The following is a 107030-nucleotide window of genomic DNA, read 5'->3' as shown; positions in this document are numbered from 1 at the left end:
TTAGATGAGGTGGCTTGATTGTGTGGGGTTTGGGCTTTGAAGAGGAAATGGGGGTGTTGGGTGTTGGGAGGTTGGCAGGTGCAGTTTGTGGGTGGCGTTCTCAAGGACAGATGCAATAAGCTCAGGTTAGCAGACCCTGCACTGCATCGAGCTCGATGACAGTCAGGGTTCCTTTTACCGTGGGAGAAGGGCCTTGCCACTGACTTCCTGCATTCCTGCAGCCCGCAGGGTGCTGCCCTGTCCCTGTTGCTGCGCGCGCAGCGGCCCCGCCCCCTCCCTCCCCTCAGCAGCATGCGGTGGGCATAGGCCTGGGCATGGCTTGCTTGCAGCTGTTTGCAAGTTCCTGCTCCTTGTCAGCGAGACTGCAGCTGTCACAGGTCCTCAAATGTCAAGTCCTAGGGGTGCAGCTGCTCGGCTCCCCTGGCTCATGCTCTGCAGGCTGACAGCATCAAGTGCACACCAGGTTGCCACTGTCACGTTCATGGTCAGGGTGGTGTCTGCACAGGTCTCCAGGGGCTGTGGAGTTAAGGCAAAGGCAGGATGTGGATCAGGTGGGGACTGTGGGCTGGCATGCCCAGTTCAAGCCGGCCACAGCCACCTGCCACAAGCCTCCTGCAGTGTGGGCGAGGATTCCTTTCTCCCTTTAGTTTTTTTTCCTTACAATTTTGTTCAGGCCAAGTTTGGACCGTGATCCTCCTACATACACTCCTAAGGGCTAAGACTATAGGCATGTATCACAAAAGCCAGTTACTTTGTGTGTGTGTGTGTGTGTGTGTGTGTGTGTATGTGTGCCAGCTTAGAAATGCTGTAGCTCTCTAGAAATGAGGGCATTTAAGCTCAGAGTAAAAGCACACTCAGGGTAAAATGCCCACCTAAGAAAATGCTTTAATAGCTAGACATTGTTCCTGGAATTAGATGAGGCCCCCTAATGATGCTGCAGATAGCATTTCATTCTGAATTCTTCCCATGTATGTTGCTCAGACCACTTCCAGCCAGTGCCTGCCGACAGGGCTGCCTTCGACCCCAATCCAGAGAAAATCAGGTGGGATCTTGAATACTCTGCTCCACATCTCCATTTGTGCCATGATATGCTCTCCAAATGCATTTTACCAAGAAAAATACTGGATTCTGGGCCAGTGTTTGTCAATTTTGGTTTGGAGCACAATGAAATTACAATCTGGCTAAGTGGTTAAGCAAAGTTCCAAGTTGATGAATGCAGCTGTGAGGAGGGCCATTCTAACACATTGTTAGAATGCCTTAGTATTTCTTTGCTTCTAACACATTTCCTTTGTGCTGTGCTAGAGATTGGACCCAGGGTCTTGAGTGTGAGGAAAGCTTTCTACCACTGACAGAACTACATTTCCTGCCCAAGTACATTAATTTCACTCAGGCACCTTCTGGCTTCTTGTTGCTTTCCTGTGATGCTTGGAAATGGTGCAAACGGATAGCTAAAGCTTTGTTGCACTGTTTTCTCTCCCTTAAAATACATTTTTATTAGGCAGCAAACCAATTCACTGGTAGCCTCTCAAGCTTAGATAAAGCAGGAGATAAGGCTAGCATAACTGCTGTCACCTAGCAGAACACTGGCGAATCTAGTGGACCCTTGTGGGCATAAATACAGCCCTCTGGTCTTCCTTGTGTATTGTTGATGTGAATTCTACCTGGTCTGCTCCGAGTAGGTGGATGAATTAGTTGCTGGACTTCTCTCAAGTTTGTGACTTTAGGATGTGTGTTCTGAGGTTTTCTGTATATAATGTTTTTCAGTAGGATTCTACTATGGAGTCTTTACCTTTTATCTGCAATTAGACAAACTATCTAATCTCAAAGTCCTCTTATCAGCTCTCCTCATTCTATTTAGAATTAATTCAGGCAATCTGGAAAATTGAAGGGAATAGGAATTCATTCAACAAATAGCCTCAACAAAAGCAAACACTGTATTAGGAGCTGGAAATCTTATTAAAACGTAAATAAACCAAATAATGCCATTATAGTTTGATATAGTTTCTTTATTAACTTATTAATATGGACAGTCTATTATGCAACATTACAGATGTCTTTCAATACCTAACAAAATAGAGTCCACTATCCAGCCCAGGAGAAAGACAATAAACAAGATCATTCTTACAGTACGTGTAGCATCAACACTTGCAACAGTCCCTTATTTTCAAGTTTTTTTTTTTTTTACTTCATTAGGGTTTTGACTTTCTGAACTGTAGCTGTCACAGAGTCATAGTCCCATTTAGATCACCCCTGCCCCCCTAAAAAGACATGTGGTACCTCCTCCCACTGGGGAGAAGCGAGCTGCATCACCTCCTTGGCAGCCCTTTCTACTGTCATAAAGTCCTTCTGCAATGGAGCCCACATTCCCTCGTGGGCTGCTAGTAGTCAGCTGTGGCTATGGGAGAAAGCAGGTGGGTCATAGGGGTATTCTGATTAGCTTACAGAGACTGTGTATCAAAGCTCTAAAAACCCATTGGTGGTGGAAGTGGCAGTGAAGAGCACACTGTATCTTGCCAAGGGAGCTCTTCTCCGTGTCTCGGCTTCCCGACAGCCTGAGGTTACTGCAGTCCTCAGGGGGAAAGTGGAAACACTAACAGTGATCGGTATGAGGCTATCTGCAGGATGGACTGGACTGGCTACTATGGCTTTTATAACCTGCCTTCCTTTCTTTAGTCCAGACAAGCATATTTCTTTATCTTTCCTCCTGTGTCCTGTTAGTATCAGCACAAGATTTACAACAACCAAAGATGAGACTCCTTGTTTCTGAATGATGAAAAATTAAAAAAAAAAAATCACCCCATAGTCCATTCTCCAATGAGCTATGCTCAGATAGATATTCTCAGTTGAAAACAAATGCCAGATGACTTTTAAAGACAGTATTGGACAATGTTGATTTAACGGATGGAAGAAGTTGTGAGGTGAAACAACATAGATCAGAATCTAAAAACCCGAGATGGTACAAAGCAAGAGGGATTGTTTAATCCCTCAGTACTACTCACACTGAAAACCACGTAAGTTTTCAACATCAGGCTACTGATGACTGTCAAATATGGAGCCAGAAACTTTAAGAAATCGAAGTCCAAGTCGGGAGTAGTTTCAGTTGTCTATGACACTTAGGAAAAAGGGGAAAACATAGGGTAGAAAGTGAGAGCACTGGGAATTATTTTACTCTAGGTACCATTTGCTAGACATCAGTAGGTATGACTAATGAGTGAGCAGTCATACAGGTTTTTTTTGGTCACTGGTGCTTTCCAAGCACCAAAATATGGAGCTATGTGTACTATTCAATTTCATCTTAAAGAGGCTAGACAGATCCTGGTGCATTCTCTGTTCCTAGTTTACCAGTACATTATTATGTAGGTTACCGCATGTGAGGAGCAAGTCATTATGTAGTACCAAGTTTACATCATCATAGGACTACAACATGCACATTCTACTTAATGTAGCTTCAAGCAACAGGAGTACAAGAGAACAGTTATGGGTGGAGACTTTGTTTTGACAGTCATGTTCACGCTAACTATGGGTTTAGAAATCTTATTAGGCAGGTACCTACTGCAGTTCTTCAATTGGTATTGGAACATTACACGCATGCACAGGTGGTGTGGTAGAGAATGAAGTGGAGGAGGCAGCTGGATGGAGGACAAAGGGGAAATCAGAGATGGGATGGTGCCTGCTGACGAGGAACTGTCCTCAACTCTCCACAGTAAGTCTCTGCTCTGTAAGAGAGGCCTGTTGGGCCACACTCTTGTTCTCATGGCTGCGAAGTTTGGATACCACATCTAGAAAGGCCAAATCCTGGACTTCCTTATGTAGAGGTTCTAGAAGACAAAAACCAGGTGAAAGATATGTTTCTGTTAGGTTGTCCCAATCTTATGACATCATCTCCCCAAACAGACTACCATGTTTATTTTGATGAGGTAGAGCTATAAAATTAGTATCAATTCTGGGGGAAAAAAATACAATCAGTAGCTTAGTAATGTCTTTAGAAATGCACTGTAATAAGTAATAACAACTGTATTTGCCACATTTTTGAGTTCTGTGTCCTAAGACTGATTAATGATGAACAGAACACACTATCTGATCTAAAGGTTCAGTTATGGACAACATTAATCCTATTATCATTTCAAACATGAAGCCAAGTTTCCTAAAATTCCTTAGAACCTGCTAAATTAGTTTTGCAACAAGTTTATACTTCATATTCCTTGACAATGATCTGTAACACTGGGTACCTGGTTCAGATTTTGTACCCTTCTTTCTCTCCATCCATTTAACCTTTATTATTGGAAAGTACAGAGAATTTACTATTAGGAAGAGTAAGGTGCAGTAAGTTTACAATAATCAGCACTTCTCATACTGATGTGTTTATTTTGATATAATCAACAATTTATCTCTGAACAAGCTTTTAGTAGACATAGAAAAATTCATCTTAAAACTCACATGGAATCTCAAAGGACCCAGATCTACAAAATAATTTTGAAAAGAACAAAACTGGACGTCTCACACTTCCTGATTTCAAAACTTACTATAAAAACCTACATAATCAACCAGCGTGGTACTGGTATAAAGACAGACATATGGATCAGTAGAAGAAAATAAGGAACCCAGAAGTAAAACTTGGCACATGGTCAAATAATTGTTACAAAAGTGCCAAGACAATGGAGGAAAGGACAGTCTTTTCCACAAATGTCATTGAGGAACGGAATAGCTACAGGAAAAAGAAGGAAGTTCAATTCAGGCCACAGTATACTATACACAAAAATAAACTTAAAACCAAACCTTCCATCCATGGAGTCAAAACATCATGACACTAGATTAAGCAAGGTTTCTTGGGCATGATGCCAAAAAAGTGGAGACAGCAAAAGGAAAATTGGACAAATTGGATTTCATTTTGTGTATCAAAGGATATCAACAGGCAAGCCATTGAATGAGAAAAAAAATCTGTTATAAGATTAATACCCAAAATATATGAAGAACTTTCACAATTTACCACAAAAAGCCAAACAAGTTGCTTTAAAAAAAAATTGTAGAAAAGACCTGAATAGACATTTTCCCGAAGACCAAAAGCACACGAGAAAGTTCCTATCATCAATAATTAGGAAGATGCCAATCAAACTTACAGTAAGATACTACCTCACAACCATTAAAATGGCCTTTCTCAGCAAAAGAGAAATGTTGTATGACAGTTCCTTAAACTAAGACTCACCAGATGATCCAGCAGTTCTGCTATGTGTATACCCTAAAAGCAGGGACTTGAAGAGACATTTTCACATGTATTTACAGTGATGTTATTCACTTAGTGAAAACACAGAAACAACCCAAATGTCCAGCAATGGAAGAATAGATAAGGTGTGCTATATACATATAATGGAATATTATTCAGTCTTAAAAAGTAATGAATTCTCACATATTGTAACAGTGATGAGCTTTAACAATATATGCTAAGTGAAATAAGCCAGACACAGAAAGACTGAAGTAATCAAGGGTCTAGAAGATAGAAAAATCAGAAGCAAATAAAAATTTCAGAACTCCATGAGTTTAGACTCAAATAAAACTCAAAAACTAGAGTCAACATTGGAATGGAAGAGAAGAGGAAATAGTGAATTTTAAGAGTAATATACTCAGTGAATTTTAAGAACAATATAAATGACTCAATCTGAACAACAGAAAAAAAAAAACTGGGAAAAGAATACCAAGGCCTCAGAGCCCTGTAGAGCTACAACTGAAGATTTCAAGATCTGGGATAGGAAGAAAACAGAGAGTTAAAGACTCTTCATAGTTAGTAAAAGACACAAACTTATAGATTAGGAATCTGAGAAAACTTCTAACAGAATAAACTTAATTCCATGCTTTAAGGCATACTATGGTCAAAGAAAAAAATCTTAAGAGACTGAAATAACATCTTACTTGTAAGAGGAAAAATAACAAACAAAACAGAGTAGGTTTCTCACCAGAAACCATGGATGCCAGAAAGGTGGAGGGAAGCAGTACAATATTCTTCACGTACAGAAAAATGTATGAACCCAGAATCCTCTATCCAAAGAAAATACAATTTTCAAATGAGGAGAAACTAAAAGAATCTGTTGCTAGCAGGCCTAACCTAAAAGAATGACTGAAAGAGTTGCTTAATCATAAAGGAAATGAAGTCTGGTTTTTTTGTCAGTTGTGGGGCTCTTCAGCTCAAGGTTAGCACTCTACCACTTGAGCTATAGTGCTTTGTGGCTTTTTCTGTGTATGTGGTACTGAGGAATTGAACCCAGGGCTTCATACATGCTAGACAAGTACTCTGCCATTAGGTCACTTTTTTTTTTTTTTTTTTTTTTAAATAAAGGCAATTAAAAAATGGTGGGTAAAACCAGAAAACTGGAAGTGGCGCTGTGGCTCAAGTGGTAGAGTATTGGCCTTGAGCTGGAGAGATCAGGATCGGTGCCCGGGCCCAGATGTTCAAGCCCCACAACTGAAAAAAAAAGTGGGTAAATACTGCATACATTTCTTCTTTTTGAAGAGCTCTCTGAATTATATCAGTGTAGTTTTAAATATACAGAGAAAAATATTTAAGACAATTACGTTCTAAATAAGGGAGAATAAAGGAATTAAAAGCTATTCAATACAGAGAAAGATAAAGAAAAGAGAAACAAAAAGCAGAAAACAAAATGTGAGACTGCAGACTTAAGACCTATACAGCAATCATCATAATAAATGTAAATGGTCTAAATTAAAAGGCAAATTTGTTTTTTTTTTTTTTTTGGTTGGTCGTGGGGCTTGAACTCTAGGCTGGGGCGCTGTCCCTAAGCTCTTCAGCTCAAGGAGAGCGCTCTACCACTTGAGCCACAGCACCACTTCCGGTTCTTTAGTGGTTTATTGGAGATAAGAGTCTCACGGATTTTCCTGCCTGGGCTGGCTTTGAACCGCAATTTTCAGATCTCAGCCTCCTGAGTAGCTAGGATTACAGGTGTGAGCCACCAGCGCCAGGCATTTGTTTGGCTTTTTGTGGTAAATTGTGTAAGTTCTTCATATATTTGGGGTATTAATCTTTTAACAGATTTTTTTTTTCTCATTCGATGGGTTGCCTCTTGGCAATCTGGGCATGGAGGTAGTGCCTATAATTTTTCCATACCCTCAGGAGGCAAACAAGAGGACTGCAAGTCCAGACAAAGTTAATGAATCCCCATCTCAAAAAGAAAACATAAACAAAAGGGCTGAGGGCATGGCTGAAGATGTCGAATGCCTGCATACAACTTAAAAAGAAAAAAAGCCCTGACAGAATGGATTATAAAACACGACAACTAAATATTGTCTACAAAGACACTCACTTCCTATAACCACACAGAAGACTAATACTAAGAGTAGAAAAAGATATGAGAATGTTATTTAAAAGAAAGCAGGAGTAGCTAATGTTACTATCAGATAAAGTAAATTTCAGAGCAAGGAAAATTGGCACAGCTGGGGTCTGAGGGGAAATAACCTGAGAGAAGGGTCAGTCCAAAAGACACAGCAATTCTAAAGTTATATTAAGTTATATTAGCAAACAACAGTGTTAGAAAATATGCTAATAAGAAACTGGTGAGGAGGAGAAATAGGCAAATCTACAATTATAGCTGAAGCCTTCAAAACACCCCTCTCTCAGCAAGTGGCAGAACAGTTGGCCAGAAAACCAGCAAGAGCACAGGCATCTCAATGTTACCAGCAACCACCAGGGTCTAATTTGCATTTGTAGAGGGCTCTGACTCAATAACACTACTTACTTCAGTCCAAGTGACTAAGCAACACAGACCAGTGGATCCCAGTGGTTTCTTGAACAAAGTCCTTAGCTAGTATTATAGCTTATAAAAATAAGAACTTGTCCTTTTATATAAAAATAACATTTTAAAGCCAGATACTGGTAGCTCATACTTGTAATCCTAGCTACTCAGGAAGCTGAGATCTAAGGACCACAGTTCAAAGCCAGCCCTGTCAGGAAGTCCCTTATCTCCAATAAACTACTCAGAAAAAGCCAGAAGTAGTGCTGTGGCTCAAAGGGTAGAGAGCTAGCCTTGAGTACAAAGAGGCTCTCAAGGACAGTGCCCAGGCCCTGAGTTCAAGCTTCAGAACAGGAAAAAAAAAATTTAACATTTTAGGCTTACTGAAAAATGATTTAATTTGATTTTTGCCTATTTTTGCTATAAGATACTTCTATTATAGTAAGAATTTCTTGAGAATATTGTCAGTGTAAAAATGATGTCCCCACAAATTCATTTCTACTGCTTTTTAAAGTCACCATTTATTATTACTCTATGACTAATATTTGATGCAGACCACATGTTGACAGCCATCAAATGATAGAAGAAATACAAACCAGATCCCATGAGCGCACAGGTCAGGACCATAGAGTTGTATTTGATCTCAGGAGCACTCTTCTCATCTGTTAGCAGCCTGTGTAGAATCTGTACCAGCTTGGCACTTTCTAGATCTTTTTCTGCAGTGCCTAAAATATAAAACAAAGCGTAAGTTATAACCTCAGGCTAACCACTACTTCCTCTTCCTAGAAACTAAGCATGTGAACACTTTCAAAAGACAAGATAGACAAGATTCAGTTAAACTGTGAGAAGCATAGACAGAATTAGAGCTCAGTAGACATTTCAGGACTTGAGCTTAACATTCAACACCAAACGTTCCTTTTAGTATGAAACAATTAAAATCATCTGTATTGTGGAAAATCTCAAACAAATACAAGAGCAAAAAAGATGGCATACTCATCCATACTGTCATCATCTTTAAGAGCTATCATCCATCCTATTTCATCAATCCCAAATAATTTTGGAACAAATCTTGTAAGTCATATCTATTTCCTCTGTAGATATTTGTGTATATATCTTTAACATTAATAGGCTCAGAATAAATTGCCTTCAAAATCCCGGCAAGATTTTCTATCGAAAACAGACAAACTTTCACAGGAAATTTTGTGGAAAACCACAGCTTCCCATCATAGCTAAAAGAACCTTGATAAAAAACAGTGGGAAAAATTCTCTGACTTGATATACTATGACTTACTATGAAGCTACCAGAATCAAAATACTGTAGAATTACTGGTAGATATAGACAGATACATAAATCAAAGAAACTGAATAAAGGACTAGAAATAAACCAATGCATATATGCTCAACTGAGTTTTGACAATGGTACAAAATCTATTCAATGAAGGAAGGACTTTTTCCACAAATGGTCAAAAGCAATTAGACATCATGGCGGTGGGAGGAGTGTGTGTGTGGGAAGCCTGACCTAAGCCTCAGATTTATATAAATATTAACTCGAAACAGAGTAGAGGATTACATGCAAAATGCAGAACTGTAAACCTTTGAGAACAAAGAATTCCTAGAACTCAGAAGTTCAGAGAGAGACAGAGACAGAGAGAGAAATGGTAGAGTGGAGGTATGGTTCTGTGGTAGAGTGCCAGCTGCGAATAAGAGAAAATGGGCATCAGATGTAAATAATGATTTCACTAAAGAATATATATATATGTTATAATATAGGTTATATATTATATATATATATAATGGACAGCAAATAAACACAAGAGAAGACATTCAGGGTCAGTAGCAATTAAGGAAAGGTCATTAAACCCACAAAGAAGCCAAACAATGAAGCTATCAGAATAACTACAAGAAGAAATAGTTACAAAACCAGTAAACACTGGTGAAGATGCAGGGTAAACCAGGCTACTCAGACAGTCCATGCTAGTGAGAGTATAGAATAGTACAGCCACTCCAAAAAAGGTTTGGCAGTTATTCTGCAAACTAAGCATGCAGTTATTAGATGACCTAGCAACTGAACTCACAGGCAGAAAAGTGAAAATGTATGGACACACAAAGATCTGTACACAAACACTCAGGGAGCTTTATCCTTTTTAATCCCCCAAATAGAATCAGCCTACATGCCTTCAACAGGTGACTGGTCAAAGTATGTACCACAGAATTCTATCTGGCATAACACAAATTAGATAAATGCTGAGGAAAAAAACAAGCAAACAACAAAGGCAATTAATTGCCTCCCAAAGTCACAGATTTTATGATTTAATTATATACAATTGTGAAGGGGAAATTATTTATTTATTTGTTTATTTATTTATTGCTATGTAAGGGCGATGCATAGAGGAGTTACAGAGTTACAGTTGTGTCAGATAAAGAATACATTCCTCTTTGAACAGTGTCATCCCTTCCCTCGCTCTCTCCCAGGTTTTCCCTCCCATCCCCACCCACAAGTTGTATAGCTCATTTCAACATAGTGTCTCATGAGGACCACTAGATAGTTAAGGGAAAATTTTAGTAGTGAAAGGCAAATTAATGAGTTCTAGGGGTCAGGGTAGGGTGGAAGATATTGGAAGTGGGAAGCAATTATGATTATAAGTGATCTGTGTTATTTCTTACAACTGCCTATGAATCTAAAATTATCCTCAAGAAAGGGACAGAAATTTTTAAAATGCCAGTCTGATATTATTATATAAACATTTTAGGTGATTATGATAATTCCTTTTCAAAGTGTGTTGTGAATCAAAAAGGTACAATGAGCTTATTTCTATCTTGGGCTCAAGAAATTTAAGGGACCATTTGGAAACAATAAGACCATGAGGATGTGTTGTAGTTCTATTATGAAGTTAAATGGACTTCAGCAAATGCTCAGCTATCAGAAGGTGATGACAGTGTTACAGCTTGTCTGGTTATTAGGGGCAAAAATCAGAATCACCTCAGGCTTGGAAGGTTAAGGATTTCCTGGAATTTTTCCATTACTCTGAGCCTTTTTTATTTTATTTTATTTTTTCCGGCCGGCCATGGGGCTTGTACTCAGGACCTGGGCACTGTCGCTGAACTCTTTGATTTTAAGGCTAGTGTTCTATCACTTTGAGCCACAGCTCTCTACTTCCAGTTCTGAGTGGCTAATTGGAGATAAGAGTCTCACAGGGACTTTTCCGCCCAGGCTGGCTTTGAACCAGCAAGCTTCAGAACTCAGACTTCTGAGTAGCAAGGATTATATGTGTGAGCCACTGGTGTCTGGCTACTCTGAGACACCTTAAACCAGGTAGTGAACTTGGTTTGTAATCACAAGTCTCCTTCCCTGTTTCAAAACCTCCCAATGAAAGGTTTGTAGACTTCTATATGACTCAAATTCTATGTCCAAACTGCTTGGATCTCTAAACATCCTTCTTACAGAGTAGTCACTGAGAATAAGCATAAGTATTTCTTCTTTTTAGTGCTGGTTTGAGGCTTGAACTCAGGGCTTAGTGCTCTACCAATAACTCCAATCCAGCATAAATCACTTAAGATGACAAAAATTCAAAGCTTTTATCCTTAAAATCTAAATGAATGTTGACACTACAGCAAGAATACCATGTTTATCGATGTTTCGTTTTCTTCTCCCTGGGCTGGTAAGTTGGCAAGTTGCTTGCCTCAATGTGAGAATTATAGATATAAAACCATCAGCAGGATTCATATATAATCAGTTTGCAGCATTTACATATATGGCTTTGAGATGGACAGGATCCACCCCTTAACTCCCCAGTTATTATATAAAATAGCCTTGGGTCTTCAGCCAGAGGCTTTGTGTCTCTGAAATACTTACTGTCCTTGGCTGGCTTTATATTAGAGCTTGGTTCTTGAGCCAAAGATTGCTCGTCACATACTAGATGTGTATGAGCTGACTTCCTGTGGAGAATTCTGCCCAGAGGGATGCTACTTGCTAGACAGATACTAACAGAACCATTTAGACTCTGCTTTTGGGAACTTGAACACAAAAAAAACCCCAGAAAAGTGACACTGAAGATGAGAATTTAAGAGCAAGGGGAATGCAACAAAGCAAAAGCAGCCACGGAGATGGGGAAGATCTGCAGGAGAGGATCAGTAGTGGAATCAGCAGGGAAGGAAGGGAAAGCCCAGGTCACGGGGAGAATGGCAGCCTCTACTTGCTATGTTATTGTAAGAATTGTATCATTTCCCTGTAAAGCCTGCAGGAAAGGTCTTTTTATATTCTCTAAGTGGCCATCACCGGAGATATTACTTAAAAGTTATACTTAAAGCACTACCCTAAAAATGTTACTAAAAAGTACAGCCAAAGGAAGCAGTTGTGACAACAACCTATACAATATCATTTTCTGTATATCCAGATAAAAAGTAAATACCATATTGGCAAAACTCATCCAGCTAAGGTTCCATCTGACTTTAATTCCACTCCTGTACTTCCTTCCATCCAAGATAAAAATAGGAGAAAATAAGTTTGTCACTGAGGTACTTACCCAACTCTAAAGCTGCTATTAGTGCCAAAGCAACAAGAGCTTCATTCTGCATTATTACATGTTCACTAGTTGCCATGGTAACTAGATGCTTGATGCCCCCACTCTGTACAATGGTTTTAATTACATCCTACAATAAATAAATATCACAGAATTACAAACTTTAATTCCAAATATTAAAAAAACCCTCCATTACCATCAGTTGATGTATTGGTAACTCGAGAGGTCTTTTAACTGTCCTGTGTGAATCATTAGATTTTACCTATCTTTTTTTTTTTTCTCACAGAAGAAAAGGAAAAAGCTTTTAGCTTCAAAGAAATTCATCCAACGATGACAACTTAAATTGCCTAAGTGAAAAAAGACCACTGCATGTCTTGTCAAGGGGGAGAGAGGCCGAGAAGCCACCAGAAGAAATAAATGTGCAGACCTACTTCAGGATCCATGACAGGAAAATAAAGCTTGAATTTAAGGTGTTCTTAAATTTTATTTTTTATGATGGTGCCAGATAATTGTTTTCCAGGTGCTTTAGGTAATGGCTTTTATAAAATATATAATACACATATTATACATTAAGAAAATTGTTTTAGATCACTCTTGATCTAAGCCATACATAATAAATCTGTTAATAAAGGGAGCCGACTACTGGCTGTTTATGTATTTGTGCCTTCACTTGTTAATTCTTTCAAAGAAACATAATATTTATGACATCTGTACTTTACAAGCATCTACATATTTACTGTTAAACTAAACAAACATGCCCTAGAGAGCAGCTATGCTGGGAGAGGGTATCCAAGGTGATCCCTTTGCCTTTCATGGATGATGCTGTCTTATCAACATACTCCCTGGTGCTGCCATAGTTGCCAATGAAAATGTATACGTTTTTAAGCTGGTCTGGGTAAGACAGGTAATGGGAAGGGCTAGTTAACATCCATTTTTCCCCAGGGAAAGAGTTCAAGATGTACCATCCAGTAGGGAACACACCTGAGTTGAACCACTGGGGACAGCTGTGGTAGAAAAGCCTGCTATTTACATGAAGAGATTTACGCAACTGAAGACATATCTTTATTTCTTTTTCCTTGTCACCTTCTTGTGCAGATAAACAAAATGAAAATAGTGGCAAATTTGAATTCCAAATTGACTTTCCATACACAATCACGACTGCAGTTGTAAAATAAATGAATTGTTTAAAAGGTTTACCTTAGAAAAGAGTGTTTAAAAAAAAAAGAAGCAGGACTGGGAGAGAGTGAGGAAAGGGAAGACACTGTACGAAAGGAAACATACTCATGACCTGACGCATGTAATTGTAATACCTCTGTCCATCACCTTTATAATAACAATAAAGCCAATAATAATAAAAGATAAAATAAAAGGCAAAGATACCGAAGGTATTAAATCAGTTTCTGATCCACTTAACTAGCTTCCTACCATTGTGATCTTTTCCTTTCTTCTGCTTATTTATTCACTACCCACCATGTGCCAGTAACTATTAGATTGGATAATGCCGTGAAAATGGATTGGGCATCATATACCACCTGGGTATCATTTAATTTCTAAGTAACAGCAGCGAGATCAGCATATTTAAAAAAATAGCAATAGGAGGAGCAAGAGCACCCTTCAATGAGTGCTTCTCATGTCCCAGGCAGCACTTGGGTATGTGGGTATATATGATTTCACTGAATCCTCACAGCCCCCTTTTTTTGGGGGGGTGGGGTGTCCAGTCGTGGGGCCTGAACTCGGCCTGGGCACTGTCCCTCAGCTCTTCACCTCAAGGCTGAGGAACCGAACCAGGGCCTCATGCATGCAAGGCAAGCGCTCTACCACTGAGTCACCTTCCCAGCCCTCATAGCCCTTTCTATAGTAAGAAACCTAGACATGAAGAGACTTGGCCATTTAAAGATAAAAGACTTTAAAGACTTGACCATTTAGAGATATAATTCAAGCTCATCTCTCTGATTCCGAAGCTGTACTACAATAGAATACAACTTAAAAAAAATTAAAGTTCAATCTTCATTTTCTCCTAGAATAATCATTGATTACTTTATTTATAGAAGATAAGCTTTTGATCTGGGGTCTAATGATGAGTTTCCAAAAAGGTCACATTAATGTTTAGTAACTTATTTATTTATTTATTTTTGCCAATCCTGGTTGAACTCAGGGCCTGGGCACTGTCCCTGAGCTTCTTTTGCTCAAGGCTAGTACTCTACCACTTGAGCCATAGTGCCACTTCCAGCTTTTTCCGTTTATGTGGTACTGAGGAATTGAACCCAGGGCTTCATGCATGTAAGGCAAGCAGTCTACCACTAAGCCACATTCCCAGCCCAGTAGCTTACTTTTGATTTGCTGTGTCGTATGAGGGCTGAGAGGAGTCTGTTGGACTCGCCCATCACACCGGCATGGTCTTTGGCTTCACACCATTCCACCAGACGTTCTACTAATTTAACATTCTTTCCCAGTTGTTCAGCAGCTTCTGCTATAGAAAAGAAGGCAAACCAAAAAATAACAACCACTGATAGGCAATCAACTGAAACCATTGTTAAAGATGTCACACTGTACAGGGAAAACTACATGTCTAAAAAAAAATAAGCATGACAATTTTACAAAAGCAAACATTGTAAATACTCTTTGTTGATGACGGGCTATTAGGTATTTTCTTATGAACTTCTAGACTTCCACACAAAATGTAAAAATAAATGACTTCACACTCTCTTGGAAAAGTTTAGTAGCCTGACTGTACTTTGATAGATTGAAACAAAGGAGTTTTAATAACAACTCTAAGCAATCAATACAGAGAAAAGGCAAGACCTGAGAAATAAGTAAATACATTGTTTGTTTCTAGGTCTGTTTCTTCAAATGGGTAAGTGTTCTCTGTTTGAAAACAGAATTTGAAAAATTCTGTGCCACTGTCTGGAAACATGATTCTGAAGATCAGGTAAAAATGCTATGGAATGTAAAAACACAAAAATCCTCAGAAACTGATCATAAGCCAACATAAAATCAGATTGAATATACTAGTAGACATATAATATAAGTTCCATTTTAAAGATCAGCTATAAGTCACTGGTGGCTCACACCTAAAGTCTTAGCTACTCAGGAAGCTGAGATCTGAGGATTGTGGTTCAAAGCCAATCTGGGCAAGAAAGTCCGTGAGACTCTTATCCCCAATTAACCACCAGAAAACCGGAAGTAGCGCTGTGGCTCAAAGTAGTAGAGTGCTAGACTTGAGCAAAAGAGCTCTGGGACAGTGCCCAGGCCCTGAGTTCAAGCCTCATGACCAATAAAAAATATAAACAAACAAGCAAACAAATTCAGTTATAGCAAGCAGGAGAACTGAACAAATAAGCTTGTCTTTTAAACATTTATTTGACATTTACTTTTATATAATTCTGAATGTTTAAAGTGCTTTTGTGTGTGTGTTTGTGTGGCTTTTTTGTTAGTTCTTTTTAAAGTAGGGGTACATGAAGAACACCATAGCCAAAGTGCAACTTTGAAAGCATTTCTTTTACCTTGTGCGTCTATCAACATTCTTAAAGTCCCCAAAAGTTTGAACTGAACTGGAGGCATTTCAGATTTAAGAAATTTCAAAACTGCACCTGTGACCCCAGCTGATAACATTTTTGCTTTATTAACAACTAGAAAAAAAGAAAAATGGTGTTAGCATTCTTGATAAACACTCAATATATATTATTGCGTTAAGGCCCTATGATACATTTATTAGAATATTTTACTTAGAATATTATTTTAAGAATGAGATTTTTGTATGTGTGTGTATGTATAACCATAGGTACATGACATTTACTTATGTAATTTATAAAGGAAAAATCTGAAAATGTTTACATCTTATTTACAAAAAGCAGAACTCTGAAACTTTAATGTTTCTCTTATCACCTCCTTAACTTGTTAAATGTTACAGACATTCATAAACAGTAAGTTATACAAAACAAATGAAATGTATATAACCTGGACCTTTATTACGACAGTATTTCACTTTATCAGAAATGTAGTTTCAAAAAGAAAGAATAGTTTTAACCATCATTAGTATCACTTACTGGAATAATATGATCTCAAGGCTCAAATCCTTTAATATAAAGACACATTAATACTATTAAAAATGGTATGTCTGCTTATAGGAGAAAAAAGCAAACAAACAGAAAAACTCATTAGATCACCATTTTTAAAGGGAGATTTTATTAATTGATGTCATTTCTTATTTCACCTGAAGAGGCTTAAAAAAGCTTAAAAAGAGTTCACAAAAGGTAATAGAATATTGGTCTTAAAACTAAAGATTACTGGAAGTGGCGCTGTGGCTCAAGTGGTAAAGCGCTAGCCTTGAGCTGAAGAGCTGAGAGACAGCGCCCAGGCCCAGAGTTCAAGCTCCAAGACCACCCCCCCACACACACACACAAAGTAAAGATTACTTTTATATTGTCTCAGAAAACTTACTTAACATATTAGTAAGAAAATGTGCCAGGCGCCGGTGGCTCACGCCTATGATCCTAGCCACTCAGGAGGCTGAGATCTGAGGATTGCGGTTCAAAGCCAGCCTGGGCAGGAAAGTCCGTGATACTCTTATCGCCAATAAACTACTAGAAAACGGGAAGTGGCGCTGTGGCTCAAGCGGTAGAGCGCTCACCTTGAGCTGAAGAGCACAGGGATAGCACCCAGGCCCAGAGTTCAAGCCCCACGACCGAAAGAAAATGTGAATGATTATTTTTTCTTTTCATTGTCAGAGGAGGTCCACAAGTCCCACACAGTAAGTGCCTTCCCATATGATGTGTTTTATTTTCTGCATTATTGCCTCAACTCTTTCCCTTACCTGGGATGGCCAGGTTTCTCAGGGCACTAAGAGCTGCATGCTGTACAGTTACATTTCCATTTTCTACATGTCTGTCCAGTAAATCCATAAGTCTTTCTACAATTCCATTTTCTACCATGTGAATACAATTTCCATCTGGAAAAAAAAGCAATTTTCTTCCTCTATTAAATTGTCTATGAATTGATGTCTACCCATTTACATTAGGGAAAACAAATATTCCAAATAAAATGAATCCAAACTCTTTATTTCACCAGAGTTAGACATCTCTGTTTCCTGAGTGAGAAGTCTGATTATAAACATTCTGGAAATAGATTAAAAAAAAATTAAAGAGTCTTGATTACATATATAAAAAAAGCAAGTAGAAACTCTATTTTCAAAATGTTTACCAGCAAGTTTTACTTCTAGTGAAGGATGTTTAAGTTATGCTGATACTATAACTGAAGTCAAGTCATATTTTACAGAGCAAGTCAACATTTACAGAGCAGAAAGATTATATGAACTACTATTTATTCCACATTTATCTTCAATAATTATCTGAGTAGCCTAAATCCAAAAAAATCAAAAATATAAAATGCTCCAAAATCCAAAAGTTTTAGATACTGACAAGATGCTGTGAGTATATGATCGACCATGTTCAAAATGCAGGTTCATTTGGTATACAAAATTACTGTCAGTCTATGTGAATAAGGTATAAAGAAAATAACAAATTTCATGTTTAGACTTGGGTCCTGTCACTAACACATCTAATTACGTACACAGAAGTATTTCCAAATCTGAAAGGAAGCCAAAATATGAAATACTTCTGGTCCCAAGCATTTTAAGATAGGGGTATTTAATCTGTACTATGGAGTAAAATCAATAACCTGTATTGAAAGAAGACAATCTGTATTTTCTTAGACTCAGTAAGAGATTTCTGGAGTGGATAGCCAGATTTTATAAACAGAGGATGGGAGCTTCTAAAATATGATTAAGCTAAGTAAAATATTCTACATTAAACTAGAGGATCATTCTACGTAAGTTTTATTGGGTATAAGAGTATAAATTAGTGGCCACCAGTGCAGGAATGCTAAGGCCAAGCTTATTAGGAAAAAACCTTTTATCGCGTGTCCCCGTATGAGACGGGTATTGGAATGGCTGTGGCTGTTCTAATATAAAGCTCTAAGTAGAGAGCCTGCAAAGCAAATTAAATGCCAAGTAAAGATGCATACTTAGAATGGATCCAAGTTTACTAATCTCTGAAAAGCCAGGTGTTCAAGAGAAGCTCTTCATGATCATTACTCATGATTTTTAAACTATCAGTATTTAGTTGAACTATATAAAATATGAAGTTTGATAACAAAGTCCTAAGCATTTGAGATTTCTGGAAAACTAAGAACACAGCACAGAAACATTTCTAAAAATTCTAAAAATGTAGAACATTGATTTTAAAATGTGGAATTAATACATTTACCATTTCTGGCAAAATTTGCAATTGCCAATGCTCCAGCAAGCTGTAACTGGTGGTTATTTGATGGAATCCAAGAAAGCACTCTTTGGAATACATTGCCTTTTCCCCCTTCAAACAGTTTCTGCATGGATTCATCTGGAAGTAAATCAGACAGAGAGCTAAACAAGATAAATAAAATTAGGAGGAACAAATCCATGATTCTAAGTGAATAACCCACTGGGAAACTATACACCTCACAAACTACTACATTCATCATGAGAAAAGTAATGATTCTCTTGTACTAAGCCTTTAGTGGTAATTAGATGGCAGAGTTTAGAAAACTTGTTTAGAAAACTTAGTACAAGCTTCCAAGTAGCCATCTAGCTTTTACATATTTGGTGGCATATCTTTTCTGTTTTTTGTTGTTGTTTTTTTGGTTGGTCGTGGGGCTTGAACTCTGGGCTTGGGTGCTATCCCTCAGCTCTTCAGCTCAAGGCAAGCGCTCTACCGCTTGAGCCACTGCACCACTTCCGGTTTCCTAGTGGTTTATTGGAGATAAGAGTCTCACGGACTTTCCTTGCCTGGGCTGGCTTTGAACCGTGATCCTCAGATCTCAGCCTCCTGAGTAGCTAGGAGTACAGGCGTGAGCCACCAGTGCCTGGCTTTGGTGGCATATCTTTATGACAGCACTTGCAAATACTGGAGGATAGTAAAAACTTCTCTTTTTAAAATTCATCATCTGTAATTCCTTTCATGATATATTTATGATTTCATGATATATGTATGATTTCAAAATCATCACATCAACAGCTAGTAAGAAAATGATGAAATGCCTAGTATGGTATCTACAGAAAACACAATACACATAAAACATCTGACTCACCTCCAAGCAGTAATAAAACCATTAGATCTGAAGCTGTTTTAAGCTCAGCAATGTCATCTTCTTTGTCACTATCCACCTTCTGTTGAACGATCTCTAGCAGGCATTCTACTAGCCCTGCTTCTACCAGCTGAAGTTTAATAGCATCTGAAAAATAATGTGAACAAAATCACTAAAATCCTAGGTAAAACAGGAGCTCTGTAAGTGATCATTACAAAGAATTTTAAGAAATCAGGAAGATGTGATTCAAATCAAACACCTTCAAATATTTGAGTCTTCCAATGTGGCCACTGCAGTTAAAAAGACACAAAAACTAATTGCATTTTTTTTTCCATTTGGAATTATCCCTTTGAAAATGTCTCTGAGCATGTAAAGACTGCGAATATCATTCTTACTCTAGATATGATTACTTTTAAAAGTTGCACAATGCTACATATATATGCTTACAACATACATACATTATAAAGTTAAAATTCCTTCACTAGGGGTCTTGAATACAAAGCACTGGGGCTGGGAGGGTGGCTCAGTGGTAGAGCGCTTGCCTTGCATGCCTGAGGCCCTGGGTTTGAGTCCTCAGCACCACATAGGCAAAAAAGAAAAAAGCTGGAAGTGGTGCTGTGGCTCAAGTGGTAGAGCCTTGAGCTGAAGAGCTGAGGGACAGCGCCCAGGCCCAGAGTTCAGGCCTCACAACCGGACCCCCCCCACCCCCACAAAAAAAAAAAACCAACAAAGCAACTGAAAAGTAAAGAGCTATTAATAAACACTAATCTGTACCATAAGAATATTGAGATTTTATATTTGTACAGATATCTATTCTCCAGTGAAATTTACATAACTTCAAAAGTTATATAATTTAAAAGATCTCAAGTTTCCAGTAATTGATAGCCATCTCGAGTGTAGGTACAAGCTGGCTCACAGGCTATGATTTTCTTTAATATGTTTTTTTTTTTTTTTTGTCTTTTCTTTTTTGGTACTGGGGATCGAACCCAGGACGTTGCACTTGCTAGGCAAGCGCTTTGCCACTGAGCTACATCCCAGCCCTCTTTAATATGTTTTAAAATGTTTATCATAAAAGTTGTAAGGAAAAAACTTTAAAGCTAATGATTAACCAACAAAATATTTAAAAATTTACATCCTAATTACATTTAAAAAAAGTAATTTTGGGCTGGGAAGGTGGCTCAGTGGTAGAGCGCTTGCCTTGCATGCTCGAGGCCCTGGGTTCGATTCCTCAGCACCACATAAGCAAAAAGAAAAAAGCCGGAAGTGGCACTGTGGCTCATAGTGGTAGAGCGCTAGCCTTGAGCTGAAGAGCTGAGGGACAGCGCCCAGGCCCAGAGTTCAGGCCCCACGACCGGACCCAAAAAAAAAAAAATTAAAAAAGTAATTTTTATAGTAAACTTCATTCCACATCAAATGCCTTGAGCAGAGATACACCTTTAACCTTTATGTTTTAACCTAAACTGGCCTATCTAAATAACTTAGATATACTTGATATTCTGTAAGGTAAATACCAATCAACTGACCTTGAAATATATTTGCTGAAAATAAATTTTTAAATCTAATTTTTTAGTCTGATTTTATTTTAGTTGTTGTTTTCCTTAATGCTGTGTATATAACTCATATACAACAATTTGGGAGAAATTAGAAGAATAAAAAAATTTTTGACAGGGAGAAAACCTTTAAAATACCTATACTGATGACTTTCTCTTTTAATCATCATGTGTGTGTGTGTGTGTGTGTGTGTGTTTGCGCGCGCGCGCATGTGCATGTGTGTGCACGTGCTGGTCCTTGTACTTGAACTTAGAGCCTTGGTGCTACCTTTTTTTATTGTGAAAATACCGTATAGAGGGGTTACAATTACATGGGCAAGATAATGAGTACATTCTTTTAATCCTTTGTTTCTCCTTCCCATCATCCCCCACCCCCCACCAAAGTTGTAAAGTTAGTTTTTCAACATAACGACTTGTACATCTCATTGTTGCAATGGGTCCACCTGTATCCCTATTTAAACAATTTGTTTTTGCCCTTCCCCTCCACAAATTATACCAACCTCAAATACAGTGAAAACAGGGGTTATACCATGGAGGAGGGACATACAAAGCAACAAAGAAATCATCTTATAAATGTGTTAGAAACAATCACACGAAAGGAAAAACATTTGAATACTTATCTTGGGTTCATTTCACCTAACATCAACTTATCTGATCTTTTCTGCTTATCTCAGACATGTACTAGTTATTGCAAATAAGGGAAACCATGGGGCCTATGTTTCTTTGGGCCTGGCTTACTTCACTTAATAGAATTTTTCCTAAGTCTTTCCATTTCCTAACAAATGGGGCAATGCCATTCTTTCTGATGGAGGCACAGAATTCCACTGTGTATATATACCACATTTTCTTGATCCATTCATTTACTGTACTTGAACTCAGAGCCTTGGTGCTATCTTCCCTCCCCCGCCCCCCCCTCAGGGCTAGCACTCTACTATTGAGCCACAGCTCCACTTCTGGCTCTTTTGGTGGTTAATCAGAGATAAGCATCTCATAGACTTTCCTGTCCAGGCTGGCTTTGAATATTGACCCTCACATTTCAGCCTCCTGAATAGCTTGGACTAAAGGCACTAGCCCTGGCACCCAGCATCTTTTAAACATTTTTAAAGTGTAAAAGTTTAGCTAGCACCAAGACCATTATTTTGCTTTAAATAACACCTTAAAACACACAGAATGCTCTACCTGGAATACTTTAACAAAGGCACACTCATACTGGGCCATGCTTAAAGTAGGGCGTCTCCTTGGTTACAGAATGCCAGGGATAGCAATGTGCAGGAACCAGACTTGAAAACCACGATTTTAAAAAAGCCTTCGAAATGCAAAAATCCTTCAACTATACACATCCTAGCATATGTTAAAATACTATTCATATATAAAAAAAACCCACCCACAAATGATATGCAAAAAAAATAATCCGGGGACAAGTTTTCATAATTATCATTGCATCCACTGCACAATTAAGGGTGGACAAAATAAATAAAAAATAAAAACTGTTCTTATTCTGAAGTAGTGTTAGGAAAGTTCCAGGTAATTCTCTGGCATAAAAACTGGCTGAAGATCATGACCACATTTTTATTTTTGCAGAACCACCAAATGAGATTTAAAAAAGAGCAAAAACCACAAATTTCTCCCTGAAGAATAAGATGGAAGGCATGCAGACAACGAAATGTGTCAAGATACAGAGCTCTCTGATTACAGGTTGACTATAATCACAAATAAACTTAGGAAGCTGGGACTGTCTTAATTAGGATCAGCAGAGTCTTCCAGAAAAAGTCAGGCACCTTTATCCATATTATTCTGTCCAACGACTTTCTCTCTCTCTCTTGCCAGTCTTGGAGCTTGAACTCTGGGCCTGAGCACTGTCCCTGAGCTTCTTTTGCTCAAGATGAGCACTCTACCATTTGATCCACAGCACCACTTCCAGTTTGTTTGAGTAGTTTACTGGAGATAAGAGTCTCCTGGACTTTCCTGCCTGGGCTGGCTTTGAACCGTGATCCTCAGATCTCAGCCTCCTGAGTAGCTAGGATTTACAGGCATGAGCCACCAGCATCCATCCAGTATCTTTATCACTACTGTGTTCATATATACGTGTGTGTGTGTGTGTGTGTGTGTGTGTGTACAAATTTGTATGTATATTAGATATGTATATTAAACATACTGGGGCTATGGATCAAGTAATAGAGCATCTTTCTGGTTAAGTTTGAGGCCCTGAGTTCAAAGCATTTGTAAATGCTGTCCTCAACAATAAAAATTCACTGCCAACAATCCATGATTCCCCTTCCCCAACTTGTGTCTTTCTCATCATAACTCCCTTTATTTTTCTAATCACTACCTCCTACTTTGGTTCGTACCGTGATCACTTCTATAATTGCTACTCTACCAAATAATCATTCCTTGTAGAAAACAAGTTCCCTAACTCTGCTCTGAGGCCATAATGATACATACTTTTATATTTTCAGACAAGCTTTCATATTTAGGTCAACAACTTATCTGGAATTAATGTTTTTTGAATACAGTATGAAGACTGCATGAGTAATGCTCCTGACAGTATTTTTTCCATATTCCCAACAATGTGTAAAGATAGAAATAATTTTGATTTTTACTGTGATTCTCCTTTGACCTCTGAGGCATTAGAAATGTGTTTCTTTATATGAATGCATATTTCTTATTTTTAATTTGGCAGTACCGGGGTTTGAACTCAGGCAAGTGCTCTATCACTAGTGGGACACACCCCCAATTATTTCTGCTTAATTTTTTAAACAAGGTCTCATGTTTACGCCCAGTCAGGCCTAGAGCATAATCCTTCTATTTTTGCTTCCCACATAGTTGGGGTGATGGGGTGAACCATGCCCAGCTTTTTAATTGGCTGAGCTTGGATCTAGCTAAACTTTTGTCTGGTATGGGCATGAGCCACAATCCCACCTCTTGATTTCTGCCCATAAATAGCTAAAAAGAGGCACAAGCCACCATGCCTAGCCTATGTTAATTTTTCTCCCTTCCTTCCTTCCTTCCTTCCTTCCTTCCTTCCTTCCTTCCTTTCCTTCCTTCCTTCCTTCCTTCCTTCCTTCCTTCCTTTCTTCCTTCCTTCCTTCCTTCCTTCCTTCTCTTTCTTTCTTTCTTTCTTTCTTTTTCTTTCTTTCTTTTTCTTCCTTTCTCTCTTATCTCTCTCTCTCTCTTTCTCCCTTCCTTCCTTTCCTTCTTTAATTCTTTTTTTTTTTTTTGAGATTTAAGTCTTGAAACATAGTATAGGCTTGCCTTGGGAGTCTCTATCTCTATCTTCCTCATTCTCCTAGGTGTTGGAATTACAGTTATGTGTGACCATGCTCAGCCGGTCCTGGGACTTGAACTCAGGGAGTGCCTGCTGTCCTTTAGCTTTTTTGTTCAAGGCCAGAACTCTATTTGAGCCACAGCTCCACTTTTGACTTTTTGGTGGCTAACTGGAGATAAGAGTCCCACAGATTTTTCCTATCTGGGCTGGCTTTGAATGGAAATCCTCAAGATCTAAGCCTCCTGAGTAGCTTGGACTATAGGCATGCGTCACCTGTGGCTGGCTTGGCTCTCCCCCTCCCCCCCCCATCCTTTCATTCTTAATCCGTTAGTTTTCCTTATACTTACAACACGTTTCTTCTTCTCAGGGCTTCAGGCTTGCCAAGCAGGCATTCTACCATTTGAGCCATGCTTCCTGTCTCTTGTTGGTTATTTTTGAGGTAGCATTTCGCTCTAGGCTTGGACCTACGTGGACTGTGATCCTATTTCCTCATGTCACTGGGAACTGAGTGTGAGATTCTGCACTGTCACTTTAGCCACTGCACTTCTTTCTGCTCCCTCCTCCCTTTCCTTCTTTTCGTGGTACTGGGGTTTAAACCCATAGCTTTGTACTTCCTAGCAAAGTGCTGTACCACTTAAGCCAAGCTTCCGGCTCGATTTACTTTTTAAAAGGAGTCTCACGTTTAGCCCAGGCCAGCCTGTCCTGCAATCCTCCTGGTCATGTTTCCTGTGTAGCTGGGTATCAGGTGTGTACTACAACGTCCAGCATTTTATTGACTGAGGTGAGGTCTCGTGAACTTTTTGGCCAAGTTGGTCTCAAAGTGAGACATTCCAATCTCAGCCTCTCAAATACCTACATTTATGATGTATGGCTACTATACCGCTTCTTCTATGTAAATTAGCCACTGGCTTGTTCTTTGACTTGGTGGTACTGGAGGTTTGTGCTCAGAGCCACGTGCTGTATCTGTACTGGAACGCACTTATGTTAGGCTTCCTACTGTAGCTAGGATAACAGGTGCATACCACCATGCCCAGCTACTTCCACTGAGATGGAGTCTTAAAGGCTTTTCTGCCTGGGCTGTTGGTAAACTACGATCCTCCCATCTCAGCCTCTCAAGTAACTAGGATTACAGACATGAACCACCGGAACACAACTTTTTATTTGGATGTACCAATTACACAAGCAAATTGTTGGTAGGGTCTCTTATTCTTTGTATTTCATGTTGGATTTCTTTCCAATCTATCTTTTAGTAGTTTACTAGATCTCTAATTGAACTATACCTAATCCATGAAACCCTTCATTAAGTCCTTAATTTTGGCTGAATGTTTTGATTCAGTAATTTTCATTTCTTCTTGAAAATAATCTTGTATCATATTTTTATAGTTCCTAGTTTCCTTCTAATTTTTTTTGGAGGGGAGGGGGGTCAGTCATGGGTCTTGAACTCTGGGTCTGGGCACTGTCCCTGTGCTCTTCGATCAAGGCTAGCACTCTACCACTTGAGCCACAGCGCCACTTCTGGTTTTCTGGTGGTTAATTGGAGATCAGAGTCTCATGGACTTTCCTCCCCAGGCTGGCTTTGAAACACAATCCTCAGATCTCAGCCTCCTGAGTAGCTAGGCACCCGGCTTCCTTCTAAAATTTTTAAGCTTATATTTTTAACCCTTTGAATAGATTAAACAAAGTTTTAAGCCAATGTCTGATAATTCTAATAGCTGGAGATGGTTGCTATTTCTGTTCTCTGTGCTGATTCTTGTGTATAGTGTCACATCTCCTCATGTGTTCCACCCTCTCTGTTTTGAGTATGTGCAAGAAATTGGTTCCTTGATTCATTCACCTCCTAGGGTACATCCCTTAAGATGTTTTTGGCCAAAGAAGGGTGTGATTTACCAGTATCTTTACGGCTGGCAGGCCGAGGATTCCAACTTTTATCCCTTTTGCCTTACAAGGGTACAGAAGTAGAGTTCAGCATGTCAGCTGTTTTTTGTTTTTTTTTTTTTTCATATTGGAACAAGACTATGTTAGCTACAAAAGCATGTCTGCTAAGATTTTAAAATCAAAAGACCTAGAAAAAGCAGCTTTGGCAAAGAAAATACAGGTATGGAGTTGAAGTTAGAGATAACAAAATAAAACAACACATCATTCATAACAGAAAGAAGGTTTTTAAGCTAAAGAACTGGTAGTTTAATGTTAGAAAACAAACTGAGAAGGTCAACATGACAATGAATCAAAAGGTAGATTTCTTTTCTCACCATTTTCTGCAAGTGGAGCAAGAACTTCAAAAATCATTTCTCTCTTATCATGTTCTATTTGTTTCTTGAAGAGTTTTACCAGCTCTTCAGCAATGTTTGTACTGGCAAACTGTTCTTTACTTGACTCTGAAAAACAAACAAGAAAAAAAAACCTAGAACAAGCAAACCAATTAAAACCAGACATTTGTTTTCTAGTATTTTCTAGTATTTGATCATTTTGGTCCATTATAAAACAAAGATATTCTTCAAATACAGAATAAAACTGATTTTTCAATACACCCCCCCAAAAAAGAAAAATATCTAAGGATTTAGAGAAAAATCTTCCAACCCAATAATACTTGAGGCTATAAAAAATGTTCCGTAGCATAACATATAGACAGGTAACCATAGCAACAATGCAATTTTTAAGCTACAAATGCATAATTTCAAGGCTGTTAGTCAAAGAAAAATTATTCATAGCAGATGGAATTTAACATGGATGAATAAAAATAACACCATGTTAGTATTATTCAAATGTTGGTTTTGAGTAGTATTTTTTTTTACTACTATTTTTTTTTTGTTTATTTTTGTAGTGCCAGGGATTGAACCCAGGGCCAAGTACTCTATTACTCAGCTACATCTGCAAACCCAGGGCTGCCCTATAAAAGCCAATTCTTTTAAATAATAGCTGCCTCATTCTCTCCTATGTCTTCCAGATGTCCAACCTTTCTCTTTTACTCTCTACAGATGGGGCACACCTGATCTGTGGACTCTATAAAGCCTTGCCAAGGCAACCACAAGTAGGACTCGAAATTAATAAATCTAGGGGCTGGGAAGATAGCTCAATGGTAGAGTACTTGCCTTGCATGCATGAGGCCCTGGGCTCGATTCCTCAGCACCACATAAGCAAAAAGAAAAAAGCCAGAAGTGGTGCTGTGGCTCAAGTGGTAGAGTGCTAGCCTTGAGCTGAAGAGCTGAGGGACAGCGCCCAGGCCCAGAGTTCAGGCCCCACAACCGGACCCCGCCCCCCCCCAAAAAGAAATTAATAAATCTAGGGAGTTAATTCATAGCAACATAACCATCAATAGCCGCTAACATAACATGCCAGTGGTCCTTGCAGAAAAAGATTCTTTACCTGGAGAACTAGCCACTAACAATCAAAATTTAAACATGCTAGTTTCTTTCATGAAAAATATTTACCCTCAACCTTACCATGTTTTTCAATTACAATTCAAGCTCACCCACTTTTAGAACCAAATTTCTTGCTAGCAACGTTTACATATATTACCTCTACTTTCTCCATTCACATACACTTCTAAACACTTATTTTTCAAAGGAAAAAAAATAAAATGTTAAAAACAAAAATGTGTATGGTTTTGCTTGCTACAAACACATAACTTAAAAATGAATTAGGACACAATTTAACATGTGCAGTCTGTTCCAGAATTTCAGGAAGGAAAAGAAAAAAATATATATATGCTTAATTAAGTTCCATGTATTTGTGGCACTGTTTCCAGGCACAGTGGTGCATACCTATACTTCAAGCATTTAGGAGGTGGAGTCTGAAAGACAGAGAGGATGATGCCAACCTGGGCTGCATAGCAAGAAAAATAGTTTCCTTTCAGAGGACTATGAAGAGAAAAGAACAGGGGACTTGGGGAGAGGGGGAGGGAAGGGATGGTAGGGGAAAAACAAAGGAGGGGTAACAATGCTCGATAGGAAACGTATTCATTACCTTACTCATGTAACTGTAACTCCTCTGTGCAGTATCTTTACAATAAAAAATATATTTTAAGAAAGAGAGAAAAGAATCAATACAGAGTGTTGTTGGATGTTGTGGATAAATAACAATGTCTTTGACAGGAGAACTAAGAGGGTAAAAAAACGAAGCGTCAAGGACCAAGGAACAAGAATTTATAGAGGTCTGGTAGAAAAACAGGAACAAAGATAGGGCACCATAGATTGGGAAGATGAGCCCACACCAGTTTACATGGATCAAAGTATATATTCCAGTATGTCGGTATTCAAAAAGCAGTGCTAAATGGACATGAGCCCTAGATAGCTATGGAGCCAATATTTATTTTTATTTTCGAATTTGGCTGGCAAACATCTTGTTGTTTTTGTTTCTAAAGAATAAGGTGATTGGATTTAACAAAATACTATTTTTTGAAGCAATTTCTGAAATCCATAGGGTTGGTTTAGTGAAAATGTGGCTGAGAAAATAGAGCCTGGTGTGGTGTACATTATGGAAACATTAAACCATCAATTTATAACTATGCTTAAACTTTCTCAACAAACATTTTATAAATACCAGCAAAATAAACATCATCACTGAGAATTTTTGGCATATGGGGTAATTATTAAAAAACATAATTACTTTATGTCTGAATAAACCAAATGTTTTATTAAAATCCACAAAAGATAAGCTACATATCACACGCATAATGAATACAGGTGTCAAAATGAGAAATATTATTTAAATTTTTCCTGACAATAAATTCTTTGAGAATTTAACTTTGCTTTTAGGAAGATTATATAACAAGAATTTTCTGGTAACTCCTCTATGAAAACTGCTTCTCAAATGATTTCACGTAACAAAGATCATATATGGCTGTATTTTTCAAATGTCAGTGATTCACTAGTAACATATGATATCAATTTAGTGTTCTACTAAAAATACAGCATTAACTATCAGTGTACTGTACAGAGTAGAGTACAATTTAGCTTCATGTATGTTTATATAACAATTGGTGATACAGAGATGGGATATAGGATTTTGTTTTTTGAGACAGGGTCTTACTGGGTCACTCGGGCTGGCCTCGATCTTGTGAAACTCCTGCCTCAGTTTATAATGTTCTGGAATTATATCTAGGTGCCATTATGCCTAACTAAGATGCATTTCTAATAGTAGGCCATAACTCAAAACCTTGAAAAATAATTGCCCGAAGATGCACAAATTTACAATGTGACACACCTTTGAAGAAATGTTAATATTTTGTATTCCTAAGGGGCTTGTACCTGGCAAGAGCGATCTCAGTATTTTGTACATTGAACTACTTAAACGTGTGTGTCTATATAATTAAGTTAAATGCCTGCACTGTCCTTCATAACTTTCCCTCCCAGAAGGAAGCATGTATTCATACTAATAAGACTAGTAATTTCTATTAATTTACATGAGGTGAATTTTAAGGAGTAGGACCCATTTACTTCACAGGGCCTCTGTACAGGTGAGTGAGGTTCAATAAGGATCTAGGATTTTCTAATTCACTGAAGAAATGGATGAAAATAGTTTACTGGAGTATAGGTAATCAACAATTTAATGATTAGCTCCCTTCTCATGAAATTAAGCAGGAGTTCTGCATAGTTGCTGAAGTGGAAACACTTAGACACCCCACCATAAAAGGCATGAAATTGGTCCTTTGCAAGCAATTGCAGTTACATAAGCTCTTATACAGCACAGCCTATCCAAAGACAGTATATCATCATTTCCTTATTTGGTACCAACTGTTTCTTAAGGTTAGGTAAGATAAAACTCATTGGCCATGGTTTTCTATGTGCTCTCCTAAAACTCCAGAAGGGGATGGGACGTCACAGGGTTATGTTTGATTTAGTGATAGAGTCTATTTTCCAGAGCTAACAATGCCTAACAGAAATAGGCAAAACTGCTGGGCACCCAGTGGCTCACGCCTATAATCCTGGATACTCAGGAGGCTCAGCTATGAGGATCAAGGTTCAAAGCCAGCCTGGACACACAAAATATCTTTAATGTTTAAAAAATAAGCAAATATAATTTAGGCAGATCATAGGTTCTTAAAAATTGGTTTCTAAGTACATTAATGTGTTTCTAAGTACATTAATAAGTTGATGGCATTTGTAGTTCATGAGGAAGACTTACCAAGTTCTGCTAAATTTCCAAATGCAACAAGACACATTTCTGTAAGAGCTGCATTGTGGCAGTGGATGCCCAGTAATTTGACTAAGGTAGGAATAACACCCATATTGATAAGCTGTGCTTGAAGAGAATCTGTAAAAAAAAAAAAAAAAAAAAAAGACAAGGGAAGAAAATCCAATCAAATCACAAATCAATTGAACATTAGTAAGAAGAAAAGACCTGCTATTCTCTGTAGTGTAAACTCAATTCTCCTTGAATTAAAGGGAAGGAAAGTAACCCCTCAGTCCAGTATCTTGACCATAAAATTAAAAAAATAAAGTGAAGGAAGATGAGGTCCATTCATATGTCTGAATGAACATTTTAAACACATTATTTCAGAGAGTTGACTTCAGAATCTTTGCAACGACCAACCGAAATTTAGATATGAAAATAATTTAAACAGTATTTCAAATCTTGAGTTGTTCTGTTTTAAAATAAGGTCTTATGGCTTTAATAAGTAGGCTTTTAAAATATATAAATAAATATTACCATTGTTTTCTAAATGGAAAGGTTAACGAAACATTTGCATTAAGAAAAATAACAATATACAAAAAGCTTCAGAAAATAGGAAAGGAGGCAAAAATCCTAGGACCCTCTATATACATTTGCTTCATAATAGGGAAGTAAATAATCGCCAAAATGATTAGTTCTGAGCATTTGCATGTAGAGTGTTCTTTGATGACTGCTAAAAAAGAATGTGGTTTTAACAAAGAAAAAATTCAGTTACCTAAAAAATATTTTTTTTCTTTTCAAGAGTTTATTTAATTACAGAGACAGATCATCTCAATAAGAGATGGCTTTGAGAGGTGCAGAGAATGAGGTCAAATGACCTTATTCTTCTTTGCCTTCATTTTATAAGCAACTAATTTCTTTTAAGGTACTCAACATGCCTTGGATTTCCACAATGGTTCTTCTTGGTCAGTGATGATAGAATACCTGAAGTAAGGTTGAAGGTAAATTAGCCAAAATGAAAACCAAAAGCTAAAAAAGAAAGACACTTACACTTATTTATATAAAACATTATTGCTGCCAATAACTGGCTCATCCAAAGATGTAGGAATCCTCTTTCAAAGGTTATCTTTTTAGAATTATATACCATATGCAAACTAGTAATTTTCTACAATTTTTTTAAGTTATCTATTTGGTATAAAGATGAAACTTTTTCACAAGACACATGTTCCTTAGAAGCCAAGTCTTTCTTACTCCTTAACCAAGTTTTTCTTACTTAAAGTTCTTAACCAGTCAATAAGGCGGTGAGTGGGTGATTATCAAGAGAACACTAAGACAGGGTTGAGCTTTGAGTTATCTCAGATATCCTGTATTATTTGCCTGGAGGTCTTTGCTGTTAATTCTGCCTGGAGGTTAGAGCAGGGTGTGAAGTTAAGATTCAATGGTAGCTTATTGCCCCTGAAAAGTGGTGAGTGTTTAATTAGGAAAATATCTAGAGTAGTTGTGGTACATCAATATGGCAAAGGGGCCTATTACCAGAACAAGAATAGAAGATAAACCTGAGAAAAAAGGGAAAAGTTACATTTAGAGTTCAAATAACTACACAAAATATTTTACATTTTGCAATGGAATTTCATCAAATTTATCCTAAATGGAGATTAAAAAATATATTCAGCTAAACAATTTGGGGCTTTTTGAAGTATTTTTTTTGTCTGAGTATACAATGCAGCAATCATTGAATGATTCACAATACATAGCAAAAATACTTGTAAGATACAGTGTTATGTACCATATGGACAGAATGCTTGCATTCTGATCACAGGATTTATTATCGTCATGCACCAAGGAACTTTCTAAGTTAGAAATGATTTTAGTTACTTACCAATCGAGTTCTTTCTAGTGAATCACCTCTGTATCTCCTTGTTCTTTATCAGTATTGCTATTTATTTATTCATTTTTGACTAGCTCATCAAATACTGCAGAGCTACTGAATCATTAAATTTTAGGTATATAAGCGTGAGCACTAGCGCATGCATTGAGTGTGAGTCAAACTGCTCTATGTCTGCATATATGTAAGCATCACACACCCCCTCAGTACTGTTGGTACAAATTATAAAGTCCCACAGTCCAGGGACATCAGCGGAAGAACACATTTCTTTTTTTTTTTTTTTTTTTTTGTCGGTCATGGGGCCTGAACTGTGGGTCTAGGAGCTGTCCCTCAGCTCTTCAGCTCAAGGCTAGCGCTCTACCACTTGAGCCACAGCACCACTTCTAGCCTTTTCTGTTTATGTGGTACTTAGGAATCGAACCCAGGGCCTCATGCATGCAAGGCAAGCACTCTACCACTGAGCCACCTTCCCAGCCCAAGGAAGAACACATGAAGAAGATAACTCAAAGAGGGAGAATGCCACTTAGAAGATGATTTGCTCTTTACATTCTCCTAACTTGGCATCTCTATCACTTTCTTGGACTGCTTTTAAAATGCTATAAATTTTGGTTCCAAGGAAAAGAGGGGCAAAAAAATTAAGAAATGTGGAGAGCTTAACAAAGTCAGTCAAATTTGCACCAGTAAAATTTGCAATTGTAGTAGATCAAAAGGAAAAAGTAGCACAGAGCATATGGCAACTAGTGTGAATCATACTTCGTGAAAATCATTTTACTTCAAGAAAATGTTTTAAAACTACTCAGGAACCAATTAATTGTATACTCACATACAACACACATAATACACACAAGAGAAAAAAATAGATAGTCATCCAACTGGACAGACTCATGTGGACCAATTGGTTGCTTTCTTTTCTATTTCTGTGATGCTAACTAAAACAATAATCATACTCAAGGTAACTCTAAAATTTGTTCACACTGCATGTAAGAACTCTGCTTGGATAATTAAAGCTCAGAGTAGAGAGAGAAAAAAATTTTAAAAAGCCCTTCAGCATGTTGAGAGAAATTTTATAGATGCACAGACATCCTGGAATACAGTTTTCCAAGTGAGATTCCTAAAACCCTTTTAGAAGATCACAAAGTCAAAATCCTGTTGCTGGGCACTGGTCGCTCATGCTTGTAATCCTATCTACTCAGGAAGCTGAGATCTGAGGATCATGGTTCAAAAGCAGCCCAGGCAGGAAAGTCAATGAAATGCCTGTCTCTAATTATTCACCAAAAAGTCGAAAGTGGAGCTGGGGTGGTTGAGCACTAACCTTGAGCAGAAAAGCTCAGCAATGGTGCCCACGCCCGATTCAAACCCCAGGGCTGAGATCAAAATAGAAACAGAAAATAAAAATATTAAGATTGTATTTATTTTTTAAATTACTTATATATTTGTGTGCTGATAGCACAAAAAGTATGCTGGTAAAAATGGTGCCATGTTAGCCCGGCCCAGGCAGAGACTCCACAAATTGTGTTAGTAGCTGTTATAGTTATTGCCTCAACATACAGCAATAAGGCTTTTTTTTTTCCCTCAGCAATGTTGTTTTTGAAAATATTTTTCATAAACATTACTTACAAGACAGATAGGCTTATTATTTCAAAATGAAATATTGAAGACTTTCAAATAACTCATATACATAAATGAAAGTTCTTTGAGATCTTCTGTACTTTTTAAATGTCTAAAAGGGTCCAGAGAAATAAGTTTAAAAACCACTGTTAAAGAATTAACTAATTTTTAGGGAATTAGAATAGGGAAAAAAATATGGAAAAAAAACCTTCTGAATTCAAAGATATGCCTGGAAGACATAATAACAGGGAGAGAAAAGGAAAAATTAAAAAATTAAAAGTATTCTATGTAATTACAGATTTGGTGCTCAGATATTTTGAGAGGAATTATCTTAATGAAGCATGTGAGGCTCTCATCCTATTTATTTGTTAAGCTGGGAGTACTACAGATTTAGTTTGCCTATCTATTTCATTTTCAACTTTGTTTCCATTAAGTAGGTTTAAAAAGAATTAAGTAGAGGTCCTGTTTATGCAATTAAGTCTGTATTAATTCTTATCAATGGAAGCAACTGACTATTTGGGAAATTTAAACACAGGGTCTTGAGCTTGGTAGGCAGGGGTACTACTTCTTAAGCTATCTGATTATTATTTTTTAATTGTTCAAAGAAAGCTTGTGAATGTTCACATGACATAACAGCAATCAGGAGTATGACTCTTAAATGAAAAATTAACAGGAAGACATTCTTAGGAACAATGTACATTCTCTAGACACATTGGAAACAGTATGAAACAACTGCAGGACTGAAGACTTTAACAAATCCCTTAACAAATACCAGCAATTCTAGGAGAATGTTTATCAGAGCTCAACACACACAGCATTTCACAACAATGCAACCCAGGCCCATACGTAGCAAATACTTATGTGTGAAAGACAATCTTTAGACAACACAATGTCATAAACATCTTCAGGTTTTGGTTTTTTATTTTAATTTTTAAAAATAAACTATTCCTGACACACATCACAGACAAATATACTGACCAAAATACAGATTTACAAAAATACAGACTATCAACATGACACAGGCCCTACATGATCTATGGGGAGGAAGAGGAAGAAAGCCACTGAGGGGGTGCAATACAGATGCATATACAAAGAGATATAGGCAATCAACGCATGCGCTGGTGTGAACACTTACCTACCTACATTTGAATTTCAATGGTTCCAAGTTCTTCAGGTCACACTCATGGCAACTCCAAAGAATGGAGATCTGGAGAGAAGATCTCAAGTTGAGGAACCTTTTTCCCCCTGATTTTTAAGTTTCATGTTTAAAACACTGGTATAGACTAGATTATAGGTCCCGAAAAGTATGCTGAAAATTTCAGTTAACTAAGTTATGTTGATCAGTAACTAAAAAATAGGTCTTTTAAAAAAGATTATAACAGGTGTATCTTATTCTTAAAGTGAATGTTATGAGATTACTAGCATGACTGCTGGAAAGGACTTAAGGATGAATCTGTGTCAAAATAAAACACACTTCAAAATAGTTGCACGTTAGTGTTTATCCATGTTACTTATGGCATAATATATATTGCCTACAGGCTTACATTATAAACTCCAATGATAGTTACATGAGTTGTACTCAGTTGATAGAGAAAACAATAATGGAACATCTGTATTTCTAAAAGCAGGGTATAAAATAAAAATTAGAAGTGATTTCTCTGTGAAAGGGCACTCCAGAATATAAGCAGGTTTTAGCCGTGTAACAGTGAAAAGGAAAGTGATATATATATAGGGCTAGTTGGAGGGTGACTAGGACCAACTACATACAGGCACAAGTGCAGGCCTGACTTTCTTTCTGACTCTTATCCAGTATCTTTTTGTTGACCAATCAGGAGAGTGGACACCTAACTGTTGGTGATAATCAAACACACTTATATGTGTATAAAATCAACTTTAAATCCATTATTTTAAAAGCCTTTATTACCTAAATCATAGATCTATTGTGTTTTGCACCAAGAGTACTGCTTCCATCCCCAGGTTACAAATTTCAATGACATAAAACAATATCAAAAGAAAAGGAAAGAAACGATAATCAAAATGTTGAGAATGCTGGAGGTTCAAAACAATACATTTACATTAAAATTTGAAGAACTGAAAGAATTCAAAAGTTCTTTCTGATTTTTGAAAATAGTCTTTTACATGGCCAAATTTCCCCTTTAAAAAGGTTTTAAAGATAAATAACAAAATTACATGCATGAGTAATACAGGACAGTAGCAACAACAACAACCAAAAAACTGCAAAGCAAAAATCACAAGAAAATTAGGAAAAAAGGCTTAATCATCTGTGAGAGGCCCAACACATGTAGTATCCTCAATCCAGTCACAGCTAATTTTAATCTAACAGATAATTTTTTTTCCTTCTATCACTCCAGGTTAAATTATTTACTGCATATCTACTCTGGCTATACTGAATACTGCCACAAATAAAATTTATAGAAATGTCTATCTCATTAAAAAACGATACTTCCAGCTGAGTGCTGCTGGTGAATACCTATGATCCTAGCTACTCAGAAGGCTGAGATCTCAAGATTGCTCTTTGAAGCCAGCCCAGGCAAGAAAGCCACTTAAACTCTTAATTTCAACCAACCAACATAAAAGCCAGAAGCAGAGTTATGTCTCAAGTGGCAGACCACCAGTAAGCAGGCCCTGAATTCAAGCCCTAGTACGGGCACAAAAAACAAAACAAAAAGAAAACTATGCTTCCATCTCAGAAAAAAAAAGTCTCAAAGGTTAAAAGTATTTTTAAGAGGAACATGGGTAGCTGTAGTTTAAACCCAATTCAATCTCTGCTTTTATATGGTGGCACTGCTGAAATAAAGGCCACATCTATATAGTTTAAGTTATAGGCCTGAATTTTTGTATAACAAACTAAGCTAAATGCCAGATTCATTTATATTCCAACATGCAGACCTTATAGACTAAGTTTAATAATGCAAATAGTTCTTATTTCACAAAATGATATTCTGGCCTTTAAAAAATAGCTTTATTATTTAATTTTTACAACTTAAAAATCACACAATGTTACAGTGTTATTTAAAACATACAAATTATAATAATAAATTATCCACATCTCCACATTTAAAATTTCTAGCCTATAACCATTTTGAAAACTATATAGATAATACCATGTTAGACTGCTATTTTTTCTAGAAGTTAATTTACATGAAGTGGTTTGCAATTTCTCTCTGAATGGACTTTACCAAGTGGCCTAAATCTGAGATACATTAATTTAATAAACAAAAATCTATTATTCACTTCTAGCTGTAATATCAGACACTGGAAGGTCAGGCAGCTCAATGTTTACTTACTGCCTTTCCTAGAACTAAAAATTTACATGTGTGCAATATCATGTGCTTGCTACAATCACATCTCAACTTAGTGTAGCAGCACCAGTAACAAAGGAGAGACCCAGTCTTTCTGATTTAGTGTGACTTTCTTGGCACTCTTTTTCAAAAGAAGGAATATGTTGAAAATCTATAAGTTAACTGAGATGCAAAACAGCAGCAATTCATGATGGCAAAAATTATACAAACTTGAATAACGGAGAACACAGATATATTCTCTTGAGAAACTTACAACATTAAACAAAGTGTAAAGAACTGTTTTAACTACTTAATTTCATTAAAGCAGTGAGTCTTGGAATAAAAAATCCAACTTGGAAACTCTTTTAAAAGCTTGTAAATTTGAGATAAAAAAATCATTTCCCCCGCCTCAAATTTTCAGAAAATTTTCTTCAAATTTTCAAATTTGAAGAAAAATCTCAAAAATAATATTCAGTCAGAGTATGATTAATCAGAAAAGGAATTCATGAAAATCCTTTGTGGAAAATGAAATAATGTCAGAGAAAATCAACTTCAGACACAGATTTTGCTTTGCACTGCCCCCAGTTACTGGTAGACATCTAGGCAGTACTATAGGTACCATGGTATATGCTAGCATCAATGCAGAACCCTTTGAAAGCTGGGAAGGCCAAGACAATAGTGCTAAGCTTTAAATATAGGCTACTGAAATCATAGACAGTACAACCACAAAAACCATTTCATTTTTTTGAGATGAAAACTTCAGATTTCTGCATTCAGAAGTTCATTCTACAAGGGCTGGAGAGCTGCAAATTAATACCAGTATGTGTAGTTGATGCATCTCTAATAAAACAGTTAGCAGGAGTCTATGAAGGAGCAGCATTATTACAGTAACAATTTAGGATTATGACGATAGGCTAACTGAGCCTTACTGGTTAAACTGAATAGGCAGAATTAGCAAACGGCACCAGAATAATTGGTCTTATATGGAATTTTTTTTTTTCAAATGACGTTTGTAGTAGGACTTCATGAATACAACCTGTTTCAGGAAAGTGATTAGAAAACTCTTTGTGAAGGACTTAAAAGTTCAGATATTTTGTAAACAAAGAAAATAGCAGTTAAAGAATACAAGAATAAGAGTAAGTAATAAAATAGCCTACCGACTTCTCAGCTACACAATAAAAACTTCAACATACTTAATTTCATTTAACACACTAGAGAATTTTAATTTGACAAATTGGGCTTCAAAAGACCTGAACTTAAACACACACCATTTTTCTAAAATCTAATGTCTAGGAAATAATCCTTATGTCCCATAATAAAGTAGTACCAAAATGTAGGAATAAAGAATAAACACATAGCTCAGACTAAAGTGCTGTTCAGGTTGTGTTTTTTAAATTAATATCGTTCCCAGTTAATATCTTATTATTTCAAATATGAAGAAAAATAAAACAAATTATTGGGTAGGACTCACCAGGAATAATGGACAGCATGATTAGAAATATGAAATTATTGATAGAAAAAAATGGGCACAAATCAATTACCTTTAAACTAGATCCTTAAATTAGAAAAGACTTCTGAGATCTGTTTTTAAACAAATTTAAGTACTACTCTTAATACTTAAATTCAGTTATTATCTTCAATAGCATAACCTATGAATTATATTTCTTAACTAAGATAATTTCTTAACTAATTAATTATCTTAGTTAAGAAATGGCCTCAAAAGAGGCCATGTATTTATTATCTTATGCCATCAGTCCATGCAGCAAGTAAGAGAATTATTATAAAGATGTTAGAAAATTTTCAGGAATCACGCAAAAGAAAAAATTAGTCTTTCAAAACTAGGGTGTTACACTAAGATATAAGAAAAATATTGGTGTCATTTACAGAAATCACTTACAGAAACATATAGCTATTATATATAGTCAGATAAAGAAGCCATAAACTGCATATTATGTTAATAATTTTAGAAGAAACGAGTTTTTCCTAGTGGCACATTTATAGCTTCTTGTCATTTAAAACATTTTGGGGGGAGTTAGAACAGTTTATTCCTTCCCTGTTAACTATATTAAGATAAAAATTAAAATGTGACAGGTTTCCACTAGGTATTATTTGTTGACAAATCATGGATATTTGTAATAATAATTACCATGAATAAATTCCTTAAAAAGGTCTTATTCTGGTCTCTAAGGGCTTCGCTTTAGATTATGAGTTTGCTTCTATTCCATCAACAGTCAATTTCCAAGTGTACACAGGCAGACTTACTAAGCTTGTGGAAAACTTTGAACTATACTCCTGGTACTTATTTCTTTTTTCTAGTACTCTTTTCTACTAATGCCATGTACCTGGATAAAGAATAATAACTAAGTTGCTAGGCCTGCCTAGCAAGCCTAAGGCCCTAGCTAGGTTCAAACCTCCATACTGATGAAAATAAAAGCGAACAATTTAAAAACATGAAACTTTTCAAAGCATAAACAGAAGTCTCTGAATCAAGGTACGTTTAAACTTCAGTATGGTGCTAATATGCTTTAGGACAAATAAAAAAACATGAAAAATTTTCTTCAGAGGAACTAAATTGGTCAATTTCAGTACTGTTTTATCTGCATATTAAAAATAATTGTTTATGCAGCTAAAAGTTCCCTATCTTTTGTTTATGCAGCTAAAAGTTCCCTATCAGTTTTGTTTTCTGATGAAACAGAAAGGAGGATACTTAATCATTCATATATTCTATTCCCAAATTAACAGAGGCTGTGTATTGACATTTGGTAAATTCATATATAAAAAAAAACTTCATATGTCAGTTCTAATAGAAAGTGCCTCCCAGGTTTCAAAAATTATCTATTATCTTTTTTTTAAAATCTTAGCAATTCATCTGGTGAACAGGCTCAATAAAATGATCTGAAGTTAGTAAAGATAACCTAATGGTTAAGTCTTTAACACAAACTTTAAAGAGTAAGCACTGAACACAAAAATAAAGATGCAGATTCAGGAAGACCTAAGTGAAATATTAAAAAGAAAAATAACTACTTCACAAAGGTACTCATGACAGAGAAAAAGGAACAGAGGAAGAAGACAACAGTTCACTGTTGGGCATTTGTTTCTTAATTCTAAAAATAACTTAGTTCTTCTATTTTTTTCTTTTCTTTTTTTTTGAGGCATATATTACTAAGTTGTCTAGCCTAGCCTTAAACTCTCTGTGTAGCCCAGGCTCACCCTGTGTAGTACACATCTCTCTTCAGCACTCCAGTTACTGGGATTATATCGACTAAGTTTCAAAAGGTACGTTCAAACTACAGCTTTGGGAATAATAAAACAAAATCACCATTGTTACTCTCATAATACTCTGAGAAAAGTTAATACAGATTTCCACAGTATAGACGTTTTTTCTTATTTGTTTTTCATTGTGTATTATATATTCAGATGGTGAACTCTGCATACTATAAATCATTACTCTCAAATTATATATCTCCACACTCTGTGAAATTCTGCTGCAGAAACTCAGTCTCTATTTGCTTTGGATGAGAGTTCATGGTTCTTTTAAGCATTATTTGATCATTTCCCAACCTTTTACACAGATTTTTTTTTAAAACAGCTTTATCAAAGGACTAACAAGTAGTTTAGATATAAGACTAATTCTGCTATTAACGGCTTCATGATTAGTTCCCTTCATAAACCTTTTTACAACAATCTCCCACTGAATACTTGGCATGGAATGAAGTTAGAGATAAGAAGGAACATGAACAACTGTCTGATGATTTCTTAAAGAAATTCAGATGCCTTTGCATTATAGTTAAGTTTCAATTGCTTAGGAAATAGCCCCTCATTTTAGATTTGCCCAGATTTGGCCTTTCTAATTTATCTTTTAGCATTTACGTTATTCCCTCTTCCAAAAGGATTCACTGAAAAAATAAGTAATTGACCAGACTGACTAGCTAATGTTTTTAGCTCAAGTTTCATAGGGTAGAGAAATATCAATAAGAACTCTTTTATATTAAGAGCAATTTAAAATTTAGGTTTAAAATTGGTATCCCTTGCATTGGATAAGTCTTGAAGATACTTTCTATTTAGCTTGTACAGTGTTAAAAAAGAAAATGGGATACAACACTGAAAAAAAAATCAGCTGGGTGCCGATGACTCACACCTGTAATTCTGGCTACTCAGGAAGCTGAGTTCTGAGGACAGAGGTTCAAAGCCAGCTCAGGCAGGAAAAGTCCAGCAGACTCTTATCTTCAACTAATCATGAAAAAGCCAGAAGAGGAGCTATGGCTCAAGTGGTAGAGTGCTGGTCTTGAACAAAAAGACTCAAGGACAGTGCCCAGGCCCTGAGTTCAAGTCCCAGAACCAGTACAAAAATGGAAATCAGATGTCATCTGAAAAGCTAGATTTTTCAGCTTCCTTTCCCCATCTTCTCTTCAAAACATCCACGAGTATTTGGCCAAGTTGCCTCACGGACACAGCTAGTGAGAGAGTAGAATAGTACTCTCAACCTTAGTTCTTAAATTGCAACAGCCCCTCCTGCTTACTGTCACGGAGTATCATGGGCCAATCATAAATGGTCACTTTTTAAGGTTCACTTGTTACTTTTAACTTGAGACTATTTCTTAGGACTCATGAATGCAACAAGAGAAAAAAAATACTCAAGAAAGGTCATATGTCTGTAGAATACATGAAAGTAAGGAACAATATTACACATTCATTATGTAAATATATGGAGAAAGACTAAAAATTAAAATGTCACAATGGAAAGAACAATGACACCTGTTGAAATTGTTTTAGGAAGGAAGGATGATAGAGGGGAGTAGACTGATTGGAATACTCTGTAAATATGAGCCCACCCCTAAACTAATGTATGCTAATTAAAAATAATGCCACTTGAAACAAATCACAGAAAAGTCTTATTTGTGTTATATATGCAGAACATTTGAAATTTAAGTGTTTTTACGTAAGATGACAAAGATCAGAATCTTGTCACATAAATGTTAATATGAAATCTTAACATTTTTTCTTCCCATTAAACTTATTATATAGGGCATCTGAAGATTGTTATCTGTAGTCAGGTTCTAAAATGTTTTCAGTTTCTAAAATAAAACTATTTAAAAGACTTTACCACCCATTTCTAAAATGAACTCCCTTCAATTATTCTGAACTTTATTTTCTCAGTAAAGCCAGATTTTGTTAGAGGTATTTAAATCTTTTTCCAAGTAAATATAATTAAGTAATTTTCTTCTAAAACAATGTGTAAGACTACTTCTGGCATTTATTAATAATAAGTAATAAACATGAGGTCACTTTGGTGTTATTTATTTCTAAAATGTTTATAGGAAGAAAACTTAAGCCACACCACATGGTTTCGATTTGGGGCTGGTACCAATTGATATGGGTGACCCTCCAAAACCTCATCCTTTTCAGTAAAGTAGACCATTGTGTAACTGTAAAACAATGTAACATAAGTTAACTATTGATTTTATATTAATAATATAAATCACTGCTCATCATTTTTTCCAAGTATTGGTTGTATACTATAGGAAAGATTATTTTAAGGTTTTCCCCCAGAGATAAAGCAAGGTTTCAGGTTTGTTTACCATTCTCATTGCTATAGTTCATCAGCATGCCACAAAAGACAGTCAAGAGCTTCTCATTGGCGGGGTCTGTTATACTGCACAGTGACCTTAAATGGTCAACTACAACCTGTGCACCACCTGCTTGGCCAACTGCACTCCTGCCCTCATCTGTAAAACAAAGAGTTAAATTAAAAATAAAACAAAAAAAAAGAAATGTACCTTACAACTTTAAATACAAAACATAACAGTGTTCGTTATTCATTACTTAGTAAGTAGAAAATAACCCTAAGACGGGTGCTAAGAATGTCTATCTGAAAAACAACAACAACAAACAAACATGGAAATGGGGGTGGGATGGGGGGAAAGAGACAATTACGTTTTAAGAGGGGGGAAAAATTATTCTCGCCTGTATCACATCAGAGTTGAAAGAACTTCTCTGAGTCCTTGTTTATGATGTGGAAGTTCCAACCTCTCTCCTTTAACAAATGACAGTTTAGTGTAAGAAAGAAAGTGGAACTAAATATTCCTCACCTTGGAAACTACTAAGGATACTTTATTAGAGCATATTTCAAAGTTAGCTATTATCCAAGAAAACTGTACATGACTAAAATTCAGTTCTAAGTCACAATATGTAATGCCTAAATATTAGTAGTGTAGTCTATGTAATTATGTTTTCTATTAGCCAGAGCACATTCCTTCTTTTTTTCTTTCATTCTTGACTTGTGTTTTATTATTTTTTTTATTACCTCTATTCTACCTTATCAATGTCTTTCAAATTACAATCACTGGTCAAATGATGGTCCATATACTATTATGTACCATACACATAATAAGTGTTATTTTACTACTGGAACATATGAAATACTTTTTGTTCTTTGAATATAGAAATGGGAAGAAACAACGGTAATAATATATGTCTTTCTAAATCTGAACTCCTTATATTAAAATATGATAGTCTACTGAATTGTGCTATCCAACAGACATATGACAGCTGCAATGTAAACCATGTGTGTAATTTAATTTCATTAGTAGCCTCATTAAAAAGTAAAAAACACATTAAAAATTAAGTTTAGTAATATTCTATTTTTTTCAATCCAATATGTCCAAAATATCATAATAACACAATCATTATATAAATTATTAGGGAAATATTTACATTCCCCATAATAAAACTTTAAAAACCCAAGTGTATTTTAACATTTAAGTCAGCTACATTTCAATTGCTGACTGGTTGCCCTAGTGGCCAGTTCAGCAATATAACGAGCATAAGAAACAGCACACAAAGGAATTAAGTTGTGAAGGTAGCAAAATTAAAAAAAAAAAAAAGTTTTTCTAAAGTCATTTCTTTGCAAGTGAGGCTGAATCATATTATAGACAATGGAAGTTTGCTACATATCATTTCTTATGGTACACACAGACAAATATCCATATGTGACTTATCATACTTTTGAAAAACTTGAGGAACTCACACTAAAATTAAGAGTCCTGTCCACTTAGTTTTATGCCATGCTCATTTAGTTGTATTATACTGTTACATATACAAACAATAGTACCTTATGTTATTCAGCTAATAGGGTCATAGAAAACTATATTGTCCTATTATACATCAGCCAAGAATGGTGTTCAAATTTCACTTAAATTTCAGCCGTGCATCCTGACTCACATATGTAATTCTAGCACACTGGTTGAGGCAGGATGGGTGAGTTTCTTGCAACAATGTTGCAAAAAACGCAAAACTTAACAAACAAAACCCTAGAAATTCAATTTCTCAAGCTTTAGTTCCAATAACAAATGTAAATTATCTAGATTATTGGGCACTTTGTGTGTGGACAATGTCAGAAAAATGGACTACCAAATTAGGATTACCAACCCAAGATTCAAGCACTCAGTAATATGAACGTATAATTTATCTCAACCTGAAATTTGCAAAACTTAAATGGTATTTCATTCTAATTGTTGAGGAAACCAGGGCTATTATATCAATAAAAATATATAAACTGCATGCTTTAGATTTAGTAAAAATCTTACAGAATAGCTAAACTATACCAAGCCTATCTGCAGTGAATGTTAAAGGTTTTGTTGCTTCTGATCACTAAATTAGTGTCCAAAAAAATCAATAATAAAGCCAATTAAAAATTTATTCAATGATTTTATAATGAAATAAAATTGAGCCTAACTATAACGAGGCCAATTCATTACATGTTTTAGAGCCACAATGCCTCCCTTCCTTTCTTTCCCTCTTTCCTTCCCGTTTTGAATTGTCTCTAATACAGCATTTTACTCATGACAGTTATTGAGAGTTGGTGAGAATAGAAATTTAATCTCCATATTAGAAATGATCAAATCTGAGAAAAAAATGTTAATCATAGTTACTTGAGAAAAAAATACTAACAACTGAATATAGTAATATTTAGTTTCTTAGTTTCCTTCTTGATTTTTAAACAGAATAGCTAAGGAAATAAGGTAAAAGAGGATTTTATTAAAAGTTTTCATACAAATTAGTGATTCTAAGGAATGATTGTTCCTTACCAAAACAAGTGATACAATTTTAAATATACACCAGAACAGTTATCATTGTACAAGCCTTTGTATCTTTTTTAATAGAGTAGGTAGATCTACAATTTTGTTATATTATTTAAATAAATATTATTGGTCATTCAAAAACAATTTCAATAAAGTTCATCTCAAACTCATATATACACAGAAATTCACTTTTAGCCATTTTCCTAATAAGTAACATTGAATTTGTAAGACATCCTGAGCTATCATCTATGGAAATGGAATTTACATCTTAACTTCCCATAATTACAAGCATCCGGCCACTGGAAAAAGTACAACCACCAACTCTACAGTCTTCAATGATGAACTCTGTCACAAAAGTAGCTCCCAGAACAAGTTTGATCATTCTTCACACTACATCAGAGTTGGACTTTACATTTAAATACATATTATAGTTCCAATAGTCCATCTCAAAAAAGTAATTAGCCTATCAAAATTCATGGTAAGTCATAGAGCCATTCAATGAGATCCATTCTGAGAACAAGAAGTCTCCAAACTCCTAGAGAATGAGCTTTAATAAAAAACATTTAGAGGCAAAACCAAGAATGAAGCAATTATGTGATATGAACTGTAAAATCACAGACCTAAAAGCATGAACAAACCCTTCGCTGCACTGTGTAATCTTTCACACACAACTTTGTCTCATCATCATGATGAACTGTCCAAGCTCTCTTCCCCTTCCCAACCTCTGCACAGAAGTATACTCCCCACTCACATTCACAGAGAAAAAGAGAAGACACCAAAAACAACCTTCCTTGCATTTTTAACACCTCAGTTTACTTCATGTAATCCTCCTCCTACTCCCTTTTTTCCCTTTAAAAACTCAGTTCTTACCTTTGATGGAACACTTACTTGGTTTCTATATGAACCTGTATCTTCTGTTCATTGTAGTCTGTCCTTGTTTCTATTTGTGTGTTTGTGTGTGCACATGTGTCGCAAGTTCTTGGACTTGAGCTTAGGGTTTGGAGCTGTCCCTGAACTTTTTTGCTCAAGATTGGCACTCTGCCACTTAAGCCACAGCTTCACTTCCAGCTTTTTGGTGGTTAATTAGAGATAAGAGTCTCATGGATTTTCCTGTCTGGGCTGGCTTCGAACTGAGATTCTAAGGTCTCAGTCTCCTGAGTAGCTTGGATTATAGGCATGAACCACTGGCATCCTGCTGTCCTTGCTTCTATTTTATGGTTCACTTGTGCTTTGATTTACATATTCATGGTGGCAGTTATTGGCAGTCTATCACTAGGAGAGGAACAAGAGCATGGAGAAAATGTCCTGTGATACAGGCACACATGGATGGCCAAGACACAAAGAAAACACCTCCCGTTTGCCCATTATCACGGGGGTCGGGGGGGTCAGGGGGGACAGTCTACTGCTAAAGGAATCGAGATGTCAACAGGCTAAACAGATTCTCCTCTCTGCTTATACATCCACAAGCAATATTCTTCCCTTTCTCTCTATAAATATCTAGCTCATTCTTTCTCAATCATCAGTTCAAATAACATCCTCAGAGATAGCTCTGATATTCTCCATTATATCACTGTATTAATTCCCTTGACACTAATGATCATAATCTGCAAATATCTTTGTAATATTTACTTGTTTATTATCTATTATCTCCCATGCGAGCTCCACAAAAATAGAGACTTCTTGCTTTTTATTTACTTCCATGTTTCTTATTATCTGGCAGAGTACCCTGAACACAGTGGGTTCAATCAATATTTGTGGATTTAATGATTTGATCTATACACACAAAGGCACACAGGCACACATAAAGCCAAAAAAGTGATGATTTTCTGGTGTTTATTCATCACCACTACTGAATAAAACTCTCAAGTTACATGATCTATGGTATGGGTACCAAGAAAAATATTATGAGTAGTATCAATTTTGTAGATTATAGCTATTATGCAATTTTTCTATCTATGCCTAAAATATGCTATTTACTTTTGTCAAATACAAAATAAATTATTTTCCTGGAGCAGGGTAATGATAAATAGACATACATATCTATACTATTTGAAAAGATAACATCAAAAGGTGTTTATGAATTCTATTAGGAAAGAAAATAAACTCTAATGCTTACATTTCTTCCATCTTTTGGCCTAAGTAGTGAATTTTTATGCACCTAAAGACATACTCAAACATGTATTAAGCTTTCAAATGGAAAAAACAAAGAACCTATCAACATCTTTTATGAGATGATTCAAAAGCAATGTTTTTTCTTGTTCCAGGTACAGGCAAAATATCCCTCAAACTGGATATAAAAGAGAAAGCTATAAATATTACATCAATGAAGTAAAAAAAAAATGAGTCATAAGGAAAAGTCACGATGATCATTAAATAGTCATACATCAAAAAGGAAGCATAAAACTTGTAATTTTGTGACATGATATTATACTAAGGTTTAAATGCTGCTTTTATGCAAGAAAATTTCCAAGTGTTGGTATATTTACAGGTGGATACTAGATCAGGAGAAGAAGAAAATAATAAAGTCTTTTCATTTCCCAACGAAGTACTAGTAACCACACATACAAATTCAAATGGGGTCATGGCACAGCATTTGATGGACACATCAAAGCTGCCTGTTGAAATTAGTGTTAATTTTTCTACAGCAGTGGATTTCATTGGTTCAAACTGTTTGATAATTCTCCTTAAAAAAAAAAAAAAAAACAACCAAAAAACAATCCTTTTATGAGCCAGCTCACGTCTGTAATCCTAGGTACTCAGGAGTCTGAGATCTGAGGATCATAGCTAAAAGCCAGCCTGGGCAGAAAAAGTTTGTGAGATTCTTATCTCCAATAAACTCAGAAAAGGCTAGAAGTGGCACTGTGGCTCAAGTAGTAGAGTTCTATCCTTGAGCAACAAGAGGCTCAGGGACAGGGCTCAGACCCAGAGTTCAAGCCCCAGGGCAAAACAAAACAAAACAAACATTTTCTATTATATTATAGAAGATGCATAAATGGCAATATATTTACTAGAGAAATGCTTTATTTCTATACTACCTATACTTTGATTTGTCTATATATTTATTAACAAGACTATGAATATTTATCAAACTAAATTATTTCCATACAATTACCCCAAATTACTTTTAAATAGCATTAAACTAACAATGTAAATTATTTATTGCTCCAACTTGTTGACAAAATTATTCAAGATCAAAATCATTCTGTCAGGCTGGGGATGTGGTTCAATGGTAGAGCATTCCCAACACTGGGAGGAGAGTGGCTATATTGTCAGACACTAATTAAATTAAATTCTATTCCAAGTATTTTAAATAGATGTCTTTGTAACAAACTACACTTAAAAGAAACTATGCTAGACTATATGTGAAAACATGTATACACAGTTATGACTTAGAATCTAGCCAGAACTAAATTTCAAACACTGTCCCCTCTACATTGAGGAAAATATGAATTATTCACCTTGCAGTATTATTTATTTTTCATCTGCCCTCTGAGCCAGGTGAAATGCTCCCAACTTATAAAAGGGACAACTCTAATTATGAGAGGATAATGTTCTCAGTACTTCAAGTGGATTACAAAGACAAAAATTAGGAAAATTAAAATATTTAACAGAACAGAGGATAATACATGATAAGAGCTTCAATAAGCAGACTAGAAATTACATTTCCTAAGTGAGAACTCTGATTTCATCTTTAACAGGTGGATGAAATGAAGGCATTAAGGGGACAAAAGCACATGCAATTAATACATGTGAATGCAATTAAAATCTTTTTCTTCTGAAGTATTACAATTGGACTTTCCTTCACCTATCTAGAACTTTTCAATCAGGAAAGGAAAATTCCAATGGCCAATTAGGCTTTTGACTCAGAAACAAATTAGGAGGTAACTTGGTATCCAGGAGAGAAAAATAACTATTGTGGTGAACATGCATGACTTCTTCAACTGGAAAAAAAAAACCTTTTGCCATATGCTGTCTCCACGTTCCCATGTATAAAACTAGTAAAAATTACTAAAAATTCTACTCTATGTCTTTATAAAGTATTGTCTTTTTATATCTTAGTACTACTTGAGGAATGATCAAGCAGTGGCAAAAAAAGAGCTAATTTATAGAATCCAATGTTTCTTAAAATCAATTTAATAAATGAGAGATTTCATCTTGATGTCAAGTAACAAATAAAAGAAATATCCTATTTCCACTAAGTGTGAAGAATCAGAGGGACAAGACTGCAGAACTATTATCAAAGACTCCATACCAGTCGCTAACCTTTAAATATATTTTAACTACAGATGTACCCAGAATCATTAGGGAACTAAGGATATCCTAATGATAATTCCCTCCTAGCATTTTTTCTGAAGGTTTTTTTTTTTTTTAAGAACTGAAATCTTTCTTTTAGCAAAAGATTAAAAAAAAATTACATAGGATGCCAATTTCTTTTTCACATTAGCTGCCAAGAAGCTTAGATTCAATGAATGCTTATATATAGTTAAATATGGTACCCCTGATTCTTAAAAGATTCATTTCTGCCTTCCTTTATAAGGTTTCCCATTCCTACACTCTCACTGTAAACATCTTGGGGACATTAATGTAGATATACATTAAGTCACAGACACTTTAGTAATAAGGATGATGATATTGATTTTGCACAGTAGTTGATAATCTGTCATCTATTTTTACATATAAATACTATTCATTCCATGTAACAAACCCATGGTAACAGAGGAAAACTAAACTATGAAAGACTAATGGACAACTCAGTAAGTGAAAAAACTGGAAATCAATACCTACTGACTGTCTTCCAGGAGCATATTATAATTTTACACATTTCTAATTATGTTAAAAATAACTGCAGTTAATACTCTCATGATCTACTGATTTTTTATTCTGGTCAAAGCCTGCATATTTAATATGTACTCTGTAACTGCCCTCAAATTATATATCTCTGTCCATTTTATTTTCTCTGTCACATTAAAAGCTGGTTTTTTTGGATAAACTTTTTTTTTTTAATGGTACTAGAGTTTCAACTCCTTGCTTCACACTGGTTAGGCAAGCTCTCCATCACAGCTGAGATGTGTCTTAGCCAGTTTTGCTTTAGTCATTTTTGAACAGGGTCTTGTGTTTTTGCTCAACCTGCCTAGACCCTACACCTCCCACTTAGCAGGGATCACAGGTACATTATCTTCATTTCCATCTTTATTGGTTGAGACGGGGTCTGATTAACTTTTTGTCTGGGGCTGGTTGGTCTCAAACCCTATTTCTCTCTATCTTCACGTCCTATGTTTATATGTTTACATGCATGAGCTCAGCCTTGAACTATTTTTTTAAATAAGATTCCTGTATGTAGGATTATGAAAGCAATATAAATTTCAATGTATATAGACAGGGCATCTTTATACACTGAAATCCTAAGAAAATACTCACGTGATAATAGTCATAATGATTACATCGAAAAGTAGCAGTAGGTTGTTTATGCTTATAAATGTGTTTTGATAAACTCAGTCATAAGACAAAATAGATTAATCAAACCTGAAAAATCTTTTTCTTCTTCTTACTAATGGGCTAACTGGTTTTATTCCAAAAGTAAATACAGGAACAAAAACAAACAAACAAAAAACACCCAGCCAAGAGAGCCCTTTAACGGCAGTATCAAACAACCTAATTTATGTCACTGAAATAAACATTTCCCTGCTGAAAATAAGTGCTGTAAATATATTTTGATTACTTAAGGTAATTTCAAAGCATGCTTTTACTGTATTAGTACAAGCTTACCTAATATTATAAAACATTATATTACTGTTATTTTTCAGTCTTTGTAGTTAGAACTATGGGTTCTTTTTTATACAAAGATAATGTAGCATCATAATAATCAGTAATATGCAAATAGGAACATATGTATATTTCAGAACCCTTTCTGTTTATAGTTGAAGTAAATTAAATACACAATATTTACTTCACAAGTATTTACTCCATAAACATTGGCTTTGGCAAACCTGATTACTAAATTATTTTGAAAATTCACTTGGTGAGCAAGAATATAATTGTTTTTTCATATCATGAGAGACGTGTATCTTATAAACTTCTTCAACATGCCCATCTTTCCAATAATAGGAAATAAAAATAAGCTTTAGTTTATTTTTGCAGAGGCATATTTAGTCAATTTAAAAATATACCCAGTTCATTTATGTAATAACGTTGCTATTTGTATAAAAGATAAATACCTGATCTGAACTAGTAATATCCACAATCTCAGGTCACAACTATTTCCCTTGGCTTTGTAAGTATAGGATTGTAATATAACACAAAGGGTTCAAAACTCTAGGGCCTTTTAAGTATATAAGCAATTTAAAATGTGTGTATAAGCAAAACCCCTGATAAAAGGGGAAATGTAACAAAGATGGCCAGATAAGGAGAGAACAAATCCTTTTTTTTAAAACATGTCTTTTACTGTAAAAACACTGTATAGAGGGGTTACAGTTACTACTGTTACATGAGCAAGGTAATGAGTATATTTCCTATCAAGCATTGTTGCTTTCTCCTTTGTTTTTCCCCTACCTTCCCTTCTACCTCCACAACTACATTCACCACCCCCCCCCCCACCAAATTGTAAAGTTCATTTTCAACATAGTGTTGTAAGTTTCACTGTTACAATGGGTCAACCTGTATCCCTATTTAAGCATTTTGTTTTTTCCCTTCCCCTCCCCAAATTAGAGAAGTGTATATATACAAGATGCAGGGCACCAATATCAAATACAGTTGAGAACAGGGGTTATACTGTGGGGAAAGACTTGGAAAAAATTATATTAAGTGAAGTAAGCCAGGCCCAAAGAAACGTAAGTCCCATGATTTTTCTTATTTGTAATAACTTTGAGAGAGATGTGCGACCTAACAGGCTAAACCATGCGTTTCGGACACATAACACTAAATTTCTCTGTTTTAAAAGATATTCCTGTATATATTCCATCACATACACAGCTTTACTGATTCCCTTCTACACTAAAATGCAATTTTTCTCTCTACTTTGATCTGAAAGATGTTAAACTTCTCATAAAAAGAATTATTTTGGCAAAGTTAAGGAGCAAAAGAGTTTTAAAATGATGGCTCTTATCAAAAGTCTGGATGCTTACAAAGAGGAACCCATACATGAACTGTCTTAAGAGTCTGTTTGTAAAAGAAAATCGACCAGACCATTTGAAATGAAGAATGTACCCAGTTAAGTGATTCTTTCATCTCCATATGCAAGAAGGAAACTAGGATTCAAAAAGTTTATCAGCCACAAAGCCTTATTTTGTCCCATTTAATCGTTATGTCAGTCTGTTATTTGATGTTAGGATTATATAAGACCATTTCCTCTACATTAGGAAGGGCTCCTAAAATGGGAACTGCTGAGGCTGTTAAAACTGAAATCTGACCTACTTCTTTCCTGAAGATTTCCATGAATTTTATGGCATTTCTTTTACTGAGAGAACTTTCCTTCTTTCAAATAAACTGATAGCCAAATATGCTTGAGAATTTCTATACCATGCATACAAATCTCTCCGTTTTTCTCCAGATGACTTGGGGTATTTCAATATCCATTATCTTTACTATCTATTGCAAGCCTACTCTCTCTTCCTGAATAAAACCACATTAAAATTATTCATTTGGAGTATATTAATAAAATGTAAATCAGCTGATTACTCAGAAAGGTTAAGTTGAATAAAACATAAACATAAATTTAAGAATATATAATTTATCTGGAAGAAGGAAGCTCCTTGTATTTGAAGGCTATCATAGGTGGATTTCTATTCCTTAAACAATAAGCAGTTCTTGCTTGATCAACATCAAAGCCATTAAAAACATAATAGACAAAACTAGCTTGCAGATATCTTAAAACTGTCAATTATCACAAAATAATGAGAAATGTATTTCAAGTAAATTCACAAGTAACCATACAGCACTGCATTTACAGACTCCTACATCATTCTTGAAATTCAAACACAGGCTCTTTAGTTTTCTTATAATAATTCTGCAGCAATCACAGAAATTTAATTTAAAATAAAGGGTAAAAAAGCATGTAGTATAACAGATTACATGAATAAAACAGCTTTACATAATGAACACATTTTTGTCCCATTACTTGTACTAATAAATTAGTTCTTACATTTATTTATTCACTTCTAATACTGCCAATTTCATTTCCCTTACAGTTTAAAACCATAAAAAAATCTGACTTGTTTTCACTATGTCTAATTACCCATTTAAATATAATTTCCATTGAACTAAATGAGGAAAAAGTAGTTGCAAATATCTGTAAATAAATGAAACAGAAAAATTTAATTTCATGGCCGCAAGTACAGCCACAAAACTTTTCAGAAGATAAAATAGAGAAGCTAAATGCTGTAATAGCAAAGTTACAAATTAACCAACTGGACATTTACTAACCTAACTTTAAGATTCTTTAGTGTACACAGGAAAAAAATTACTCTGTACCCATGAGAATGATAGTTGTACTGACAATAGCTTCCTGTTTTTATTCTACTTCGCCAATAGTAAATGAAACTCTAAGACAAAAGTACTCAAATCAGAAAATATTCCCTATATTTAAATAACATGCAATACAAAAATAACTAAGCTGAGTAGGAAAAAGCATTACTTTTGGCACCCTTAAATTCTAGTACCAAATACATAAAGATAAGAATAAAAACCAAAATCATCAATACTGCCCAAGCATGTACAGACCATCAACCTTTAAGTACTACTGTGCAGAGATCTTTGCACTATGTATTGCTAAAATTAACATAAAATACACATTAAACATTTCAGTTTGAGACCTGTTATGACAAGCTATAGAATTTAATGAAGTCATAAATATGAAATGCAAAAGCCTATAAACACAAAGCACTGGCATTTTACAAATAAATTTAATGCTCTAAGATGAGCAGGTAGGAAAATACAAAGGCATTAAGGGGGATTGAAAACTGTTAGTTAAAATTAATGTTGTCCCATGTGTTACTAGTATCTTAAATTAGGCAATCATCACTAGGGCACAAAACTAAAGGAAAGGAGAAGAAATGAGGCTTGCCACACCGCCACAGCTACAGAACTGTTGCAACTGATAGCTGCAGTTCATTCTCCTATTTCTTTCTTCTATCAGAAATACATTGGGTACTCTTACTTTCTACAAATCATTTTTTGAAGAGCTGCTTGACATAGAAAGGTCCACATATTTTCTTTTAAGAAATACAACTAAATGTCTAGGAGGTTTTCAAGGTGAATGATAAATACCGGACTCCAAAAAAAAGAAATCTAAGGAAAATCAGGATAAGTTTAATTGAATACACTCAAGCCCACAACAGTGGCTCACAGCTATAATCCAAGCTACTTGTGGGGGTGGGAGAGTGAAGATTGATTGAGAAGATTGTAATACGAATCTAGCCAAGGCAAAAGGTTCACAATACCCTCACCTAAACCAATAGCTCCACAAGTGGCACATCCTAGGCCTGTCATGTCAGCTGTGTGGGAAACATAAATAGGAGCACTGTGGCTCAGAGTGGCCCAGGCAAAACAGTGAGACTCTATTGGAAAAAATAAAAATAAAAAAAAAAGCAAAGGGGGCTGGGTATGTGGCTCAAGTTGTACAATGCCAGCCTAGCAAGCACAAGGCTCTGAGTTCAAACCATAACACTCCGCCCACCCAAAGAAAACTTAATATTGACACATAGAAAGAATAAGTAGAAATAGTAACATACTTTCAATAAACCCATATCCGCATGTTCCTGCTTTCTTTATCTAGCACAGTGTGTTACAGAAGGTGGTGAAAATGACAATGACATGTGACAAAGAGAAATGGAGTCAATGCAAATGCAGTGGGCCAATCTAGCTTTTGAGAACACAGTGATTAAGTTCCTATGAATTAGTTCTATTGTGGCAGCGAAGGAAAATGTATTTGGACAGACAGAAACTTTTAAAACTGTCCATACTCATTTTCATCCAGTAATGGTACTTCAATAAAACCTAATTGAAAAAGACTCAAATATATAAATATATATATATATATATATTTTTTTTGCTTGATTTAAAAGCCTCAAAATTTTGCAATTTACTTATTGTGATAGGAGGGAAAGACAAAATGCATTCCCTGTAACTTCTTTGTTGAGAATACGTGGTCCAAATTTCTATTAGGCCCATGAAATAAGAGTTGTATCATACTGGTCCATGTTGAGTTCTTAGCCTAGCAACGTCAGACCTAACAGCAAAGCAACATGAATTGGGAAACCATAATCCTTAGAAATTCTAAACACATCGCTGACAGGGCAACACTTACGGCTGTCGTAGCATATGTTCCCTAAGGCCCTGCCCGTTTGGAGCAGCACTTCCTGGTCTTTGCTATTTAGCAGCTGCACCAGTGGTGAAATCAATCCAGCGTCCACACAAGGAATTCGCATAAATTCTGAAAATAAGAGATATTAAAGTAAAAACCTAAGATTCACAATTTGTGTAATGCATCTCACTTCATAACACAGTACTGACTGTTAAAATGTTTAAAGTGGCTTAATATTTGAAGAGTATACACATACACACACATATATATTTGTTATTGTTGTTGTTTAAAAACATCCCATTTATAACTCTACTACATCATGATAAAGGTACACAAAAATGAGTAGGGTCACCTTTTTCTTCGTTTTTTCCCCCTTCGGTTTTTTTGTGTTTGTTTGTTTTGTCAGTCATAGGGTTTGAACTCTGGGCCTGGGCACTATCCCTTAGCTCTTCAGCTCAAGGCTAGTGCTCTACCACTTGAGCCACAGCTCCACTTCCGGTTTTCTGGTGGTTAATTGTAGGGAAGAGTCTCATGGACTTTCCTGCCCAGACTGGCTTTGAACCATGATCCTCAGATCTTAGCTTCTTTAGTAGCTACGATTACAGGTGTGAGCCACTGGCTCATTTTTTTCTTTACAGATAATCTCTTCTATAAACCGAAAGAATTTTTAATGAACTTTTATTACATCTAATTTATCACCAACCTCTTAAGTGTTACTGGATGTGCTTTAGAAGCAGTATGTAATGACGGCAATTTTCTTTATATGAGCCTGATAATTGAAGTAATACAGTTATAAAACAAGCCATCAAATTGCCTAGTCTTTACTATATGTTCTCTAAAAAGCAAAAATAGGAATTTCAAAAGCTAGTCCAGGGGCTGGGAAGGTGGCTCAGTGGTAGAGAGTTTGCCTTGCATGCATGAGGCTCTGGGTTCAATTCCTCAGCAGCACATAAGCAGGAAAAAAAAATGGCGCTGTGGCTCAAGTGGTAGAGTGCTAGCTTTAAGCTGAAGAGCTGAGGGACAGCACCCAGGCCCAGAGTTCAGGCCCCACAACCGGACCCCCCAAAAAACAAAAACAAAACAAAAACAAAAAAAGCTAGTCCGGTGAGTCTTTATAAATAACAAGGTTTTTTTTTTTAAAGTTAGTAAAACCTGATAGAATCACAAACTGCTTATCTTCATTCTTATTCTTTATTAAAATCCACTTTATGTTTCATATGTATTAAAGCACCAAAGGTTAAGCTCTCTGTATTTGAAACTAATTTTTCCCTTATCTTTATAATACACAGATCTCTACTTAATAACTCCCAATAATATTCCCATAGCTGCTTATAAGAAATACATGCTCTTTTCTTAAAAACAAAACAAAACAAAACAGTGCTTCATGATGGACCAGTACAAAATTTAAGAGTAATTAAAGAGATGTAATTGGTAAATGTTCTTCAATCACCAATATTGGGGCTGTCACTTTGGACATCATAATCTATTAACAATATGTTCTGGTTAATACAGTTAGTCAACAAAGAGCTAATCTTCAATGTATAATCAGTCCTAGTAAAATAACCTTTTCAAGAAAGTCTATGCTTAACCCTTTTACCCCTTTCATTAAAAAAAAATAAAAATAAAAATCACATAGCACTCTTGCCAGAGCTATCTATCATCTCTGAAACAACTCTTTCATCTTTCTATCACAGAGGTACTCCCAAGTAAAGGATGCCACATTACTGAAACTTTCACTAACTAAAACCTTAAGATTAAGAGGACTTCCTACTATTTTACAGCTGAATTTTAAAGTTTATTGTTGATAGCCTTTTTTTTAATATTATTTGATAGCTTTAAATTCAGCAGTGTAAGTAATATCCTATCACTTGTTAACAAATTATGTCCCCAAATTCATGATCACCTTTAGATGACACATCAATCTATGCAAGTACTTCAAATGCTAAATTAACTTTACCAACCCAAATTACTCCAAGACAGATGCTTTTTATCCTGCTCACCAAACTAAGCTTCCAACACTTGAGATTATTTCATTGATCACTGTTAAAAAATTTAGGAATGGTATGACTTTCAGATTTACTTTATGGAACCTACTATCATATTATTTCTTTATTTTGCAGCTGCTATTCTCACAGTGAATACACTCAACCAATTATTATTTTTCTTTGTTCCCATGTTCTGAATTCTAAAATATACAGTACCAATTCTTGTAGTGTGGGAACTTTTTTTTTTTTGGTCCAACACTGGCCTGAACTCTGGGCCTGGGCGCTGTCCCTCAGCTCTTCAGCTCAAGGCTAGCGCTCTACCACTTGAGCCACAGCGAGTGTGGGAAATTCTTAAAATAATGAAATTTCCTATATAATTATAGGACAATTATGGTATGAGAAAACTGCTCTGATTTGTTTTTGCTTGCAAATATTAATCAAAGCTAGTAAAGTTCTCAAGTGTCAGTTAGTGTAAAGGCAAAACTGTCCGTTTTCAGATAAAGAGTATGCCCCTAAAATCATCTTTAAACTGAGGAGTAGTGGTAGTTGTCCTCAATGAATCTTAAAAACCATGCCTCAGATAGATATATGTAAAAAAATATGTAGTGTGTATGTCTTTTTCTGAATAATGTACAGCCTTCAATGTAGGAGTTCAGTTTTTAGGTTTTAGTTAATAGGCGTTGTTCTACCTTGATGGCAGTAAAACTTAACACGACCTGCAATCCTACCTAGCACCGCTCTTCACCATGATTTTAATACAAGATTCACTATTGCTTGCCGATAATAATCAACTATTTCTTTCAAAATCAAGTGTTAATTCCTAAGCATTTTTTTGTACGTTTTTTATTGTAACAGAGGGGTTACAGTTACATGAACAAGGTAATGAGTACATTTCCTATCGAGCATTGTTGTCTCCTCCTTTGTTTTTCCCCTACCATCCCTTACCCCCCTCTCTACAAATTGTACAAATTGTACAAATTCCTAAGTTTTTTGTTTTTACTGTCACAACCTACTAAAATTATACATTTATTTAAGTATAATCATACAATATGGGCTACACTTTAGACCACAAATAAAATTTTCTTTGTATAAAATGAGATTTGTATATTTTACATGTCTAGTTATCAAATACTTACGAACCAGATCTATGTATACTTTCCTTGCTTTCTTCTACCTTTATTAAACTATTCAAAGTTTATAATAAAAACAAAAACAACAAGCAGTAGACTTTAGAGTCTACCTTAATAAGTATTAACCTATATGCTGTGCTATTATTCAGAGGTTGACCTCTCTCTAATAGCCTCTCTAGATTATGTCTTAACTTTGTATAGTTTTCTTTCTTTCTTTTTTTTTGGGGGGGGGGGGGATCCGGTCGTGGGGCCTGAACTCTGGGCCTGGGTGCTGTCCCTCAGCTCTTCAGCTCAAGGCTAGCACTCTACCACTTGAGCCACAGCGCCACTTCCGGCTTTCTTCTTTTTGCTTATGTGGTGCTGAGGAATTGAACCCAGAGCCTCATGCATGCAAGGCAAGCGCTCTACCACTGAGCCACCTTCCCGGGCCCCATAGTTTTCTTTTGAAATACAAAGAAAACATGAGGCATCAAAAGGAGAAACTTATATGCAGGTTATTGAGGCAATAGAAGACCATGCATACAGACTGATGGATGCAGATTCCAACAATGAAGCATCAAACTATACTTTCAACTACCTGACAAATAAATAGTTCAGTTTTTTTCTAGAGCTTCCATTTACTCAATGTTGCTTCTAGGTCACACACTATTTCACACTAAAATAAATGCTTACATGGAACAGAAGGCAAAAAATAATGTAAAAAGACACAACAAGAAAGTTCCACATTTCTAGTGGTGCCCTCCCCAAATCCTGTCTTATTATTACAAAAACGTTTGATAAATAATTCTGCATTCCTATCTAAAGAATAGATAGAAAAAAATAGTAGCATACTATCCATCCAAACTATGCTTCTCTAATGGTTTAGAGCAAGACTTGGTTCTCAAACTTTATACTAAGCAGAATCACTGTGTTTATGAAAACACATGGATTGTAATAAGAATTTGAGTCAGGTGTCAGTGGCTCACATCTGTAATCTTAGTTACAGAGGAAGATGAGACATGAATCATGGTTTGAAGCTAGTCCAGGCAGAAAAATTCAAGAGGCTCTTATCTCCAACTAATGACTAAATAGCTGAAAGTAGAGATCTGGCTTAAGTGGTAGAATGTTAGCCTTGAGTGAAAAATTCAAGTTTTGAATTTAACCCCAGTACCAGAGAGTAAGCACGCGCGCACCTGCACACACACACACACACACACACACACACACACACACACACACACACACACACACACACACAAACACACAAGTAATATATACAACATACTAAAATAAAACATCTAAAAACAATATTTGATCAATCGAAGGCCACTAATGATTACATTGACTATGGTTTTGCCTTATGTTTACAAAACTACTTGAGATAAAATCATGTGCAATCATTCCTGCTAAAATTCTTCTAAAGAACCTCTTACCGGATATAAATAATACACAACAGGATCAACTAAGTCTTATATGAACGAAGCTATAGCTGTCATCATGTTTTTTCCCCCCAAAGTATTTTTACATGGAAATTTAAGAAGCAGAGGTTTTTTCACGAAAGTGAATGTGAAAAACACACATTGCAACTGCATTGTTGATCTCAAGGACCATTGTCAGAATGACCTGGTAAAAGAAGTGAGTCTATCTGGGCACAGCACAAAGCAACATATATTCAAAAAGCTAATCTCTCTTGTAACAATGAAGATGAATGAATAACTTGATGGCAAGCTCAAGACTCCTATGCCAAAACTAGTAAGTGATACAAACAACCAAAACTAGCAGTGCTTTCCCGTAATCCCCAGGAAAGGAAGGGAAGAGCAAAAGGGAAAAGTATGTACGAATAAAATGACTATTGCCATAGTCATTTAAAACAATTACGTGGGGAAAAAAAAAGTTAAAGAAAAGAGATATTGAAAAAAATGTCTAATCTATAAAATTAAAAAAAAACATAATAAAACATACTGACAAGTAAGGTGTAAGACTGAAGATGTCCCCAGCAGAAAAGTTCTTGAGGAAAACCTCACCATTTTTGGCTACTTCTGCTATGATGTTAGCTACTTTGGCTGTGCAGGGAGACTGTGGGGTCAACAGACTTGCAAACAACTGAAGAATTCCACTTCCTTGCATCTTCTCACTTGTTTCCGTATCTGAAAGAAACAACACAAAGAGTTTCAATAAAAATCCTCAGCACTAACACCAACAACTTCATCTGTGAGGAACTACAAAAATTCCTTATCCATAATAGGAATTAGCTTTAGTATGTTTATTCAAGAATGTATGCTTAGTAAAAATTACCTTCTGCTGCATAAACTGTTTTTATCTTGCACGCTAATCTGCAAAAAGCACTACAATATTATCTTTTTTTTTAATTTAATTTTATTTTATTTGAGAACATACTGTACAGAGGGGTTACAATTACATTGGCAGGATAATGCATACATTTCTTACCAAGCATTGCAGCCTCTATCATCAGACTATCAAGGAATTTTTTTTTCTGAATCTCTCACTGAAGACCAAACTCACTTGTATGTTAGTTTCATCCCTATTTACTCAGAACACGATTTTTTTCCCCTATTATATTTTTGAGTTAGAATTATAATGCCATGTTATTTTATATAAGCATTATGGCCCCCTCTAATGTGAGAACAACTTTTCAGATGACAATTATAATGAGCCAAAAAACCTCAATTCATATCACTTTATAGCATGGTGAGGAACAGCTTGAAATTATAGAGTTCTGTTTTCCCTACAACTAATTCCAGTCACCATCAGGGAAGAAAGGAAGAGGCAAAGAGAAAATTCTATGGAATTCAAAACCCTATTAAGTTGATACAGAAATTCAACAGGTCTTTAACTTCTTCCCTTAAGTAGCCTTAAAAAAAAGCAAGCTTCTTTATGTATCTATTGGAAGAATGATTTACTACAATAAAATGTAATAGAAATAGGAATGATTATGGAAATAGAGAAGGAAACAAAATACTGCATAATTATAAATAATAAAAAGAAATATGTATTTGAAGATGGAGGGTAATAAAGCTCACTAAAACATTCAAGTTAAATTTGTTGTTATATGTTATATTTCTATATCCTATAGACTCTAGTACATGCATATACATACTAGAGAATACTAAAAAATTCTTAAGCAACTGACAGTTGATATGATTAATAGGGTAGGAAAATAATCTTTACTATGATAACCTGAGAAACTTCACAAATGACACATTTGTTCATCTTAAATGTTAAGTACGGGGTGTTTTTAAAGTTTTCGCTAATGGACTAGTAAGTTCTGAGATTTCATTTAGTGAATGAGGACTAGTAATTTCTTAAAAAGAGAAACAGCATTATTACCCCCACTGTCAACAAAAGAATAGAAAACAATTACTACTACACTACCCACAAAAGAACAGGAAACAATCACAGTAGGTAAAACATTGTTGGTGAAATATTGGTTTGAATGATGTAGGCACAGACATATGTGATTATATACATATACAGTCATGTAGTATATACAATATTCCTGTTTTTGCTACACTGGGAACCAAAGGCAGCAGGGCTTCTTGAATGTAAGGCATGCATTCTATTCCTAAGCCACAACTCCAGCCCCTGTAAACTACTTCCCTAATCATGAGTTCTGATGATTTGTCTACCTTGGAATCTGAGTGTAAAAATCTTACTAGCCAGGCACCCGTGGCTCATGCTTGTAATCCTAGCTACTCAGGAGGCTGAGAGCTGAGGATTGTGGTTCAAAGCCAGCCCAGACAGGAAAGCCTGTGAGACTCTTATCTCCAATCATCCACCAGAAAACTGGAAGTAGCACTATGGCTCAAAGTGGTAGAGCACTAGCCTTGAGCTGAAGAGCTCAGGGACAGCACCCAGGCTGAGTTCAAGACCTACAACTGCCAAAAAAAAAAAAAAAAAAAAAAAAAAATCCACCTCATAACACCTGTAGTCTATGCTTTTATTTTGTATTTTAGACTAAAAGTGTAAGTGCTTAAGGTACCTATTATCTATAGATACCTATTATCTATAATATTTTTTTTAAGCAAGAAGTCAAAAAGCACTGAACTCAATTTGCCATGTTTAAAATCCTTTCTTTTCTGACCACTGCTACTGGATGGTACCAGATAACTGGAGAATGCTGGGTCAGCCTGCCCCAGGGGTCTAGCCCTACCATCTGCTGGTGCTGGGATGGCAGCAAGAATTTGGCACAAGGTATGAATCATGATTAGAGGAAGCCAAGGCATTTGTGTGTGTGGAGGCGAGCAGTTAACTGCAAATCACCCATGTATGCCTCATCCTAACTATAACTAAAAGAATGATTGAATATCAGGGCTTAATGTCAGGAGCAAGGGAAAAAACAAAACAAGGCAAATTCTTGCAATCGCATGAGACTTTCCACAGATTACAATTCAAGGAATGTTGAGAAGAGCTTTATTACAATACAAATAAAATCTGAGAACCTTACCATGCCAGCATGTGAATTTCTATAAAGGTTTAGAATGTAAATATCTAGGAATTAGCTTCTTTCATGTCATAAAAAACAATTAACAAAATACTGCTCTATCATGAAATCATCACAGTCCAATTAAATAATGGCTAAGTTTTAACCTCACTTCAAATATACGTTTGTACTGGCATTGTACTGCACCTCAACATATACATTTACCTATAAAGTAATACATGTTACCAGGCCATCATGAGTATTTAAGTTAAGGCAATAACTTTTAAAAGATCATTAAAAATAAGTTAATTTTTGAAGATCCAAATGAATGGCTACTGGTAAAATAAAATAAAATAAAATAAACGAACAAAAAAAACGATGTTCAGGAGTCCATTAAGAAAAGGTAGACTTTTCATTATCTTAAGCCAGGCTACTACTAACATTTTAGCTAGACGCCTTTTAAATATTTGCGAGAACCAATTTAACATCTTTCTCCCTTTCCAATTTAAGTACAGTCATAAAAAAGTATCTTGAGTATGCATACACATCATAGGCAGCTAGAGTCTTTGAATTTTAAAAGGACCTACATAGGAAGGCCAATTACTAATGTAGTACTCATATAAGTTGCTATAGGAATAGCCCTTCGAGTGCTGCAGAAAGTCATTCTGCTCCTAGAACCTCATGTCCACACCCCACTTGAACACCTGCTGACAAGAAGCCTCCTTAACTATGATACTTTCAAAACTGGGCAATGAATACAGAGCAACTTGAAGAGTAAATGAAGAAGCCAGGCTACAGTGCTGTATGGGAGATGTTAAGTATGGAGAAAATAAGGTACAATGCACACAATACCTTAAGGCCAATAACTTGGATAGGAGTGGGAAGGAACCCACAATTTAAAATTATGGTTTGAAAGAAACCTAAGGTCTCCCCAACATTGTCAGGTAAATATATTAGTCACATGGCTCAAAGGATTCTAGGTATACTGGTCTCAGGGAATTGTATCTTTCTCAAAGAGACAATTCAAAAAATCTCAGATTTACCTTTCGGCTTAGACAATGATCCAGATCCAAGAACTCATTTATTACCATACAAACACGCTCCACATTTTTTTCTTTTATCTACCATAACACATTTGTACTTGGAGATAGCATAAGTACTTCCGAATTTACCTTCTTTCCTCTCCATTAATTCTGTCTCAGTGAATGGTAAAAAACAACTCATCTAAAAGTCAGAAGCTACAGAAATGGAGGGACAAAGGGTGGATAAATGCAGCAGTGGTACTCACTAAACACTATGTTGAAAACGAACTACACAACTTGTGGATGGGATGGGAAGGAAAAACTGGAGAGAGTGAGAGAAATGATACTGTCCAAAAAGAAATGCACTCATTACCTGACCTACGTAACTGTAACCCCTCTGTGCATCACCCTTTATAGTAAACTATTTTTTAAAAAGTCAGATGTCCTAAATTATAAAAACTTTGTGTCTTTTAGTAAATGAATTTCTTCCAATAACATTTAATCTGGCCCTAGGCTACTGATCCATCTCATTGAGATCTTTTGCACCCTTCTATTTATTTACTATCTGTCTATCTACCTATTTATTTCCTCCCCTCTGCTTTGCATCCATCTATAGTCCTAAACTTCAGTTTCTGATTAAATGCAATGCCTTCAAGAGACTCCTTAACCCATTTGTCTTCCCTCCTATCTGTCATTGCCAGTAAAACAGAGTAAAGTTGTGGCAATGCAAAAATGGACACTTCCCTAAATCTTTAAATAGCCCTCTATAGCTTTTAATTACACATTCCAGGACATCCACATTTTCTGTCTCCTGATACTCCTCTACAGACATCCTATTCTCTCGCCACACTAAATTACTTACAGTAACCTAAATTAATCATTTCATTACTTTTTACAGAAAACCATGTTCCTTTTCTAAAATGCCGCGTATACCCTATCATTTTATCTTTCTCACATATAATGTTCTCATTTAATGGTACCTGAATGAAAACCATTCATTAAGCCATTCAAACTTTTTAATAGTATCTGACTACCGCAACAATTTTGGATCATAACCTCATATTGAGGCATTTTCTTAAAGGTTCAAAGCATGTTCAAACATAGTATTGCTTTGTTTCTAGGACAATCATGTAAAATAGGTATGATAGGTCATATTCTTCATGTTAAAAGAAAATAGAAGATTGTATTAAAAAGGAACAAGAAACTACAGATTTCTAGTCCAGTGTTTTGTTCTTCTGCAGCTGTCACTTAGAAGATAATATTGTGACCAGATTTGTCAAAGTATTACATGAAAGACACTCTTGTTTAACACATTTTACAGGAAGAAGAACTAAGGAAGATAACTAAGAAAAGAGTGTATACTCTAGCTCTTCCAAAATAATATATATATATATGTATATTTAAAGAAGAGTAAATACAATGAAGCGAGCTTAAAACCAACTTAAAATACAGAAGAGGAATAGGCTGAGTACAAGTAGAAGCCTGCCCAATAAGAAATTAATATTTCTAAGAGAAGATAGCATATGAAGGGTAAGGGTGTGTATGTAAATAAAATGGCATTTCTTTCCTGATGAGAACCTTTGCCCTTCCTCATAAGGATCTTAAACACACAAATGGAGCAGAGACACAAAGAAAAGGATGTATGTAGTCATGAAATGATAGAGAAGAGAACAAAAACCCATTTAGGTAGTGACTCACCATCAAAGGTCTTACTGAGAAATTAAGTTGTGAGACTCATTTTGTAAAATTACAATAAATGATTCTGATAGTCTTGCAGTCATTTCAACTCCAGGGATAATGCAAGCTGTGGGAGTGGAAGAAGTTGTGTTTGGAAATCACTGCTAGAAAATGCAGAGAGACGTGCTAGAGTTTAACTCTTTCCTTTAAAATTACCACTAAATAGATTTATTAGGCAACTGCTAAAAAGAAAAAAATTGAATGTTAAAAAATGAGATGTTTACTGAGAAAGTAAACATCATGAAGAACTCTGTTAGTAACTGTGGAAAAAGCAGGATATTTTAACTAGAATTGTTCAAGTAGAAGGTGAAAGTAACTACGGAAGATATGACTCTACAAGAAATGTGGATTTCTTTATTTCCGTCCAAGAGAATGAGACCAGAATAAAACACAGTGCAAGAGCATTTCCAGTTAAGATCCATTTTCCCCCTATTGTCAAATACCCTAGGGAAAAATAACAAGTAAACATAGCTAAAGAGATTTTATATCTGCAAGATTCTTTTTTATTTTTCCCTAGCGATGCTTGGGATTGAACTCAAAAGCCTGTAACATTTGAGCCATACCCCTAGTCTTTTTTTTTTTTTTTTTTTTGCTCTTTTAGTTTGTGTTTTAAATGTAGAGTTTCTTGATATTTACCTTGTCCAGCCTTGGACCAGTACCCTCCTGCCTGCTTCGGCCTTCCAAGTAGCTGAGATTACTGGTATATGGCACCACACTCAGTTCCTTCAGATTTTTTTTTTTTAATTTTTTTTAATTTTTTTATTGTAGAGATACTATACAGAGGGTTACAGTTACATGAGTGAGGTAATGAGTACACTTCCACTTCCTCTTGAACATTGTTACCCCCTCCATTGTTTTCCCCCTACCATCCCCTCCCTCCCTCCCTTCCCCAAGGTTCTTTTTTTTTTTTTTTTTGATCGTGATTAAGTGATTACTTAATTTCCGGAAATTCACAGTATTGTGGAATAATGATGCTCATTTAAAGTCACAAGTTCATTCTAACTTTCCTGGAGCAAATTGTCTATCACAGTCTGTAATATATAACGGTGCTCATATGTTATATACCATATATGTGATCAGCAGCATGGGGATATTTAGTAGTGGTTCAACCAGATGAGTGGGAGTTCTTTGTTTCTTAAGTCCTGTTAGTTTTGTCATATCACCTAACATTTTGGATTCATCATCCACTTATCAGGGAGACCATGTACTGTTTGTCTCTTCGTTCTTGGCTTACCTCGCTCAACATGATTCCTTCTAGCTCCATCCATTTCCCTGCAAATGCCATTATTTTGTCATTTCTAATGGCTGCATAATATTCCATTGTGTATAGATACCACAATTTTTGGATCCATTCATCTGTGGTGGGGCATCTAGGTTGTTTCCATATCCTAGCTATTGCGAACAGTGCTGCAATAAACATGGAGGTGCACGTGTCCTTGTATATTGGTTCCTGTTGTTCAGGGTAGATGCCTAGAAGTGGTATGACTGGGTCGTAAGGGAGGTCAATGTTTAGCTTTCTAAGGACCCTCCAGACTGCTTTCCAAAGTGGTTGTATGAGTGTACATTCCCACCAGCAGTGTAATAGCGTTCCTCGTTCTCCACATCCCCTCCAGCATTTGTCGTTGGCTGATTTGTGGATGTGGGACATTCTGACTGGGGTAAGGTGGTATCTCAGGGTTGTCTTTATTTGCATTTCCTTCACCACCAGGGATGATGAACATTTCCTCATGTGTTTCTTTGCCATTTTTATTTCTTCATTTGAGAAGTCCCTCTTTAGTTCCCTTGCCCATTTAGTAATTGGTGTGTTGGGTTTGGGAGGGATTAGTTTCTTGAGTTCCCTGTATATACAGGATGTTAACCCCTTGTCTGATATATTGCTGGTAAATATTTTTTCCCAATTAGTTGGTTGTCTTTCTAGCTTGGTTGCGATAGCTTTATCTGTGCAGAAGCTTTTTATTTTAAGGTAGTCCCATTTGTCGAGTCTCTCTCCAATTTGTTGTGACCCTGGGACTCTGTTCAGGAAGTTCCTTCCTGTGCCTATTAGTTCAAGTGTCTCTCCTACTCTGTCCTGCAGTAGTTTCAGAGATTCAGGTTTAATGTTAAGGTCTTTAATCCATTTTGAGTTGATGTTGGTGCATGGTGATAGGCTGGGGTCCACTTTTAGTTTTCTGCATGTGGCTGCCCAGTTTTCCCAGCACCAGCGGTTGAAGAGGCTGTGTTTCTTCCATTGTATGTCTTTGGCTCCTTTGTCGAATATCAGCTGGCTGTAGGCCTGTGGATTTATTTCTGGATCTTCTATTCTGTTCCATTGGTCTTCGGGTCTGTTTTTGTGCCAGTACCATGCTGTCTTTGTTATTATAGCTCTGTAGTAGAGTTTGAAGTTCGGCATGGATAGCCCTCCCATATTGTCTTTATCCCCTAGAATTGTTTTGGCTATTCTAGGTCTTTTGTTGTTCCATATGAATTTTTGGACTGTTTTCTGTATTTCAGTGATGTACGTCATTGGGATTTTAATAGGAATTGCGTTGAATTTGTATATTAGTTTTGGAAGTATTACCATCTTTACTATATTAAGTCGGCCTATCCAGGAGCATGGGAGGTCTTTCCATTTCCTAGTGTCTTCTGCAATTTCTTTCTTTAACTTTTTATAGTTCTCATTAAATAGTTCTTTTACATCTTTGGTTAGGTTAATTCCTAAATATTTTATTTTTCGGGAGGTTATTGTGAATGGGGTTGCTCCCTTTATTTCCCTCTCTTCCTGTACATTATCAGTGTATAGGAAGGCAACTGATTTTTGTGGGTTTATTTTGTATCCTGCTATTTTGCCAAAGTGATTTATGATTTCTAAGAGTTTGGGGATGGAGTTTTTGGGATCGTGGAGGTATAGTATCATGTCGTCTGCAAAAAGGGATAGTTTAACTTCTTCTTTTCCTATGAGGATCCCTTTAATATCTTTTTCTTGCCTTATTGCCCTGGCTAAGGGTTCTAGGACTATATTGAAGAGGAGTGGAGACAGTGGGCATCCTTGCCTTGTTCCTGATTTTAGGAGAATTGGTTGTAGCTTTTCCCCATTAAGTATAATATTGGCTATTGGTCTGTCATAAATGGCTTTTATTGTTTTTAGAAATGTTCCTTCTATTCCTATTTTCTCCAGAGCTTTTAGCATGAATGAATGTTGAATTTTGTCAAAGGCCTTTTCTGCATCTGTAGCGATAATCATGTGATTCTTGACCTTGGCTCTGTTGATATGTTGGATTACATTTATTGACTTACGTATGTTAAACCATCCCTGTGTCTCTGGGATGAAGCCTACCTGGTCATAGTGAATTATTTTTTTTATGTGTTTCTGGATTCTGTTAGCTAGAATCTTGTTAAGGATCTTTGCATCTGTGTTCATCAAGGAGATTGGCCTGTAATTCTCCTTTTTGGTTGGGTCTTTGCCTGGTTTGGGGATGAGTGTGATATTGGCTTCGTAGAATGAGTTTGGGATAGCTCCTTCCTTCTCTGTTTCTCTGAAGAGCTTGAGGAGTATGGGTATTAGTTCTTGTTTAAAGGTCTTATAGAATTCTGCTGTGAATCCATCTGGTCCTGGGCTTTTTTTTGTTGGAAGACTTTTGATAGCTTCCTGTATCTCATTATAGGATATTGGCTTATTTAATTGGTTAACTTCTTCTTTGCTCAGTTTGGGCAACTTGTATTTCTCTAAAAATGCATCCATTTCTGCCCGATTTTCTTCCTTTAGAGAGTATAGCTTTTGAAAGTAGTCTGTTAGAATTGTTTGGATATCTTGGGTACGTGTGGTGATGTTTCCCGTGGCATCCCTAATCCTATTAATATGGGTTTCCTCTCTTCTTTTTTTAATTAATCTAGCCAATGGGCCATCAATTTTGTTTATTTTTTCAAAGAACCAGCTTTTTGTTTGGTTTATTTTGGTTATGGTTTTCTGATTTTCTAATTGGTTAATCTCTGCTTTTAATTTGGTTATCTGGCTTCTTCTAGTAGCTTTAGGTTCCATTTTTTCCTGTTTTTCTAGCTGTTTTAATTGCAACATGAGGTTATTTACTTGGTCTGTCTCCATTCTCTTGATGTGGGCACTGAGGGCAATAAATTTGCCCCTCAGGACTGCTTTTGCTGTGTCCCACAAGTTTCTTTGTGAGGTGTTTTCATTTTCATTGAGTTGTAGGAAGTGCTTTATTTCTTCTCTGATCTCTTCTGTTATCCAGGCATTGTTAAGGAGTGTGCTGTTCAATTTCCATGTATTGGAGAAATTTCTGCGGTATGCTTTGTTATTGAGAGCTAGCTTGATTCCACTGTGGTCAGATAGGATACAGGGGATTATGTCGATCCCTTTGTATTTGCTTAAGTTCCTTGCATGAACTATGATATGGTCTATTTTGGAGAAAGTTCCGTGAGCTGCTGAGAAGAATGTGTACTGTGTTGTTTTAGGGTGAAATACTCGGTAGATGTCAGTTAATTCCGCTTGAAGTATGGCCTCTCTTAATTCGGTAGCTTCTTTGCCAATCCTCTGGTTGGTAGACCTGTCCTTTGGTGAGAGTGGTGTGTTAAAGTCTCCTAGTATTATCGTATTGGGATCTATTTTATTCTGTAAGTTTGAGAGCATTTGTTTGACATATCTGGGTGCACCAATATTTGGGGCATATAAGTTGATGATGGTTATATCCTCCTCTTGGATTGTTCCCTTTATTAATATGTAGTGTCCGTCCTTGTCTTTCTGTACTGATTTTAATGAAAAGTTTATTTTGTCAGATATCAGGATAGCTACACCTGCTTTCTTACTGGGGGCGTTTGATTGGTAGATCCTTTTCCACCCCTTCACTCTGAGTTTGTTTGTATGTTTGGCTGAGAGGTGGGTCTCCTGAAGGCAACAGATGGATGGGTCTTGTTTTCTTATCCAGTCCTCAGTTCGTTTTCTTTTAATTGGCGAATTCAGCCCATGAGAAAGTATAGAGAGATGCATTGTTGTCCCTGCCATTCCGTTTTCCTAAGTTTTTCTTTTTTCCTTTCCTCCTGTGCTTGCTCAGTTAGACTTTGAGTAATGCCTGTTTGGGGCAGGCCCCAGTTCCTGGCTGCTTTCTTCAGGTTGTGTCCCCCCTCTTAGAATTCTTTGTAATGCTGGCTTAATGTTTATGTATTCATTTAGTTTTTCTTTGCTATTAAAAGTTTTCAGTTCTCCATCAAATGTGAATGCTAGCTTTGCCGGGTAGATCAGTCTGGGTTGGCAGTTATTGGCTCTCAGGGCTCGTATGGTGCTTTCCCAGGCTTTTCTTGCATTCATTGTTTGTGTGGAGAGATCTGCAGTAATTCTTATTTTTTTCCCATTGTAGTATAGCTCCTTCTTCATTTTTGCTGCATGCAGGATTGTTTCCTTATTATTCAGATCTATCATTTTTACTATAATGTGTCTAGAAGTGTTTCTCCTGGGGTCTTGCTTGTTGGGTGTTCGATAAGCTTTTGTGATGTAGTTAAGATGGTCGTTTTTGAGGTGGGGAAAATTTTCATTGATTATCTTGTTAAATAGGTGTTGCATTCCCTTGCTCTGGAATTCCTCACCTTCGTCCACTCCAATTATGCGAAGGTTAAATTTTTTAGCATTATCTGCTTGCTCTTGAATATCCCTTTGGTTTAATTTGAGTAATTTTTCCATATCTGTCACTTTTTGGTCCAGTTGGTGTATTCTGTCTTCTGTATCTGACACTCGACCTTCCATTTCATTCACTCTGTTGACAGTGGCTTCTATTGTGGTTTGCATGGAGGAAATGGATCCCTTTATGGATTCAATGTTGGTTCTCAGAGTACTGATCTCACCTCTCAATGAGGTATGCATTACCTCTAATTTGGCGTTTATCTCACTTCTTATTGAGGTTTGTGCAGCTTCTATTTTTGCATGCATCTCTTGTTTGATACCCTGTATCTCTTTGGATAGTTCATCCTTGTGCTCTTTCAATTTCTGATAAATTTCTCGCTTTATTTCTTGAGTCATTGCCTCCAGCAACCCTTGGAAGTAGCCTTTGTCTTCCATTCCTGCTTTGCTCCCACTGGGGCTCTCCCCTGTGTGGCTGCTGGCTTTTGAGGTGAGCTTGCTGTCCTGGGTGGTAGTAAACCTTGTGATTTTTCTCTGTGATTTTCGCATGGAGGTTCAGGAGACTGCTCTTCAATTTTGTTTTGGTGTGTCTGTCTTTGCTTGGTTGCTGATTCTGTATTGGTAGAGAGAGTCTGTGCCTGATCTGGGTTCTGTTGGGAGCCTATTTCCAGCTGCTATTCTGACTTACTTAGGATTCTCAGCTCTCTGCTGTAGATTGCTGACAGTTCCCGCCTTTGGAAGGGTTGAGCAGCCTAGACTGCTTGTGTTTGCTCCTACGGGTGCTCTTGTGAAGAACAGATGCTCTGGATGCACTCTCCCAAATGCTGGAGTCTGCTATGGGCTCCTGATGTGTTTTTGTTTATTTGTTTTGGGCTGGTTGTGGGCTTGAACTCTAGGTTTGGGTGCTGTCCCTCAGCTTTTCAGCTCAAGGCTGGCACCCTACCGTTTGAGCCACAGCACCACTTCTGACCCTTTTTGCTTTTGTGATGCTGAGGAATCAGATCCAGGGCCTCATACATCCAAGACTATCACTCTATTGCTGAGCCGCCTTAACAGTCTGAGCTCCTGCTTACTATCAGGTGTTGGCAGCCTGTGTTGCCCAATTCCCAGTCTAGGGTATATGGGTGGAGTTTTGGTGGGGTTTGGGCTTCTCTTGTCCTGGGCCTCCAGGTCTTTTGTTGTCACAGGCGTGCTTCCCGGGGGAGTGTTGTTTCCTGGTTTTCTCCCCTCTGTTGAGGCGTATGCTCAGCTTTTTACTTCAATTGGGAGGAGTTGGTTGTGTTGTTCAGGTGCCGGATCCCCGGGCTTGGTTCCGGCCCCAGCCTGGAGCGCGCTTGTTAGGCCTGTGCTGATGTGTATACCCCCTAGGTTATACAGCCTGGGGGACACAGTTCAAATTTCTTCTACTGTTGGTAGTCTTGACCCAGGGGCGCTGTTCCTGGCTTGGGCATTTAAGCTCCCTTCCAGGGGTGCTCTTGCTCTAGCCTGGCCAGCTGAGTGTGCTCCACGGGCTGGTGGAGCTCTCAAACAGTTCCCAGTTTTAGTGGGTCCTGTGGTCCGGGTGCTGGGGTAGGGAGTCTAGGTCAGGGTCTGGGGATTCCCTCCAGCTCTGGTCTCCCTTGAGGGATACACTTCCCCTGTGGGGTACTCACCCTGGAGCTGGTTGTTTCTGTGTGGTGTAGGTCGTCAGTTGTTGTTGCAATCCGGGCTGGGTTGGGCGGTGGTGGCTCTGTGTGATTCTTTTCTGTCTCTGCCTCTGTCGAAGCTGTTGGGTCAAGAGTGTCCACGCTCAGGCAGCTTCTTCTCGGTACCTCTGGGGCCCAAGTGACCCCGCCGGGTTGTTGCGATCGTGATCGGGCGGGCGGGTGGTCTGCAGACAGGACCCTTTGTCGCGCCGAGCCGCTTTGGCGGGATGGAACCTCTCTGCTTGGGTGGAGAGTGCTGGATCGTTGCGATCGCGATCCGGCGGGCCGGGTGGTCTGCCGCAGGTCCTTTTGTCACTCTGCTGATGCCGAGCGACTTTGGCGGGATGGAGCCTCTCTGCTCGGGTGGAGAGTGAGGGGTAGGGGTGGGATCCTCGTGGAGACTCCCGGCTGGTAGGTTTCTCTGTTCCTGGTGATCTGCTGTTCTGCAAACCAGTACCAGATGTTCTGAAAGTGGCCCCCTGTGTCTCTGCTGTTTCTCTGGGGCTCCCACAGCCCCCGCCGGGTCGGCTGGCCGGCGGCTTGGCGTGCTGCCGCGCGGCCAGTAAAGGTTGGGGGAGGGGTCTTCGCTTTTCTCTGTTTTGAAATTCTTTTCCTCTTTCTTTTTTGTTATTCTCCGCCTCTGGTTTTTCTCTGAGTGTTCGTCTTTTTGTTGTTGTCGGTCTCTTGGGGAGATTAAGCGTTGGAACTCGAACTCTCTTTTTGGTTGGAGAGAGCTGTGGCGTTTCCCTACTGCCCCGTCGCCATCTTGGTCCCCCCTCCCCTCCTTCAGATTTTTAAGGTAGTTAAAATGTTCCTTTATACCTGAAGTAGACAATATCAACTGTCTATAGCTCTAGTCTCAAAAAATGATGTCCTTTCTTCATGGTTCTATTCCAAACTGTCTTTCAAATTGTCCCCAGTTTATACTGATTTTTATGGTCTTAGCATGGTATAAAAACCCTTTCATAGTTTGATCCCTTCCCAGTTTTCATCTTTCTACTATTCCCTCTACAATTCCTTTTTGTTTGCTATACCAAACTCTTCAGTTTCTCGTTCTACAAGGTTTTTATCCACCACATGATTTCCCACATACTGCTTGCTTCCTTTGCTTGGGATTTTCATTCACCCACAATGCTAATGCTCCCACATTTATATGGCTAAGGTACACTGAATTATCAAAACTCTTTGTCTTGGCATCCTTTTGTCTTGCCTTACCCACCTCCAAATACAATATTGTCATTGTTTCCCAGTTGTCAGAACATACTGGTTACTCAAAAGACTTGGGAGTAGATGAGATCATCCAAGGAAACTGTATTTTTCTTGCGTCCCCTTTATGCAAGAAATAAATGAAAAAGAGGGCACAAATCATAGGCCGCCCACTAGTTGTTGAATAAGAGATGTTAAGAAATTATCACCATTTGATGTGTTTGATACTTCTTTGGAGGCTTATGGGTAAGACTTAGCAGGAAGCAACAACAGTTGCATAAATATGATGGAAATGTTCTCAGATAAGGTAACACTGTGATAGGGCCAGGGGTGGGCATTGAACCCAGGGCCTCCAAGCACTCACTCAACATATGAACTATATCTCCGCCTTTTTGTTGCTGGTTTGTTCATTAGATAAGATCTGTCCAGGAAATCCTCAGGCTGTGATCCTCCTATCTCTACCTCCAAGTAGCGTATATTACACATATTACAGATGTGTTGATTGGACAGAGAAAAGCCTAGGAGATGGTAAAGCACCCTTCTGGGTGTGTCTGTGAGGGCATCCCCAGAGAAAAGTGAAGAGGAAAACCCAACTCAAACGCTGATGGCATTATCCCATAAGCTGAGCACCTAGATATAATAAAAGGAGAAAAAGAAGAAAGCACCTGTTGTAAGAGGTCTAAATGTGTAGTTGTTTAGTAAGACTTTTCTTTAAAAATGAAGAGCCACAAAGGGACCCCTACTGCATTGTTGGTGGGAGTGTAAACTTGTTCAACCACTTTGGAAAGCAGTATGGAGGTTCCTCAAAAGACTCCACATAGAGCTCCCCTATGACCCAGGAATCCCACTTTTAGGCATTTACCCAAACGATCACAAACAAGGCCATACTAAAGCTACCAGCACAACTATGTTTATTGAAGCATTACTTACCAGAGCTAAGATATGGAACCAACCCAGATGCCCCTCAGTAGATGAATGGATCAAGAAAATGTGGTATATATACACAATGGAATTTCTATGCCTCCCTCAGAAAGAATGACACCACCCCATTTTTAGGAAATGGAAAGACTTGGAAAAAATCATATTAAGTGAAGTAAGCCAGACTCAAAGAAACATAGGTCCCATGGTTTCCCTTATCTGCAATAACTAGTATATGTCTAGGACAAGCAGAAGAGGTCACAAGCTATGTATAACCTGATGCTAAGCTAAATGAACCCCAAGATAGGAACATAAGAGGTTTTATCTTTCTTGCTGTTGTTTTTAATGTACTTATAATGTACTATGTAATTTCTTTTGTATGTTCTTCCCCCAAGGGATAACCCCTGTGGTCACTGTATTTGATTCTGGTGCTCTGAAGCTTGTACATACATTTTTCTAATTTGGGGAGAGGAAGGGAAATAACAAAATGCTGAAATAAGGATGCAAGATGGCCCATTGTAACAATGGGATGTACAAGACAGTATGTTGAAAACAAACTTTACAACTTTTTTTGGGGGGGAGGAGGAGGGCAGGGAGGAGTTGGGGAGGTGGGGAGGAAAGGGATGGTAGGGGAAAGGGAAATATAAAGGAAGGTGTAACAATGCTCGATAGGAAATGGACTCATTACCTTGCCCTCTGTAAGTATCTGTACAGTATCTTTACAATAAAAATATACATTAAAAAAATAGAGAGCCACTTAAGTAGTTGTTTCCCCAGATTTACCATGCTCAATCATGACTGACTACTACTGGACCTGGCATCATCTATGTGATAGCTTCACAGTCAAGCAAAATGCAAGAGTATCAGGACCATGGAGGTAAACACACTCGTTTCAAAGGAAGGCCAGGTGCTGTGTAGCAGGTTTAGGTTCCTTGAAGGAAGCTTTTGAGAGAGTGATACATGAAGTTCTGAGAGTAAAGCTCACAACTTTCTGGGTCTCTATCATGCTGGACCATGAACTGTCAAAGAAATTCATAGGCATAAGTGGAGCTGGCCCAAGAGAAAGGCCAGCATATCCCCCACATGTTGGACAAGGGAGTTACAGAACTGAATGCTTGCCTTGCTGAATTCTAGCCTTGCCTAGTGCCAGCCTTCTTTTCTGTGCTAAATGTCTTCTCTGTTTCACTGTAAGCTACAAGAATGTAACTTGTTTATTTTTCATTTTTTTTCAATGTTATAGAGGCTCACAGTTAAGATTTTGGCTTGAATCTCACAGGGGAATGAATTTGGAGTTTGAGCAATACTGCAATTGTCAACCCTTTGGAGCCACTTGGAGGTGGACAAAATGCATTTGCATCATGAGATGAGGGTCAGGGATGGGACTGTTACAGTATAAGGTATGCTTGGGAGTCAAGTTAACAAGTAAAACTGTGATGATTAATCTCTGTTGCCAATTTCATTGGCATAAAAAAAAGCATCTGGATTAGTAAAATATACCTTTGAGTGTGTAAGGATGTTTTTATAGAGGATAAACTAAGGAGGGTAGACTTGTCCTAAATATAAGTGGTTCCATCCCATTGGCTGATGGCCTAGATGAAACAATAAGGGAAAGAGACAGAGCCAAGTAGAACAGACACTCTTTCTCTGTTCCCTATACCATGAAGTAAGCAGGCTATACCTGGCATGCCTGATGCAATCTATGATGCTCTGCCTCACCATGGGCCCCAAATCAATAAAGCCAAATAATATGGACTAAAACCTCTGAAACTAAGCCAAACTATATCTTTCCTTTCTGAACTTGCTATCAGGTATTTTGTCAATGATGCCATCTGACTATCACACCAACTAAAGCTAAAGACTTTAAATATTCAACAGCAATATTCTGTACAACCAGGGATTTTTTTTTTCTTTTCCAACAGCTAAAAATGCTACCAGTACTGAGAACTTGTAAAAGGGAGATGGTTTGTATCATCTAAGCCAGGTATAAAGAAAAAGACAAAAAGTATCCCTATGCAATAGCTATTACCAGTAAGACTCAGAGGAAATATCAGTTCCTCTCAAGACGCTTACAACTTTGAGTTGAATCTAGCTCTGTTTCTACAGTACTTTGTAATTACCTCTATTACTAATGAGTTATTAATTACTTGTCTATCTAGACTGTTGAGCCCTCTAAGGCCATTACCAGCTAATACATGGTAGTGCCCAATTAACGCTAGGTGAACAGAATTCTGTCCCTCACAATTTATAACTGAACATCTGATTAGGTATCCACATTCATTAGTATATAATGATTATATATTAACCTCAGCTTGAAACTGCTACAGGAATAACAAAGAAGCAAATAAGACATTTATTGATGTTTTAACACTCGTAATCACTTCTAACAGAAAAGAGGATAGAACTTATAAGAGACTGCCTTATAATTTTAGAAATTCTCTGATAAAGAATTATGAAGTCAACAATAGAAGTGTTATAAAATTACCAATCATTAGCTCATGCAGGGACTAAACTTTTCACTTTGCATTAAGTTAATGAAGTCTTAGGTTAGATTTTTCAAAAGCAAACATATGCAAAAATGTTCTTAAATCTGCCAGAAATCACTGTAAAAAAAAATTACCTTGCCTTTGTACTCTCCCTCCCACATAAACACATCAGAAAGAAAAGATGATCAATCCATTACTAAGTTATTATGAGCTAAATGAAAACAGTTTGCTCCTTTAGTGAAATGAAAAGGTCTAACACTCATCTACAAGAGGAAAAAAATTACAAAATAAATTCACCTAACAGAACATTATGTGCCCCAAACTAGACTTTGAATCCATATGCTCTTATTTCTAAAACATTTCTCTGCCTTTTAGAGCCTCAAGTTGGCATTGCAATAAGCATTAAGAAGTAGGTCATGAGACATCACAGTAAAATCAATTATAGATTCTTGTGTGTAATATCATTCTAATGACTGTAGGCAGTTATCACAACACATAGCTTTTATGCTAAACAATATTTTGTTATTTCACAACAAGTGTGCATTCCGCTTGTCATGGTAAACTTTGTGTCAGTACCTAGGTATTTAGTCAAGCATTCTGGACATTTCTGTGATGATGGTTTTGGATATAATGAACAGATAATAGCTTTTTGAGTAAAGGAGATTTTCCCTCCATAATATGGGTAGGCCTCATCCGATCAGCTGAAGACCTATAGAGCACAAAACATTAGCACTGCCTAAAATTCTGTTAGCACTTTCCAGATTTGAACTACAATCTAAGCTCTTCCTTAGATTTTTAGGAATTTGGCATTACAAGCCCCCATAAAATAATACAGTAAAATGCATATTACTGTGTAGAATCTGATGCAAATTTGATTTCCTTTCTTTTTCAAGTAACTTGATCTTTTAGCACAGAGATCCAAAAGATTTTTTTCTGTGAATTATTTTTATCTTTAAAGTCTGAAAATGTTACTGTACTGAATTTCAACTTAAGCATTCCAGGGCAATTTTCACCAGTAACTGGTAGGCCCTTTCTATATCTCTCTCTCTCTCTCTCTCTCTCTCTCTCTCTCTCTCTCTCTCAACATATACATGTATATTCTAGTCTTCCTTTACTTCTACAAAGTAAAGCTTTAGATATTACTTCTATTTGTTTTTCTGTCCACTTAAGAACTCCAATTGCATGTATGTTGGATCTTTTAAATATGTTTGATCTTAATGATCTTTTTAAGTTTTCACCCTTCCATCTGCTTTTAATCTTTTCTTCCCCTTATTTTAAATCACCTCTATTCTTCTTTTGGCAACTTGTAATTTAACATTTGTTTCTAAAGGGATTCTGTAGTGTTCTTCAATTTCTTCTGGTTAATTCTAACTTCAAATCTTCCACGTAGATTATAAATTTCTGACTTGAAACTTTTTACTTTTCATATCTGCACAGGTTTAAAGATACTTTAACTAGATTATGGGGTTCTGTTATTGCTAACTGCTTCACAATAGTTTTTGCTTAGGAGAAAAAAAATTAAGAGCTAGTATTTTTTTTCTTCCTTGAAACCTTTTTATGTGTCTCTCCTGAAATTCACTATTTAACATATATATTTAGTTTCCTTACCTAGTAACAATAAACAGATGAATACCAAGGCTTTTAGTTCAAAAGCCTGAGCGTCTGCAGAGACCTAAGGAGCTATTTGGTGTGTCCTTTGACTTCACAGGATTCTTATTTCTACACAAGATCTAACCTCCCTTCCTTACAACTCTTACTTTTCGTCACCAAGCATACCACAGTAATAATTCAGTCATTCCTAAATGGCATTCTCCTCACCTGTCTCCTCACCCTTTGAAGATGCAGTCATGCTCCGTTTCCAACTTCTGTGCCCATCCAATACACTCTCCTCAGCACAAAGCCCCTCCACTCCAAGTTAAGGACTATAGGTGAAAACCAACAGGTCTGGCTTCCTATGTACTTTTAAGTAACCAATACTCCAGTCTATGACTAGATCTTAGAACTTTGCTATCAGGAAAGTTGGTACCCAAGAAACTCTAACCAGGGTAAGAGTTTTCCCTTCAAAATGTAATTTTAATTGCGTGGTATCACCCAGAACTCTCAAAGCTGAATAGACTAGATTTGGATATTAACTTCCCCCTCTAATATAGCATAGATTCTTGTTAGCTGACTTTATTTGGTAATCCTTACTCTGGAAGGAGTTTTGGAGAATGTGCAGAAAGATTCAGATTTAGGTGGACATCATAAGGTAATCGAGGAATCTGAAGTTTTAGTCAAGACGTTTTAAGGCGACTGCTTTAGTTCAGAAGAGGATTACATATATTCATCAAGTGTTACATTTATTTTGTAAAAACTGCATCCATGGTATCATTAGCTGATGCTAATTGCTGATGCTAATTGCTGATGCTAATTGCTGATGCTAATGATACCAAAGAATCAGCTAATGATACTTTATGAACAACGGACAAAGTAGCTAAAAAGCATGATACAAAATAAATGTAAAGAAGGTAAAAGAATAAATTCAGCTTGCAAATGAAGCAACTCTGGTGCCACATCTGACAATAAGATCAAAGGGTAAAGTCCAATCTACATAAGGCTAAGAAAAAACAAAATATAATACTATTTTCCCTGAACACCAACAATACTCCACAATCAATTATCATAGATTCAATAGGTTACAAAAATACAGCTGGTAAGTTTCAAAGTCCCTTCCTGAGGTAGTAACTTTGCTAATGAAAGTAAGTCTGTTCAGAAATATTAAAGGCATAAAGCAAATTAAAAAGCATTTAGAGAAGATACATGAGGTAATCTACATAAACAGCTGTGTATGCTTAGGTGGTAGTCTACAGGGAAGCCAACAGAACAAATGCATGCTTTAAATGGTGAAAATAGTATAAAGGCTAGGAAATAAAGAATTTACCATGTGAATTGCTACTATGATATAAGCAAAAGAAAAATCAATTTATATTGTGTTAGAAAGTTATCCTATAAAAAATAAAGGCCCTACATTCGATTCCTCAGCACCACATAAGCAGAAAAAGCTGGAAGTGACGCTATGGCTCAAGTGGTAGAGTGCTAGCCTTGAGCTGAAGAGCTGAGGGAGAGCACCCAGGCCTAGAGTTCAGGCCCCACAACCGACCAAAAAAAAGAAAAATTAAAAAAAAAAAAAAACAATTGCATGATTCATAGAAATAAGGGACTGCCAATGACAAGTTTAAAGTTAGATACTAAAGAAAATTTTTTTGTTGCCTTTGTATGTTCTTCCTCCTGTTGTCATTGTACTTGATTTCGGTACCCTGCATCTTGTATATACATTTGTCTAATTTGGGGAGAGGAAGGGGAATAACAAAATGCTGAAACAAGAACACAAGATGATCCATTGCAACAATGATAACCACAAGACACTGTACTGGAAATGGGGGGATGGGGGAGGGAGAAGGGAAGGAGGTGGGGGAGGGAAGAGCTAGTGGGAGAACAACAAAGGGGGGGGGTAACAATGCTGGACAAGAAATGTACTCATTCCCTTACTCATGTAACTGTAATCCCTCTGTACAGCATCTTTACAAGAAAATAAAATTTAAAAAAATAAAGGAAGAAAATGAGGTAAGGAGAAAGAAAGCCAATTAAAATTGCTGGTGTGATGGCATTGTTTTATGGCTCCCTCAATAAAAGGGACATGTGTCTCACAATTAAAAGTAAAATAGAATTAACAGAAATTTTATGATGAATCGAAGGGCAATTTTTCTTGTCTTTAGGCCTTTATGTAACTCATTTTTTCCTGCAAAGTGACTGAGACAATAGGTAGAATATTGTTTTAAATTTTCAAGTAAGCATGACAGTGTAACCATACTAGAACGGTGCAGTATTTACTAAGAATCCTTTCCCTGTGATGTGAATCAGGAGACAGAACAAGCAGGCTGATTTCTTGGCTGGTAGCCTTCGTGTATTTACTAAAACATTTTAAAAGTGAGATCTGGAGTGTTTGTATGAGTAAATGAATGCTTCTTATTAAGTTAGATCAGTGAGTTACAGAAAAATGCTTGCTTAAAATTCATTCCAGTATTCAAATCTTCTCTTACCTCTTAATATTAACATACATAATACATTTAATGAGGAAAGGTGGAAAAGAAGAGAGGAAGGCTAAAAGGAAGGAACTACTCTATTCAAGTAAAAATTCTAACTTCAGATTATGATCATTTATAATGCACAATTAAGATATTATAGATATTAAAAAAACCACATTTTACAGAAATATTCTTTCTAATGACAAAGTTAGTGGGTTATAAAAATAAAAAATTTAATTTAGATTTCCATTATACATATTACCATCTAATATTTTACAAGATGGAGAATCTGTTTATTAGGTGCAATTTTCATGTAAACAGTGATTTTTAAAATTAAGACATCTCACACTAAGACTCATGAAACCAGGTCTCTATTTAAAAAAAGCAACTATAGTTTTATCTAAATTAAATGTGTTATAATTTTACTTTTTAAGAGAACAGAGTGGCAATGGACCAATCACTTTACTGAAGTATAAACAACTGTAGAAAATACACATCTTACTGGTATATTATTTTTCTGGCTTAAAAGATGCTAATTTTATAAAATAAAAATAAAGTAAATACATTAGTCTATATGTCAAGGAAAAGAAGGCTATCTTTTTCTTTTTTGTGTGTGTGCTGCTTCTGGGCCTGATGTTAGGGCTTAGATACTATCTCTGAGCTTTTTTGCTCAAGGCTAATGCTCAACCAGTTGAGCCACAGCTCCACTTCCAGCTTTATGGTGGTTATTTGCAGATAGGATTCTCACAGACTTTTCTTCCTGGGCTGGCTTTGAATTGCAATCCTCAGATCTGTTTCCAGAGATGATAGGATTACAGGCGTGAACCACTGCACCCAGCTTATCTTCCTCTTTACTAACAAAATATGGAACTATTCTTAAGAAATATAAAATTTAGTATCTTAGAGCAATTTCACAGCATATTATCTCAGCAAAAATACTTTTTATTTTGTTAACTAAGAGTTCAAATACAAACAGTATTCTGCCAAAGCAAACCTGTCTTTCATTCTGTAAATAGTCAAGTAAGACCTGGCTCAGAGGAGCTACAGCAAAGACTACATGGACACAGACCCAGACCAGAGCACAAGCTCCAGTGACAACTACAGCTCAAAGACCAAACATGAGTGCCTTTAAATCTTTTGCATAAGTAATCTTACACGTGAGAATATTTACAAATTTTATTTCAGATTGTTAAGATATTTCTTTTGCTCTTTTCCTTAATAGTAAGTAGTTGCTATTTTTCTCATTTCTATTAAACACTCTGGAATTGGGTAGCTCTAAGATTTCCCAGGACAATTTTCAATAAAAAAAAGTTTGATGAACAGGCCCTCAAATTGATCCAAAATTTAACCAGTAGTTACATACTTCTCAGTGCTTTTTTTCAGTCTGTTCTTGAAAAGTTAATAAATTTTTGCTTCCTTATGTCATTTCCCTTCTTCAATTTTGTCTTTTTCTCCCATACAAGATTAGCAATCTTCTCTATATGACCAAGGAGGAAGTCACCTTCATGACCTTCCGTGTGTGTGTGTGTGTGTGTGTGTGTGCGCGCGCGTGTGCTGGTCTAGTAGGGTTTGTACTCTGGGTCTGGACACTGTCCCTGAGCTTTATTGCTTCAGCCACAGGTCCCACTTCTAGCTTTTTTGGTGGTTAATTGGAGATTAAGAATCTCAGTCTCATAGCCCTGTCTGGATTGGCTTCAAACCATGATCCTCAGATCTCAACCTCTTGAGTAGCTAGGATTGAAGGTGTGAGTCACCAATTCCTGGCTATGACCTTCCAGTTTTAAAGCAAATGGTCCCTTTAAAAATGCTTTCCTAACAAAACAAAGTAACAGGAGGCTGAAAACAAATCAAACATAAAATAATCCTTCAAAGAACGAAAGAGATAATTTACTTCAGATAATTATTATTATGTAAAGTTGCCTACATTATAGACACTTGGTGGTTTTTTTTAGTTGTAATTTCATTTCTAGATCAATGCCTTTTAAAAGAACTTTCTGTAGTCATGAAAATAGGTTACATTTGTGATTCTCAAAAGAAGTCACCTGCAGTATGGGCATAGTGGCCCTACCTGTAATCCCAGATACAAGGGAGATGGAGATAAGCCAGTCTGGGTAAAAAGTTGGTGAAACTCTCATCTCAACAAATAGTCTGGATATGGTAATCCACAACTATAATTCCAGGTATAGGAGATGAGTATGCTAATATCTCAGGCAAAAAGATGACACACTATCTAAAATACAACTTAAAGTAAAAATGGCTGAAGGCTTGGCTCAGTTGGCAGAGCACTGGCTTACGAAGGGCAAGCCCTTTATCAGCTCAAGTACTTATCAAAAAAAGAGTGCAACTAAGAAATTTCATTGTAAACTTTATTAAAGATGAATAGTCACATGTTTGTATTATAGTAGAAAGGACAGATGTAGACATTTCTCCTTTCCTTCCTTTTTCTTTACCATCTTGAGCCTTATGGACATGTTCCTATTGATCTTTGGCTCCCTTCTCTGTTATCTGTAAGATTAAATAGCAAGATACATGTCAAAAGTTAAGAGAAATTAAGTTCAAAGGCTATGGTTTCAATGTGAAATGACCCCACAGGCTCCTGTGCAGAGCATGTGTCCTTGCTCAGCTGGCAGAGCTTTTCTGAGAGGAGGTAGGCATTTTAGCAGGATGGGACAAGTTACAGAAGGTCACTGGGCCGTTCCTTTGAAGGTTATACCCAGGCCTCCCATCTCTCTCTCTATATATATGTATCTCTTTCTCTCTAAATTGCTGATTTCTGGCTGCCATGAGATGAAGAGGTCTGCTCCACATCTGCTGCTAAGGTAGGTTGAAACTGTGAGCCGAACTAAAAACTTCCTCCATTCATTTGTTTCTATCACAGTGACATGAAAAACTGCCTAACCCAGGATAATTTTAAATGTGCTTTGTGAATAAAGAATACTGTAATCAGTTATTTTAAAATTTCTAGTCAGTTTTTATTATTTATTATTTATAAATAAAGAATAAATTTAATAAAAAAGAAATAGGAACAACATGCTAGAACATAAGAAACAATGTATAGTCTCCCTTAAAATTTTATCAGCTACATAACTGGCCACAGGATAAAAGAAAGGCATCACTACGTTCAAATACAGCACAATCAAATAAAATTAAGGCAACAACTGAAAATCATTTTATACCTACCTATGGTGCTGAGGGAAATTAGTTAACAAAAATGTGTTAAATTGAATGTAAAATGTAATGTGTTAATCAATAAACAACTTTGTGATGACTATTTGTAGTATTATGTACCACAACACTGAATGTCAAACCTTCCCTAAGTTTCAAGGAATACTTGGATCACTACTGATAGTTCTGCCTAATTTTGCCTATGCATACATCTAAGTTTAAAATAAAATTATCTTAAAAGGTGACCATAGGCAAGTGGAGTATTTGAAGTTCCTCTTCTACTTTTCCTCGTCTCATCCCCATTCTCCTACGTATCAGTTGGGTCTTTGAGCACAAGTGTAGTATTAAGAGAAAAGTAACTATGATGTCTGTGTGTCAGGACTGGAATCACAGACTTCTCTGCACTGGTGTAAATGTCATTACCACCAATCCCTTCCTCCACTCTTTGCGGATCAGTTTGGCTTTCAGTCCTCTGTTTTTGGGTGGGTATTAGGGGAGGGAGGTAGATAAGAGGTAGGTGAGGCATAGTCAAAACAATCTGATTATTCAGGAGTAGAACTGAGAAGAATTAATGCAAATACCGGTTATGTGCTTAACTGTGTAATGACTTCTATATGGCTACTGATTTGGTTCTTTTTCATTTGGAATTAGAGTAAACATTATAAAACTTACTATTTTGAGCCAGGGCTTGAAGCAGACAATCCAAACATCCTTCTAAACTATCCTCAGTCTGGTCAACAGCTGTTATCTTCAGTTTCTTTAGCGTATCACTGAGATTATCTGTTAACATAAAAAGAAATTTTAGGAACTTCACCAACCTTAAGACACAGTGAATGTTACACAGTAAAAGCACACCCAACTATCACTGATGTACAAAAGGCCCATTATATTTACTAAACAGCCCAATACCTCCTAAAGTGTCACTGGACTCTGCACTATTTCACATTTTTGTTTTGTTTTGTGCCAGTCCAGGGACTTGAACTCAGGGCCTGAGTGGTTCCTGAGCTTTTTTTGTTTAAGGTTAGCACTCTACCACTTGAACCATAGATCTACTTCCAGCTTTTTGGTAGTTAGTGATGTCTTACAGATTTCCTACCGGGGCTGGATGCAAACCATGATCCTCAGATCTCAGCCTTCTCAGTAGTAAGGATTAGAGGAATAGCACCAGTGCCTAGCCCTACCATAAGTTTTAAACAAACCTTTATCCATTTAACTCAATATGAAATGTTTACTCTATAACTACTTAAGTGCCAGGGATATCCCAGATTATTACTGAACAACCTTTTAATATTCATATACTTTATTAAGCTTGTTTAGGAAAACAGTAGTTGAGAAAACCTACACATCCACAAAGAAATCATATACTTTGTAAGAAATATTTAATTTCATTTTTGCCTCCTTTATTGAAGATTTGTAAAACTTTCAAAATAATATGACTTCAAACTAGACCTCCTGGGCCACACCTGTAATCCAAGCTATTCAAGATTATGGAGATCAGTCTGGGTACCAGTGGCTCACACCTGTAATCCTAGCTACTCAGGAGGCTAAGATCTGAGGATAGTGGTTCAAAGCCAGCCCGGGGTGAGAATCTTATCTGCAATAAACTACTCAGAAAACTGGAAGTGGCACAGTGGCTCAAGAGGTAGAGTACTTGCCTTGAGCTGAAAAGCTGAGGGACAGTGCCCAGGCCCAGAGTTCAAGCCCCACAACTGACAAAAAAAAAAAAAAAAAAAAAAGATTATGGAGATCAGCAGAATTGTGGCTAAAGTCTAGCTGGGCAAAAAAAATAGTTGAGAGATCCCCATCTTCATCTATAAAAAACTCTGGTTATCTCAGTTACACCGACATTACTAATAACATTGCTTGTGCATAAATGTGAGATTGTATTCAGAAAGTCCTGAGAGCAAAAGGGCTGGGAAGCATGGCTCAAATGTAGAGTGCTCGTCTGGTAGGCACGAACCCTGAGTTCAAAACCCAGTACCACCAATGGCAATAAAAAGGAGGAGGAGGAGGAGGAATGAAGAAGAAAAAGGAAAAAGAGAGGAACTTGACGAGAACTTCAAATAATACTAAGTGTGATAACTATGTATCTTTAATGCTGTCATTAAAAAAAAAACAATAACCTCCTATTCAAAGTTCTGCTTTAAGCCAAGACCTGTCCATTTGGATTATGAAGCAATGCTCCTAAAGTATATATTGGTTCCTCTAGCCCACAGACTCTCAAAACATTTTTATACTAATAAAAATTATTGAGGATCCTAAAGAGTTTTTTTACCTTGTTTCTGTTGATATTTGACATATTAAAAAGTCAAATTTGAGGTTTTTAAAGATTTGATAATTAATTCAAATGTAATAATTATAAACATGATACATATTATTACAACTATTTTAAACATATTTTATATAGCAATAGGAGACATCTACATAGAACATATTCTAAGAAATTCCATTCTATTCAATGAGGGTAGAGATACAGGAGGGGGATAATTGGGAAAAACGAAGGACCACAAAGCATTGTACGCATAACCTGACTTACAGACTGTAACTCCTTTTTTTTTGGGTCCGGTAGTGGGACCTGGGCGCTGTCCCTCAGCTCTTCAGCTCAAGACTAGCGCTCTACCACTTGAGCCACAGCACCACTTCTGGCTTTTTTCTTTTTGCTTATGTGGTGCTGAGGAATCGAACCCAGGGCCTCATGTATGCAAGGCAAGCGCTCTACCACTGAGCCACTTTCCCAGCCCTGTAACTCCTTTATACAACTACTTAATAATGATAATAAACAAAAAAAATCCTAGTCAGGAAAAAAATGTTTCTTTATGGAAAGTGATTTGCCTATTAATGATGAGAAAACGTTTAGAACAAAGTTCCTTAAGTTCTTTATCCAGAGACAACTGAACACAAATCAGATACTGAACATGTTAAATTCACTAAGAGGTCAGCACTTAAACCTTTATGTAATGTAACTGGAGTATTGATACCGTGAGTACATTTGTCAAATACCTAACAATGCATTCAAAATTTGTGCATCTTAAGTGTACAGGAATTATTATAACTTGTATAAAGACCATACTAGAAAAGAGAAGAACTGAGTCAGGAGTGCTGTCTCATGGAGCAATTTTCCATCCAATGACACTTCTTCCTCACTCATCAACTGCCCTTACGTCTCACCAGGACAGGAATAATTATGAAATTAATTAACTAAAAAAAAGGGTTCATGCTATAGGATGTGCTTGAGAAGCTGAGGTAGGAGGATCACTTGTGCTTGAGATCAACCTGGATCACTATTTTAAATGATGTATGTTAACATTGCAGCCGATAATTCCCAGGATTAAATCTCCAGTGGTTCTCTGAACCTGGTTATTATTTTTGGATGTGATCAAACTATGAGAGTAAGTCTCAGTTGTGAATCCTTACCACCCAAATTATTTTTCATGTAAGCCAGTATCTCTTTAGTGGGGCAGTAAAACAGAGAAAGAAATGGATAAATTTCCTTGAGATGTTTCAGTAATAAATATATTTGTTAGTCTTAATTTTTGCAGTGGTAGTGATCAAAACCCAGGTCTTGGACATACTAAACAATTGCTATACTACTGAGTCATAGCCCAGCTGGGAAAGTATTACTCTCTCCTCTTATAAGACAATTTGTCTTATGAAAAGAAAAGGACTTCAAAGGACTAAGAGAAAGTTGACTTTCGGTCATTACTTGAGTCTGCTACTTTGTAACCAGTTAGTTGCTTCTAACTAAAGCTACAATGTAACCAAGTCCTCTAAACTATCAAAATTTCTCAGGCAAAGGCCTTGAATGCCTTTACAAAGCCAAAGCCTTCTCAGTCTTACTGCCTACTGCAGCAATGGACTCTCCCAAGGTCCATGAACTTGTTCTTAGCTTCTAAATACAGTCTTAACATTCATTCTGGTTCTTCCTCAGTTCCTCGCTCTCTGTCCTTCCCACAGCTACTCACAGACCTTCTCTGACTAAATGGTCAGAGAATGAGGATGAGGGTCGTGATGCTACACATGCCATCTTCCCTCCTACGCATTACTCCTTCATCTACGCACTCATCTTGGACACTGCCACATTTTAGACCTTCTTACATTAGGATGAAATTGGACTGCAACTTCTGATAACCCCAACCTGCCAGCTGCTATCATTCTGTTAAAGACAAAATAACAGTTGTACTTTCCTGCGGGACTTTACAAATAACCTTCCTAACCCTTTTTTCTCTTATAATCAACTGTATATGCCATTTGACATCAGCCTCTTTATTTCAACCTCTCTCCTCTATAAACTAGAAACTCAAATTAATTTTTACTGAGAACTGTTTATTGTAACAACAGTTTTAATAAGTCTAAAAATTTTACAGTTATTAGGCCCTTTTTAAAATACTGAAGACAAATGGATAGGAAAATGAGACTTGTTTAATAATATTCAAGTAACTTGACTAGAAATATGTAAGATCATCATTATCATTAAATATACTGGCTTTACATTTCCTTCAACATTTTTTCCATATTAACCATGGTTTACATTTGAAAGTGAAGAATATTCTACTGTATATATTACTGGATGTGTGTGTGTATGTGTGTGTGTGTGTGAGTGTGTGTGTGTGTGTGTGTGTGTGTGTGTGTGTGTGTATTTGAGTCCAGTAGTTTAAACTTAGGGCTCTGAGTTTTTTTCTTTCCTTTTTGCTCAAGGCTAGTGCTCTTGAGCCACAGGGTCTACCTTCCAGCTTTTTTGGAAATAAAAAGTTTCATGGACATTCTTGCTCAGGCTGGTTTCAAACCTCTATCCTAAGATCTCAGCCTCCTAAGTGGCTGAGCCATTCCGGCACAGGGCATGTTAAACATTTTTAAAAGGAAACCAAGTACTAAACTAGAATAATGTTGGTCAAAATGTAATGTATCAAATAGCTCCATGTTGAAGAATTGTTTGAATGACCTCTACAAAAAAAGAGTAGCTCTAAAAGATGCTAGCAAGTAAAAACTATGTACTTTCAAACGTCACTCTGTACAGGTAAGTTAATTACATTCACCATACAAACTCTCTCAACACAGAAGGAACTACTTGAAATACATTTGCCTAGTTCTAGAGCTCCTTGTACCTGTCAGGTTCCTATAAACCCAAACTAAAACCTCACAGCTATCAGTAGTCTATCACCAGAATTCTTTCAGAACAATGCCTTATTCCTAATGTTTTCAATCTCTCATTTCCTATGTGTCTTAAGTCTTACACTCTCCTCAGCCCTCAAGATTATTAATACGTTGATTTTGGATTACCATCTTAGCAGTGCACATCCATTCCTCCCAGAGTGGATATATACTACTCGAGTACATGCCTGTGATGATTACTTCTGACACTTAGGATTCAATGGTAAAGGATATCTTCCCTCCAAGTTTTGTCCCAGATTCCAGGACATAGTAGACAGTGGAGAAAAACCAGACAAGAAGAAAAAATAAAATTTTAAGAAGAGAAGCCCTTAAATTATGGGAATTTTCAAAAGTGAGGTAAGTTAAAAGAGAATGTCTGGGGGTAGTTTTTACTTTGAGCTTTAAAGTCTCAAATAACAAAAAAAAATCAGAACAAGAGCTGGCAAGGGCATGGCTCAAGTAGTAGAGCACCAACTGTTTGGCAAATGTGAAGCCCAAAATTCAAACCCCAGTACCATCACCACCAAAAGAAATTCTTTATTAGACCATATTCAAGCTAACAAAAACAAACAAATAAAAAACCCACAAAAAAGATGGGAGAAAATATCATACTTGGTAAGATTTTATTATGACGCGTTGAAGACTGACATATAAAGCTTAAATAAATGGGGTAGAAGAAACACAGAGAACTATTTCATTAAGAGAGAGATTGATGTAAAACAATCACATTCTGTAATCTAATAAACAATGAAAGTTATAAATTTGTAGGCAACACCAACTTTTCTGGGTAATAAAATGCCAAGCAGAGAAAAGTGACAGGGACAAAGAGTCATAAAATGTGATAGATGAGTTTTAAAAGCAAAACATTAAGAATTCTAAAAATCTATTAAAAATAATACTGGCCTTACTAACACTTATGAGTCCAAAAAGAAATACTATTCAAGGTACTGCTAAGGAAATCAAAAAGCAATTTTAGAGTCACGATAAAATATGATAATTCCGACAAAAATTAAAGTTAGAAATTAAACAAAAAATGTAACATAAAGCTATTATAAAAAATCTATTATACACCAAAAGTATATAGAGGGTAAATAATTTTGAAAGGTATTTTGAACAATGATATGGTTGAAATACGCTTGGGAAGGAGGGTAAGAAGAGAGACAGAGGTGAGAATGATTGGAGCTTATTGTAAACATGTGTGAAAATAAAATCTCTCTCTGTGTAACTAAAGAAAGGTAATAAGCTGCATGTTGGGGGCTCATGCCTGGAATCTTAGCCATACAGGAGACTGAAATATAAGGAATGTGGTTTGAAGTCAGCCAGGAAAATTCTGAGACTCTTTTTTTATTAGTTTAATTTTAAAAAATGTTATTGTAAAGGTGGGATACAGAGGGATTACAGTTACACAGGTCAGGTAATAAGTACGTTTCCTTTGGAACAGACTCAGCCCCTTCTTCGATCTCTCCCAGTCCCCTCCTTCTCTTCCCCCCAAATGTATGGTTCATTTCCAACACAGTGTCTAGTGGGTTTTACTGGTAAATTGGTTCACCCTTTGTCCCACCATTTCTGTACTTCCCCTTCCACTCCCCAAATCAGATAAGCTTATATACAAGACAAAGGGGACAGAATCAAAAACAGTGACAGAAGGGGGAAAAAAAAAAAAAAAAAAAAAAAACCAAAGAAAAAAGGAAAGGAAAAAAACCTCTGCAACCAGTACAATTAAAAAAAAAAAAAAAACTCTTTTCAACCAGACTACACTAAATCCACCAGCATGAGACCCTGTTCATTGTAGCATTGTCTACCACTGTTAAGATATGGAATCAACCCCAATGCCCCTCAGGGGACAAATGGATCAAGGAAATATGATATATATGAATTCTATGCTTCCATTATAAAGAATGGTATTGCCCCATTCTAAGGAAACGCAAAGACCTAGAAAAAATTATACTAAGCGAAGTAAGCCAGACCCCAAAAAACACAGGCTGCATGGTTTCCCTCATTTGTAATAATTAAAATGTGCCTATAAATCTACAAGCAAACCCAATGGACAGTAAAAGACAAATAATTACACTTGGGCATGATTAATTAAATAGCAGTCTAAACATTCACAAAGTGAGAACTAAGGAGCATATACTTAGGAGAAGATCACAGGGGCTCAATAACTATGTGCATATGACCCTATAACATGATGCTTATCAAAATAAACTCCAAGGAAAGTCCTGAGACTCTTACCTCCAATTAACCACTAGAAAGCCAGAAGTGGTTCTGTGGCTGAAAGTGACACAGTGTTAGCCTTGAGCTCAGGGGCAATGCCCAGGGGCTGAGTTCAAGCCCCATGACTGAACTAAAAAAAAAAAAAGTAAAATCCAAGCAACAGATTACATCAGTTATCCTAATTTGTCCCTCAGCTCCATTCACTCTTAGAGACTGATCTGTAAAAATACAGTTGGACTCTAGGTATTTTCCCTTTGTAGATGGTCTGATTAAAGCTTTGTCTATGGAGGATAATGGCTACAAAGTTAATCTCCTTCCTGTTCAACCTACATGATTTTCTCCAGTGCCAATAAGTCATGACTTTCACTACCCATCCCCCGAGCCCCCTTCAACTCAGATAGCAGTTCTGTAGAGAAAAATAATATCAAGTCACTGTTTCCCACACCACTTCCTTATCTTTGTAAATACGCATACCAGTGGACTTGTATGGCCACCCATGGCCATTCTGACTTAAACTGTACACAGAAATGTGTTCCATTCCTGAAGACTCTCTAGTGGTGGAGTTCTAGCAGTCTCTGCCCGAGTGCCTCAACTTCCTCTGTATGTCAACTCTCTGTGTGCCCTCCCAGCGCTGTCTGCCAACTTGCTCTCCAAAGCAATGTTCATGCAGGTCCAACGCCAGTGGTTCATCTCTAGCCTGGGCAACCCAATGGACTTCTCTGCTATCTTGAGTTGGAACTATTTCAGTCAAAACCTGCCTTTCCAAGGAATTTCTCCTTCCTTGGACATATTCCCTCAGGCCTAGATTACCCTTTATAGTTTGCTGTTCGCTTTTCATATTCATTCTATTATTGTTTAAACGCTTTACCATAAATGTCCCCTGTTTAAATTACTGTGTGGGAAGACAATTTTCCCTAGACTTCTTGGCATTCCTATAAAGTTGGGATTTTTTCTGAGCAAAGGAAATTGATAAGTTATAATAAAGATAAGCCTCTCGCCCTGGAGATATTCCAGTGTCAAAAAAAAAAAAAGTCCCCCTTTTCTTCTTAGAGATTTACTTTTGGCTTATTTTCAAGGTAATAAGCTGTGAGATGCCTATTTCTTCCCTAAGGAGGATTTGTTTAATTCTAGCATATGATGTATTGGGTGGGGTGGGGTGGGGTTTAAGGGCAATATTGGCTGGGCAGATATGCCAGCAACCTATATATGCTTCTAGTGTTATAATTTTAGAGTCCTTCCCTTGGGTACAACCTTGTACATATGTAAGGTAACATCAGGCTGCATACAGCATTGCCAAATTGAGAGTTGGGACTGGGGAAGGAGCACTAAAATGCTGTATGAGCAACAAACAGAAGGCATATTTCCTGTCAAAATCACTACTCCCTCAGTCTATATATATATAAACATATTGTATCAATAGTCTTCTGCTTAGACCTAAACTGATACACAAGTATAAACAGACCTCCTAGAAAAAATAAGGTATGCTATGCATAAAATAACTGATAAATTATGGTAACTTAAAATTTACTCACATTTCTATTTTTTCCCAATATGAATGAAGTGCCTACCAATCACCAACCACTCTAGCCAATGCTAAAGAAACCAAGATGGATATAACATACCTCAAGCCTCCCTTGCTCACAATATATACCAATAATTTTTCTTTTTAGTTTTCATTTTATTTTGGTAAGCATTACTTTTCCCTATCTAACTCCTAGAAGCAATGTTAGCAGTTTCTCATGTGTCCTCCCACCAATAGCTTATGTGTATACAATTATACATATAATTACATTTATAATTCACATACACACACACACACACACACACACACACACACACACACACACACACACACACACACACACACACACACACACCCCAAAAAAGCCTCAAGGCATAAGCAACCTAAATGTGATTACAGCCTTGACTACTTTTATCATGGTAATGATCTTAATTTAAAAAAATGATTAGAATTGTTATTTGAAAAAAAAATCAGCATATAACTGAAATCCCTTGGTACATTTGTGACAGAGGATTTCACTCAGTAGCAATCAACAGAGAAAAAAATCCCACCAGCTTCCAGAAAGCAATGGGAAAGATATGCTTTAAAAACAAATTTTCCCATATATTGACTTAAGGCTATAGCCCTAAGATTATTGCAAACAGTGAGATTTTCAGTTGGGGGGACCAACATAGATACCTTTTTGTTCCTAAAAAGTTTTACTAGCCCAATAAAAACATATAAACTTTAATTTATACATCTAAGAGTATCGAGTGACACTTTTTCCTTAGCCAAACTAGCAGCATCATAAAGCTATGGTGAAACTTGCAGTAATGTTTCAACATGCCTATTTCTGCCCTGGCTGTTAAGAAAGTCAACTAATTACTCCTCAAGGGAATTGTTGTCATAATAATAAAAAAAATTTAAAAAAAAACAAGTTAAAAAAAAACAAAACCAAAATAATGAATGCTATGTACTAGGCAAAAGAAGGCTAGGCCTAAGCTACTTAGACTACCTTCATTTGAAGCTACAGAAAAACTCAGTAAACATTTATTCAGCAGGTAGTTCTTCGCTTTGATGAATTTTAATGGCAATCTGTTTCTTACTGAGAATATGTTAACATTTAGGTAACTGTTCCAATTATTGTTATTATATAACATATCACCTCAAACTTATTCCCAGGAGCCAAAGGCCATTTTGCTATGCTCATAGATTCTGTTAACCAGGAATTTTTCACAACAGAAATTGAGAATGGCTGATGGTTTATCTCTTTTCCATACAGTGTGACCCTGGATACAGTCTCAAAGGTTAGGAATGATTTTTGGGATGATTCAATAGTTGGGGCTGGGGCATCATCTTAATTCCTGAAGGTTCCTTAACTCACTTAACTAGAGACTGTCTTGGGAGGATTTAAAGACTAGAAGTATTGACCGATGGGGGGGGGGAAAGGGAGGGGAAGAGGGAGAAAGAGGGGACACAGTTCTAGAAGATAAACTGGTGCAAGAAGACTGTGAATGTTGTGTCTTTGGAAAATCTGCTACATAACAATATTCACTTCTTGGCTTGATAAAAGTTGTACAATACAAAGTATTCTATTCTTTGCCTTTATTTCGGAGTACAAGATAAAGTTTTTCAAAACTGATTATATTTTCAGCTTTGGAAATGTAAATTAGTACCTTCATGGACATTGCTTTGTGTAATGTCTTTAACTTTCCTGTGAAGTAAGTGTTATTATTCTCTGCATTTTAACTAATGAAATCAGAAACTGCATAGGTAGCCTGGAAACAAGCACCTGAACTGAGGTAAATCCAAACCTATGTTTTCAAAGACACATAACTTGTGCAGATTACAAAGCAAAAACTGTGTTTTGCTCTTAAGAATGAATTTATCCAATCATGCTCTCTAGTTGTACTAGGTAACAACTACCTATATGCCTGAATATGTGAACTAAAAAAGAAACAAAAACAAAACAATAAAATATAGCAGTCTCCACCATACTATCACAAGGATAATACAGTGCTGAACAGCTTCTCTAGCTTTGGCTGTTTAATTCAGCAAGTAGACAAATTCTAGAGAAAGCCTGAAGATCCTTGCATGTAATAAGCGCTTATTCGTGCCGAAGAAGCTGTAGTAGGTGCGGAAAGATTAAATAACAACCTATGCTCTCATTCAAATTCTTAAGTCTGTGTTTTCTCTTTGGGGAATTAAAATTACAGCCTTTTCTGTTTCTACTACTCATTTCTTTCATATTATTTCTTACCTACAGTAGAATTTGAGCTTCTCAAAAGTGGAAAACGTGACAACCTGCTCTACTTATTCTGTCACTTGCAGAAATGCCTAGTATGGTTAATCTTGTCTAGAGTTCCTCATTTGACTCACAGTGCTTATATAAACCATAATAAAAGCCAGAAATGCGGCACAGTGGGCAGCTGTTATTCTTTCATTTCTGCTTACTATCACACCAGCCTTATCCCACAATGCATTTCTGCAACGAAAAGGAATTCAATCCAGCCATGCAAATTTTTTCTTTGTTCTGATTTTGTATTTTGACTGGATGTAGCTCATAATTTTATGAGTGCAAATAAACATTTATATCTCATTAATGTTTGATTTTTAAATAATGATCAGTTACATCTTTTTTTTTTTGGCCCTGGGGCTTGAACTCTGGGCCTGGGTGCTGCTCCTCAGCTCTTCAACTCAAGGCTAGCGTTTTTACCACTTGAGCCAGAGTGCCACTTCGGGTTTTCTGGTGGTTAATTAGAGATGAGTCTCATGAACTTTCCTGCCTGGGCTGGCTTTGAACTGTGATCCTCAGATCTCAGCCTCCAGTGTAGCTAGGATACAGGCGTGAGCCACCAGCGCCCGGCCCAGTTACATCTTTTAAAATGAAATCATTGGAGGAATCTTCAAATGGAAGTATTTTTCAAAAGGGGAAATGACAGAAAGAGCGAGATTGTGGGGCACACTATAAGCATGTACAGAAACATCACAATCACACCTGTTGTACGACTAATGTATGTGAACAAAATTTCTTAAAAATAAAAGGACAATTTAATATTCCTTCTTTAAAAAAGAAGCATTAAAAGAAATATCTTTTAAAACCGGACAAATTCTCGGAAGGGGAATTGTGTTTCTCACAGCTTTGAAAGGAATCTTTTAAAATAAAAGTACAATTCCAGTTTTCTTTTGTCCTATGGAAAAAAGTAATCGCATCACAAATTAAGGGAAATTACTAGTTAGTTGAACTGCTCAAAATAATTTTATGTAATGTTTATGTAATCATAAAAATTTAGAATTTAAATGACAAACTTAATGTTTCATACCATCATTCTGTACAATCCCTTCATATATAATTTTGAAGAATTCTATGTAATTCTCATGTTAGTAAAAATACTTCCTAGAACATAAGAAGTACTCCTTAGAAATAATTTATCAGTCCAGTTGCACTCTGATGACCTTCTGAAATGCCATACCACTATTTTCTCTAGAAAATGTACTTAATGCTCAAAGGTCAAAAAATAAGGAAAGGAAAAACACAGCAGATCTTAGTTTGAAACAATATAGTCCTTACCAAATAACAGGGCTTCAAATTTTTCAAATTATAATTAGTATTAGTTCTTCTTGAAATAAGCTTCTCCCCCCTATTAGAAATCTATTTTTAACTTTGTTTCACAATCCTAGTGATACTATCTTCACAGTATCAGTATGAAATGGTACTATTAAAAAATTAAGTAACTTGTCAAAGGTGATAATATATAATATACAAGTTATGGAAAAGCAGAAGATTTATCTCTCCTTCCTCTTCCTCTCCTTCCCTCCTCTTCTCATTGCCTCAAAATTCTTATATCATTCTGGACAACTGAAAATTCAGGTTAACCATGATTAGTTAACCATCATAGGTAGTTAGCTGAGAGGACTAGTTGCATGTGGTAATTTTCTCTTCTTAATTTTAAAAACAATCCTAGCTACTCAGGAGTCTGAGATATGGAGGATCATGATTCAAAGCCAGCCCCAGCTGGAAAGTCTGTGAGACTTATCTCCAATTAACTACCAAAAAGCTGGAAATGATGGAGCTATGGCTCAAGTGGTACAGTGCTAGTTCAAGACCTAGGACTGGCACAAAACAAACAAACAAAAAAATCACTTTTTCAAAAGCAACAATACAACTTGACTACAAAACCACTGGCAATACAATTAGCACATACTGTTTCAGCAACAGTAACAGAAATCTCTCATGAACTACAAATTCAGATACCTCCATAATTCAGACATGGAATATTAGTATAGTATTGCTAAGTCAACTTTGTAAGACATAAGAGAAGGCAGAAAAGGTATAGAATTTTTCCAGCCATCCACTTACTTGAATGAACTCTTGCCATGAGCTTGCCTATGGCAAATGTGTGCACTTGCCCAGTCTGAAAGAAAGTATCCCTACTCTACTTCCACCAATTCTGCCATGTAGGAAGCTAGGCCCAAGGAACCCAATCTTGGGATTACTCAGAAGTGAGTGTTTCATTGTGACTAGCAGGTCAAAGCAAGAAAAGTGTATGCATGGTCCCAACTTATGATCTTTCAGCTTTATCATAGTACAAAACCAATAGGCATTCATGCAGTTGAATTCATCTTCCAAAATTGTATCTAGTAAATGTTAGTATAATACAGTAATACTCTTCAAGCTGGGCAGTGAGCAGTCACTTTTAATCAGCCAAAAGATTGCAAATGTCAAGAGATCACCTACAATGTACTGTGTTGTTACCATAGTCAGGAAGTTATTTATATGCATTTTTGACTTGTGACGTTTTCAACTTACATTTAATTTATAACTCCAGTATAAATTAAGGATTGTCTTGACTTCAAATGTCATGTTTTCAAGTCATTTGAAGTATGTGTGGACTATTTTGTTACTGGGTTGGATGGAAAGTTATTTCATTATACAATGACCACTACATCATATTAGAAAAACACAATGTACATAATTATTACCAGACTAAACATTCATCAATGTTTTACTCATAGGAAAGCAGTCATCAAAGAAATATTGTAATCTTTAAAAATTATCTCACCCTGCAGAATGTCTTCACAAAGTGAAAACAAACCTGAATGGTTCACTTATTACCCAAGCACACACAAAAAGCTATCCATGGTGAATTAAATTGTACTGACTACAAATATACACTTACAAATAAAGGCTATGGCCTTTCAGCTGAGGATGATCACACATACCTATAATCCCAGCACTTGAGATAGGAGGATTGCTCGAGCTATACAACAAAATCTCATGTCAAAACAAAAACAACAAACCTCACAAGGAGGCTAGGAATTTGGCTTAGAGGTAGTGCTTGCCTAGTATGCATGAGGCCCTGGGGTTTGATTCCATAGTGCCACATCAATAAACTAAGTTAAAATTAAAAAAAAAAAAAAAAAAAAAAAAGGAGTTGTCTTCAATGACACTAACTACTTGAGGTACAGATTAAAATTTAAAGAGAAGGCAAAGATTTTTAAAGATTCTTTCAAGGTTTTTAAAGGCTAATCAGAGATTGGAAATCAGGACCTCAGACTTGCTAAGTACTTGCTAGGTCTCGTCAACTTGAGCCATATCCCCAACTGTTTTCCTTTAGTTATTTTTCAGATACTGTTTGCCAGAAGGGGCTAGCCTTGGTCCTCCTACCCATTCCTTCTGCATGGCTGGAAATAGAGACCTAGGCCACTATATCCAGCTTATTTATTCAGATGGAATCTCACTAACCTGTGAATCTGCAGATTGCTGCCCACTGGGAATTTCAACTGCAGGTATGCAGCACCCTATCTGACCTTCCTTAGCTCTTGGTTCATTGACAGATACTAGTGAGATAGTGCCATTGCTTTTTCAAGAAGTCAATTCCAAATGCCTGAAGAGTCCGCCTCTATGCAGGAAGTCCACACAGGCAATAACAGCAAAAATTATATATAACTAATTATATATAACCTGAAGTAAACTCTGCTAAAATGTGTTAAAACTGAAGTGGCAAAAGTCTATAAGGAGGAGTAGAAGTCTGGAAGAACAAAGTGTGTGAAAAAGAAAGGTGTTTCACATCTAAGGTTTGTAAAAAGTCTAGGGTTCTTCACCAACAGGTTTTTTTCTATGGGGACCATATTTCAATCTATCGTGTGTCATTGAACTCGTCCTATCACCAGTGAACTCCATCCGCTCTCCCAGAGCATCTCCACCAGAAATAAAAACAATATCCTGACTTGTCTTATCACCCAGATGCCTGAAGGCTCAGGGCACAAATGAAATTTCTGGAAAAAGAAATTTCCTTCAAACAGTATGATCAACAATAAATATCTTTCAAAATTAGCCTTTGCTGTACATTTGATGTTTCCTAATGGATCTGGCTTAAAAGCCAAAGCAAAATCAGCCTTTATATGAGAAATTCCAGAAATGTGTACAACACTGCAATAAACACACTTTGATAACTGTCCAAATCAGATACTACAACTGATCTACATACTGCCTGCATCATCAAAAGTTAAATATTCTTATCCATGCACATAACAAAATTTTAACAGATATGGTTTGCAAGTTGCAACTAGAGTTGCAATAGTGGCTTTTCAGATCTCCCTACAAGTACAAAGGAAATTTCCATATTTCAAAATTCATTTAATTATCCAACTGAGGCACTCCCACAGAGCCTTCAAAAGTATTAATAGATAACCACCAGACAATGGAATATCTTAAATGTCACTTCACGAAGTGGTTAATCTGCAGGCAAAATGGCAAATACCAGAAGACTATAAAAGGATTCTACAAATGCTTTTATACAGAAAATAGGCTCATCAAACCCATGTGCAGGCTTATGGCTATAGCTCAGTAGTACAGTGCTTATCTAGTTTACACGAGGCCCTGGGTTCAATATTCAACATCACCAAAAACACATACGTATGCACACAATTGACACTATCTGTGTGGGAAAAAATATTTCAAAAATGAAACTCATAAAACTGCATTAGAGACCTGCATGAACAGATAAACACCTAAACCCATTCCCATGGCTGGGTACCGTTGAACCACCATCAGGTGAAGTATTATCCTAACAGAATTTCAGTCTTTTCACTCTGTATTATAATAATCTGTGTTCAATTAATGTTGCCACATTTTAAATTCTGCTCAAAACTTGTAGGTATCTGTTTTCATCATATATATATATTTTCTTGCCACTGTCATACCCTTGATTCTGCCTCTTAGCCCACAAAGCCTAAATACTTCCCATCTGGCCCTTTAGAGAACAAGTCTGCCAGCCTCTGCTTGATGGGTGTATTCCCAGTGCCATATCACCAGAAATGTCTCTAACATCCACAACCCACCCCACACTACTAAATCAGAATGTGAAGGTAGCCCAGTGATGTTTTTAAAAACAAACTCTCCAGAAGTTCTTAATCAAGCTAAAACCCTAAAAAAACACTATTTTAAATCAGGGTTTTAGATTATTCTGTTCTCTTGGACAGATTTAAATTCTTTAAATCAGTAAACGAAGAAGTGTCGACCAATTCATAGAACTGTTGAAATGATTAAATTATTCTAAACAATGTATAAAGTGTAGTGTTGGCTAACACCAACAATTCTTAATAAATGGCAATTATTAACTCAGTGGGGTACTGGAGACTCCTATATTGGCCTACGAACCAGAATTATTAAACTTTTGGAGATATTAATGTGATTTATTAAAACAGATATTATTGAAAAATACATGGTATATGTTTTGTTAGTTAAGAACAGTATTCACATTCAAACCATCATTACTTAATTACTACATTTTACTATCATTTGTGCTCATGAGATGATTGTGCTTGTATAGTGGTTATACTACAATAGATTGCTGCGTTTCAGGAAGCTGACAACCACCACAAATCAAGGCTTATAGGGAAAAGGACTTTTGGCTAAACATTGGCAGCTTCTTCTAGTTAACATTATAAAAAATGTACAATAAATTCAGTTTGAACTCAATAGGTTTGAATTAATTACACAACTACAGATGTCTAATAATATGCTAAATACAAAAGTGTAGTACGCATATAATGTATGAACATGCACACATATGTGATATATGTTTAAAATCATTATGAAGAAAACTACTTTAGAATCATAGCTACTAGCTTAATGTAATCACTCTCGTTTATCACCATCCTAGTACTTACTTTTAACTTCTGGAATGCTTCTAGTAACAATTGTCTAAATAGATGTAGTGAATTATATTCCTCTAGCATCCCTATGGAAGCCATTCAAGAACTGGCTTTCTTAGGCCTCTTGTTTCAACAAAGCTAACAAATTGTTCCAAGCCCATAAGTTGTTCCCTCAAGTAGAAATTATCATTCAACACTAAAGAAAATGGCCATGAGACATTAGTCATACCAAGTAGTTCAAACTTCAATTTCAAACAATCACATAATTTTAGAATCAAAAGACTCTACAGCTGCCATGGCTTGACTGCTTCCTTCAAAACTCATGTTGAAACATAATCCCCAATGACAGATATTACAAAAATAAAAACTGCACTATCTGAAGTCATAAGGATATAAGAAAGTAGAATGTCAAAGAAATGTGAAACACTATGATGAAACTACAAATTATTCTCAAGCCAGAAAAGAGCCTGTCATTCCCTATGAAATGTAACATTTTACTACATAGAAATATCTAATGGTCCCTCCACAACAAGTTAAGTCCAAATCCTTCTTCTAACTTCCATTTTCTGATACCTATTATTTGCTCTAGCCAAACATGGCTATCTGAGAAACTCAAAGGTTTCCTATCTTCATGTATGTCATTTCTTCCTCCCACTCCACCCTACCCCAATTCTTTGAAAAAAGAATATTATTTTCAAGTAGTCAAACAGAGGAGATTCAATTCAACATATCCGTTCATGAGGACAACACATCTTGATCATTGTCACCCCTTTTCATAATTCTCCCCATCTTTCCCAATCCCATCCATCCCCTCAATTTTCACATATATAGCTTGAACGTTATGATTGTGTTTGTCCACTCTTCCTCTCTCCAGTCATCTCCCTCTCTCCCCTTGACTTCACTTCCTTACATGAATTCCAGCTTCCTGGTATTTATTTTGTTAAACTGTAGATAGTTACTGAAGAGAGTTACACCACTGGAATCCTCCCCTACACATACCATGCTCTTGTTAATATGTTTCTGTATATATGCATATAACCCTGTATATCTTTACATATATACTTATAATTCAGATCTAAGTTCCACGTATGAGCCTGACTTACTTTACTTTACATAGCATCATTTTGCCCAGGAACATACATTTCCTTGCAAATGATGTATCATTTTTTTCCTGATGAATAAGAATATACAACATACACACACATATCTGTGTGTGTGTGTGTATATATATATATATATATATATACATACACACATATACACAAACCACATTTTCTTGATCCATACATCCACTGAAGGGCATCTGGGCTATTTTCATAATTTGGCTCTGCCTACCCCCAATTCTATTCAACAGTCGCATCTTTCAGAAGCTTAACTGACCTTTGGCTCAACTAGCAACAATTCTCTAAAATCTTCTTTCTAGCACCAGAATCTGTAACATACATAAAAGTCTTTTACATAATTTATATATCTATTTCCACATTAGTTATGTGTGACACATTGTTCCTATTTAAGATGATAAGGAACAAGCCAATATTGCTAGTTTATGCCTCTACTCCTAGTTAGTTACTTAGGAGACTGAGATCTGAAGATCAAAGTTTGAAGATACCTCAGGCAGCAAAGTCCCTAAAACTTGTATCTTCAATTAATCACCACAAGGCCAGAAGGTGTGGTGTGACTCAAGTGGTAGAGTTCCATCCTTGAATGAAAAAGCTAAAGGACACAGCTCAGGGCTTGAGTTTAAGTCCTAGTACTGGCAAAAAGAAAAAAAGACTATAAGAAACTTGAAACATCAATGTTATATTCATCTTTGTCTTCCCACAGTACACTATACATAGATGACAATAAATAATAAACATTGAACTTATGATTAAATATACATAAATAATAGCTGTGGATATAAAGGAATTTGCCTTCATTTTCTTGTGGAGAAAATTATTGCTATAAGGATATATATTTTTAAAGTATTTAGTTTGATAGCAGATTTAAGAGAGATTTTTCCCTACCATTATCAATGAGTACATCCTATAAATTGTCTTAACAACTTCCTTGACCCACATATAAAATTATCTACAAGGTTTCACTTTTACATTATGGTATGTATGTGCTTGTCATTACCCCAAACCACCTTTGAAATAGTAGGTGAAGTTCAAAAAGAAATGGCTTGCTGAGGTTGACCCCAAGCCCTCAATGTGGGGTGTGTGTGTGTGTGTGTATGTGTGTGTGTGTGTGTGTGCATGTGTGCATATGTGTGTTTTCAAGAAAGGCCATATTCTGAAGGGCTGGGGGGGAGGGGGAAAGAAAGGCCATATTCTAATCACTCTTCCCTTTTCCCTGTTTCTACATCCTTATAACATTTACCAATCCAAATATTTCTTCGGAGGTTCAAAATAGCTACTTTAAAGAATTAAAGACTTATAAATACCTACTATGCGAAAAGCACTGGAAGAAATACAAAACTCAAGGCTTAAACTTAATCTTCTAAAATTCAGATGAAATGCACAACACATAAACAATTCCATTAAGAGGTATATTATGTAAGTGCCAAAAGGTTTCTAAGAAGGTACACAGAGTACTATAAGGAAAGAGAGATTATTCTAAGCAGTTTCTGAGAACTTGAAAATTAGATGGGTTTCTATTTTGACCTTTAAACAAAAATCAAACTATTCAACGTGAGTTTTAAATAGTAATTTCATTTATTTTAGGTATTTTATTCACTAGTTTTGTAACAATAGTTAAAGAGTTTTTCTCTTAAATATTGATTCAACATTAAGGTAAAAATTTAAATGGATTTTTAAGCTCACCTCGAAAAAATAATGTATCTTACAAGCCCAACTGGTGACCTGTAATTAGGAAATCTGTGCATGTTCAAAGCCACAGCATGCTCAATAATCTAATTTAATAATTCATTAGGAAACCCAGTCCTAGGGGAAGGGTGGGGGGCACATACAAAGGGGCCATCCTGTCTGTACAGAAATCTGTTTGCCTATCAGTAAATACTCACATGAAAAGAGAAATATTGAAAACAAAATTCAGGGCCCTGGATTTTTATTTTTTTAACACTTTTTGCCTTCCTACCACCTCCTCCTGCAAACCCCTCCTAAGCAATCAAAGGGTCTGAATCAGAGCTTGGAGCATTTCCTTTCCCAGGAAGCTCTAGATGCTCTAGATGGCTTCCTTGGAGGTTCTGAGTTGCCACAACCCAACTCTGGAAGTGCTGAGCGCAGTACTGACAGCTCATCTCAAAGCTTCCAATCACTCCCACAGAAGGAGTGGGGCAAGTCGGCGTGGACAGACGCCAGCGGAGGCAGATCAGAGGGGGAGAAAGGGAGGAGAGCCGTGGAGGCGAACCGGGGGACGTGTGAGCGGAGCAGGGGATTCCACGCCGCTGCGGATCAAAAAGAAACTTTGGGCTCTAATTCCATGACAGCACTGTTGTCGGTGCAGAGCACCTGCACCAGGGAGAATAAAAACCGTTCTTTGAACGTAAAATGATAGTTCCCGGGAACATTTGATCTAATGTCTCATTCTCCAACCGGCTTCTGGAAACTATAAACACAATGGAACTAAAATCAGATTATGCAGACTGAAGGCAGGGGACGCCGGGAAGGGAGAAGGAGCCTGTGAATTCCCTAACAATCAGGTAGCCAGCCGGGGGCCGTCCCCGGCACCCAGCCGACAGATCCGAGAAGGACACCAAGAAGAGGGGTGGAGGACGGGAATGGGGGGGACACGGCAGTCCCCCAACCCCGGAATTCAACCGCCAGCCGGCCGGCCGGCGGCTCGATCCCGCTGGGCGTTTCGCTCTCGGCCTCTGACAAGTCATCGTGTCCAGCGAGGAGGACGGAGGCTGGGAGAGAACTCCCGGGCAGGTGGTTAAAAATGAAAAAAGAAAGAAGAAAGGAAAAGAAAACGCCGCCCAGGCAAAACTACTTGCTGGCTACTTCCCCGCCCCAGGAGCCGACGGACGTCCCCACGCCGCGGAGAGGTCGCCCCGTGGGGAAGGGAAGTTGCACCCAGTGGTCTCGGCGAGCCCCGGCCTCGAACCCGGCCTCCGCCGGGAGACGCGGCCGGGAGGGCGGCCTGGGGAACATCGGGCTCCGGAGGCGAGGGCTCCCCCTGCTCCCCCAGGAAAGCAGGCAGCTCCGGGGGACACCCGGCCCCGGCAGGAAGCATGGAGGAAGGGCGGCGAGGACCGGGGTGCCCCGGCGATCGGGTCCGCGCGCACCACGGCTCCACCCGGGTTCGGGACCCTGCCCAGCCCGGCGACCCGGCGTGCGTTCCGCGTGCGCCGCGGCTGCCCCGGGGGAGGGCTGGGGAGCCACCCCACCCCGCGCCCGCCCGGGGAGCCGGGGAAACATCATCAGGCAAGTTTGCGGGAGAAACGCCGGCCACCCTGCCGCACGCGGAGACAGAGTCGCGGGGGAAAGAAAGAAACGTGTCAGGCGACGCCGGGGGAGGGAAGATGCTGACTTACCCATGTTCCTCCCGGAGCGTGAGGACCCGGCCGGGCCCGGCGACGGTCTCCGGCGCGGTGCGGGGCGGCGCGGCGGGCGGTGCGCGCTCTCCCTCCGGTGTCTCCCGCAGCCAGGGAGGGACCCGCAGGGGGTCGGCCGCCGGGGAGGAGCAGCTGCTGCTGCCGGGGCCGCTGCTGTGGCTGTGGCTGCTGCTGCTGCTGCTGCTGCTGCTGCTGCTGCTGCAGGCGGCGCGGCCGCGGCGGGGACGAGCGGCGGGGGGCGGGGTGGGGCGGGGCGGGGCGGGCGGGCGCAGCCTGCGGCGGGCGGGCGGGCGCGGCTGCGAGTCGGCGGGCGGGCGGAGACGCCGAGCGGATCTGGAGGCGCGCCGGCCCCCACGCGCCGCCCCGCCGCGCCCCGCCCTCCCGCCGCGCATGCTCAGTGCGGCTCTACTCCCCCTCCGCCCCCCCGCCCTGACTCCTCCCCGGCGGAGCGGGGCCGGGCGTGCTCGGGGTGGGCGTGTGTTTGCGGACGGGCTGCGGAGCTGCCTGATGGCGCCCGTCTGAGGGGCGATAGGTGGGCCTTCCGACGACCGACGCCGCCCCGCACAGGCCTGCTTTCCCACCGACAGCTCGGATCCCGCACCCCCACGACCCTCGGCT

General features: G+C 37.1%; 1 protein-coding gene across 4 annotated transcripts; it reads right to left on the bottom strand.

Moving 5' to 3' along the window:
* Positions 1-1991: 1991 nt before the first annotated feature.
* Positions 1992-106568, bottom strand: Rap1gds1 (Rap1 GTPase-GDP dissociation stimulator 1). 4 transcript variants are annotated; one of them, XM_070022309.1, is made up of 15 exons: positions 106392-106568; positions 85564-85671; positions 60593-60715; positions 55478-55603; positions 42676-42822; positions 30314-30442; positions 26440-26565; positions 19379-19522; positions 18520-18651; positions 17070-17204; positions 15760-15885; positions 14587-14723; positions 12260-12386; positions 8333-8461; positions 1992-3818 (listed from the first exon to the last, which is right to left on the bottom strand). In XM_070022309.1, the coding sequence occupies exons 1-15, from the start codon at positions 106393-106395 to the stop codon at positions 3691-3693; spliced, it is 1821 nt and encodes a 606-aa protein (XP_069878410.1). In that variant the 5' UTR covers positions 106396-106568; the 3' UTR covers positions 1992-3690. The 4 variants fall into 4 exon arrangements, with proteins under 4 accessions (XP_069878410.1, XP_069878409.1, XP_069878412.1 ...); XM_070022308.1 differs by having other exon boundaries at positions 14587-14726; positions 106392-106534; XM_070022311.1 differs by lacking the exon at positions 42676-42822 and having other exon boundaries at positions 14587-14726.
* Positions 106569-107030: the final 462 nt, after the last annotated feature.

The sequence above is a fragment of the Dipodomys merriami genome, unplaced genomic scaffold, assembly GCF_024711535.1.
Source record: "Dipodomys merriami isolate MVZ:Mamm:240054 unplaced genomic scaffold, mDipMer1.0.p SCAF_15, whole genome shotgun sequence".
Taxonomy (NCBI): Eukaryota; Metazoa; Chordata; class Mammalia; order Rodentia; family Heteromyidae; genus Dipodomys; species Dipodomys merriami.
The sequence above is the reverse complement of the archived record's forward strand: the minus strand, read 5'-3'. Positions and strand labels throughout refer to the sequence as shown.

Bases quoted from the DNA above. Each gene is read 5' to 3' on its own strand.
- Rap1gds1 (XM_070022308.1), bottom strand. The intron at 60,716-85,563 runs GTAAGTTTTATA...TGTTTCTTTCAG, and splicing joins TCAAGCCCTGGCTCAAAATA to ATACGGAAACAAGTGAGAAG. The intron at 42,823-55,477 runs GTAAGTGTTGCC...TTTGTTTTACAG, and splicing joins GAACATATGCTACGACAGCC to ATGAGGGCAGGAGTGCAGTT.